Source organism: Canis lupus, chromosome 6 (genome assembly GCF_011100685.1).
Source record: "Canis lupus familiaris isolate Mischka breed German Shepherd chromosome 6, alternate assembly UU_Cfam_GSD_1.0, whole genome shotgun sequence".
Lineage (NCBI taxonomy): Eukaryota > Metazoa > Chordata > Mammalia > Carnivora > Canidae > Canis > Canis lupus.
The window spans coordinates 11,039,153-11,161,226 of NC_049227.1; the positions used below are offsets into that span (position 1 = coordinate 11,039,153).

The window sequence follows — 122,074 nt, forward strand, 5'->3', positions numbered from 1 at the left end:
TTATTTGCCAATTTTGAAAAATGATTCAGAAATGTATTTCTTGGAAAGTGGGTGTAAAATTACGTTCTCTGATTAAAGTAAAATAAAAATGCTTTAAAAAGTGGCTTTAGGAAGCAAACTCACAGACAATTTTCTAGGATTTTCCAGGAGAGTCCCAATTTTTTTTTTTTTTTTTTTTTTTTTTTTTTTTATGATAGTCACAGAGAGAGAAAGAGAGAGAGGCAGAGACCTAGGCAGAGGGAGAAGCAGGCTCCATGCACCGGGAGCCCGATGTGGGATTCGATCCCGGGTCTCCAGGATCGCGCCCTGGGCCAAAGGCAGGCGCCAAACCGCTGCGCCACCCAGGGATCCCGAGAGTCCCAATTTTAATAACATTCCCCGCTCTGGTCTCCATTAATCATATTCTTATTTGGCAGCCTATAGATCTTTCCATTTTATCTCCAAAATATGGTTATCCCCAAAATGAAGACATTTAAATGTATTAAAAGTTTCAAGAAGTACTTTCTCACTTTTTGGATTTTTCATTTGAAGATTCATCATGTTCTGTATATGTTGACATCAACACAACCAAAAATTTTACCCAATTTTAATTACAGCATAGGTCACTTAGGAATGCTTTCAGCTGCAAAGAACAGAAAACTCAGTGCTTGCATGCCATCGAGGTCCCATTCTCTCTCTTTCCACACAACAATCTCAGTTCTTTGACACCAGTCTTGTTGCTGCTTGGAGCTTGCGAGATGGCAGCAATTTCTTGCATGGACATCACCATCTGCTTTCTAGGAAGTTATTAGGGGGTCAAGCAAACAATTACCCAAACCCTATTTTACTTTTTATCTTCTCAGCACACCTTCGTTAAATTACTTTGTCTCTTTTGCCAGAACAGTGTCTATTTTGTCATTCTTAATTGTAAGGGAGACCAGAAATTCAAGTTTCTTGCTCTCCAGACCCTAATACAAAAGGGGCATTGAATATTTGACATCATATGCCCGCTTGTTCCTTTACCAAGGCTATAGCAACTGCAGACTTTAAATATCTCTAAAAACAACAAATAATGCATAGGCAACAATAATGCATGCTTTTAATTGATGAGTGCATCCTTTAAGGGTATAAAAATGGTGAAGCTCTTTCCACCATGAATTTGTGACTGACTTCCGGGCACAGATTACTGCCTGACATCATAGCCAAACGCATGCTTAAAGTTCTATAGCGATCAGATACTAATGGGACATTACAAACTGGCTTAAGTGGCAAAATCTGCCTTTTGGACTCAGCAGAGTTTCCATTGATTCTTAAGCCTTCTTTTGCTTCTTGGTCAATGTCAATGTTAGGGACATTTTTAAAGAAACACGTAAATTACTAGTCAAGGTTTTTGCTTAATTATTTATAATTGTATGCATTTGCCTAATGGAAAATTTCATTTTATGCTGAATTTCAAGATCTTCAGGGCTAATACTTTGCCTTTTAGTGAAGTGGTTGCATTCTCTCTTCATTTATTGCCTTCATAGATCCATGGAAATTCAGAGTCAGAGTGGAGGGACAATGATAGAGAAAAAAGGTTACAGATGGTCTGAGCTGTTCTGGAAACAAATTCACTGGAAATGCCAAGGGCCCAAGGTTGAAGGGGGCCCTTGCAGTGAAGTGGCACCTGGCAGGCACATGGACACAAACATGGATTCATAAAGCAGAAGTGCAGACAAAAAAAGTTCATCAGAGACAGGCCTTTGTTCTCTCCAAAAGAGAATTAACATGGAAAAGAATATTCCATTACATTCCACCCTCTCGGCACCCCCTGCTGTTCACATTGGGGCATTGCTCAGCAATCCAGTTTTCCTTCTGGCTTTGCTGTGGTGACAGCGGCAACAAGGAAGGGCATGAGAATTGTCTATCTGGCTCAATAGATTTCTGTAAAAGCACTTCAGAGTGTCTTTCTCTAAGTCTTTCCTCCCGAAAAAAAAAAAAAAAATTCCAACTCAAGGTAAAATTGTTCCAGAACTTATTGCGCTTTTCTATCAAGATAAAATATTGGGCACACGGTGCAAGAATTTAAGTCTCACAAAGAGGAAATTTGCAGACGTGGTCGATGTTTGGCATTTGCTAAATACAGAAAACAAAGCTGCCCAGGAAGAGAAAGTCTGGAACTTTCTCTGCTGACATTTTTCCCGTGGATAAATAAAAGACAAGGCAAATGAAGACAGGCCAGGCAGATCTACTTCCACAAATGCAGCCATCTTCCCCATGAAGCCAAATCACTAGGGTTTTCAGGACAACAGACAAATGTCTCTCCCTTTCTGCCCCTGGAATAGTAAAGAATGTTCAGGTTATCTTGTTGTCTGGCAAATAGCCTCTCCTCACAGAAGCCAATTCTGAACCTAGAGAATAAGACTTCAGAATAAGTACTGTAGACAGAAGTTTAAAAAAAAAATCAGAGAATTTTAGAACTGAGAGTAACTTGACCAACCACTCTATTTCGGAGGTGAATAAACGGAGACCAAGAAGTGGAAAATGCTTTGCCCGGTCCTACACACTGATAGAGGCAAGCTGGAATGTGATCCTCAGCCTCCTCACCCTGTACTTATCACTCCATAAGCAGTTTCAGATGGAGGCTACAAAAGCCCTTTTTCATGCTTCTGGCACACTGTACAACCCAGAATTCCTCCAATTATAAATACTCAAAATTACATATAAAATGTAACAAAAATATTTTAACACACAGCTGAGTTTGGGGAGAGAAAGAAAAAAAAAAAAAAAAAAAGGAAACACCAGATGCCAAAAACACAAAGGAAAGCAAAACAAGCCCCCAGGACAGATGACATGGCAGCCGTTCGGGGTATGGCTGTGAATGCTGGCACTGGAGGTGGGCCCAAATGGTCAGAGGTTTCAAATGTTTTAAGTTCCACTTGTAGAACGACTTGTGACCTGTACAAGATGGAAAGTAGACACCAAGATCCATTCACACTGGTGGGAGCCTCAGGAGGCTGCATGCCAGTAAGAGGGGCATTGGAAAGTGCTTTTTAGGTAGGGAGAGGACAGAGGAATTTGGCTTCATTGGGATGTGTAGTAAAAAAAAAAAATACTATCTTAAGAGAAATTAGCCCACCAAGCCTGTGTGACATGCTTGGCAGGTGCAGAGCCTGAATTTTATATGTTCCCTTAGTAATTTTTTTTTTTTTTGAAGTGGGCTCCATACTAGGCATGGAACCTGGACTCAGAGCCCTGAGATCAAGACCTGAGCTGAGATCAAGAGTCAGATGCTTAACCAACTGAGCCACCCATGTGCCCCACCTTGGTAATCATCTTGGAGTGCCTGGAAGGAACAAATGCAAAGCTTTTCTGGAGGAACACTTTATAACCCAGTCCACATGAGATTTTTATAGACAAAGTAGATCCCCACTAAAGATGACCTCATAATAATTACCAGACCCACTAAAATGAGCTACATTCACACCAAAACCATGAAGAAGTCAGCCCAGGTCATCATTGAGAAGTACTACACATGCCTGACAGTAACTCCCACACCAACAAGCATGTGTGCGAGGAGATTGCTGTTAACCCCAGCAAGAAGCTCCACAGCAATATAGCAAGCTGTGTCACACAGCGGATTGAGAGAGGCCTGAATGTATCCCCATCAATGTGCAGTAGGAGAAGAGAGAAAGGAGAGAGAACTATGTTGCTGAGGTTTCTGTCCTGGATCAAGAAATCATTGAAGTTGATCCTGACACTAAAGAAATGTTGAAATTCTTGGACTTTGGGAGTTTGTCTAACGTGCAGGTCACTCAGCCTATAGTTGGGATGAATTCCAAAACACTGCATGGAGCCACTTGAATCTTTCTGCTGTGCTATCTTTAATAAACTTTAGATGACAACAACAAATTCCCAAGACAGATAAGAAAATGTTGTGATTTGCCATAACAGAGAATCAGCTAACACAACCATGGCTAAATGAAAGGCTAAGTAGCCAAACCAGACAAAATAAAACCAAACAGAAACTACAGAACGATCTGGGAGAGACTATAAAATAATATTGTAAATGATTACAGTGGTTACATAATAGAAACCATAAGGAAATAACATCCAAAAGAGAAACGTAAAGATCCTATAAAAAGAGATTAGATTAGCAATTTTAAAACTTCCCACAAAACAAAGTTCAGACCTAGTTGGACTCTCAGGCAAATGCTACTAAACATTCAAAGAAAAATAAATACCAATTCTTCATAAACTCTTCCAAAAAAAAATAGAAGATGAAGGAACACTTCCCAATTCCTTCTATAGACTCAGTTATTACCCAATTATCAAAACCATTCAAAGACATCACAAGAAAACAATATAGCAATGTTCCTTATGATATAGATGTGAGAGCCATCAACAAGATACTAGGAAACTGAATCCACCAATAATAAAAAGGGTTATAGACCATGACTAAGTGGAATTTATCCCAGGAATGCAAGGCTAATTCAAAACACAAAAGTTCAATCATTATAATATGCTAAATCAACAGAACAAAGGAGAAAAAAATCCAAGAACATCTCAATAGACATAGAAAAAGCATTGACAAAATCTGACACTTTCATGATAACGACACTTGACAAACCAGGAATAGAAGGGAATTTCCTCAATCTGATAACAAGGTTTGAGATAAATATACAAAAATCAATTATATTTCTGCACACTCTCAATGAACAATTGGAAAATGAAAATAAGAACACAGTTCAATTTACAATAGCATTAAAAAAAACTTAGGAATAAATTTAACAAAAGAAGTGTAGTGGTGCCTGGGTGGCTCAGTTGGTTAAGCATCTGACTCTTGATATTTGGCTCAGGTCATAATTTAGGGTCATGAGATGGAGCCCTGAGTTGGGCTCTGTGCTCACTGTGGAGTCTGCTTGAGAGTCTCTCCCTTGGCCCTCCCCCTACTTGCTTTCTCTCTCTCTCTCTCATAAATAAATAAAAAAATAAACAAATAAATAATTATTTTTTTAAAGGAAGTGTAAAACTTATACTTTGAAAACTACAAAACATTGTTTAAAAAAATGAAAGACCTAGATAAGTGGGAGGACATTCCATGTTCATGGATTAGAAGATTTAACATTGTTAAGATAGTAATACTTCCCAAATTGATCTACAGATTCCATAAAACCCTTACCAAAATACCAGATGCTTTTCCTGCATAAACTAACAAGCAAATCCTAAAATTGGTATGGAAATACAAGGCACCCAGAATAGCCAAAAACAATCTTGAAAAAGTCAAAGGACTTACACATTCAAATTTCAAAACTTACTACAAAACTACAGAAATCAAGGCAGTAAGCAATTCAGTGGTAGGACAGACATACAGATCAATTGAATAGAATTAAAAGTCCAGAGATAAACCCTGACATTTATGGTTAATTGATTTTTGACGAGGGCGCCAAGACCATTCAAATGAGGGAAAGAATCATTTTTTCAGCAAATGGCACTGGGGCAACTGGATATTCACAAGCTGAAGGATGAGGTTGGAACCTTTTCTTACACTATACCCCAAAATTAACTCAAAATTAAATGCATATATATATATGCTAAAACTATAGAACTCTTAGATGAACACATGGTAAATCTTTATGATCTTGGGTTAGGAAATGGTTTCTTAGACATGACATCAAAATCACAAGCAACAACAGAAAAAAATAGGTAAATAAGATGTAAAATTAAATTTTTGTGTGTGTTTTAAAGGACAACGCACAGAATGGAATCATATATGTAATAAGAGATTTACACCCAGAATATATGAAAAACACTGACAACTCAATAATCAGAAGATAACATAACACAATTTTAAAATGGACCAAGGATCTGAATAGACATTCTCCAGAGATGATATGCAATAAGTGCCTGAAAAGTTGCAGAAGTGGCATGTGGGTGACTCGGTTAAGCATCCAACTCTGGTTTCAGCTCAGATTGGTATCTCATAGGTTGTGGGAATGAGTCCCAAGTTGGACTCTGAGCTCAGCAGGTAGTTTACTTGGGGATTCCCTCCCTCTGCCCCTCTCTCCGCTCACATGCACTTTGTATCTTTCTCTTTCTGATAAATAAATCTTTAAAAAAATACAAAAAGAAAAGATGCTCAACATGATTAGCCATTAGAGAATGCAAATCTAAACTGCAAGCTACCAATTCATACCCAGTATGATGGCTATAATAATTAAAAAAAAAAAAACAGACAAAACAAATGTTGCCAAACGTGGGAAAATTTGAACCCTCATACACTGCTGATAGAAATGTAAAATGATGCAGCCACTTTGAAAAAAAGCACTTGGCAGTTCTCAAAAATGTTCAGCATAGAATAACCCAACAAATCTACTCTTAGATATGTACCTAAGAAGCACCAAAACTTATAAATGTTCATAGCTGTATTATTCACAAAAGCCAAAAAGTAGAAACAATCCAAATGTCCATCAATAGCTGAATGGATAAATAAAAGTGGTATACAATGGAATATTATTCAGCAATTAAAAGGAATTAAGGACTGATACATACTACAACATGGATGAGCCTTGAAAACACTATCTAGATGGAAGAAACTAATCACAAAAGACTACATATTATATGATTGCATTTGTATGACATGTCAGAGTAGGCAAATCTACAGAGACCAGAAAGTAGATTTAGTGGTTGCATAGCACTAGGAGAGAGGGTTGAAGGAAAATAGGGAGTAACTGCTAACGGGGACAGGATTTCTGTTAGGGATGATGAAAATGTTCTAAAATTGATTGTACAACTTTATGAATGACCTAAGGACCATTAAATTGTACACTTTAAGTAGAAACATTGTATGGAATGTGAATTGTATCTCAATAAATCTATTTTTTAAACAGTGATAGTTAAAAGAGAACTAAATTATAGAAATAAAAAAATTAAAATTTAAAACTCAGTGAACAGATTAATTACATAGGAATTTGACACAGCCAAGGAAATAATGAATGATTCAGAGGATAATTCTGAAGAAATTATCCAGAACACAGCAAAGAAAGATAAAGATGTGAAAAACATAAAAGAGAAATATGATTTCTATACCCAGATAAACTAGAAGTCAGTAGTGAGAACCCTTTCAAATCTCCAGCTCTGATTTCATTACAAGTTTAAGTGTTCTTTGACAGGAGAGACAACAACTATTAAAGTGATGCAGAATAACATAGAAAATAACAAAATAACATTTCACAGTACATTTCACAGTAACCGAACCACAGAGAAGATAGATGAAGATTTGAGCTTTCTTCAACAAAATTGAGCAAAGTTGAAAAAAATTGAACAAAGTTGAAAAGCAGAAGTGGCTCAAAATACCACTGAAGTGACAAAATTGGTTTTCACGTGTGCCTTCTGGAACCTATTGAATGCTTCATAGTAATAGAGCACTTACAGTATATGAATACATTTTGCATTTAATTCTTATTCACAGGACTTTTACTAGACATTAATATGCCAGTATACAGGCATCATTTGGTGTTTTTATCAATAGATGAGTATTTACACTTTTTTAAGAAAAATATTCTATTTATTTATTCATGAGAGACACAGAGAGAGAGGCAGAGAGATAGAGGGAGAAACAGGCTCTTGTGAGGAGCCCAGTGTGAGACTAGATCCCAGGACCTGGGATCACAATCCCAGCCAAAGGCAGATGCTCAACAATTGAGCCACCCAGGTGGCCCAGTATTTACCCTTTTTTGAGTGCTAACATTCTCAGAGTATTCATACAGCAGTGACAGGGAGTCTACTCTGCAATGCTCTGTCCATTGTAGAAAGTTCAGGACTTTTTCTCAAAATCCATTTATGCCGATGCTTTGCTACCCTTTGATATTTGTTGAATTGATTGTAACATTTGTATATTCTTGTCAAGGACTTCAGAGCCCCCACCCTGTTCTGCAGTCTAGTTTACTGTTCTTTGAAAGCTGGAAAAGCAAACCCCTGATGTAGTTGCTTTTTGTGAAGTGAAGAGCATCTTGGCTGCCTCATAAATGTATCTCCTTAACAGTTCTTGAGCACCTACTACATGCCAGGCACTGAATCAGCTGCAGTGCCCCAGACAGGAGTCACACCTGTCCTGGTGACATTTGCATTCTAATGGGAGAAAGGAGTGGAAAGAGTCTACAGATGGAGAAATGAACAAGGGAAAGATTACCTAGTCTATTCATTTCCCCTTGCTACAGAAACAAAATCCTATGCATTTAGTGGCTTAAGACAACATGTATTTCTTCTTTTACAGTTCTGGGGCAGAAGTCTGAAATGCGTCTTACAGGGCTAAAATCAAAGTGTCCTCAGGTGCAGTTCTTTCTGGAGGCTCTGAGGCGAGGATCTGTGCACTTGCCTTTCCAGCTCCTGGTGGTTTCTTGTATTCCTCGGCTTGTAGCCTCTTCCTCCATTTTCAAAATACATCACTACAGGCTCTGTGTCTGTCATCACACCTTCTCTGACTTCTCCTATGTCCCTTTCATATGCACCTTTGTGATTACATCCAGTCAATCCAAATAATCCAAGATCATCCCCTCCTCCCAAAACCTTTGATCACATTTGCAGAGTCTCTGTGCCATAAGTTAACACTCATAGTTCCAAGGGTTGGACGTCTTTGGGGAACCGTTTACCAACCTACCATAGCAAGCGATAAGCACTACTAGAATGAAAATAGCATGCATGGCAGAGAGGGCCTAAAATAACACCTTCAGGTTGAGTGATGAAGGAAAGGCCTCTTTGAGGCGGTGTCTAGGCTAAAATCCAAGTCACGGGAAAAATGCTGGGGGGCGGGGTGAGCACACTCTAGGCTCAGGGAATAGCCAGAGCACCCGTTAATTCTGAGAGCCCCTCACTGAGCTGCGCAATTGAGTTCAGAAGGTAAAACCCCAAAACGAGAGTCAATTTGGACTGTGGCTTTGAAAGTCTTACTGAGATTACCATCTGCAATTGCTTCTTACAAGTCTTGTTCTCATAAACAGGATTTTTTATTTTTTAAAATATTTTATTTATTTATTTATTAATGAGAGACACAGAGAGGCAGAGACATAGGCAGAGGGAGAAGCAGACTCCCTGTGGGGATCCTGACACAGGACTCGATCCCAGGACTCTGGGATCACAACCCGAGCTAAAGGCAGACACTCAACCACTGAGCCACCCAGGTGCCCAGGATTTTTGATTATTTACATTCAAGCAGGAGTTAAAAGTGGAAGCCTTGGGTGCCTGTGCCTGGATGCAGCACTTTCTTACCTGGGGGAAAACTGCTGAGCAAAGGGGCCGCTCCTCATCTTCTCCTGCTTCTCACCTCATTCCTTTCATAGATTTCACTTTCCTTGCTCTGAGTCTCATGGAGTCAAGTTTAATTTCAAGTTTGCATGAAACCAGCAAATGTGCTTGAAGAGCCTAATGCAAATTGCCTCTTGAGAGGTCTCCCACCTTTTTTCTAAAAAATAAATTTATTGGGGATCCCTGGGTGGCTCAGCGGTTTGGCGCCTGCCATTGGCTCAGAGCGCGATCCTGGAGTCCCGGGATCGAGTCCCGCGTCGGGCTCCCGGCATGGAGCCTGCTTCTGCCTGTGTCTCTGCCTCTCTCTCTCTCTCTGTCTATCATGAACAAATAAATAAATAAATTTTTAAAAAAATAAAATAAAAATAAAAAGTAAATTTATGAAATTTATGTATGTATTTATATAGAGCATGAGCAGAGGGAGGAGCAGAGGGAGAAAGAGAATCCCAAGCAGACTCTGCACTGAGCACAGAGTCCATCACAGGGCTCAATCCCACAATCCTGAGATCATGACCCAAGCCAAAATCAAGAGTAGGATGTTTAGCTGACTGAGACCCCAGGCATCCCTCCCACCTTTTTACATCTACAGCAAGTTTGACTGTCTCAACTACAGCTTCCATTGCGGTCCTCCTTAAATTATACTTCTTACACAGTATTAAAGGCTTGGGTCAAGGCCAATTCACTTTGCACTCCTACACTGTCCCCCCACCCCCCAGCAGAATGTCTGGCACAGAGCAGATAATCAATATTCACTTGTTCTTTTGTGCAACAGACACCTACTAGGCATCTATAGGCCAACTCCTGAGCTGGGAGCTGAACAGCCCTAGTCTTAATATCCATAATATCCATCCAGACTAAGAACTGACCATTCTGAAAGACTTTCTAAAGGACCAGGATGATCCTAACCAGGAAATTATTTCCATAAAGGAAAGTTAAATAAGACTGAGTATCTGTTTGCCAATTTGCATACAGTTATGAACCTGGTCCTTTGGTCAAATTTCAACCTTGGCAATCAAATCAGGCCATCTGAAATACTTGCTACTTTTATGATGGCTTGTAAATCTCTCTTTTCTGACTCTGAACTACACCGCTGAGCTGTGGGGTGTTAAAGGTTAAGCCTCTGCTGTCTTTCTAGCTCCTGGGTTGACTGACTTTTGCAGCAGAGAGTGAAATGACCCCGTTCATCAGAAGGCACAGAGGTTAGTGCTAAGACAAAAGGTGAACTGCAAAGTTAAGACACGGATTTTCAAGCTTAAATGAAAACCAGCAGACATACTTGGAGAGCCTAATACATATTGGTGGTAATTATAAGGTCATGAGTTCATCTCAATATGGCAAATGAAACCTACCTGGCAAATCTTAGGAGTCAAATGCTAGAAATCTGTTAAGGAAAGAGGCAGCTGCTTCCACTGCCTGCAACCTAGGGCTGATGTGTTGTTTCCCCCAATATCCAAGAATATATCATCTTTTAATTCCCAAGCATGATGTTTTATAACTTGCAAAACCTGATAACATTGTCCCAGAGTCCAAGGGGTTATTTCTAAGTCCAGCTGCATCTCTTTCTCCTAGTTCTCATCCCCACCACACACTGCCTCCTTTGTGTACATTTCCAATTGCACTTTATCACAAGAGCGGGTTAGAAGCCTCATATCCTGACAGTTCATAAAATATGCAATTGCACCCAAATGAAAAAATTCAAAAACCAGAAGACCTCCTTGTTGGGAGGATGTCTCAGATATCAAGCCGTGGTTCCTGCTGGGAGAAGCCTGTTCTTCTGGATCCTCGGGGTTTGGGCTGGGGCTGGGGCGCCGACGGATTAGGGAGCCTCAGGACCCACGCACCTGCTCACACTGAGCGCCCCAAGGAAGAGTTACCTCCACAACAGGTCAGCTCATCACGGTTTCTTAAATCTAGTAAGGATCTCGTGAAGAGCACAGCTGTACTGCACTGAGTTAAAGCTCACTCTTAATGCAAAGTTTAAAAACGCCCTGCAGTTTCTGCAACCAGATCTCGGCATTTATTAAGTTTCTAATACATCGGGAGCCTCCAAAACTACAGGTGGCAGCCCTTTCCTCCGTCTCTGAGAGCCCATGCCCTGGTATCTCTCCGATCTTTGGCGTCAGCGAGTGAGGTGCTCAGGACGAGGGTCAAGCAGGGAAATTGATACAACCGGGAGAAGTGGCTCCCTCTTCTCGCAGCCCCCAAAAGACAGCACTGAGGGGCACCCGGGGAAAACATGGGTCTCGGGGCCTCACCGCTCCCCGTGCGGGCTCTGTCCAAGAAGAACAGCATCGCGAGGTACCGACGCCTCGCGGGACCCGAGGCCGAGGCGCTGCGTCACCGGAGCTCTCTGACCGCCGCAAAAGGGCGAGGGGTGGCCGCCCCGCTTCGGGCGCCTCAGGTGGGGACGCCCCGCCCATTCGGCCGCGCTCGCCTCCGCCCCGCCCACCCCGGCTCGCTGCCCCGCCCACCCCGGCTCGGCCCGCCTTCTCCCCGCCCGCCCCGGCTTGTCGGCCGCGCCCACCCCGCGCTCCTCAGGTGGGGCCGCCCCGCCCACCCCGGCCCCGCCCGCCCGGCGCGCCTCAGGTGGGGCCGCTCCGCCCGCCGCGCTCGCCCAGCCGCGTCAGGCCGCTTCTCCTCAGTTCCTCACGGGCGGCGGCGGCGGCGGCGGCGCCGCTACAAGTTTTGACATTTTGGCGGCGGAGGAGCGCGGCGGCACTTCGGCGCCGACGGCTGTGGCAGTAGCCGACCCTCGAGGGCCCTTCAGCCGCGCCCCGGCGCTCCCGCCTCCCAGGCTTCGGGCGGCCACGAGGCCCGGCCGCGTCCTCCCGCGTTGGCTCGCCGGGCGGCTGCAGCCATGTCGCGGGGGCCTGAGGAGGTGAACCGGCTCACGGAGAGCACCTACCGGGTAAGCGAGCTCAGCACGGCCGGGGGTGCGGGGAGGCCGGGGCCCATGGAAGTCGGGGGGCTCGGGGAGGCCCGGGCCGGCTCGCGGTCGTCGCCGGGGGGGAGGCAGGGACGAGGGGGGACTTCCCGCGGGAACACCCTCCCCGCCCCCTTCCCGGCGCTGGAGACGCCCTCCTGCACTCACCGCGCCGCGGGACGGGTAGAGGGGCGGGGGACGGCGGAGGCGGGAGGGGTCTGCCCGGTGCCTGGGGGCCGCGGCCCGCTGCCCCGCTGCCCCGCTTCCCCTCCGGGTGCGAGTCGCGCCGGCGCGGCCGCCGCGGCCCGAGCTGCCCGGGACGCGAGAGCAGCGTCGGGGTCCGGCGGCGGGGTTCTGGCCGCGCCGGGGGCGCCTCTGGGGGGCGCCGCGGGCTCCCGCCGTCCGCTCCCGCCGCGACCTGACGAGATCCACCTAACCTTCAGGAACGCCTTGACGGTCACTCTTCTGAACTTGCGTTCCTCGCGGAAGAGCGTTTTTTCCCCAGAAACAGACACAGATTTAGGATTAGTGGCCAGCGAAGTACTTGTAAATGAATTCCAGTTGAAATAAGATACGTGTTTAATCATCTGCAAAACGACTTTGGTTTTAATTCGGCGTCGGCTCGTCGAACACAACTTCTCCAAATTGCAGCCATTTTTAATGCCCGCAGTGTGGTCACTTTTATAGATTTTATTTTTAAGCCCTCGTGCAAGGTCTGCGTGAATTCCTGAAATCAGAGAGGTTTATTGCCTGTTGTAGGATAAGAATAAGGAAAAGCTTGAAAGTACACGCGTAATCTATCCTTTGAGTTCAAAATATTGATTCCCTTCATCGGAAATCAGGCACAAATAGGCAACGTGAATTATACTTCTTGGATAGATATGGTATCCATAGTTGACACAGCATTTTTGGTCTCTAAGTGACTGTATTGTCTTAATAGAGGGCAATTTTTAGAATTCCCAGAAATTGGAATGTTAGGATTTTACATCTGTATTGAGTTTGTTAATATTTTAAATGATTTCTGAAGATGGTTGGGGTTGACAGTGTGTAAATAAAACATTTTTAGACTTGGGGGAATTGGAGCTACTCTGATAACTGTCAGTTAAGGAAAGTATGCAGTTGAGGAACGCAGATCATTGCAGATTTCAGGCAGTCTAAATATCCAGTGGGGCACAAAACCACGTGAACACCAAAGTTGCCTCCAAGAAGACAGGCGCATCTATCTTTGAATCTAGGATGATAGATCAATTTGAGACAAGCAATCAGATGCTCTGAAGTAACTTTTGCTCCCCCCCCCCTTCCCACTTCTTCCTTTCACTTTTAACAATGACTCAGTGGAGGGGCTGTACCCAAGTGATTTGTAGTGCCACAAGTGCCAACCCCAAAGAACTGGGGCAGGATGCAAAACGTATGGATTTCACAGTTTGAGTTATACATATTTATAGACAACAGGCAGTGTAGGTCATTTTTATGGTTTGAGAAGTTATACACTGAACATTAGAGACCAGTTACTGCTCTCCATTCCCAGGTGTCTTAAAACATATTAAAAGCTCACAAATGTGGGACACCTGGGTGGCTCAGTGGTTGAGCATCTGCCTTTGGCTCAGGGCGTGATCTCGGAACCCGGATGGAGTCCCACGTTGGGCTCCCTGTGGGGAGCCTGCTTCTCCCTCTGCCTACCTCTCTTCCTCCCTCTCTGTGTCTCTCATGAATCAAAATTTTTTTTAAAAAAATCTTTAAAAGCTCACAAATGTTTATTGATAAAGTTTAATCACCATTTTTTCATTCACGTTTTGGGAACATGTTTTTTTATGTTGAGTGACGATAAAAGAATTTACAGCTCCAGACAGCAAGTATATATATATAGTCTACGAAGTGAATACTGCTGGCTCATGTTTTGGCTATGATGGAAATGCATAGTGAAATTTTACATTTGCAGATCTGATTGAAATCCTGAAATCCTTCACCACCACCTCATTGAGTTCTTCCCCACCCCACCCCCCTGACAACCAAAGCTAAAAACAATTTAAGCTTAATGTTGTAAACTCACAGTGTGATGAGTCTAGTTATTTAATTAAATTAATTCATTTTATTTTTAGAGAGGGAGGGAGGAGGATGGAGGGGAAAAGGGAAAGAGAATCTTAAGCAGCTTCCATGTCTAGCACGCAGCCTGGATGCCAGGGCTCAATCTCAGGACCCTGAGTTCATGACCTGAGCAGAAATCAAGAGTTGGATGCTTAACTGACTGAATCTAATTTTTTTTTTTAAGCGATTTCCTTTATGTTACCTAACAGTCTACAGTGTTTTGCTAATAGAAATATAAGCAGGTGTGTTGACAAAAGCACCTGCAAATGAGATTTAATGACTTGCTAGTATGGATTTTAGATTTTTTTTTTTTTAATACTCAAATTTCTCCAACTTTGAAATAAAGGAATAAATTCTTTGGGGAAAAGTAGGGGATTATAAAGTGTAATTCTCTGTATGCAGTATCAAATATCTTTCAGTATTTATTTACACATTTGCTGAGTTTTCTAAAATGTGTACTTAGACAAATGACTACTAGAGACCCATACTGAATCCCAGGAGGATGTGTGTTTTATGGCTTCATAAACAAATGGTATGATAATAAGCCCCAAAATGTCAAGTAATGTTACTGTTGCTAATTAGAGTTCAGCCAAAGATTCCTCCCCATATCCACATAGTATGCCCATAATTTGCCCTCAATGCTTACTTGTGATTTTGCATGGTTTTCTGATGAGTACATGCTTTAGTGGTATGAGGAAGAAGTAAAGTTCAAAAAAACCTTTAATTAAGAGTAACCACAACCTTCCTAGAACTTACAACTGCTAAAGTCTTAGGAAGTTGAGGACAGATGAGTATGAGGTCATCTATACCTATTTTACTTTTGCTAAGCAGCTGCGAAGAGGAAAAATGTCACTTAAAAAGGAGGGAGAAAAGGGCACATAAGTCTTTGTTTATTTTTTTTTATTTTTTATTTTTTTTAAAGATTTTATTTATTTATTCATGATAGTCACAGAGAGAGAGAGGCAGAGACACAGGCAGAGGGAGAAGCAGGCTCCATGCACCGGGAGCCCGATGTGGGATTCGATCCTGGGTCTCCAGGATCGCGCCCTGGGCCAAAGGCAGGCGCCAAACCGCTGCGCCACCCAGGGATCCCAAGTCTTTGTTTAAATGTCATCTTCTCAGAGAGGTCTGCTCAAACAACTCTTCAAAATTGTAGACAACACCATCCATCTCCCAGTCCCACCCAACTTTACCTTTCCTGTGTAGTGCTTAGGACATTTTACATGAACATTCATTTATCTCTCATCCCTCTCCAACTAGAATATTAGCTCCCAAAGGAAAAGAGCTTGGCTTTGTTATATTCTGAACAGTTACTGGGCATGTAGTAGGTGTGCGGGTTTGTTGATTATGTGAACATTTATTTGATTTATTTAGTAAATACCTAGGCTATTACTTGATACTTTACATAGAGCATTTGTTTCATTCTAGTTATACATCAACCCTGGAGGTGGATGTGGATTTTGTTACTTTTGAGAAACTGAGGCCCAAAAGTCTAGGAGGGACCAGTATCCACATGCTTTTTACCCTGCCAGCTTCCATCCCTCTCCTTTTTGAAAAGTAGTTTAGTCTCTAGTGAGCAACAAATTCACAAATCAAATGCCTTTTCATAATTTGGTGATCTAAGATGTCAGGATTTTCTGCCATTTTGTCCACCATCTTTGTTTTGAACAAAAATTTGTTTAATAAAAAAATGAGGTACTTTTGTTCTTTAATCGGGTCAAGCAAGCATCTCAGCATGTATACTGGGTTTTGTTTTTTTAATGGTTCTTTATTTTCTGGACTTGGATTTAATTGGAGATGTGGAAGTGAAAGTCCCTACCTAGTTGTCTTCCAGTGTGGACTGTGGTATACAGGTCCAGCTTGTGAAGGTTTCAGTTGTCTTGTGTGTTTATTGCAATAGCTGTATACACTATTTGATCGCTTCATCTGTTCCCAGAACACTACTTTCTTCAGGTATGCTGAAGATAAAATGGGATTTGCAAAGGCCCAGACATTGCTCTTGGCTCCATGATGACCATAAAAGGGGACAGTAAGAATCAGGTGCCAGTAGCAGCAGCAGAAAGAGTTGCCAGGTATCAAATATTAAACTAAACAGCCCCGTATTGTAGCTTTTTGTCTGGTAAAATGAAAATAGAAAGACAAACAATGGTTGTCTTTTTCTGTCATACATTTTTTCCTGATTGGAAAGAGGTTTTAGAACTATGATAACATTATTACTATGTAGACAGAGCAATGTCCTTTATTATGAAGCTTGGGAGGCTGGGAACACTTGGCCAGGTGATACCATTTATAAGTTTCAGGTTGCTTTTGAGTTTACATTTGTTACATTATTCCAGTAATGAGCATTAATTCTTGCCTGGCACTTCCGTTATAATGAGCCACAGGCAGACCTGCAGGGGAAACCTAATGTGCATGGAATTCCAACAAATTGGATTTTTGTTTTTCATCAGCATTCCACACAGCTATTTATTCTGTAGTTCAAAAGTAAAAATTATTATAAAAGCTACAGAAACATTAACTTATCTGTTGACATTTGCAAGTAAATTTTATTTCTTAAACATTTTATTGAATTATACATTTTGAAAGGTGTGCTTTGGTGTATATAGCTCACAAAATCCTCTCTAACTAAAAAAAACAAAAACAAAAACAACCCAAAAACCCAAAATCATCTCTAACTGAACACATGTGTATAACCAACATCCAGATCAAGATACAAACCATGACCAAGCCCTCCTGAAGTCCCTTTTATGCCCCCTTCCAGTCACTGTGCTTCCTCCAGGATAACTACTCTCTTTAACGTCCAACAGCACTGATTAGTTTGGCCCATGTCATCTGACGTCTTTCACCCAATGTGTTTGTAAGATATACCCCTGTTGGAGTAATTGTAGTTCATTCTTATTACTGTGTAGTGTTGTACTAGGCAAATATATCACCATTTATCTATTCTCGTGAGAGGCTTTCAGATTGTTTTCAGACTACTCCAGGATATTGTGAATAGTGCTGCTATGAACGTTCTAGTACATGCCTGATGGGCATAGGCCCTCATTTTTCATGGGTATATGCATACATGGGAGTGGAATTGTTGGGTTATAAAGTATTTGAGTATTTAGCAGTTTTCCAAAATAGTTGTACCAGAGTTCCAATAGCTCATTCTTGGCAACAGCTGATAATTTCTTTCCTTTTACTTTCAGTGTGAATATTCACAAAAATTTTGGAAATTTTCTAGTATCAGAAAAATACAGTTTGAGTGTATGCAAATAAGATTTTAAAATTCAAAACAAAACTGCCCCAGGTTTGCTGGTTGGATGCCTGCAGTGCAATCTGCTGAAGGCTGACTCCCTAAGGGGTACTTCCGGTCAGAAAGTAGAACCTAGAACCTAGGGAATGTGGGTCTGAGAGAGGCCATTCAGCTGTGGTATTCAGTAAAGTAAAACAAATTTAAGTTTAGTAGGCTCTAAAACTATTGTAGTTGAACACATCAAAAGGTTTTATTGCATAAGGGGTTTTCAAGGCATAGAAGAGCCATGTTTTAACAAATGAATGCTGGGGCAGGGGTGCAGAGTTACAGTTAATTGAATTTTCTTGTTCATTTGAGTATTAAAGCACCTTTCCCTTTCTTTCTGCTTGACTTCTCTTGAAAATGTACTTACTTTACTATTATGGGCTTAATAGACTAGTTTTTTAAAAAGAATTTCAGTGAGTTACAGTTAAGAGGCTTCAAGACTAATAGTACTTTCTGAAGGAAATGACCATTTTAATTTGGGTCTTTTCCCCCACTTACATTGTACATGCTGGAGAACAAATCCCCCAAATCCTGCTTCTCAGCATTTCCCACATTCATATTATATGTTTTTTTTTAATTTTTATTTATTTATGATAGTCACAGAGAGAGAGAGAGAGAGAGAGGCAGAGACACAGGCAGAGGGAGAAGCAGGCTCCATGCACGGGGAGCCCGACATGGGATTCGATCTCGGGTATCTAGGATCGCGCCCTGAGCCAAAGGCAGGCGCCAAACCGCTGCGCCACCCAGGGATCCCCATATTATATGTTTTTTATGTGTGTGTTGGTTTTAATCTCTGAGGCTTTTTAAACTGTATTTTTCTGATACTAGAAAATTATTCACAAAAATTGTGGAATTCACACTGAAAGTAAGTCATCTGGATCTCACAATCCAGAGAGAACAATATTAACTCTTACTGTCACACTTTGTGATAGTTTTTAGTCCATCTGTCTGTGTCAGTCAGTAATCTGTGCCTCATCAGCTTGCTGACTCCACAGTATTCCGTTCTTTATCAACAATTTATTGATCCAGTCCCCTTTTACCGGACATAAGATCGCTGCCAGCACTTTGCTATTAAAGCACTGTACCAAACATCATTGTAAGTAAAGCTTTGCATAAATCCGGGATGTTTTCTTTAAGCTCAATGCCCAGAAGGGAGTTGTGGGTCAAAGGGTAGGTGCAATTTAAAGCATATTTGCTACACATTGCAAAATGCCCTCTGGAAAACATGCCCCAAATTATACTTAATCTGATTCTGTGAGAATGTACCTTTCTTGAACCCCAACCAATTAAGTAGGTCTTTCAAAGCCACTTCCTTTTTTATAACCTATACAGGGTTTTTTGTTCTTGTTTTTTTAGTAAAACATGTATAGCTATAATGTATAATAGCATGTGAACATTGACCAGGATGATACCTGAGATTCCACATCTTCTGCTATTGAGTATAACTTCCCCCATAAACTTTGTACTTAGAGATGTGTACAGAATAATTATAGCTCTGTGGTTCTTGAGGCCTGTGTATTTTCTTATTTTCCTCAGCCTTGATTTTATACTTCAGACCTTGAGTCTGTCTTTCTGGTTTATTATTATTTTAGAGACTGTGTTCTGGTTTTAATAGCTGCCTCACATCCTTATGGATACAGGTGAGATTTATGTAAATGAGATAAAAAGTTGCTGGTTCCTTTCTCATTCAAAAATAAATGAAAAATATTACCAGGAGGTGTTTCCAATCCAAGGAACAAAACAAATGAGCACTTCTCAGAGATCTGATTGCTCCCAGCCTTTTAGAGCTACCTGTGCTTTAAGGAGAGCAGCCTAGGGGTAAAGATGCCCTCAGGTTTATTGCTTAAACTATTTATATGGTGCTTTGGAGGTTTAAAAGTCCCTAAACAAGAGCAATTTCTTCACTAAAAATACCCAAGTATAGCAGAGGTTAAACTATAGGGCAGGGGGAAGGAGACTTACTTGTCACTTTTATTCTGCCTTCTAGAGTGTTTACATTTTCTTTTGTAAGTGGATTACTTTTATAATTTTAAGCTTTTAAAAAAGAAATTGATGTACCATTTTAATGGGTAAGAAGTTTTGAAAACTAAGCTAAAATGTGCCATTTTCTGACCTTTCAAAGATAAACCTAAAGTCTCACTGTTTTTCTCTTAATTACTGCTTATTGGAGTACATCTTTAACATTTACTAACCTGAGACTGAATGCAGCAGAAGAGAATGCAACAAAACCGAGAACCCTGAAATTCCAGTTCTTATAGCTATCTTTTAAGAGTCTTTTTCTGATGTTATAAGCAGCTGATCCTTTTAGATGCAACCGTATACTTGAAAGGTATAAAAGCAGTAATAACAAGGACAAGAAAAGGTACAAAAGTAGTAATAACTTGTCAGAGGTAAGTAAGGATAAAAGTTCAGATGATTAGAACACATAAACATGTCTAGAATAATAAACATGGAAAAGGTTGGAGTTGGGGGTCAGAACAGATCTCAGATGATGTATCTGGCTACCAGCCACTCTAAGTGCTTCTCTTTGGCCTTGAGGCTGGAGCAGCCCCATCCTGAGTTAGGAGAAGGGAAGCCTCTGCCTGTGTGGAGGGAGACTGCAGGAGACAACCCTGGTCATCTTCGTATTCTTATCAGGTACATACAGATGCATGAGACCTAAGCTCACTGACCAATCTGTTACTGGGCACAGAAACTCAAATGGTAAAGGAAAACCGGGAAAATCACAATGATAATTCCTTTTACTTAAGTGCTTTTATATGTATATATGTCATCTATGTATATATAAATATATATAAAAAGATAAATATATATATGTTAAAATTAAGCTCTATGCCTACATGGGGCCTGAACTCATAACTCTGAAATCAAGAGTCACACACTCTACCAACTGAGAGTCAGCTGGTGCCCCTATCTGTGTGGGTTTGTTTGTTTTAATAAAACTTGAATGGTTTTAATTGATCAAATGGTATATTTTGTCATGGGCTTCATCTTAACGCTCAGAGCAGCTTGGTGCAGGACATCAACATTTCTAAATGTATAAACATGTAAACACATTTAAAATATGCAAAACGTTCTTACAGGACACTCAGTCCAATTGTTAAACTCTTTGAGAAGACTGCTTATGCAGCTAACCAGTCCATTCTTTTGTCTTATCCCAGATTTTTGTATGTACTTAAAGTCATATTCCTCCATTTGACCTTGTGCTTCAATTTTCTCATCTGTACTTAAAGATAGTAGTATCTACCTCTGGTTATTGTGAAGATTGAACACTATAATACATGAAAGCTCTTAGTGTGTTAATTGTTAGCAGAAGCATGTGTTTACTGGAGTGTAGCCACCATAAGAGCATTGATTTTCATCTATTTTGCTTACTGCTTATCCCCAGTATCTAGTAGACTGACTGCCATAGAGGCAGCGCTGAGTAAATATTTGATAAAAGAATAGTGTTGATATTATTGGTACACATTTTTCTGTCAATGAGCTATACACTTCTTGAGGGTTTTTTTTTTTTTTTGAATCCCTCAATTCTGTGCACAGAACTCAGAAAAATTTGTTGAATACGGAAGATCTATGTTTATCACACAGTTGTAGCTAAAATCCTCACCTTGGTGGCCAGGGGGACTGAGCTAGCACTGGTAGTAATAGCTATGATGTTCTGAGCACCTGTTACAGATGTGCCAGTTTTCCTATGTACCACATTTGTGCCAAGCACTATGATCACCACTAGGAACCACACTGGAGAAGAAAACAGTCTGTGCTTTTCTAGAGTTTATGTCTTAGGACAAAAATGCCAAAGTTTTCATCTGTCCAGCATTTCCCTTCCACCTTGGCTTGCCCAATATTGTGTTATGTTTCCTTGCTTCTTCCCCACCCTCTCTCCCAGGGATCCAGTCTTTATCAATTTAGTTCTTTGGACTTTATTTTATTGGAAGAAAGGGAGAAAATAAATGCATGTGCAGGTTAAGTTCAAGAGGAGTTTTTAAGGCAGGTTGTAAGAAGTCTTTGGAAAGTTGGGTATAAATAAGAGAATTAGATGAGAAACAAAAAAAAAAGTTTTGATTCCTCTCACTGGTATCTGAGAACTACATGTAATGAACTGAAAGTATTTTTAAATTATGTTTTTGAACAGTATTTTTCAGATTGCAAGGGCTGCAGGCTTAAGATTTATTTTAAGCAAGCACCCCGGTGAGTTGGGGGAGGGGCAGAGGGAAGGAATCCCAAGCGGACTCCTCATTGAGCAGCATTGAGCACAGAGCATCGTGCTGGGTTCAATCCCTCAACTCAGACCATGACCTGAGCTGAAATCAAGAGTCAGATTCTGGACACTTCACTGAGCCACACAGGTGTCCCAGGGCTGCAATTTTAATGCAGAACAGAATAACCCATCTTACAGGGCCTGGGTGAGGGAAGTTCAACTAGAATTATTTGAGATATGATGTAAGAATAGCATTTGGAACTAAAAAGAGAATGTTATTTGCTGTATGAAATCATCAGTACTTTGATCTAGTAAAGTTCCTGTTGCATACTTAAGGGCTTTCTAAACAAATGCAACTCAGCACTTGAGAATGCTTTCCTGTAAATTCGTTGCTTGCTTTTTATTCCATGACACACCTTTTAAAAACAATAAGTAGGCAGGTAAGAACGCTCAACCAAATAGTCTAGTGTGCTCTATAGCCTTCAAAGTATATATCTGTTGACAGCTATTTTAAACCCAGTAACTTGGGCAGCCCGGGTGGCTCAGTGGTTTAGCGCTGCCTTCCGCCCAGGGCCTGATCCTGGAGACCTGGGATCAAGTCCCACGTCGGGCTCCCTGCATGGAGCCTGCTTCTCCCTCTGCCTGTGTCTCTGCCTCTCTTTTTCTCTCTGTGTATCTCATAAATAAATAAATATCTTTAAAAAAATTTTTAAAAGACAGTAACTTAATCATTGCTGTTTCCTTAATAGATACTAATTTGTGATAAAATTATGTATTTCTGATATATAATATTAAAGATATTTGCATTTATTTTTAACATGTCAATCTGAATTGCCTTTTTTTAAAATACCTGTCTCCCTATTTTTTTAAAGATTTTATTTTTTGACAGAGAGGAAAGCACGTGGGTGTGCACACAAGCAGGGGGAGTGGCAGGCAGAGGAAGAGGGAGAAGCAGACTTTCCATGGAGCAGGGGGCCTGATGCAGGATTCTGTCCCAGGACTCTGAGCTATCTTATACCTGAGCTATAAAGGCAGATGCTTAACCAACCGAGCTACCCAGGCGCCCCCTGTTTCCCTGTTAGACTATGCATTTACAAGAGCTAGAATACTTTCCTCATTCATCTTTGTGTTCTGTATGTCCAGCATAGGACAGGGTTCACTTCATTGTAGGTATATAAAAAAGATTGAACACATACATATATAGTAGTTTCAAAGGCCCAAACATGAGAAGACTTTATAGTTAGTGGAATGAAACCTAAATACATGTTGTATAAACTTGCCATACTACCCTTCTTACTCCCCACCCATAGGAGATACTAGAAGAGAGGCCCATTTTCAGATTCTGATTGAGAGTTATGTAATTGTCATCTTGGTACTGTAGCTATGGGGGGAATTATGTTTCCATTCTTAAAAATGGGAACCTGCACCTCTGTGAACCAAGCAGAAAAAAGAAAACTGATGTCTTCATAATTGGAATTTCAAGAAGTGATTTTTTTTCTTCATTCTCCCAGGTATTACTCCCTCTGAAGTGCAAGGTCCAGAAGTTACTTCAATTCTGGGGTAGGGTCCCCAAATACTTTGTCCCATTAAGGCCAGGGTGGGCCAGACATAGTTATAGTGTCTGATAGCTTGCTAATTGCTAAGGTTAGGAACGCCTGTTTTCAGCCCCAAAAGGTAGCTTCACCCTGCCATGAAAATCTATAACTTAGTCGTGTTCTATATAGCACCTGGACATTAGACCCAGTATAAAAGTGTGCATTTAAACTATAAGGGAAAGTGGTTTCAAGTCCAGGATCGAGTCCCACATCGGGCTCCCTGCATGGAGCCTGCTTCTCTCTCTGCCTGTGTCTCTGCCTCTCTCTTTGTGTCTCTTATGAATCAATCAATAAAATCTTAAAATCTACAGACAAATGTAAAACTTTTGTCTAGTATTTAAAGTAGAATGATACTTTGTACTATTGAACAGGATTCAGGCCATGACTTTTTCTTCCAGTTGCTTTATCAAGGATGGTCATGAACTCAGATTGTGACATGTTTCTCCCTCCCCAATCAAAACAAAACAATTGAGTACCTAGATTCTTATACTAATTTACTGAGTGGGATAGCTCTGGGACTGAATTCTCTTGATTGGTTTGATAATTTCATCCAAAAGGCTTGAACAGTTACAAGAACATACTTCTTTTCTCCTGCCAGTATGGGATCTTTTTAAGCATCTTAACTGCTTTTATTTTTTTTTTTAAGATTTTATTTATTTATTCATGAGAATACACACAGCGCAGAGAGTCAGAGACACAGAAGGAGAAGCAGGCTCCATGCAGGGAACCTGATGTGGGACTCCATCCCAGGTCTCCAGGATCATGCCCTGGGCTGAAGGCGGTGCTAAACCACTGAGCCACTGGGGCCACCCTCTTAACTGCTTTTGCGTCTACAATTCTTGCTGCCTAAATGAGGAGAGAATAGAGAAAGTGGAGTTTGTGAAAGAAGTCTTTCTTTGAACAGTGAAATAAAAGGTCATGGAAATGTTATTGCTTCTGGTAATGTATCTTAAGAGGTAGCAATACATAATTTTCTGGATGATTACACTGGGTCTCATCACTCAGTTGGTTCTTAAGGAGCTCATGATCTAATAGGTGCTCTCAGAACCTTTGGAGAACATTCTTCCAAGAGAAGCTAAGCCCAAAGAGATGGCCCTGTGCTTTGCTGATCACTGGCCCAGCAGCTTCTCTTGCTCAGGTCATGTTGCAAGGGATGGAGCCATGTAACCCTGAGGGTGTCGTGGCTTCATTTCTGGCATGCCTTTTGCACTCTGAAGAACCACTTTTGCAGAAATAATTACTTATGGAACACCAGAGGGGCTCAGTCAGTTAAGCATCTGCCTTCGGGTCAGGTCATAATCTCATGGTCTGGGATCCTGGTCATCGGTGAGTCTGCTGTTCCCTCTGCCTACCCCCCTCCACCCACCCCCCCAGCTTGTGTGTGTGTGTGTGTGAGTGTGTGCACGCACACACACAGTCTCTCAAATCTAAAAAACAAACAAAAAAACTTATAAACCAAAGCCTGGATGTGAGGGGGAGAGTGGAAAGGAAGAATGTAGGCAAAACAATGTCTAAGTCATAGAAACTTTTATGGAGAATTTTATCTGTGAGCTAAAGATTTCCAATGAAATTACCCTTACTGAAGGACACAGAAAGGAATTTTTTTTTTTTTTTTTGCCTGGAGAGACATTTGCCAAACTCCTTCCCCAATGATAGCTGGAAAGACAGCTGCTAATCCAGCAGGAGATTTGCCTCAAAATAGCTGGGTTATCTTTTTCTACTAATGGATCTAATTGATTTTCACTCTAGGAGGAGAAGTTCCTGCTAACAGGTACATGGGCATAAATGATTGCAGACCAGTAGGAGTTTTCTGTATGGTCTTGGACCAGCGTTCACAAAGTACAGTGGATGGCCTGCATCTCTGGCTCTTTGTGGGCAGGCTAGTTAGAACGAACCAAGGAATGAACAAAGACACATAGCTTTGTGACATTCCATAGCATTAAGGATTTAAAGCCTGAGCCTTTAGCAGCCTGGAACGTTAAGGAGAGTCAAGGGTTTTTGTTACTGCTATTTTCCTTTAAAAAACAAAAACAAAAACAAAAGGCTTAATTGAAGTGTAATTCATTAAAAATCACTCACTATAAGTGTACAATTCAGTGGGGTGTTGTGGTTTTTTTTTTTTTTTTTTTTAAGTAAAAGGAACAGAATTGTACAACCATCGCCACAATCCAATTTTATAACATTTTCATCATGCTATAAAGGTCCTTTGTGACCATGGCTGTCATTCTTCATTCTCATCCCAAGTCCCAGGCAACCTCTAATGTATTTTTGGTCTCTATAGATTTGTCTTACTAGGTATTTCATATAAATTGAATCATATAATATGTGGTCTTGTGTGACTTACCTTCTTTCAGCATGATGTTCATCCATGTTGTATGTATTGGTACATTATTACTTTTTATGGCTGAATAATCCATTTATGGGTGTACCGTGTTTGTTCATCTGTTCGCCAGTTGGTGAACATTTCCAGAGAGGGAGAAGCAGACTCCACACTGAGTGCCAGGCCTGACATGGGGCCTGATCCCAGGACCCTGAGATCATGACCTGAGCCCAAAGAGCCAGTTGCTTAACTGACTAAGCCACCCAGGTGCCCCTAACAAGATACTTTTTTGAGGGCCACGTTACTGTCTAATACTTAAAAAGTAATTTAAAAGCCAACTTGGAGAAACATAGAGTTGGGAAGGCAAAATTCACAAGGAAAACCCTGGCATTTTCAGATTTTGTAAGCTTGTTAGGACTTAGTAGGTATAGAGCAGAGCCTTACTACTTTTGTGACCCTCAGTTGGAGCTGTTACTTTGAGCTAATGAAGTTACAAGCAGTGTATTACCTCATGCCTGATTTTCATGGCTAATTGGCCCGCTGGGTCATTGTGTCTGTTGCATTATGTTCAGATGAGCTGAGGGCACACCGTGCAGCTTGATTCATCCATGAGCACATACATCTCTTCTGTAACAACAACAATAATCAAAAACTGCTGCTGAGTACATTTTGGGCATTGGTGGTCCAGGCACTGTTCTTGATGCCACAGGTCCTTGGCCTTATTTTATATGCAATTCCTGTTAAGGAAACACTAAACAGATTGGTTGTATCCTGTGGGGTAGTGAACAGCCTTTTGAAGGAAGAGAAGCAAGGAACAGAGTTAGGGGGTGATGGTGGGAGGTTAGAGGTCCTACTAGACATGGTAGGAGCCAAGTGGAGGAAAGTGTCTCAGAGGTTTGGAGCTAAAGACTGGTGGCTGGGTGTCCAGGAGGAGAGCCTTCAGGCGGAAGGAGAGCAAGTACAAAATCCCTGTTGTGGGAATGGGTTTGGTCTGTTCCGAGAACAGCCCAGAGGCCACTGTGCCTGGAGCACGGTGATTTGAGGCAGAGGAGGGAGTGGCCAGAGCCCAAACCTGCTTGATTATGGGAAATACACAGGCTTTGCGTGCCCTACCCTACTGTTAAAAGGATAACACTCTGATAACGTTAATCTGTGAGAGTTGAGGCTAAAACCATGATAATGTATGAGTAAACTACCTTTCCTTGTTTCTTTTCTATCAGATATTTTCAGTCATGTATACTTTTTTGATGCTGACAGGGGAAGCAGTTAAGGTTCTTTATAAAAGGTACTATTTTTCACTCATAGGAAAAAAAGTGTGACAGCTGGTTATGGGAGCACACGTTACTACAGCTTCTTTCTCCAGGGTGTTTGGTGGTATCTAACAAAATTGAAAAATTTGTCACATACCCTATGTCCTAGCAATTATTTTTCTAGGTAATTTCTTTGTACCTGTGTGTACAAGGAGATGTGTATAGTCCCTTGCCACATACTTTATATTAGCCAAAACTTATAAGCCATCTAAATGCCAATCAGGAAGTAAAGAAATTAGCCTAATTGATTGTGAGAGCTAGGAAGTCTGAAATCTGTAGGACAGGCTAGAAGCGTACACTGCAGGGCTTAAGCAGAATGGAGTCTTCCTCAGGGAAACCGTAGTTTTATTTAAAGGCTTTTCCGCTGATTTAAATGAAGTCTACCCAGATTATTGAGGATAATACTTAAACTGATTATAGATGTTAACCACATGTATAGAATTTCTTCAGAGCAACACCCACATTAGTATCTAATTGACTGACTGGGTACCTGGCATGCAGACACCTAAAGCTAGCTACCACAGTGGGAAGTTACAGAAGTAAAATAGGAATAGACCAGTCAATAGATAATGAGGTGGACAGCTCTTGGGAACATAATACTGAATAAAAAAATATAAGAGTGAAATGTATTATGATACCATTTATTAAAATGCACGAAGCAAAAGTATAGGTCATTTATAACTAAATATATGTACGTATAAAAGTAGAAAATGAACAGCATTCTTAATTGATAGTTCTCTGGGGAGACTTGGCCATGGTGGTTAAAGCATCCTGTGGTTTGGTAATATTGTTCTGCAATGTTTTAATTCCTTCACACTGAAGGAAATCAATATGGTAGTGTTAACCATTATACCTGTGAGGACACAGGTAGTTGAGGAATCTTTTTCTTTTCTTTTTAAGGGAAAGAAGAAGGTCACATATTTGTTTGCCTGAGTAGAATTGGTCAATATTTTACTGCTATTAGAAGATGTTCATAAAAAGTCAAGAGTAATATTACAAGAAATCCTCTAAAAAGAAAATAAGCATAGAGCCTGAAAAATAGCACTACATAAACATCAAAGTGTATCCCAAATGGAAAAAAAGGAATAAAATGTTCTCAACTGAATAAAAACACCTTCAATTTCCTTTGTACCCCACACTTTTTTTTAGAGGTTTATATATTCACGGTCTCTCTTGTCCTGATGTGATGCTTCAAGGTAGAATAGCCAGTATCACTTATTTTCATGTTACAGACAGGAAGTGAAGTATCTGGAAACATCTGTGGAAATGGGACTGTTCATCCATTTGAAGAGTTGACTAATATTTTAGAGTTTTTGTCTTGCAAAATTAATTACTACGATTGATTCGGTGTGCACTAAATGTCAAGTGCTTGGAAAAGCACATCAGTCTTCTATAAATAGTACTTATTATCTCACTGAATCTTCATACCCCACATGAGGTCCAAATGATCATTATTTACATTTTATAGAGGAGGAGATTGAGGCTTAGTGAGGTGGTGATTTAATTTGCCCAAGTTGTTTTCAGAGTTTTTTTATCCCGTGTTCCCCAGACCCATTGCTACTGGGATGGCAGGTAACAAATGATAGATAATACAAATTGATATATTCTGCAAGTTGATAGCTAGTAGCGTAGATAGATAATACAAACTGAAGGGAAACCAAAATACTATTTACATTTGGCTGATAAGCATTTTGTGTTTTATAAATTTGAATCTTGTGTATTTTTGCTGTAACTTAATGCTTCAAACAAAACATCTCTGTTGTCTTATTTTCCTTTACTTGGTTTGTGCTTCCCATTCAAGATGGGTATGGAAAACAGGATTCTTCTGACCATCTGTTAGCCTACAAGCAACTGCTCTTTTGCCAAATTTACTCACTAATATTTTCCCTAAAGGCAGAGGACATAATCAAGTACTGATGATGTTAGTACAGGAACAGCAGCTTCCAACAAACAACACAAGGAGGGAAGATGATTTTCAAGTGATGTCTATCAGGACATCTGGGTGGCTCAGCAATTAAGCGCCTGCCTAGGGTTGGGTGTGATCCTGGAGTCTTGGGATCGAGTCCCACATCGAGTCCCACATCGGGCTCCCTGCATGGAGCCTGCTTCTCCCTCTGCCTGTGTCCCTGCCTCTCTCTCTGTGTATCTCTCATGAATAAATAAATAAAATCTTTAAAAAAAAAAAACAAAAAAACAATCAAATGATGTCTATCTAGAAGTATTCCCCCACAGTTTATCCTTATTAACAGATAATCTTGTCACATGAAATTAGAATGTTCCTTGATTAGTTTAAGCATTTGTAACATTGCTGGATTAATTTATGAGATTGTATAGAATAAAATATTGAAAATTTCAAGGACAATTATGTTATCTGAAGTGTGTTATAAAACTCTATTTGAGATTTTTAAATCACTGTTAAGAGTTTATTCTAGTGTAAATATTACCCGCATTTTTCAACTCAGAAAAATAAAACACTGAAATATCAAATAATTTGTCCTTGGTCATGTAGAGAATTGGAAAAAGAAACCAATTCTTAGAATTTTTTAAAAAAAGATCTTATTTATTTATTCACTAGAGACACTGAGAGGTAGAGACACAGGCAGAGGGAGAAGCCAGGCTCCCTGCGGGGAGCCTGATGTGGGACTCAATCCCAGGACCCTGGGATCATGACCTGAGCCAAAGGCAGATGCTCAACCGCTGAGCCACCGAGGCGTCCCCAATTCTTAGAAATTTAAAGTCAGCTCAGTTTAACTATCTGCCTAGTCATAATTGTATTAATTTATGCTTCATAGTCTATAGTTCCATATTGGTAAAGGTAATAATATTTCAAAAATGAAAGAAAAATCTGAATAGTGAGGAAGTTAAAACCATCATGAGATTGTATAATTCATTTTAAAATTATGATGTGTAGGTCTACAGGAAGCAGAGAGAAATGAATGAGATAAACGGGCCAGCTAGAAATCTGGTGGAAAGTGCCTGTAGGTTCTGAGTAGCCTGTTTGTCAACATTTTATTTGGAACAGCTGACAGTTGATTCTCCTATCCCGCTGATTGAGCTTTTGTCTTAGAACCAATTCCTCTTCATATGAGACACAGCACAAGTAGAACAGTGATATCACCAGTTATTATAGCTTAGACTATCCATATTGATCTTTGAATGGAAATGAAAGTCATCGTGTTTGAAATTGGTTTGGGAAATTATCCTCCTTGCCCGCGGTAACAGATAGAATACATACTAAGCTTTTGTTATTGATTGTAACAAAATTGCGTTTCTTGGATCATTAATACCTTTTATACTTTGTATCTTAAACCTTTTATTCTTAGTGCCAAACCTAAATTAAAATAGATTAGTTAATTACTACTGGTGATTTTTCTCTAAATCCTAGGTTATATAAAAAAATTTAGGTCTTAACAAGCCTTAACACAGCATGTGACCTATGAAAGGACAGCTGCCCTCTCAAAAAAAATGTGGGACCCATCCAATTCACAAAGATATCCACTGCTACTTGTGAAATTTTACAGATCATGGAATACAAAGGCAGCACTGCCTTTTTGTTCCTGGGTTTAAAAATACATGTACTTCAGCTAAAATAACTAGATTAATGGCCAACAGCCAGGGTTGAAATGGATTTTCCACTGTTCAAAGGGGGCAAAGTTTCTGGGGGAAAAATTTCTGTACCTAAAGCTAAATAATGAGGAATTGAATGTTGAACTTAGAAGCTTAAAAACTCTTGTATTGTTTTCTCTGAAGCTTAATGTAGTTCCAGGTCTTATTAGTTAACCTGTTTTTCCCCAGTAGCATCATTTGGGTAGTGGTTTATGCTTGGTGTTAATTTTGGAAGTTCTCATTAATTCATTGTTCATATTTTAAGATAAGACCTAACATGTAAACATTTCAAGAATTTTATCAAGAAACCAAATTATATTTTTCCCTCATTTGGGTAAGCTGAATTCAGAATAATCTTAAAGAACATAGATCTGGGCTTCTTTTTATGACTGTTTATATGCTAGTAGACAGGGTTAGTTCTGTATCTTTTTCCTTATATTCTTACCCATTGAGACTTGGCCTCATAAGATTATTATAAGAATTTATTTTTATTTTTTTATTTTTTTTTATTACAAGAATTTAACATGGGGGCACCTGGGTGGCTCAGTGGTTGAGCATCTGCCTTTGGCTCAGGTCGTGATCCTGGTGTCCTGGGATTGAGTCCCACATTGGGCTTCCCATGGGGAGCCTACTTCTCCCTCTGCCTATGTCTCTGCCTCTCTCTCTTTGTCTCTCATGAATAAATAAATAAAATCTTAAAAGAGAATTCTAAATGTTTTTAAAAGTTTTTTCTTTTATATCAGAACTTATGTTCTCAACATCCAGACTTGGTGTCATAAGATTATTATAAGAATTTTTAATGATATTTGAAAAGTAGTATCTTTTTATTAAAAAGTGATTATTTTTTAATGAAGTTCTTAGATTTTTTAAATTATGAAATCTCCTACATTGCTGATGGTAATGTAAAATGGCACAGGCACTCTGGAAAATAGTTTGGCAGTTTCTTACAAAGTTAAACATACACCTATATGACGCAGCAGCTGAACTCTTAGATATTTATCCTGGAGATATGCACACTTATGTTCACACACACACACACACACACACACACGCAAAATATGTGTGATTGTCCATATCAGGTTTATTTGCAATTGCTGGAGACTATAAACATCCCAAATGTTCAGTGGGCAAATGTATGAACTGTGATACATCCATACTAAGGGATACTACTAGTCAAAAAAGGGAAAAAATTATTGATACATTGATACATCCATTGATATGGATGGTTCTTAAGGACATTGTGCTGAGTGAAAAAGTCAGTGTCAAAGGTCACATATTATATGATTCCATTTATATAACATCCTCACAAAAAAAAAAAATATATAACATCCTCACAATGACAAAATTACAGTGATTGAGATCAGTGGTTGCCAGGAATGGTGGTGAGGGTATGGCTATAAAGGGGTAGCACAAGGGAGGGAGATCATTATGTTACGGGAACAATTCTGTATTATCACTGTAATGATGATTATACAAATCTATACATGTGGTAAGATTTCATAGAAACAGTGCACCCCTTTCCCAAATGAGTGATACAAAAATTGGTGAATACAAATAAAGTCTATAGTTTAGCTAAGAAGTGTTGTACCAGTGTCAATTTCCTGGTTTTGATAATATACTATGGTTATATAAGTTAGCATTGGGGGAAGCATACCTGAGAACTCTGTGCAGTTTTTACAACTTCTTGTGAATTTTAAGTGATTTCAAAATAAGCCTAAAAACAAGGGAACTGAGAAAAGATAATAGAAATAGCAGCTGTGGCCACAGATCCCTGTGATCATCAGGTATTGAGGCTTACCGTCTTGCAGAGAGACTAATAGGGGAGTCATCATTGGTTTTGGAGCTTTATGGCTACTGGTTGTGAATGCAGCTCAAACAGATAACTGGCTCTAATAACACAGGATGAATAGACTTCCAGTTAAGCACAACAGATTGACCATGACTTTTCTTTTTCTTCTAAGAATACATTGAAGAGATAGCAAGAGAACTTAAAGGGAAAGAGGGGGGGAACCTCCTAAATCCATATTGTAAAAGGCTGGCCAAAGGCCTAAGAAAATTTGGGGAAAATAGAAAATGGACAGAGGAGTAGTAGCTGCCTTAAGAAAACATAAAGAGTCTGCAATGGGAGTACTGATGAGAGCTGAACCATTCACCCCCAGAGAACTCCAGAGGCTGAGGAGCAGTCCCACAGAAGGTGGGGATGGAGGGCATACCTAGGGGTAGTATAGGAGTTACACAAGTTAAACTGCCCGGTTCCCTTTCCTACCCCAACCACCACTACTACCAGCAGCTCCCCCTGCCTGGCAGACTGGAGATTTAATCTTAGGCTATATTGAATCAGAGGAGTTCTCCATGTGAAAACACCAGCAGGAAGGAATAAACCTTGGAGTAGAGAGCAGGGGAATTCAGTAAAAATCAGCCCAGTAAACTGTGGAATTGCCAACCCAGTCCCCTTCCTGGTGGGGAAAGCTGACGACCTGGTGATTGCCTCTTCCCCTACCCTTGATGGGAAATGAGAAACTTCTCCAGAGAGAGTCAGTGGACTCTGGTTACTGTCACAGGGCCATTTTCTCTATAGCTGACTTGTCAGGTCACTCTGAAAAGTCATTTTGAATGAAGCCTGCTAATCAACAACTACCCTGTATACACACCCACACACACAAGCTTCCAACCAGCATTTTAGGGCTTTACTCTTAAATACAAGCTGACAGGGATCACCAGATGTTTGAGGAAAACCTCCAACACAAAAGACAGATGGATACTAAACAATGAAAAGAAATAATCAGGAGATAATATGGGAAACTGGAAGAAAATAAAAAATATTCAGTTTATTCAGATTAGAGACGATATTACATTTACAAAACAGGATGCTTTTTTGTTTTGTTTTATTTATTGCTTTTATTTTTTAATACTTATATATCTTTAAAGATTTTATTTGAGAGAGTGTGTGCATGTGTGAGCAGAGGGGAGGGATAGAGGGAGAAGCGGACTCCCGGCTGACAGCTGACTTCTCAATAGCATAACTGGTTATTAAAAATAGTGGAGCAATATCTTTAAAATTCTAAGGGAGAATCGCTTTAGCTCTGTAATATTTAGCCCAGCAAAATATCAATCAAATGTCAAGGTAAAGATAATTTCAGACACATGGGGACTCAAATTTCATCTCTTATGCATCATTTCTTAGGTCGTTCTTGGAGAATGATCTACAGCAAATAGGAATAAATGAAGAAAGAGGAAGGTGTGGAGTCCAGTTAATGAGACCTTTAACACGGGATCAGAAAGGGACATGCAAGGGTAACAGCGTGGCAGGGACAGTCAGGCCAGACTGAGCAAGAGGACGAAGAGTCCTTGGAGGAAGTTCTGGAGGAAAATGGAAGATTAGTTGACAACTTTGTGCATTTGAAAAATAATACTGATAGATTTCTGCTAGATGTGATGGAGCATGTGGAAAAATTTAAGGTAGATTCATGGAAAACTAAGCTGGAGGGGAGGGGGATGGGATGATTGTTAATCCCAGGAGAAGAAAAGAGGTACCAAGAAAGGAAACCTAATCCTTATTACATTCCTTGCATTGTAGTGACCGATATTTACAAAGTCATAATAAACCCTGACTATTGACTTACCAGGAAATTGCCATTTAATTATATAGGAAAGATTGAGGTAGGGCAAGTGGGGTGATATGAAGAATTGAGCCCTCTTTTACTGTAGTAGAAAGCCAGTAGTTATCCAAAATTGAGAAATCAAGAATATTATCCAAAACTATGGTAGATAAACACAAGAAGAGCAGCTTAGTTGAAAGTGCTCATGGGAGTAAGTTCAGGTTTGAAGAAAGGTTGAGCCAGGCATTGTTTTTCATGATAAGCCTTTATCACTGTTTGATAGAAGTTATTATGTTCTCTCTGTACTGATTTATAAAGGAGAACCTTTTTATTCTGAAGAGCATGCGTATCAAGTATCTGCCCCTTTGAATGTTGTGTATTTTTCATTCTTTTTATTGCCTGGTCCTCTACAAACAGGGTTCACATTTTGACAGAGGACGTAAGGAGATTTGAGTAGTCTATTTGGAATGATTAATATTGTGAAGCTCATTATTCATAGGTGAAACAAATACATTCAGTCACCATGTGTTCTAAGTCAAGTTACAGCCCCACAGGAATGATGTGTTATCTGTACTTCAGATTTAGGATATTTTAAGTTTAGATCAACATTCTAATCAATTGCCTTAAATTATCATAGCATTTGTCTCTATGTTGATGACTTTCTAGTGCTATAGGAGTAATACTTTTAGAAATGAAAACCATGACATTTGCACAGATATGGCATCATGAAATCCATGAGAGGGAAACCATGCCTTCCCAGCTACTACTGTGTGCATAGAACCTACCACTTGATGTTACTCCACAAATACTTAATGAATAAACTGATCACTAGGGAAAAAAATGCCAGCGACCACCTAGACGGAAGGTTGCAGGCTGGACTGTATCCCAGAACTATCAGCAATACCCACCCTTATACCTTCTCCTGATAACTAAGTGTAGTAAAAACAAGATCTCTTAGAAATTTCTGTTCAGTTGATAATGAAAATATTGCTCATGTAATTAAGTTCCGGTCACGTGCAACTGTTTTTAACACTAGCCTGACAACCATTAACCTACTTAAACCGCAAAGGGAGTATCAGCTTCTGGGCCCCATAGCCCCCATGGGGTATGCTTTGTAGGTGTGCATGTCTGCTACTTGATCCATTTACAGTAGGTTCTAGGCAGCCCTTGGGCAATGGAAGACCTCCAGGATTACATATGCCTTGCTGATGCAAGCACCCTGTTCCATGTACAGCTCTGTGCTGTTTACCATATGTGTTCTTCATTATTTTAAAATAAACATTCATGGCTTTCTGGACTGTACCGTCAAGTATACATAGATATCCCAGGCTATGTAGTGACAAAATCTAAAGATGATCTACTGTTTGCTTATTTTATTAATTTGTTTATTTTGTTTATTTGTCAGAATGTTATGGAACAGTTCAATCCTGGGCTACGAAATTTAATAAACCTAGGAAAAAATTATGAAAAAGCTGTTAATGGTAAGTCTCTTTTCTAAATTTATAAATATGGTGCACCTATAAAAACCATTCATTAAATATTCTACTTAATTATTTTGAAGTGCTTAATAGTGAACTCTTAAAATATCTTTAAGTTGGTAGAAATTATTTACATTTCATTGTAGAAGTTTGCAATGATAGGATATTAATATATTTGAGATGAATAAATGGAATCATAACCAATAATACATTAAATGGTAATTAATTGAATTTTTTTTTTTAATATTTTATTTATTTATTCATGAGAGAGACAGAGACATAGGCAGAGGGAGAAGCTGGCTCCCCATAGGGAGCCTGTTGCTGGACTCAATCCCAGGACCCCGGGATCACACCCTGAGCCAAAGGTAGATGCTCAACCCCTGAGCCACCGAGGCGTCCCAATTAATTGAACTTAAATTTACAAAATTAATGGAGTAATAGACTGTTATACATGATGCATTTTAATGATCAAATCATAGTTTTTTGGCATGACTCAGTGTTTTTTTATGACTCCGTGTTTTATATCTTGCCATAAACATGTTTTCTACTTTGCAAACCAACTTCTTTATGAACTAATAACACATATGAAATGTATACTTAAAATATTTGTTAGTAAAAAAAAAAAAAAAATATTTGTTAGTATCTTGCGGATACAGAGGAATTGTTCTCTTTCTATAGAAGAATTCTTTGCTTTTGGGTGTATAACTTGTGATAGTGATATGAGCAAATAGTTAGCCTGAATGGAAAAACATCTAAATTAAAGGTTGAACTTAGATTCTCATTTCAAAATGAGTGCTTCCGTAAAATGAATTCAAGCATTGGCTTTGTGAACCAGAGTTGTATGCTAGTTTCAGGAGGTTTCATTTGAGGAAGCTGACATGCATTTCCCTAATAAAAGGTGAATGTTATCAATGATTACCTTAAAAACTTGAGATGCTACTAATCATCAGATTCTAACACGGGCAAAACAAGTCTTCCTGTGTAACAAGTATCACCTCCAAAATATTCAGACCCCAGTTCACCCTCTACTCTGGTTCACAAAGACCACCAAGTAATGAGTAGAAAAGACTTCAGATCAAGTTTTGTGTCTTTTATGTATGTATCTTTTGTTTTTCTCTTTCACCATGGCCAGCACCTTTGGCTGCTCCCTCTTGAGATTTTGAAAAGAAAACTGTGACCTCACACACCCTCAGCATAAGCATGCCCCAGGAAAGGAGTGTGGTAGCTAGACTGTATGACAGGTGCCCAGTTGTCACGGTCATGGAAAAGTAAAGTGCTTATTTACTTTCTTGATCTCTGTGCTATTTACCAGAGATTTTCAGCATCGGGAAATCCTCCCTCACCCCCAAGTAGTGTCAGTGACTTCTGCAGGTAAGCCCTCACTCCTTCAAAGAACAGGAAGGAGATTTGTTTTAGAATTCTTGCACAACTGATTCTCCCTTGATGACTGCTTAGTCATAAGGCCACAAAGTCATGGCCTTAGATGCCCCTGTGAAGGAAATCACCATGACCTGCAAGTGGTTTTTTGTTGTTGTTGTTGTTTTTCCTTCTAGCACTTGCTGCCTCTCTGAAACAGAGTTTTATAAGGTGACTCAGGGACCTTCCAGCAGTTTAGTCTCTTGCTAACAAGGCTTCTCCTCAAGGGGACTATTCTGTACTTTGAAAGTATTTCCAGTATTTTTGCAGGCCATCTGTTTTTTACTCAAGCCATTGAGAAATTGAGATGAATTTGTGAAGTCCTTGGTAAGAGTTTGTAGTATAGTTGAGGATGCCAGATGTGCAGTCGACACTCAGGTCATAAATCAGGACAACATGTACAGCTAACAAAGAGCATGGGACGAGCAATGTCACAGGAATTTGAGCAGTCAAGGTTGTTGGGGGACAGGGAAGGGAGGGGGACTTGTAGAAGCTGTGCTAGGTGACAAATGGTAGGTTTCAGGCAGAATAGACCACATCCAAGCCAAGATTTGAGGTCCACATTGGCATGGGTGGGAAGCTGTTGGGAAATAGTAAAATACAAGCTGGAGTAGGGTCAGGTTATTAATGCATTTGCAGCATCAGTTACCTATTGTCACATAATCAGGTGTCCCTAAACTTGGTGGCTTAAGATAACAATAGTTAATTATTTCTTAAGTCCTGTAAAGGCAATGCAGTTCTCTATCCCCCAGGGTCCCAATCCTACAGTTGCAGTCAGTAGGGGCACTGGGCTCTCTCCCTCCCATGGGCATAGTAGGCTGTTCTAAAGTGCAAACCCCTGTGGGAGTTATGCTTGCTGGTACCCCATTGGCCAAAGCAAGTCAGATGACCAAGCCACCCATTGATATATAGGCTACTACAAAGCTTGGGAATTCCGGAAAGTGTGGTTTATTGAAGACCATTGCTGTACAAATCTATCATGAACTCTGGAGTACTGACTTACACTGTGGGCAGTGGAGGCCATTAAAAGTTTTTGAGAAGAACTGTAACCTGATGAAATCATATTTTAAGGGAAAATTATCTGGTAGAAGTATATAGATTAAATTGATGAATTGGTCAGCCACTAAAATAGAACAAATATGCTTTGTCCTTAAAACAATAAGTGATAGAGGGCCACCTGGGTGGCTCAGCGGTTTAGTGCCTCCCTTCAGCTCAGGTCGTGATCCTGGAGTCCCAGGATCGGGTCCCTCATCGGGCTCCCTGCATGGAGCCTGCTTCTCCCTCTGCCTGTGTTTCTGCCTCTCTCTCTGTGTCTCTTATGAATAAATAAATAAAATCTTAAAAAAAAAAGGTTATAGAAAATCTCAATGTATTCACAAAGGGGGGGATAGCAAAATTATGAAAATATTATTTGATTTTTTTTTATAAAGTTCTGGGTAAATTAGTTTTTATTTTTGTTAAAGATGTATTTATTCATGAGAGACACACAGAGAGAGAGGCAGAGACATAGGCAGAGGGTAAAGCAGGCTCCCCATAGGGAGCCCAATGTGAGACTCAATCTCGGATCCTGGGATCACGCCCTGAGCCAAAGGCAGATGCTCAACCCCTGAGCCACCCAGGCATCCCAAATTTTATAGTTTTTAAAGTTAATTCCACTTTATCATAAAAGCAAGGATATTTTACCATTCTGAGGTTAGTTTTATTTTATTTTTTTTTCTGAGGTTAGTTTTAAATATAAGAAATGTTAATGAAAATTTTCTTTCTTGTTAATGAAAAATTTTGATGTAACATGTGAATGTAGACCAAAAATTTTGTTTATATATTGTATAAAACTGTATGCTATTCTCCCATCAATCTGCTTGTCAGCTTTATCAGTATCTTACAATTTAAAATCTTCATATTAAAATATTGCATGTATTAACTTGATAGTTTATTGGCTACCAACCTTGTTTTTAAGTGGAGTCTTCTCTTTTTTTAGTTCTGGCTGAGACCAGAGACTCGAAAAGTACCATAAGTTAGAACTGAGGAAGTGACCTTAGCTGGAGTTGTGTGCACTCCCTCTTATTTGCCACGACCTTGGGCATGTCCCAGCATATCTCTGCTCTGCTCTCCTTCATGAAACAGGGTGATAACACCACTGACCCACGTCTTCATATTTCTAGGTAGATGAACTTAAATAATGGCTTGGAAAGTCCACATAAATGCTAATTGTTACTGTTCTTTTTTACAATTATGCTTCAAGGTTATTCTCAGTCTTATGAAGTAATCCTATAATAGAGCATAATCATTCTTAAACTTGTATGCATATATAGTAAAAGCTGTCAGTTCTGTAATTTTTTAACTCTTCAAGAAATGCTACCATCGATGAATTTGCCATGAAACTACTGCTTTTTTGGCCAGGAATATCTTCATCTGGACTTGTATATAACTTGTTCTGTGACACCCTCCCTCATTTTTTATACTTGAAATGCCTTTTTTAATTCACCATTTTAAAACAATATCCATTATAAAATTGGGGCAGAGCAGTTGGTATGGCCTCTAGTTTTCTTTGCAGTAAAAGGAAAGGAATCTTAGAGATTCCTAAGGGCACTTTTAGCTCCAAAATTCTATAATCTTCAAAGTTGGTCTTCAAGTGAAATACATTTTCTTCAAAATCACCCGAAGTAGGCTAGGTCTTGTTGAAAAGCTTGCTTGTTGTACATTGTCAATCTCCTCAAACTTAGCTTGTTGTAAAGTGAAAGAAGGAATCCATATTAATAGCTTCCATTTATTTGTCTTGTGCTCACAGTATTAGGACATTTTATAGATGACCATCCTTTGCTTCAGAAAGGATAGCTACATTGCCCAAGGAGGTCATGTCATTAAAAGTAAAGGTTCAAACCCGAGTCTGTCCTGCCCCCAATTTCCTTCCCCAAAGAAAAATCAGAAACAGATTTCTGTACCTTATAATTTAGTCTTCAGAATCAATTTGAAAGGAGAAGTAGTATTTTTAGGATGATTAGAATTCAGTTTATATAGCAATAAAAGTTTTCCTTGTCTCTGCCAAAGGGTATAGTAGAGGGAGGATAGAAACTTCAGTTATTTTTCAGTAATTCTGTTGTGTTTTTGTAATGATAATGTATTTCAAATTTCATAGATTTTTTTTTCCCTAACAGCAAGGATATTGTTCTGAGCCACAGGCTCAGAATACCCTTTTTCAATAGAAAAAAATAAAAACTCCATTGAAAGACCAGGTTCCTGGGCCACCCTATACAATTTTTTTTAACTAATAATGTTGTAGACCTGTATAGCTGTAGAATAACCAGCTGAGGAAAGATTTCTTGCTGGAGTGGATGTGTTTCCAGCCCTGATTTGATATTGAAAACATCCACGCTGGAACTGGTATCATGTTGAAGGCAGGGCCTTTTCTAGATTCCAGTACCTGCTGTTGAATGTTCCTAAAGTCTAAGGTAAGGATCCTATATGGTTTTCCACCAGGTGAGGGCCTCTGGAAGAGCAGTGAAGGGACCACTGCCCCTTGGCACAGCAATTAAGCAAAAGCCCTGACTTCTGAGAGCCACCATCGGCACAGCCCAAATCTTCCTGCCCTGGAAGGGACTGAGGGATATTTGGAAGCAAACCTCAATGGCACTTCCTCTTTTCTTTGTCTGAGTGATGACTTGTGTGTGTCACCTTCCTTGTCTAGCTATGATCCTTGCGGGAAAAGCCTACTACGATGGAGTGGCCAAGATTGGTGAGATTGCCACCGGGTCCCCCGTGTCAACAGAACTGGGTGAGCTGACTGTCCTTTATATACAAACGCAAGTTGAGCTGGTTCCAGGGCCTTTCCTCTTGTGAGCCCTTGAAAGAAACATGAAGTGGCTCAAATCCAGAGTAGTAAGAAGAACTAGCCCAGTATTCCAGTGTGTTCACTTCTGGAATGATTGAGTTTGCTGTGGTCTGTTGAAAGTGGAGGCTTAGTTAGAGGGCAGGCCAAGCCCAATGACTGGCCTCCTTGCTCCCTAGGAATTGAGCTTCTGGCTCTAAACTTGGGCCCGAGCTCTTCCCCTTGGATCCCTGGAGCATAAAGCCCCAGGAGCTTTGACCTACATTCTTAACAGAAGGAGATGGGCACGGCAGGCCTCCTGACTCTGGCAGGAGTGTTTCCTGTGACTCACCTAGCAGAAAGTCAGACTCCTTTACGTCCTGCTCTTGGCTCTCACTGCTTCCACAGTTGCTCTCAGTTGTGATTTTTCCGGTTTTGCTGGTATGAATTGATCTCCTGTGCACATGCGGAGGGCAGCCACGCCCTCAGCAGCACTAGTTGCAGAGGGAATCTGGGTTTCTGTTTACAGAGTCCATTCACTGCGCCCTCTCCTATGGGTGGAAAAGTCACTGTTTTTCCTTTTCTAATAACCCCACACATAACCATCATTTTAAAATCTTGAATAAAGAATGAATATGTTTTGTTTTAAATTAAAATGTTTTTCTTTTTACAAAGGGTAAGATTTCTGGCTTTAAAGTATTTGTCATAATTTGAAATGTTCAGCATAGCAGAAGAAAATATTGGTGAAGTGGGTGTATTTAAAGAAAAGTGTGTCTCCAATTAAAAAGCAAAAAGGGAAGCTGAGAAGAGGTGTGTATAAACAAACATTTAGGAATCAAATAATTCACATCATTTCTGTAAAGTGTCTTAAGGGTGTTCAAGATTGCTTGGAGAACTCTTACCTGACCCTTAAAAGTGGAGAAACAAATTCAAGGTGTGGTAACAGTGCTGGGGTTGGGGGCTGGGCTGCAGGATGTGAAGTGGAACTGTGCACTCAGGAATATTTTTTGACGACTTTGGTTCTTGAAGAGTTTGTAAAGAGTCTTGAAACCTAAGCCTGAAGTGATGTGTGATGACTAAGTCTGTACTGCTCTATTTAATAGAATGAGGTACATGCAGAAATTTTTCAAAGCTGTGACTTGTGTTCTGTTGGTGCCATCACTTGTGTATGTTCTGGCAAGGTATGGACTCTAGAAACTCTGTCCTCAGCAGAGTCAGCTTAAAAAAAATACACACTGGATTGTGTACACAGAAAGAGATAGTAAAACTTACTAGGATGATGAAGATGATTAGAGGTTGCCAAAAATAGGATTAAATTAAAAAGAAACATCCTATTTGTGTCAGGCGCCACGGGAAAATATATGACCCTTGCATTAAACCATACAGTGCTCTGATCCACCATTATTCAGTTTGCCTTTTTAATGTTTTATCGTTCTTGCCACTATTTAAATAAGATTTCTGTTCCACACCTTACTTTAAGCAGCTATGAGTTCATAACATTGAATCAGCTATTTCCACAGCAACTGTGTTGTTACAAACATAGGCCAAAAACTTCAGTTTCAATGAGGAAAATATGTTGCAGTGGCAAAATTTCTTTCATGTGGACATGCGTTTTATTTAGAGGGAATGGAAATAACTTCTGTGTTTTGTTTTTGTTTCAAGTTGTCTTTTTGCTTATATTCACCATGTCATATAGTTAGTAATTTTCTGCTCATTTGCAGCAATTTCACAACAAAGTGCCACCCTAGCAAGCGTTGCTTTCAGAGCCTTAATGTTTAAATTGTTTTCATGTGCCTGCTTTTTTTTATTTTGTTTAAAGTATAGGCTAAAATACTCCTGTTTAAATTCCCTGTATGAAAGAGTAATGAATGATTCATAGAAAAAAGAGACCTATGGTAGGTTCTATATTTTTCATTTTTCAAGAAGGTTTTATTGTCTAATTACTGACTTTGGGTGTTGGTATTCATAACTTTGTTATGATAGTATCTAATAAAACTGAAGGGTCCTTTCATATGTAAAGATCTTGAATCATTTCAAAGTTTTCATTCCTTTAGAGTATTATTATCTCTGAAAAACCTTTGTGTCTCCACTACCCCCAACAAATCCTATAGTTCGAAAAGTTTCAATTTAAAAATTTTCCTCAGGAAGGAAGTGAAAGGGATGTTGAAGAATTCTTATGATTTCTAAAACAGATTACAAGAGTAGTTTTCATTTTAATGTTGAACTCCTATTTTTTAATGTTGCTGTAGGAGAACTTTATATATAGTCTTTTTTTACCTGAAATTTTTACCTGGCCAAATGCATTATCAGTGTTAATTAGAGTGGCAAAACTGAACATTTCAGTCTCTCTTCTTACTTTGGAGGTGGGGGAGGGAGAGAAGGAGCTAAAAGCCAGAGGAGAAAATTGATTAGCCTTTTATTTTTTACTTGTCATTTGGATTGGCATCTATTAAGACAGAGCTGTAGCCCTGCCATTTCTGATTCCTGGCTATGGGTGTTTCCATTTATATATTCCTCTTAACATATCAGCTCACCAAATGCTGTATGAATAACTTTAAGATGCTTTTGCCTAAAAGTAACAAATACCCAATTACTAGTGCCTTAACCATTAAAGATGCTCATTATCCCACATAAGAAAGCCTGGAGTAGCAGGCTCCTGGTTGGGTAATCATTAGTAAGAACTCAGGTTCCTTCTCTCTCTCTTCTCATCCTTAAGCCCTACTCCTCATGGTACCAAGACGCCTGCCATTGCTAGTCTTAGGCATCATATCCTTTCTCCTCCCTTTGTATCCAAAAAGCAGGAAGGGGAATTTCTTCTCAGTTGTGCCCTTTACAATGGAGGAAACCTTTCCCCATCCACCCTAGCACATGCATCCTCTTATGTCCCATGACCCTGAAGCCAGAGAGCTTTCCCCAGTATGGTTAGCCAAGGAATCCATCTGAGAGGGAGAGGGCATAGCTGTTAGGACACCTGATGAAGCTACCACATCAGGCAGTTCTGGTACCAGAAGTCTTGTTTCAGCAACTTTCAATGAAATGAAAGGACTTACACAAATGTCCTCACTTTGCTGTGTCTCAGACTGCATAGTGCTTCTGGCATTCTGTGTGTATCTCTGAGTGGGATTATGTTTTTCTCCCACGTTGGGGTGTGTGGTTTCAGTAACATGTATACTTCAGATGTTATGATTATTGCTTCTTCTGGACACTTGCTTTTTCTCCTGAAAACCATACCTATCCTTTGTGGTCTATTCCTATTTGGGAAGGGACTCCAAGCACAGAGGAGGAGTTAGGGATTTGGGGGTAGTTGCTGTTTTATTGCCCTTTTGTTTTCCTTTTCAGCCTTTGAGTGTCTTGTAATCATGAACTCTGAGGTGCATTTTCTCAGTCTCTGCTTCTCTCCTTTCTTTCCTTTTCTCTTCTTCCTCTCTGCCCATGTGTTGGTGTGACCTCATGGCCTCATATTTGAAAACTGGGGGACTAGAGAAAATCCCCTATAATTTTACCACTGTAACACAACCACTGTGTCACCACTGTATTCTTTTCTGGTCTTTTCTTCGCATGAGGATGCTCCTATACAGGATGCCTTACAGCAAACAATGAGTCCTGGCTCTTCCAGGCACAGGGTGAAGCACCTGATGGGTGTTATTTCATCTCATTGACTCAATGGCCCTATGAGTTGGGTGTAGGCACTTTCACTATCTCTGATTTATAGGTAAGACCTGGGAGGGAAGGGTGTGCCCTAAATCACACAGTTGATAATAGGTGGTTCAACCTTAGAATCTGAGTTTTTCATCTCTCCACTATACTTCACTGAGGCAAAGGGAAAAGGAAAGAGCTAGCCAAGAAAGGGCCATTGAAGAGGGAGATGGGAACTCCCTAATGAGGACCTTTCCAAGAGGGAGATGAGCAGGAAGCAGAGTGTCATTGGCCAAAGACTGTGGAGAGGCCGGCAGTTGTGGTGATTAGAGGTCACCGGTCCCCTTGAAAATAGTGGTTTCACCAGAGTGCTGACCATATATGCCAGGTATTATATTGGGGTTAGGAAGGATGGAGATTACAGAGAAGTTAACATATATATATTATATGGATAGTGTATATGGCTCTTACAAGTATTGCTTGACTTTTGCACTTGTACTGCTATGCTTCATACAAAAACTCAAATTTCATTAAGTGCCTCCTCTGTGTCATGTCTCATCCTCAAGATCTTCAGAGATAAATTTTCCCTGCATTATCTGCAGTGTGGGCAGTAACCCACTGTTTCCTTGATGTGGCTAATAGGCTCTGAGGGTAAACTTGGTGGTCACTTCCTGCATGGAGGGAAAAGAGAACCTCCATGAGCAACCACATTGAGTCCTGTGTCCTTGGCTATGTACTCTGCATCCAAGCAAGACAGAACAAGGGTTATAAGAGTTGGTGACCCCTAGAGAGTATGGTAGGTGGTGTTGGGTGCTACGTGGGTCATAGAGCTTCCCCCCAACCCCAACTGAAGGTCAGGTAATATCCTGTGACATAGGACAAGGACACCAGGCTAAATTTTATTTTCCCTTGAGACCCTGTCAGGTAGCATGCTGCCCAACACCTAAGAGATGCTTGTAAAGTTTATGTTGTTATTTTGCTCTTATCAACTTGTGTGACTTTGGGCAACACTTAGTGTCTGTGAGTAGGTTGGCGTGCCTAAAGGGATGTCGGCAATACCTTCTGGGTTGTTTGAAGATGAAATGAGATAATGTGCCTTGTGGATTTTAAAGTTTCAAAGACTAGGGACACCTGGGTGGCTCAGCGGTTGAGCGTCTGCCTTTGGCTCAGGGCATGATCCTGGAGTCCCAGGATTGAGTCCCACATCAGGCTTCCTGCATGGAGCCTGCTTCTCCCTCTGCCAATGTCTCTGCCTCTCTCTCTATGTATGTCTTTCATGAATGAATAAATAAAATCTTTAAGAAAAAAAAAGTTTCAAAGACTAGAAAGATGCCTCTCTGTTGCTACTTCATATGCACAAATATTTGAGAACACAAAAACAGTACAGTTTTTTTTTTTCTTTTTAAAGATTTTTTTTTATTCATTTATTCTTGAGAGACACACAGAGAGAGGCAGAGACACAGGCAGAAGGAGAAGCAGGCTCCATGCAGGGAGTCCAGTGAGGGACTTGATCCCAGGAGCTCAGGATCACTACCTGAGCCGAAGGCAGACTCTCAACCACTGAGCCACCTGGGCGCACCCAGAGTACAGGTTTTTTTTTTTTTTTTTTTTATTGACATTATTCTTTTCTGTAGAGTAGGTGATGTAAGTTTGTAAGGCTATACATTTTACTTGATTATTCCTGATTATTCATGAACCAGTTTTTCAGTTCTTTCCATTGTATTTTGTTTTCTATTTCATGAATCTCTACTCTTACCTCTATTTTCTTCTTTCCATTATCTTTAGAATTACTGTTACTCTTTTTCTAATTTCTGAAATAATACATTTAATTCATTAATTTTACATACAGGCCTGATTTTATTTTATTTTTTTAAAGATTTTATTTATTCATTCATGAGAGACACAGAAAGAGAGGCAGAGGGAGGAGAAACAGGCTGTATGCAAGGAGCCCGATGTGAAACTCCATCCCAGGAATCTGGGATCACACCCTGAGCCAAAGGCAGATGCTCAACCACTGAGCAACCTAGGCATCCCCAGACCTCATTTTAGGTGGCGTTGCAGGACCATAAAAATGACCATGCAAGTTAAAACTATTGAAAGCCATCTTAATAATCAATGGGGAAAATTAGGATTGCCCCATGACCTTTGAAAATGTTTGTCAAAAAACACTAAAAATTCTCTTATTCTCAGTTATAAATGTATAGGGAAATGAAAAAAAATAGTAAAACTATTTAGTACATAGTAACTTAAAGTATTAGAAGCACTGATTTATAAGCATTTTTCTTTATTTGTAAGAAACTTAGTTCAGTGGCATTTGTCTCCTCCTGTAACTCAGAATACAGAATTGGCCTCTTCTGTATGCTTTTGCAGATTGTCATGCTCTTTCCTAAGCTTGCATCAGCTTCTAGCATTTTATCTTTTGTGATTTCAGTGGGACGAGGTATTCCCAATAGTTCTTTTAATGTTAAGTTTTCTTTGATTTGACTTTTTCTAAAATATCTCCATTCTTTTTGTCATAACCATTTTGCTCATTGTGTTGATAAGTTTGGGCTTCACTAAGTTCTTGTGGCTGCACTTCCAGTCTCCTGAACTGGCCACAGTGTCAACATTTTCATAGGCAGCTGCTACTTCAACTCTGTTTACTCTTGTTACTATTCATTTCTTTGCTGCACTTTCTCTTTTAATTATCCATTTTTGTAACATGTCACATGGATTTATCACTGGAAAACAAGGAAGCAACACAACTACTGCACTTTGCTGTCTGTGTGCCACACTGTCTTAATCACTGTGACTTCCTAATGTACCCTGATACCTAGTAGTAGACATCAAGTAGAACAAGTAGACCCTTTTACTCAAGATTGCCTTGGCTATTATAGGACTTTTGTGTTTATATATATTTTAGAATCAGCTTGTCAGTTTCCACTAAAACATCTCCTAGGATTTGTACTACAGATTGACTCTGTAAGTAGATTTAGGAAGAATTGACATCTTAACAATACCGTGTCTTCTAATTCATGAAGATGACACTTTTTTTTTTTAAGATTTTATTTTTCATTCATGAGAGACAGAGACAGAGAGGCAGAGATACAGGCGGAGTCCATCCAGGAAGCTGAATGGGGAACTTGATCCCAGGACTCCGGGATCACGTCGAGTCAAAGGCAGATGCTCAACTGCTGAGCCACCCAGGCACCCTGAAGATGGCACTTTTTAAAAATTTATTTAGGACTACCTTTATTTCTCTCAGCACTATTTTGTGTTTTTAATTGAAGGAATCTTGCACATTTTTATATATGCATTCTTATTTGTGGTGGTTTTTGTCCTCTATTGTAAATGGTATTTTAAAATTTTTATTTTCTAATTGATTCCATTGTTTTCAATTTCAGTGACTATTTTCCATCACTATTAAATTGTATTTAGCTCTTTTGAAATCTGCAGATTGATTTTTGTCATAGCAGCTTTGAGATATAACTACATACAGTACAATTCACACATTTAAGGTATACACAGTTTTTAAGATTTTATTTATTCATGAGAGACACACAGAGAGAGGCAGAGACCTAGGCAGAGGGAGAAGCAGACTCCCTGCAGAGAGCCCGATGTGGGGCCTGATCCTGGAACTCCGGCATCACACCCTGAGCTGAAGGCAGACACCCAAGGTCTGAGCCACCCAGCCATCCCTTGTGACTAGTTTCTTTAACTTAGTATAATGATTTCAGGATTCATTCACGCTGTAGCATGTATGAGTACTTCCTTTCTTTTTATGGATGGATAATATTGTATAGGTGTACCACATTTTATTTATCCATTTATCAGTTGATAGGTACCTGGGTTGTTTCTATCTTTTAACTATTATAAATAATGCTGCTATGAACATTGATGTACAAGTTTTAGGTGTACACTTCGGAGTGCAATGCCTGGCTCTTACAGTAAGTCTACATTTAACCTTTTGAGGAGACACCAATCTGTTTTTCAAAATGAATGCACTGTTTTACATTCCCACAAGCAGTGTGAGGGTCCAGTTTCTCTACATCCTTGTTAACATCTGCTGTCTTTTTGATAATAGCCATCCTAGGGAGTATGGAGTACTATCTCATTTGGGTTTTGATTGACATTTCCCTAGTGAATAAGGATGCTAATCATCTTCTCACATTCTTTGGAGTGTCGTCTTTGGAGAAATGTCTATTCAGATCCTTTGCCCATTTTTAATTGAGTTGTCTTTTTGTTGATTTTGCAAATTAACTTCTAATTTGGGTTTTGTTTTTACATTTTGATTCCTTTTATTATCTATGCAGTAGTTGCATTGAAGTTCTGATGCTATTATTGTGCCTCTTGATTCTCATTCATAGAGGATACTCTGTATAAGAGCTTTATTATCTTATAGTTCCCTCCTTATGTTAGGTAACACCTAAGGGGAGTGTATAAAAGTTTTGTTGCCACTGGAAGTCACCAAGAAGTGAACAGGAGAAATGCCAAGCAATGATGGGACTTCTGTCATTTAAATGTATTTAAATAATACAGTTTACTTCTTAGAAAATAGGAATCGCTGATGTAATATGACTTACCATTTGATAAAATTCTTGTAAAATATTTAGAATTTACAAAGCAGCAGAAATGCCGATTTTCTGTTTTATCTATATGAGCAGAGGTATTTGTGCATGTTTTGCAGGGTGAGATGACTCAGACTTCATGGAAAATATTTTAATGTAAATATCCAAAATTTAAGTTATTCTAACTCTCTGATACTTGACAAATAATACCAGTTTATTTTCTTTTTCCTTTTTTTAAAATTTAAATTCAATTTGCCAACATAGTATATAACACCCAGTCCTCATCCCATCAAGTGCCCTCCATCCCTCCACACTCCTCCCTTCTGCAACCCTTTGTTTCCCAGAGTTAGGAATCTCTCATCATTTGTCTTCAAATTTTGTTTTATACATAGAAGACATGTTTTTTTTAAAGATTTTATTTATTCATGAGACACACAGAGGCAGAGACAGAGGCAGAGCTCCATGCAGGGAGCCCGATGTGGGACTCAATCCTGGGACTATGGGATCACGCCCTTAGCCAAAGGCAGCTGCTCAACTGCTGAGCCACCCAGGCGTCCCTGTCTTCAAATTTTTAATTTTCTGTAAATCTGCCAGATATATATCCTTCCCCCAAAAAAGTCGTATCCTGGTCATTTTCTATGGAGATTGAAAGACTCTGTATTAATAGACTCTGTTCTCCTATTGTAGAGAATACTTAGAAGATGTGTCATTGCTTTTTTTCAACTGTAATTTAAGGTAAAATATTAATTTAAGAGAACTACCAAATTTTAGTCATTTTTATGCTAAATACTCTAAATCATTTGAAGATTATAATAAGAATTAGTATATATTTTGAAGTCTCTTTCAAGTTCATTTTGCTCAAGTATCACCTTTTCTTAGTTGTACCTTAACTGCAGAGGTGAGCAAACTGGAGCCAGAGGGCTGGCCAGCACCTAATCGTAAATATTATTTTACTGGAACCTGGCCACACCTGCTTTCTCACGTATCCTCTGTGGCTGCTTTCAGGCTTCTGTGGCAGAGTTGAGTGGTTACAACAGAGAAGTTTCCCACAAGGGCTTAAACTATTTACAACCTGTCCCTTTACAAGACCTTACCCTGAAGATAGATGGAAGACTTTTAATACCATACAGTTGATTACATGTGAAGACTGAATGATTGTGTGAGGGATTTGATATCTTTTTTCCAAAGAAAAAGTGATTCCTTATCACCTGCTAAATGTGTAGGTTTAACAGACATTAACAACCACAGCAGTACATGTGCTTAGAGCACAAAGAGCACAACCACTTTGCCTTATTGGGAGGAACTAACAAAGCCAGAAACCAGAGCTCTGTAGTCAGGATTGGTAGGTAAAATATTTTAATCTATGTTAATTGTTAAATAATAAGTCCCATAAAGAATTCATTGTCAGAATGTGTGGTTGCAGTGCATGCACAAATCTTTATCATGTGTACACAGTTCACCTCAGGAACAGTACTCGTTTAAGAGAAGAAACTAAAAAAACTAAAAAAAAAACTAAAAAAAAGATAAAAAAATAAAAATAAGAGAAGAAACTGAAATATGTATAAAACTTTCAGTTTTGTCTCTAAATCAAACAATGTTTGTTTTTAAAAACTTAGAAAATATTGAAAAAAGTAGAAAGGGAAAACATGGTCAGAGGAAAAAATTTTGGCAAAATATTTAAAAAAGTATGAAATAGCTTTTTCTTTCTTTTTTTTTTTAAGATTGATTTATTTATCTTATGATAGACATAGAGAGAGAGAGGCAGAGACACAGGAGGAGGGAGAAGCAGGCTCCATGCCGGGAGCCTGACGCGGGACTCGATCCCGGGACTCCAGGATCACGTCCTGGGCCAAAGGCAGGCACCAAACCGCTGAGCCGCCCAGGGATCCCCAGCTTTTTCATTTTTAAAGCATGGAAAAATAAAGCTCATTCTCATTTATTTCTCAAATAACAGGAGACTTACTTTGGGGAGTTTACAGATTTGCTTTGAGGATCTTACAGCTCAACGTTACATAAATTTAGACTTTTGTTCCTGTTTAGTTAGCTATTATTTTTTTTTTAGTTAGCTATTACTTTGAATCATTTATTAATTTGTTTGCCCCAGTTTCTTAAATTGTGCACAAAACAGACGATTTTATCTCCTTATCACCAGAAAACCTACAAAATCATAGATTTTCTTTTGTTACTGATAGAATGTTTATAGGTTATGCAATCTATATTTTTATTTTCTTAGGTTACGCATCTTTAAGAAATACATTTGTTATAGTTTTGTCCTGATACTCAAAATCAGTCTTTGGTCTTAAAAATAAGAGCAGAAAAAAGTATCTGAAATTTCTTCAAAGAAATGTTATGAATATACAAAGAATTGATGAGAGCACTAAGTTGAGCCAAAGCAGTTATTTTTCTTTTAAGATTTTTGGGAAAAAAAAAAAAAAAAGATTTTTGTTTAATTTTTTGAGAGACAATGAGCAGGGGGAGGGGCAGAGGGAGAGGGACAGGGGAAGCAGACTCCCCATTGAGTGGGGGATCCTATGTGGGCCTTGATCCTACAACCATGAGACCATGACCTGAGCGGAAACCAAGGGTCAGATGCTTGACCAACTAAGACACCCAGGCGCCCCCAAAAAGCAGTTGTTAGTGACTAAAATCCCTCATCTTTTAGTTGCAGTTTAGGCTCACTTTAAAGAGATTAAAATCCTTACCACAAAAATAGGAAACAATAGAGAATTTATTTTATTTGCTTAACCTTGTACCTGCTGTATCCCAGGTGCTGTTAAGCACATTACAAATACTTCCGTACTCATGATAGCCCTCTGAAGTATGTATTATTATAATTATTTCCATTTTATAGATGGAGACACTGGGGTTCGAAGAGAATGAGTAACTTGCCAAGGTCACCCAGTTGGCTAATGGGTAGCTAATTTGATCCCCAGCAGTCTGACAGCTATGTGATTTAATTTTCTATATATATCAGAAAGGTGTACTTTTTCTGACTTGCTTTATTTTATGGCAGTGAAGATTATCCTATCCTGCTTGTTATAGTTTTAAAAGATTGTGTTAAATAGTGAACCATCATGTAGTCTGAAACCAATATGTATGAGTCTGCATTTTGTGTTTTCATTGGATATTATCAGGATTTTCTATTTTGTACTTCAGAGCATTTATAACATGACCATTTATTGTTTTTATTGTTTAATTTCAGTTTGGGTTTGGAAAAAAGATTTTTTGTCCTGGAATTGTACACGTGACAGATGCCTTTGGACTTTGCAAGTGACTTTTGTCATTTGGATTTTGAAGTGACAGATACTCAACACGTCTTTGTCCCTTTGGGAACAAGAAAGATCTTAGCTATAGTAATTATAAAGATAGATCATCTTATAATTTATAAGTAATATATAAAATATCTACATACACACCTACTGTTTAAGTCCCCATATCATTAAAATATTGATTTCTGTATAAATTCCTAAAACGTCCAAGAGGAGGTTCTATAAATTGTACTTTAAAGAAATTATTACAAGAAAAGCATTCTTTTTCTTAGCTTTGAAGTAACTATATGTGCAAATGAAGTACTATAATTAGTAAAAACTAGAGGTGTAAAAGCTAAGTTGTCAAAATTAGTTTAACATTTAATGCTTCCTGATTGCATAGTGGGCACATCCTGAATGTAAATCTGAAACATCATTGCCTGTTTTTCATAACTTTATTATGCTTATCTATTCTCTTAATTTTTTGAATTTTGAAGTATGTGAAAATTATTTTGCTTAAACCCAATTTTCACAATTGATTCAAATTGGTCGTCGTCATCTTAAAGGATATCCTGTGTACTATCAATCATGTTGGAGAGAATATAGGAGTCCTTATTCTCATGCTCTCAGCCATAGCCAAAGAACAGCTGGTCAGGGGGCCACAGCATCTGCACAGGTCATAGTAAGGGGCAGTGGCTCAGGAGACCCATGGGGCTCTGCTTCACCACCACCACCATCATCTTTGATGGGAGCTATTCGTATTCTCTTACAAATGCTGGAAGATGTCTTACTTTGTTCATGGCACTGTGCTAGACCTGAAGTTATGTGTCAGAAACAAACTAAGGTCTAATACACAAATAGAGGAAGGGAAGGAAGAAAAAAGTATCTCTGGTCAGATGCATAGGAAATAGCAGAAAGGGTGTGGCCCTTGGAAGAGGTTGAGGAAGGGGGGAGGATAAGTAAATAAAAGGGAGACGGATATGCCAAAGATAGGTGTAGTTAGAATCATGATGTGGGAGGGGCTTGGCTTGATTGTGCTAGACACATATGCCAAAGCAGACTCAGATGCCAGGGTGGCAAGTGACAGCCATGATGTGGGGTTTTGAGTAGGTTCTTTGTTAGTACAAGTGGAGTTCTGACCGTTTTTGATCATCAGCCATTTGGGAATAGATGTACTTCCTTAGGTACTCTTTCCTGTTCCAAACAACTTGACAAAATGATTTAGAGTAAAAATGCCAGGATTCCTGGGTGGCTCAGTGGTTGAGTGCCTGCCTTCAGCCCAGGGCATGATCCTAGAGACCCAGGATCGAATCCCGTGTCGGGCTCACTGCATGGAGCCTGCTTCTCCCTCTGCCTGTGTCTCTGCCTCTCTCTCTCTTTCATGAATAAATAAATAAAATCTTAAAAAAAAAAAAAAAAGTAAAAATGCCATCAAGCACATGAAAAGATATTCAGCATTATTAGCTATTAGGGAAATGCAAGTCATAACCTCAGTGACCTACCACTTCATACCCAATAGACTGGGTATAATTTAAAAGACAATAACAAGTGTTGACAAAGATATAGAGGATTTGGAACCCTTGTACATTGCTGGTGGGAATGTAAAATGAAGAACCTGTGGTGGAAGAGATCCTGTCAGTTCCTCAAAAATTTAACACAGAGTTACTGTGTGAGCCAGTAATTCCATTCCTTAGGTATCTAAAAAAATGAAACATGCCTGCACAGAATCTTAGCAGCACTATTCACAATAGCCCAAAGGTGGAAACAACCCAAATGTTGAACAGCTGATGAATGTATAAACAAAATGTTAGGATATCCTTATAATGGAATATTATCTAGTCATTAAAGAGAATGAAGTGCTGACACATGCTACAATGTGGGTGAACCCTGAAAACATGCTAAGTGAGAAAAGCCAGATAAGGCCATGTATATTACAAGGTTTCATTTATATGAAATTTCCAGGGTCAGCAAATCGATGAGAGACAGACAGTGGATTGGTGGTTGCTGGAGGCTGAGGGAGGGTTGGATGACTGCTATTGGGTACAGCATCTCCTTTTCAGGAATGAAATGCCTTTGAACTGGCTAGTGGTAACAATTGTACAACATTGTGAATGTACTAAATGTTGCCACCGATAAACTATGTTATGTGTGTTCTACCATACATAACAAAAAAGGTGGGGCACCTAAGTGGCTCAGTTGGTTGAGCATCCAACTCTTGATTTTGGCTCAGGGTCCTGAGATTGAGCCCCATGTTGGGCTCTGTGCTCAGCAGGGAGTCTGCTTGAAGCTTTCTCTCTTCTTCTCCTTCTGCCCCTCCCCCCCCACTCAAGTGCACTCATGTGTACTCTCTCTTTCTCTCAAATAATATCTTAAAAACCCCAAAGTAAGTGTGTTCTTTCTGAGAAGTTCCCAGCACAGGATATCCTAATTAATTCATACTATAAACAGTATACTAGACATATTAATTCAAGAGGCCAGTTGTGTATGTTTCCCAGTCCCCTTGAAAATGCAGGTAGCCCAGCAGCAGCATCATGAACATCAAGTTATGTATGACTTTATTCTCCTCAATTTTTCAGCAGAAATCTGCAGACCTGAATTAGGACCCCAGTCAGAAATTTTTGAGACAGTCTGCTCTGTGCTGTACAGCACGTCTCACATGTGTTAGCTCCTAACCTCACCATAACCTATGGAGAGTTTTAGTTGGCCCTGACCCAGTGTGAACAGGACAATAAATGAATTTTGTTGGCAGTAACGGAAGTTCAGAATTCAGCATCTCGTTTAATTCTCACAACAGTCCTCTGAGATGGGGTTATTTCCACTTTATGGACAAGAAAACAGAAGCTTAGCTTAAGTAACTTGTCAGACTTCACTCAACTGGGGTGAAGGTGGGGGGTCTGTTGAGTCCATGGAGAGTGGAGGCCCTTCCCTAGACTGAGGGAGCTCAGTCAGGTACAATACGGCTTTTCAAACCCTGTGCTTAAGTCTGAATTTTTTATTTTGTAGTCCGTAAAGAGGACCCCAAAGAAGTTAGATTTCTATGTAGGGAACAAATTATGAAAGTAGTCTTTGAAATCTGGAAGACTGGGCACATGACAAAAGGATTTCGATCCCTTGTGGGTTATTCATTAAATCCAGTGGAAAGAAGAAACCAGAAGCCAGACTTTGATTCAGTATAGAAAATGGCCTTGGGACAAGTCAGTCCTTCTATAATACTTGCAGAGGAACTCTGACCATCGTGCTTGGAACAGTGTCTCCATAAGGATTCTGAGCCTGGAGGAGGTGTCCTGACCACCATTTAGCAGTGTCTGCTGGGGCAGGGAGGCTGGTGAGTCAAGGGTATAGAAGTGGGTATACTCTAGGATGAGCTTAGAAAGGTTTTTTGATGGACCAAATGAGTGTTCAGATAAGGGTTTTGGGCTTATTCCATTCTAACTCTATAAACCAGTTTTTTCTAGACTCTTTTGAAAGCATGGCTATCATTTACAGCATCCTTAAACTTGGTCCCATATTCAAGTTATCTACAACATAATAAGGACATTATCCAAATATATACATGCATACCTGTAATCCAGGACTGAGTGCAAGGGCAAAAGATACACAAGCTACGGGATTTCACAGGATGAGGTAGAGTGGAGGAGGTGGAGGGAAACCAGGTGTCAGAGATGCTGTAGCATCCTGATGAGTCAGCACTGGAATTAGAAAGGGTGGTGGTTTCTGGAGGAGGGAACAGTTTGGAGCAAGGGAAGTGTATTTTAATTTGCCAAGAGTTTAGGATTAATGGAGAGGATCATGGATATAATGGGTACAAATTAAATGGAGACCTTGTTATTTGGAGGGTAGGCTACAGATTGTGTTTGTTATGTCTCATTTCATATTGAAATAAGAATTAGTAGTATTAAGACTAAAAGATTTTGACTTGTTAAAAGCTGACTAATATTTTAGGAGCGTGGGTTCAAAGATAAAATTACAAGGCGATTACAGAGTAAATTGAATGGCAAGCCCTTCACAAATAAGAACTGGACCTGTAAGAGTCCAGAATAAGTCTATTCCTGTGACTCTTGAGTGCAGTGTCGCTGACACCTATATGAATCAGGCGTTTATGACTCAGCCATGCCGGATGGTCAGCAGCTCCCACTTGTGTAACAGTAGAAATTTGTGACAGTAACTAAGGTCTCTCTCTCTCTCCTGCATCTGTGGACATGTGTGTGATTAAGTATTTTAATCTCTCATTTTTATTTTCTACTCAATCCTGCCCAACTTCCCATTTCATGTTAATATTTTAAATAACTTATGGATCCTCCAAGAAGTTTAGAACTGTACTTTCATTTTACAGTGAGTATTAAAATATACTTCAAGTTTTTAAAAAATTAATATTTTTACTGAAGAATCAACTTAAACGCATTTTCTACCTTTATTATTTTCAAATGTCTGTTTTTAAACATAATTAAACCTGTGACTATATAAACTATTTTGTGCACTGCTCTTTTAAATTTAGCATTCCACTATTTTTTTGAATTAACAACTAATTGGTTTACTCACTGTTTTTGGTGATGACTGCCTACATTTCACTTCTTTACATGACCAAACTGGAGGCCCTGTGCTGGGACTCGGAGGGTGAGCATTGTGGTATCAAGGTTTGTTTCTTCTTTGCTCTTGTGAAAAATGGTCCCTTAACTGGGAAGGGAAAAAAAGGTCACTCCATGGTATTCTGAAAAGCACATAAAATCAAATATTCAGTAATTAAGGGATTATAATAGTTTTTTCCCCATTTAAATCACGATATAATTGAGCATCTACTATCTAGCAGGCATTGTTGTGGACACTAAGAATATGTAGAAGTTCCTGCTGTCTGGAAATTTATATTCTAGTGGGTGGTAAATGAACATGTCTGATATCCCAGATAGTAACAAGGTGACGTGCTGAATGAGGGAGGAAAGGGGTGAGTCTAGGGAGCGTGGTCAGGGGTATACAGTAGGGAGGGAGCTTCACAGGCACATGTCTGGGGAGATCATTCTAGCTTGAGTCCAGCAAGGGCAAAGTTCCTGAGGCCTTGTGAACTTGGGTCACAGTTTGAGAGCCAGTCTGATTGAGATGCAGTTAAGGATAGGAGAGTGGGAAGCGATGAGTCCAGAGGTATAGCAGGTGTGAGGGCAGGGCCAGGTCAAGTAGGGCCTCATGGGTCTTGTAAGAATGTTGCCTTTTAATCTGGGGGGGGGGGGGGGGTGGAGAGCCTCTGAATGTTTTGAACTCAGGTGTGACTTGGTTCAACTTAGATTTTAAAAGCTTCTTACTGGCTTCTGTGCAAAGAATAGTGTAGGAGGGTGGAAACACGGAGACCAGTTGGGAGGCTGTTGTACCAGTCCAGGTGAGAAAGACGGGTAGCTTGGACTGGGATGGAAGGTACAGACAATGGGGTTTGCTGTGCACTGGATGTCAAGTGTGCAGAAGTGGGTGTGGTGAGTTGGGGTGTCCGGGTTTGCTTTTAAATATGTGAGATTTGATGCCTATTAGACCAAATGGAAATGTTGACGCGGCCACTGGAAATGTGAATCTGGAGTTCATTGTGTGAATGTGTAGCTCTATATCCCTGCGAACAAGTTGGGCCCTGTTTTGCTTGCCCAGCAACATTGACACTTAACACTACATGCCCCCTGGCTTCCCTCAGTGGAAACCAACAATTACTGAGGATCACAGCATGTCAGATGCTTCACTTCTTTCATCTTGTTTGAGTCTAACCAGGTTCTCCGAGGGGCTGTTTATTGACATGTCCATCTTACAGATGATAATTGTAATGGATAATCCTTTCTATGCCTCCTAAGTTCCTTTCCTAAATCGTGTTTAGTTTGTTCCAAAGTTCGTTGCATGGAGCAGGTAGCCATTGGGAGTGAGATACTGTGGGGGTGTGTGTGGGGGTGTGTGTGTGTACACCTTGTTTGGTGTTGGGGGCGGGGCTCATTTTCATGGGGTGCATTGAGGAGTCAGTCCCACCACTTTGGTTTTACTTCCTGCATGACCTAAACACTGAGCTGAAATGGCTTCAAGCGAGCAGGCCGCCCTCACCCACTGATACTGCCCAGCCCCCCAGAGGTAGCCTGTTCCATTTTCAGGCAACACTAGTAATTAAAGTGTCCCAGCTAATGCTGAGTAGACATCCCTTTCCCTGTAATTCACATACACTGGGCATCATTCCATCCTTGGGTACCTAGTAAAGAAAATGTAATTCCTCTTCTACATGGTTTCTTGTTGCATATTTGAATGAGGATGCAGAGTAGTTACAAGCACAGACTTGGGATCAGGCATGAGTTCAAATTCCAGCTCTACCACCTTTTAGTTCTTGTGTAAACTTGGGAAAATCATCTAACTTCTTAATGTCTCAGTTTCCTTCTCTATAGTGCAGGTAACAGCAGTACTCCCTTTTGGGGTGTGAGGACTAAATCAGGCCATCTCTTTAGGGCAGTTAGCACAACACTTGGCACAATGAAAGGACTCAATCAGTACCTGCAAGCTACTGCTCCCTTTGGGGATCTTAGAGTTGTGTGCTGGTATTTGTCGTCTTCCCCTCTAAGGTAGAAGGTTAGGACTTCATTTGAACTGCAAAAACACAGAGTTATTCTCTTTTCTGTGTTTCAGTTATCCTTGTGGAATAAGAGATATAATAAAGTAATTCTATGTTTTGTGGAATCTACCTTAGATTCACATCATAATAAAACCACCCAACATCTACATGAGGTGTGTGATATTTGATCCAAGGAATAAATGGCTTCCCATCTGAAAGATGGGAGCAGTAGCCCATTTTATTGTTTTTAAATTTGTTTAATTAGAATTGGTTGCCTAAAACAAAATAACCGAAACCCTTAGTTCTTTTGAAAGAAATTTTTCACTTAATTTTTTTTTAAAGTAGGCCCCAGTGTAAGGCCTGAACTCACGACCCTGAGCTTGAGACCTGAGCTAAAATCAAGAGTCAGACACGTAACTGACTGAGCCACCTAGATGCCCCTTCACTTCGAATTTTTAGGATGATTTTACTCAGTAATTCTGAACCGAAATAGTCTTTGCACCTTCTTATATGTATTGTCCTCTCTTTGTATTTTGGGGACCTGTTTCCACATTTTATTTTCTTAAAGGGGGGCAGAGGGATGGGGAAGAAAGAGAATCTTAAGCAGGGGCTCGATCTCAAAACCCTGAGATCATGACCTGAGCTGAAATCAAGTTGGATGCTTCAGGTGCCCCTGTTTCAATATTTTTAAAGGACTTAAAAATTTTTCAGATGTAGCATTTTTTGGGGGCTTGCATGAAATTTCCTATAATTAGTTAATGATACCATACTGAATAACTAGTTATCAGCTTCATTCATTATTAATAATACACCTGCTTTCATTTTTGCTAGTATCAAAATGGTTGTTTTTTAGTCTTAATCTACTAATCAATAAAAAAAGATGAATAATTAATATTATCCTACCTCAATATAATAGCTTGTAGAAAACTTAATCTTTTGATGCTGTTTTTTTACATTCACATGTAAAGAAAACAATTGCTTGTAATCTGTATATGGATGCAAAATTGATAAATTATTTCTATGTGATATATAATTGATAAGCTTGAATAAATTAATGTCATCCTTTTAGCCAAAATAAGAGTGGTACATTAAAACCCACCTTGGGGGATCCCTGGGTGGCACAGCGGTTTGGCGCCTGCCTTTGGCCCAGGGCGCGATCCTGGAGACCCGGGATCGAATCCCACGTCAGGCTCCCGGTACACGGAGCCTGCTTCTCCCTCTGCCTGTGTCTCTGCCTCTCTCTCTCTGTGTGACTATCATAAATAAATAAAATTAAAAAAAAAAAAAACCCACCTTGGGAAATATTTTTCCTTCATTGCAAATCCTGTGCTTTATCTTGACAGTGCTTGTGTACAGCAGATGAGCTAAATTAGTTTAATTGCTAATCAAAAATGAAGTGGGTAATAAACAGTTAATTTGTTTCCTGAATCAGTTTATCAATACTGATGACAGAATTATCACCTAAGCCCTGAATCTTCCCCTACCTTTACATAATAATACTTGGTCATAATTTTCAGAGAGGACGTGTCTGTTAGGTTTTACCTTGGGGTTGACTAGATTTCTGATGTTAGATGTGAATTTGTTCTCTGCCTCACTGAAAAGACTTGAGTTTAAAATATCTAGAATATTTTCTAATAATTTCCATTGAGATTTTAAGTCCTTGTGCAAGGATAACAGTAATATTTTTATGGCATTTTTATATATAAATTAAGAATTCATATGTCATATGGGGTTTATTGGTTTCCATTTATTCTTCCTTCAAATCTTGTAAGTTATCCCCTTTCTTGAAAAAATTGTTTAATGTGGTTATTTCTAGCTACCTTCATACTTTTCTCTTATGCCAAACTTCTAAAGTAAGTAGTTTATACCAACTTCCTCCTTTTCTATATTATCTTTCCTTTCCTTTCTCACTTTTTGCCAGAAATCAGGATGCTGGAAGGAAGCTAACACTGAGTATTTAGTGTGCGTCTTGCTCTTGGCACCTTTCCTTTATTAGGACACTTAATCCTCACAACCTGGGTTGCCAAGTGTCCATCACTGAACCCACCACTGTAGTCTGGTATTGTAGCTTTTGCAGAATGAAAATTTTGTAAGCAAAAATGTCCCTTATTTTGGGGGCTTTTTGATACGTTGTTTATGGCTCAGGATTCTCTGAGACCAGATGTCGTTGGTGTTACTAAACTTTGGTGATAGGAAACAAAAGCTGCCAGGAATTTGCTCCTGGAGGCTCTGAGGATGGAAATGTGTCTGCGTGGGTGCCAGCCCTGCTTAAGAGAGCTTGTTCTTCCAGGGCTCAGGGCCCTGTGGGTGAATGCCAGCTGCTCAGACTCCAGATGCAACCAGTGTCTGTACTGCCACAACAGAAGCCTCTCCTTCTAAAACTGCTTGTTGAGCTTGGGGGGTCGGAGAGGGCAAATCGGGGATCAGGCATTCAGGTTCAACAGAAATCATTTTTCCTGTAGGAATTTCTGTAATACCCATTTGTATAGCAATAAAATCAAATACTACAGATACCACCTTATGATGGATCAAACTTTTGCCAGAGTTTTCTTTCCCCGACCTCACTGTACTTCTTTATATTTTTTTTTCACTGTGATTACCTTTCATTCATCTGTTCAATAAACTTATTTATTGATCAGACTTTTAAGGACTATTAGGTGCCAGACAGGCACTGGCATCACACAGGTGACTGAGTTCTTGTCCACAAGTAAAAGATTCAGACAGTGCATGTGTTTTCCTCCAAACAGGGCACTAGTTTCTAATTACTGCTAGTTGCAGATGGCTCTCTTGTTGTGTTATTTTGTTTTTAATAAGTTTATCTTTTTTAGAACAGTTTCGATTTAAAGAAAACTTAGCAACTCTTACCCAGAGTTCCCACATACTCCTCTCTCCCCTACTCAGTGATGAACCAGTATCAATACATTGTATTGTAAAGTCCATAGCTTACATTAAGGTTCACTCTTTGTGTTAACATGAGTTTTGACAAATGTTTAATGACATGTGTCTACCATTACAGTATCCACCCCCCACCCTCCTTGGCAACCACCGATCTTTTTATTGTCTGTGTAATTTTGCCTTTTCCAGAATCATTTGGTTGGAATTTTGTAATATGTAGTCTTTTCAGACCGGATTCTTGCACTAAACCATATGCATTTAAGCTTGCTCCATGTCTTTTTGTGGTTTTAATACCTTGTTTCTTTTTTATCCCTGTATAATACTCACTTGTACACATGTACTACGGTTTATCCATTCATCTTGGTTGCTTCCTAGTTTTGGTCCTATGAAAAAGCTATTAACATTCATGTACAGGTTTTTCTGTACACAAAAGATTTCAAGTCATTTGGGTAAATACCTAAGAGCACAATTACTGGATTGAATGGTAAGACTGTTTACCTTTGTAAGAAATTGCCACACTGTCTTGCAAAGTGGCTGTGCCACTCTGCATTCTTACTAGCAATGAATGAGCATTCCTGTTGCTCCACATTCTCAACATTTGGTATTGTCCGTTTTCTGGATTTTAGCCATTCTGATAGGTGTGTGGTGGTGTCTCATTGTTACTTTAATCTACAATTTCCTAATGGCATATGATGTGAAACATCTTTTCATATGGTTATTTACCATCTGTATATCTTCTTTGGTAGGTGTCTTTTTATCTTTTGTTCACATTTTAATTGATTTGTTTTCTTATTTTAATCTTTACATCTATTGATAGGATCATATGATTTTTTTTTTTTTTGCAGCTTGTTGATGTGATGAATTGCCTTAATTGACTTTATTTTTTGTTTAAAGATTTTTATTTGTTTCTTAGCACAACCAGAGGGAAGAGGAAGAAGCAGGCTCCTTGCTGAACAAGGAGCCCAACATGGGGCTTGATCCCAGAACCCTGGGATCACTACCTGAGCTGAAGGCAGACACATTTAACTGACTGAGCCATCTAGGTGCCCCTTTAATTGACTTAAATGTTGAACTAGTCTTAAATACGTAGAATAAATCCCACTGCTCATGGTATATAATTCTTTTCATACGTTGTTGGATTTGATTTGCTAACACCTTGTTGAGGATTTTTGTACCTCTCTTTATGAGAGATACTGGTTCATAGTTTTCCTTTCTTGGTATGTATTTTTTTAAGATTTTATTCATTTGATGGGACACCTGGGTAGCTCAGCAGTTGAGCGTCTGCCTTCGGCTCAGGGCATGATCCCAGTTGGGGGACTGAGTCCCACATTGGGCTTCCTGTGAGGAGCCTGCTTCTCCCTCTGTGTCTCTGCATCTCTCTCTCTTTCATGAATAAATAAAATCTTTTTGAAAAAGAAAGAAAGAAAAAGAAACACTAAAAGGGGATGAATGGTCAGGAACATATTAACTCTGAAATTCCAGGTGTGTTTGATTAGATTCAGGTGATCTAGAATGCTGAGTCATTTTGTGTCCTGTGAGTATCAAATTTGATAGTGTTCATCTGCCTCTCATTTGTGACAATTTTGATTGTCCATTGGGGGTGTTGTCTGATTTTTCCACTGTAAAGTGGAGAAATTTTCTTTCTACTGCTACTAATAAGCTATCTGAAGCGGTAACACTTTCAGACTATGCAAATATCTTATTTATCATCAACATTTGTTCCTTAGGCTTAGTATCTATTAATGAATTTTGCCTGAATCAGTGTTTGCTTGTTGCTGAGTGATGATTTTCTGACTGAACACTCTCTCCATATTTACCAGTTTGGCATTTTACTTTTAGTAGGAGCCCTCCTTGCTCACATCTTTGCCTATTTATTGTTGTGGACTCATGGATTCTAAGATTTTTTCAATGATTTATAATTTATAACTGTCCTTAATTACTTTGGTGCTTAAACTGTCCTGTGTTTGGCCAGTAGGAGCTCCTTCAGGCTGACTCTCATCCATTCATTCACTCAGCCATTCATTCACTTATTTCTGTGTACTTTCTCTCTTTCTTGTGTAACTGTATGTTCCAGGCTCATCTTGTCTTTTCTCAATTGTGGAATCAATGGCCATTTTTTCTGAGGAATGATACTTCCTTTTAGGGGGAATGATATTAGAAGCTAAGATTTGAATATTGGGTGTGCTCGTTGCTACTGAAGTGTCATCTTGGTCCTTTCAGCAAACAGAGCTAGGAAATACATATATACACACACACACATATGTATATGTACAGTGTATGTTGTAAACATACATACACTCAAAAATAGACATATATGTATACACATATATAGAAATAAACAGATGTACTTACATTATGTGTTCTGTGGGTTTTGTGGGTTTTTTTTTTTTTTTAAGATTTTATTTATTCATAAGAGACCCAGAGAGAGGCAGAGACATAGGCAGAGAGAGAAGCAGGTTCCATGCAGGGAGCCTGATGTGGGACTCGATCTTGGGACTCCAGGATTTAGGTCCTGGGCCAAAGGCAGGCATATGACCGCTGAGCCGCCCAGGTGTCCCACATTATGTATTTTGAAAATGTGTGTGTACATTGGCTCCCAATAACCTCAACATGTTTATACATTTTCTCAATCCTGTAATACATCTAAAATAGTTCTGGAGGGATCCCTGGGTGGCCCAGCGGTTTGGCACCTGCCTTTGGCCCAGGGTGCGATCCTGGAGACCTGGGATCGAGTCCCATGTCAGGCTCCCGGCATGGAGCCTGCTTCTCCCTCTGCCTGTGTCTCTGCTTCTCTCTCTCTCTCTCTCTCTCTCTCATGAATAAATAAATAAATAAATCTTAAAAAAAATAAAATAGTTCTGGAATTATTAAAAATGTTTATTAATTTAACACTGTATGTTACACTTGAATTTAAAAAATAGTCTTGAAATATCTGCACATTCATATTTATAGCAGCATTACTCATAATGGCCAGGAGGTAGAAAGAACCCAGGTGTCTATCAACATTTTTTTTGCAAGTTGTGAATGGACAAATAAAATGTAGAATATCCAAACAATGGAATATTATTCAGTCTTAGAAAGGCAATTCTGATGCATCCTGTAAGATGGATGAACTTTGAGGACACGGTACTAAGTAAACCAGTTACTGAAGGAAAAAATGTGTATCAATTTATAATATATTACAAATTTATATTATAACATTAAAGTTATAAGTAAACGTAAGTATTATTAGAATTATAAAATATTTTGGAATACAAAAAAAAAAAAACCTACTAAAAAGAATTCAGAGTTGATAGGTTTGCCATTCACCCTGTCTACTGATTTTTTTCTTCCTGTGCTGAGCACTGTGAGAAAATGTTGTAGAGACTCAATTCTGTTATCTTCCTCTTAAGATTGTGAAATTCTATTCTAATAGGCAGTTAAATTACTAGTAGATAACCCTGATTTGTGGAGGCTTAATTGTAGATTTTTCTGGTGGATCTATTTTGGTTATGCCCTTAGTCATATGACTTAGTCTTTATTCCTAAGGTAAGTCCCTACCAGATGTCTGTGGGAAGCCTGTGGGATTGATTGATTGATTGATTGATTGATTGATTTTATTATTCATGAGAGACACAGATAGGCAGAGACATAGGAAGAAGGAGAAACAGGTTCCCTGGGGGGAGCCTGATGCAGGACTCCATCCCAGGACCCCAGGATCATGACCTGAGCCAAAGGCAGACCCTCAATCATTGAGCCACCCAGGTGTCCCCCTGGTATTTAGTAAGCCTTTCTCACTTAGTGGGACTACAGCTCCCAACTCTGTATCCCCAACACTGTGTGTCTACTGAGAATCTCTGCTGAACTCCATGTTCTTTCAGCTGCTGATTTTCTTTGAGTCTAACCCTGTACATGTGCAATTTAGGTGTTAGCCAAGGATTCGAGAGGAATGAATGAATGAATGAATTTGTTTGTTTAAAAGATTTTATTTATTCATGAGAGAGAGGCAGAGACACAGGCAGAGGGATAAGCAGGCTCCATGCAGGGGGCCTCCATCCTAGGTCTGCAGGATCAGGCCCCGGACTGAAGGCGGCGCTAAACCGCTGAGCCACCCGGGCTGCCCTTGAGAGGAATTTATATACAGATTTTGGGTCTTCCTGTTCCATTGTGTCAGTTTATTCTATAATTTATCCATTCTAGTGTTGATAAGTTGTTTGGGTTGTTTCTGGCTTGGAGATATGAATAAAGCTGCCATGAACTTTCCTGTGCTTGCCTTTTGGTAAACAAATGCACTTATTTCTCTTAGGAATATATCTAGGAGTGAAATTGCTGGGTCACAGAATAGGCAGATTTGTTTATCAGATGCTGTCAGTTTTGCCTTTCCCGGAATGTTTTGTAAATGGAATCCTATAGTATGTAGTATTTTTAGTATGGCTTCTTTCATTTACTATACTATTTCTGAAATTTATCCATGTTGTGATGTCTGTCAGTAGTAATTTCTTTTTATTATTGAATAGTATTCTATTAAATTCTTGAAATGAGTAGAGCATTTATTTTTTTCACTCATTCTTTTCTAATATGCATTTGAAGGCTATAAATTTCCTCTAACCACAGCTTTAGTTGCATCTTACTTTTTTTTTTTTTTTAAGATTTTATTTATTCATGGGAGACACAGAGACAAAGAGAGAGGCAGAGACACAGGCAGAGGGAGAAGGAGGCTCCATGCAGGGAGCCCAACGCAGGACTCGATCCCGGGTCTTGAGGATCAATCACATCCTGGGCTGAAGGCAGTGCTAAACCACTGAGCCACCAGGGCTGCCCCATCTTACATGTTCTTATATGCTATATTTATTTTTTCATTTCAAAATAATTTAAACTTCTATTGTGATTTCTTTTTTGACCTATAGATTATTTAGAAGTCTGTTTTTTCATCCTCAATATATGGACATTTTCTGGCTACCCTTCTGTCAGTGGTTTCTAGTTTAATTTTGGTGTGGTTAAAGAGCATACTCAATATGATTTCAGTCCTTTGAAATACAGTGAGGCTTTCTTTTGATCCTTTTAAAAATATATAGATGGCTTTAAAAATGAAGTTATCAGTTATAATATTCTGTATATGTTCATTAGATCAAGTGTATTTTTCAGGTCATCTATATCTGTAGTGATATTTTTGTCTGTTCTATATGTTTACTAAAAGAAGTATATTGAAGTCTCCTACAATTAATGACTTATCTATTTTTTAAAATTCAATTTTAAATATGTTGAGACTATGTTAATAGATGCATACAAATAAAAAATGTTTCCATCTTCTAGACGAATTGAGTTTTTTCCCATTATGAAGTGATTGTTTTATGTCTAATAATGTTTCTCACCCGCTTTGACTTTGGTTTTAATAGATCTACATCAGCTTTCTTTGGGTTAGTGTTTGCTATGTATCTTATTCCATCCTTTTACTCTCTATTCTTGTATTTAATGCATGTCTCTTGTAAGCAAAATACAATTTTTTAACCCTAAAAATCTTCGTTGTTTAAATGGATTATATAGTCCATTTACACTCCATGTAATTTCTTTTTGCTTCCCTACTGTCTGTGTTCACTTCTTCTCTTTACCTCTTTTTGACTGGTTTTGTTTTTTTTTTTTTTTGACTTTCTATTCTCTTGGTAGTTAGGTGTACTTTATTCTTTTAGTGACTACCCTCGTGGCATTTTTTTCTTACCAAAGTCAGATGTTACTTGGCACTTTACTTTCATCTCAGACTATGAAAGAACTTTGAAAGAGTATATAATTCTAATGTATAACTTCTGTTTGTCCTACTTGTTTTCATAGAATGATACAAATCATATCAGTGGTGGAATAATTAATAATTAATTAATTAATCTCTCTGCAAGACATTAGCTAGAACTGTGGTACTATGGTTGGCTAAGTCAGAAGAAATATTGAATGAAATGCTTATCCTGTCACTTTTTTTTTTCACTTTTTCGGTGTTATTTCTCCATGCACATTGTTTACTGGTAGAGTACTTACACTGACCAGAGGAGAGCACCTCCGACTGCATCCAGGGACTGTGGGGTAGGCAGCTACCAAGGGCTATTCTTAAAGTTTAGCAAAGCCTTTCAAGTTCAGTCACATGTTCACGGTTACTAATCTGCCTCTGTACTAATTCAGTGCTGGTGACTCTAATCTGTAGGATATACACTTGTGTATTTAACATATTCCATCTATGTGTAGTTTGCTTTTATTTCCTTTATATTTTCTCCTGGCCACATTTGATATTTCGAAAATTGTCAGAAAAAGTACATCCTTTTCTAGTAACAGTTTTGGTCAGGTTTACATTAATTCATAGCATGTAACTTTAGGTCCACAGTAGATTGTCTTCCACCCTGTCATTTTATTGTCTGATTCCACTTGAAGTAACATGAAAGAAGTAGTGTGTGGCTCGGTCATTGCTCTGTGCTATTTGGAAATATGGTGTTCTGATTATCCATGATCAAATATAAATGAAAAAATATGTATTCCTACACGTTTGGCACCTGTTCTGTGCTACTCACATCCATTAATAATCCCCATCTGGTTTCTCTAAATTTATACTGTGAATTAATGAAGAATTATCTAGTTGAAAATACATAATAAATAGTCCAATGACTAATCTATATTTCAAATGAAAATTTTGTGTGTTCTTACCAATACTCTTAAATTTTATTTAACTTTTTAAAGTCCATTTTGCTGATTGACTAAATTCATATTTTTACATAGTATTGTCCAAATTTTTGGACATGTTTATTCATAACTCCTAAAATTGGAGTGATATCTCTTGTCAGCTATCTATATGAATTTTAAGGAAAAACTAATGGTATCCTGTCACTTTATCCTGTCTATTGACTTTTAGCTATATGAAGTTCATGATTTTGAAATACGATGTATTTAAATTCCTTTAATATTGCCATTAAGAATATAATTTACTCAGACTGAGTCATATTTCAGTACTTACTACATGTCTCTTCCCAGAATGTTTACTCAGAACCTAAAAGGGAAAAAGGAAATGGTTGATCCAGTTCATACAGTGCTGTGATTTCTGAGACCAGCACGTTGGTTCCTGTTTGGGTGTGTATTTAGTTCTGCTCCATTAGAATCTGGGCTGTGCTCCACCCTCTCCTTGAAAAATTTTTTTCTTCTCAGATGTAATTTATGAAAAATTAGGTTACCAGGCTAGGAGTAAATAAACGTGTGTGATGCCACATTTCAGACATAAAGTAACTTGGTATATTTAAGAATAAACTTCTGTAGATTGAACATAAAGGGGCTGTTTTCATTTTCTGTTTTAATATACACTTTTGGCAACTCCCATAGTCACATTAAAGATGTTTTCTAATCCTTCTTTTGACCAAGGACTGCTGCTGCTAAAAGTCAGCATTTAAATTCCACGAACTGTGAGGGACAGGAATAACAAGGATAAGGTCAGGTGTTCCGTTCCTGCCCACAGAGTGAATGAGCTGTTTCAGTGAGCCTTTCCACCAAGCTGCCTGCAGGGAGAACACCCCAGGCAGAAGGGGCCTCAGGGCCCAAGCACCAGGTTCAGCAGTGCTGGCTTTCTCCATATTGCCACACTAGCACATGCTTTTGTTTTGGCAACATGCTTCTCAGAGATCCACATTGTATAAGGTTGTAGAGATAAAGTTCATGACAGTTTGGAAAAAAAAAAATATATGAGTGCCTTGAATTAGTCTGAATCACTCCTGATTTAAGCACAATTATTTTTAGACTTTAAAAAAAGTAGATCTGACTTGCCAAGAATAGAGTGCTTAATTTTCAAGTAATTGAAGTGGGGTTTTTGTTGTTGTTTTTCATCTCCAGCCAGGAGTCATTTATGGGTTTAAAATGGATATGAAAGTAACTCAAGCTATTTCAGTATCTGATATCACTAAATGATAAAATGACGTATTGTACTTATACTCTTGGTCATGTGAGGGGCTTCCTTTGTGAAGAACTCTGATTTGTTTCCTGTTGAACTTTAGGAGAACTTAATTACGGGAGAAATGAAGTCAGTGTCATTAAGCATGGAGAGTGGAGGCAGCACCTGGGTGGCTCAGTCAGTGAAGTGTCTGCCCTCAGCTCAGGTCATGGTCTCAGGGTCCTGGGATCGAGCCTGTATCAGGTTCTCAGCAGGGTGTCTGCTTTTCCCTCTCATTCTCCCTCTCTGCTTGTTCTCTCTCTCTCAAATAAATAAAATCTTTCCAAAAAAAAAAAAAAAAAAAAGGCTGGAGAGTGGGTATCTTGGTAACTTGGTGTGGTGGGGATGAGTCTGCCCTCCCATGTTTATCCAGCAGGCTATTCTGTTAGAGGTTTCCAGAATCACAAGCTGCTTAGAGACTTACAGGTTATATACCAATAACCTTATAAGGAGAGTCTCTGTCCCCACCACCTGCCATGGTTATTTTAAGCAGCATTATTGACGGTAGGCTTCATGCTGAGGAGTTGGTATACCATGGGGAGGGGCTGGGGAGATGACATGTTACATGTGGTTTTGAGGGATTCCCAGCACATGTGAGGAAGAGGGTCTGGAATAGAACAAGCTAGGAATCAAGAGAAATGATAAGAGCTTGAGGGGCAGGGAGACTCCTAAGAGATCCAACTTGTGGGTTTGAATGTGTTGGTGGGGGCAGACTAGGGAGACTCTTCTCCCACCCCTCATGGGACAGATGATTGGGTGCACGTAGATTTCACAAGTCATCAGCATATACCTCCTCTCCCAGACAGAGAAGGGCTGCTACTTTGTTGATCAAGGAAGCAGGATGAGTAAGGGGCCTGATTTCACTCTAGACTTTGGCCCAAGTGATGACACACATGCACAAGGGAATGAGTCTTTGTTGTTGAATTGTGACTATGGGTGAGGTGTCAACCCCATGTGACTGGCTAGTTGGCATCCAAGAGCTGGGATTGGACAATAGGGGGGGTGAATTCACTTTTAGACATGTTGAATGTGAGGCACCTAATGAGACCTTCAGGTGGATATTTCAAGGAAAAGGCTGAATTTCAGAATCTGACAATGGGGGTGTGGGGAACTACAGAGTGTCACGTGTGTTAACGGTTTCTGGAACAGGACACCATAGTGTCATTTGTGTAAAGGTGATAGCTGAAGTTACAATCTAGTTGGTATTCTTTCTCTTTCCCTGTATCTACCACAGTCTTAATTTTAATTCTCCTTCATCTACAGCCTTTCAGTTCACCCAAGGAATTCCTACCAAAACTGTGGGAGGATCTCTCCAGCACATTGTGTTATGGTTTAGTATGATCTGGTGGTTGTTCCAAATGATTCTGTTTTTTCCAGTTCTTAGGTATCAGACCCATTTGGTTCCTGTAGATAAGGGAGCAGGGAGAGGCTCTTGTTCACCTTTATTAGAGTTTAGTAGCAGAGATGCATCACACTGTCTCAAACTGCAAGAGATGTATTTTGCAAATCAAGTGGTTGTCTTGCTGCTTTTGGAGTAAAGCTCAATTCTGGAACATTCTCCTGTGACTGTAGTTATTTCAGAGAATTGATGTAGTCCCAGGAGATAAGAGGCAGAGCACTGTCCCTGCTGCATTTTCCCATGGCGTTACTATTTTCCAAAATGACACAAGAGCTAATATGAGAAAAAATGACCTTTATCTTTTATGCCTGACAGATAATCAGATTACTCTAGGGATTAGATAAAAATAAGTCATTTGTTCCTATAGTTACTATAAGGGCCATGATAATCTTTTGTAAGAGAATTTAAAAATTAAATCAGATAAATAAGATTCAGCTTAGGGAATGAGAAAATATAGAAAGCATGATGTGAATTTAAAGACAAAGTTGGCATTCTTTGGATGAACAGTGTTGTTAGAGTAAGTTTGCTAGGGCCTGTGTTCCTCTGGAACCCACTGCCATGGGCATGCAGTTAGTGTTTCTGACATGCCACAGGCCCTGATGCTTCCCGGTGCTAAGGGCAGTGAGAGATTGTGCTATATTCCATTATTTTACTTTCTGTAGTATCCTTACAAAATCCACACAGTGACTTTATCCCCAACATCTGGTTTTATTCACAGGCCATGTACTTATAGAGATTTCAAGTACCCACAAGAAACTCAATGAGAGTCTTGATGAAAACGTATGTGAACTATTTTTGTACTTATAAAATATATTTTATTTCCAAACATTATTTTACTTAAAGTCTCAAATCTGGTGTGGATTTTTAATTCCTTTTGTTAACAGTTCAAAAAATTCCATAAAGAGATTATACATGAGCTGGAGAAGAAGACAGAACTTGATGTAAAATACATGAATGTGAGTACCTGGTTTTGCTCTATCTCCATGGCTGGAGGTGAGTGTGGGATATGGGAGCCTGGCAATCCAGGAGGTTGCATTGCCTGATCTCAAAGCCTGAGGAGAACTTTCTCCTACTGTTTATCCAGCCACAGCAAACTTGGACAGAGCTTAGTGCTGAGTACATACATAGATGCGTGAAATTGACAAGGTCCATTGGAGCTGGGTGCCCCCTTTGCATTAACACCTGGGATCTTTATTAAAAATCAGAGAGGAAAATATTGCAAGGAATCCTCCTACCTCTAGAAAGCACTGTTTTCAAAGAACACATGTGGGGAAGACATCTGCATCTATATTAGTGCAACTGTTGCTGTCACAAATCAGCACTTGAGGATGTGAGACATGTGGGAGAATACCATCTGGGGCTCTCTCAGGCGCCTAGGTCTGTTTGTCAAAGACTATTATGTGGTGTCCCTTACCTGTCCCCTGGTATTGATGACTCCAGCAATTTTCTCCTGTCTGACCCTCCAGCCCTGTCACATGGCTCTTTTCATCTCCTTTACCTGCTGTGGAATAGCTGCTTTCTTTGCCACCCAAAGCCCCCTTCTCACCAAGACTTCCACTTGGCAGTAAGTTGTGCAGTTACCCTGAAAACACCCCACTGCCCTTGTGTGCATGTGCTCTGCGCAGTCTGGAGGAAGGCCACAGGACCACCCACAACTGCTGGGGTGGATGTAATGCCAAACATTTTACATACATTATCTGATTTTTACCCCTACAGAAACTCCATGATGTAAACTACTCTTATCCTCACTGTATAGATTAAGGGAAAACATGGATTTTATAGAAATTAAGTAATTGGGCAGCCCGGATGGCTCAGCGGTTTAGCGCCACCTTCAGCCCAGGGTATGACCCTGGAGACCCAGGATCGAGTTCCACATCAGGCTTCCTGCATGGAGCCTGTTTCTCCCTCTGCCTCTCTCTCTCTCTCTCTCTCTCTCTCTCTCTCATATATGAATAAATAAATAAAATCTTAAAAAAAAAAAGAAATTAAGTAATTGCTGAGATTACACACCGCAATTCTAACCCAGGTCTATGAGGCTCCAAAAATCCTTTGCTACAGAGCACCCAGAATAATTGGAAGTGATTACACTCATTCATTCTGGTTTTTTTTTAAGTTTTAAGTTAGAGGTGCATGGGTCCCTCAGTCCATTAAGCTCCTGCCTTCAGCTCAGGTAATGATCCCAGGGTGCTGGGATCAAGCCCCACATCAGGCTCCCTGCTCATTGGGGAGCCTACTTGTTCTTCTATCCTTCCCCCCGCTTGTGATCTCACTCATGCTCTCTCGCTATCAAATAAATAAAATCTTTTAAAAAATAAAAAAATAAAACTGTAAGTCTTGAAACATGTGATTTAATATTGCTTTTTATTCACCAAAGCACTTAACCATTCAGTGTCTAAAAAAATTGAGAAAACAAGAAAGAAAAGACATTCTTGTAAAAGCTGCCCTTGGGGGTCACTGGCCCCTTGTATGAACAGGGGACTTTAGGACAAAGCTCCCTGCTGAAGTTGGAGGGAGAGAGTGGTATGAAGTGAGAGTGTGTGCATTGTAAAAGGATGCAGGACGACTCCCAGTGGGAATATCAGCAAAAGTAACTGCCCAACAGTCTGTGTGGTGCTACATTCAAATAAGCACAACATTTAACTTACAGGCAACTCTCAAAAGATACCAAACAGAACACAGGAATAAATTAGATTCTTTGGAGAAATCTCAAGCTGAATTGAAGAAGATCAGAAGGAAAAGTCAAGGAGGACGAAATGCACTCAAATATGAACACAAAGAAATTGAGGTGAACTTTTCAGCACTGTTTTGTCTTGTGGTTGGTAACTTGTACAATTTACAGGGAGGCTTACCTACCTCTGTCAGTCTATACTTTATTCGCTCACTGCTGTGCTGCTGTTGAGTTAAAAAATGAGCATTTTTAACTAGGTATGAATTGCAGGCTGCAGAGTTTTCCAGAGCTAAGAATCATTAGTAGCCTCCTAAAAGCATTGGCCTTTTCTCCTGGTTCAGGAGAGGGATAGGTAAGGGATGTTCCTTGATTAACATCACTCTCCCCATTTTACAGATGAAGAAAATGGGGCTTGGGCTAAGTCATGTGGTTGATATTTAGAACTGGGGTTTAAATTTGGACTTTCTGGTTTTTAAAGCCTTTGATTTGCCAATAGAACACAATCCTATTCCTGAAGTATGTAAAGTGATACTTTGTGCAGGTTGCCTAGTGAAGAATGTAAGGCCTTTGGCAACGTCCTTCCACACATGAGTCAGGGATCTTAATGAGAATGATGATACCTGCTCAGGTTAGGTTACAACTTTGTTATTTTATCTCATGTTTATCTGCATTTAGTGTTTACTCCATTTCGAAATAAACCAGGTGTAAAGATGGCACAAGATAAATGTCTGGCTATACAGCTATTTGATTCCTCATGTCATACTTGTATAATTATTATTTATTTTCCTAGTATGTAGAAACCGTTACTTCTCGCCAGAGTGAAATCCAGAAATTTATTGCAGATGGTTGCAAAGAAGCTCTACTTGAAGAGAAAAGGCGCTTCTGCTTTCTGGTTGACAAACACTGTAGCTTTGCAAATCACTTACATTATTATCATTTACAGGTGGGTTCATGATGGCAATTGTGTTGCATTATTAATTTAACTTCATATTCAAATGCCCTTGAAATGCTTTACTTCCATATGTGCCTCAGTGTAAAGTGGTGGGCCTATTTTACCAATGAGAAGAGATGCCAAAGAAATAGCTTTTGACCGACTTGAATATATAAACTTTCAGAAATGTAGATGAAATGATTAAATGTTGCTTATAATATGTAATTAATTTAGAAGTATATCCATATTTAAAATCTTTCATAAAAAATGTGTAATCATTAAGAATTAGCACTTTCTTTTCTCACCTACGAGTCCGCTTTTCTCAGACTCTCATGCGTCTTCACCAGAGCCATGGGATGAGTGTCTTCACCAGAGCCATGGGATGAGTCCCAACAGACCTGGGTGGTTTGAGTGTTTGCCTTGGGAGTCCATGTACAGAGGTGTCCCTGGAAGTTCTTTCCCAGCCACAGACCCATTCACAGCATCAGGACACTTGTTGTGTTTCCTTTCTCATTCCTCTCAAGGATGTTTCCTCATGAACTCCTTAACTGAAGAACTGGCTTTCCTGCCCTCCTTCCAACACACATAGTTGTGAGGTTTTTAACCCCAGGAATCATTACAAAATATATATATTACTTTCGTTTTTTTAAAAAAAAAAACTATAAATTTTATTGGGCCTATGTAAGTATCCAAAACTAGCATTAAATTAAGTCAAATATTCAATGTTATTTATAATAATTTAGAGAGCACTCCATGATAAAAGGTTTGTAAGAACTTGAAAATAAGGGATCCCTGGGTGGCGCAGCGGTTTAGTGCCTGCCTTTGGCCCAGGGCGCGATCCTGGAGACCCAGGATCGAATCCCACGTCGGGCTCCCGGTGCATGGAGCCTGCTTCTCCCTCTGCCTGTGTCTCTGCCTCTCTCTCTCTCTGTGACTATCATAAGTAAATAAATAAAAAAAAAAAAAAAAAAAGAACTTGAAAATAAGGCAACTTCCTCTTTTTCAGGGGAAAAACACTTGGCCTGGTATGTATGCATCAGTCGTATGTTAAATATTTTATAAAGTCTTTGCAAATTTAAGGACTGTTCACCTACCAAATAAATCTAAATCCCTAAGATCTGATATTGTTACAGGAAAGGAAAGAATTGCGGTATTAGATGATCACTTTTGTCAATAGTGCATCTGTACTTAGTTCAGCAGTGTCTGTTTCCATGGTAAGGATGTCCTGCTGGGGCAGGGTCATAGGTCAAGAGACCTTGAAGCTCTTTCTGTGGTGAAGCCCTGCCATTAATGGGGTACTCACTGTGTCACAAGGCAATCTGGCCTATTTCCAGGGAGCTCTAGTTGATGGTAGACTCTTATGTTTAACCTTGGATCCCAGTTATGCTTTTTGGCATAAATCAAGTCTACTTCTTTTCTCTCCCGGAAGTCTCTTCACCTCTCTGAAAACTACCCTTTTTTTGGCTACAACATCCCAGTCCTTTCAATGGCTCCTGGATAAAGCAGGCCCAAGCAATTGGTGTGTCAGTGCTATGGTCCAAGGCCATAGGTGGTTTGGGGCGAGGGGGTCTTGCCCTCTCTTAGGAGTAGGGAGGAAGAATGCACTGACTAACATTTCTGGGGCCATTGGGGAAACAGTGGGGCTTAATAAGATTGCTCAACCCTTCCCTTTCTGTGTTTGAGCTTGTTCTGAATCATTTACATTACTTATATTAGTCTTATACTCTGCATTCACACTGAGGGGGAAGGCAAGCTCCTGTAGAACAGGGGCCTACAACTCTTTCAGCAAATAAAGGTGGAAGCTCATAGATACTTAAGCCCTCACTGAATTTAACACAAAGCTCTCACACTTCTGGTGGTAAGCCAGTAAAACATTATTGTTGATAATTGACGTAACTTTGCTCTTTGAACAGTACACATTTGTGCTTAGTTGTGTTTCTTTTGGATTTATAGTCTGCAGAATTACTCAATTCCAAACTGCCCAGGTGGCAAGAAACCTGCGGTGATGCTACCAAAGTGCCCGAGAAGATCATGAATATGATCGAAGAAATAAAGACCCCAAGCTCTACCCCTGTGTCTGGAACACCCCAGCCTTCACCAATGATTGAGAGAAGCAGCATGGTAGGAATTAATTCTCTCTCCAAGATTTCAGTTGTGTATTTACTGATAAGACTTGGGCTAAATCTCCAAAAAGACGAAGGCCTTGGTTGGTGGCAATTACAGGTCCTCCTTTCTTCTGGGGCCTCTTCTTTTCTCACTCTGATGGTCTTACCTTCAGATTTGACATAGTTGTGTGGTGCTCAGCACTGTGTAGTGCTGTGTTCAGTGCTATTATCTTTGTTTTGGGAATGTTATTGTTACTGTTTTGAATTATAACCATTCCAACTTTGTAAATTTATTCCCAGCAAAAGAAACGTAGGTGGCTTAGAGAACAGTTAGCAAAACTCTGGTGCCATTCATCACAACATAAGGCACTTCAGAAAAAAATAGCCACCAAAGACTTCAAGGTAATGAAATCAAGCGTTGTAGTTTGCTACTCTTTGAACCTGGGCTCTATTACTTTTGGCAAACATGTGGAGATTTGGATCCAGTGGTTAGTTTGGACACATAGGTTCACTCTAACCTCTGAAATGAAAACAAAGATGTTAAAGACCAGTGGACAACCTACAGAATAGATCCATAACTGCATGGGGAATAAAAGAAGGTGCTGTCAATGGACCAGAAACACTATAACAGTCTCAAAGAGAAAAAGGCAAGATTGGTATGTGGAGAATCAAGAGAGAAGGAAATCACAGCCCCAAGCACATGAGGGCAAGACTGCAGAAGAGGGCAAAGCAGAGAGCCCAGAGCCAGTAGATGCAAGAGGAGCCGAAAACCTGGCTGTGGTGTTCCTGTGTGTGGTCAGTTGTAGATGATTTGCATCCTCTAAGCTGGTTAGTTTCTTCCCCCTCACACTTGCGGTTAACAGTAGGCAGCAGGGCCTTTTTGTCCACTGGCGGAGACTGTGTTTCCAGAGAAGAGGCAGAGTGTACTTCCCCATCCCTACCTCACTGCAGGCAGTCTGTGATAACAAGAAAAACAGGCAAAATACAGACTATGATAAACATGTGAAAGAATAGGGAATGCCGTGCAATACGGAAATGGACAGATAACCAAGAATCACTGAACAAGGGAGGAAAACCAGTGTCATGAAAAGACATACTGAAAGAAAAAAACTAGAATAACCAATATTGGAGGTAGCAGAGGCAATAGGGCCGAAAAGAAATCTTTAAAAAGAGGGCAGCCCAGGTAGCTCGGGGGTTTAGTGCTGCCTTTGGCCCGGATTGTGATCCTGGAGATCTGGGATCGAGTCCCACGTTGGGCTCCCTGCATGGAGCCTGCTTCTCTCTCTGCCTGTGTCTCTGCCTCTCTCTCTCGCTCTGTGTCTTTCATGAATAAATAAATCTTTTTTAAAAAAGTTCTTTAAAAAGAGATGAAAAGATATTACATCCCCAGGGGAAAATCAGCTAAAGATTTTGGAAATTAAAAAAATCAGCTAAAGATTTTGGAAATTAAAAATTAAAAAAGGATTATTCCTAATTAAAATGTCTGGGATTTGCTACAGCATATCCCAGGTACAGGGGAAGATGGGTGCAGCATATATGAAACAATATTGGCCATAATTGATGAAGCTGGGTGTTGGGTACAGGGAGATTTGTTGTGCTGTTCTCTCTCCTTTGTACATGCTTGAAATTTCTCTAAAATAGGTTTTTCGATTTTTCCCTTCCCTTCCCCCTCCCCACAAAAAAAAAACATAAACAAGAAAACCCCCACACCAATAGACTGGCTCATTAACAGCATGGAATTGCTTAGAAATTAACCCGAAACACAGAACGAGAAGAGAGGGTATAAACATAATTTTAGACAGGTTGGAGATAACCTAATTGCCTTCTCAAAATCACCACCAGATGTCTAATGAGAATTTCACATTCAACTCATCCAAAACCAGGTGACTGATTTTCTCCAAACATGCTTCTCCAGTCTTCCCCATCCAGAAAATAGCAGTTCCATCCTTCCAGTGGCTCCCGCACGAATGTGGACTTGTCCGTCTCCCCCGCCCCCCTTTTTCTCCCCTCCCCTCTTCCCAGACCACAGCCAACCCACTGGCATGCCTGCCTGCTGCTTCCACCTTCAACGCAGATCCAAATCCAGCCACTTCTCACCCCTCCACACCCCTGACTCTGGCTCCTGCAAAGATTACCAGACTCTGCCTGGTCTTTAACACAGCAGCCACAGTGAGCCTGTACAGATGGGAAAAAAACAAAACCTTGACATATTATGATCAAGTTATAGAAGAGGACAAAGAAAATTCTAAAAACTTCCAGAGAGGGGGAAAATAAAATACTTACAAAGAAAAGAGAACTCCACTGGTACTAGATTTTTTTGTTAGCAAAAAATATGAGAAATTTAATGGAGGAATGTACTCAAAATTGCTTGGAAAAATTATTTTAAATGTAGACTCCTGTAGCTAAGTAGCACCTAAAAGGGATCCTAAAATCCATAGAGACAGAAAGTAAATTAGTGGTTGCCAGGGGGTGGTGGGAAATGGAGAGTAACTGCCTTCCAAAAAAAAAAAAAAAAATGAAGACAGGAATGAAAAAAAGAATGTGATATTTTTGAAATAATAATTCAGAATACAGCATTGCCATCCAACCAAAAGAACTTTGGAAAGACAGTGGAATTTAAAGCATGTTAAAACAGCCCTGGCAATCTCTATAGTTCCATTGCTGTGTTACACTAATATTAAACTAATCAGAAATTTTTCACAGGTTGGAAAAGATTATGACACTCTTTCTAAATATTCACCAAAGGTGCCCCCAGCTCCTTCAGCCAGAGCGTATACCAGTCCTTTGATCGATATGTTTAATAACCCAGCAACAGTTGCACAGAATTCGGAAAGGATAAAGAATTCAACAGGTAAGAAATTTATTTTGATCTCTTTTTAAAATACCCTTGCCTGGGTGGCTCCGTCATTTGGACATTCAACTCTTAGTTTCAGGTTATGAGCTTTGGCTTGGGTTATGATCTCAGGGTCATGGGATTGACCCCCGTATCAGGCTCTGCGCTCAGTGGGAAGTCTGCTTGAGATTCTCTCTCCATCTGCCCCTCCCACTGCTCGTGTTTTCTCTCTCTCTCAAAAAAAAATCTCTAAAATGAGCATGATTAAAAAATAAAATACCTTTTTAAATTTTTTTAATAAATATTTTGGATAAATATTACCCTGAAGTAGAGGTAAAGAAACGTGTATGGTAGCACACATTTAACATTGCCTTGTTGAAACTTATACTTCAATAAATAAAGGTCTGGATTTAATATAAAACCATAAGACATTTTGTAAGTGACACATTTCTTTGGCAAATTCTAATTGCATATGCTGATTGATGTTTACATAGAGGAAATGTACTGTTGAAAGATGTTACATTTTAAAATTAGAAATAATGTACAAAGAGCCCCACCATGTGCCATATTTGGCAATTATAATATTTCTTTTTCAATAAAACAAACTATAAAAGTTCACATGACAAAATTATGGCTATTGATCTTACCAATAGGCTTAGTGTGAATTACAATCAGTGCTTTTCATCTCTAACAGAGAACTTCATGCTTTCTGGATGCTGAAGTTTCTTAACTTTGTTGATGCTTTTACAATAAATCAGGACCAGTTACTGTTTACAGAGATTCCAGGCATCTTTGCTTAGGCTCCACTCTGTGTAGACAGAGTCTTTGGGACCCAGAGACCGCCCCCCTCTCTCTGTAGAGTATCTCACAGGCCTCAGCCTCTTGGGTATGAAAGTTGTGGCAATCAAACCATGTGCTAGAGAGAGCCTACAGACTACAGCATTTGCAGCTGCTGAGTGAGATCCAGAGATAAGAGTTTCAGAATGGCAATTTTGTTTCTTTGGATTGGCAAATATCAGCCTGTGCTTCAATTGAGACAAATGCACAGCAAGGTACTTCATATAGTGCGGTAGACTGTGGAGTCAGGCCATCTGTATCCAGGGCTGGCATGCTAGTTGTGATATCCCAGTGAGTCACTGCTTCTTCCCTCAGAAGCTGTGAAGCATTGAGAGTGTGGACTGGCATGTAGGGGAGGGTTTAGTAAACGTACTGGTCCTCTCCACATCCTTACTACTTCCTAGATGCGATGTTGAGCAGTTGCACAGTGACAACATCTGCATTTCCAGTCTCCACTTATTCTTTGTCATGGGCAGTGGGGTGTGAGTTGATGCCCATTTGGGGTCCCTGTTGGGAGAGTAGGGCAAGGAAAGCATCAGACCCTCTGGATGTGTCAGCTTGTCTCTGGTTAAACCAGAGTGCAGTTGAAGCTTAGCACACACAGTGTCCTGTCTGCCTGGAAAAGAGAATTTAGCCACAAGGGTCCTCCTCAGTGGAAGACCTCAGGCGGGATTCTGCTTCTGCCCCTTGCAGTCCCTGCACATCAGGGCAAAGTCTAAGGTGTGGAAATAAAACGCATCGGAGTTGCAGTCGGAGTCCTGGTGGGCCACAGTGGATGGCTTTCTGGAGTTTGCTTGTTTGAACTTGTTACCAGTCCTTGAAAAGTTCTCACTGCTATGTTCATTTTCAACAGATTCTTCAGATGATCCTAGTTTACAGCGATCAGTTTCTGTTGCAACTGGACTCAACATGATGAAGAAGCAGAAAGTAAAAACCATTTTTCCACACACTGCTGGCACGAACCAGACCTTGCTCAGCTTCGCCCAAGGAGACATCCTCACATTGCTCATTTCTGAGGAGAAAGATGGCTGGCTTTATGGAGAGCATGATACCACCAAAGTGTAAGTCTCAGGGCACATGCTGTCCCCACAGCAGTCAAGGCCGCCCAGTACTTCAAAGAGCTACCATATCTCCTTTTAGCCACAAATTGTCTTTGTGGTCATAGTAGCATTTTTACCAAAGGTAAGTTCATAGTTTAATTATGGTTCTAGTTTAGTTAATTGGAGTGACTCTGTCCCAGACTATTTTCTGTATGTCTGTGTGTATATAAATGAATTCAGTATTTAAACAGATGATATGAAGTCACCTCTGAAAGTAGCTTAAATAATTGTGTTCTTTTTTTAATGACTTTGGATTTCTCAAGAATAATCTGCACATCAAATGGATTTTATTAAGATTTAGGTTATAAATAGTTTAAATGCCAGCGTTGTCATTTCAACCAGGAGTATGTGCATAGGCCTTACTGTAAGCTGGTTAAATTAGTTTTCTGTGTAGATTATTCAGCTATTAAATGAATGTGGAAAAAAGCCAAAAAGGGAATCCAAATAAAATGAGTGCTGTATATAAAAGACACATTGTGTGATGTGAAAATCGATTGGTCTGCCGCTGAGCCGCCCCCAAGCCATTCTGTAGTGTGCTTACTGTTCACTTGTCTGCTGCTGACCCCACAACCAGGCCTTTTTTTTCTCACTCCTCACCTGTAGGAGGGGCTGGTTCCCGGCATCCTACACAAAGTTGCTAGAAGAAGATGCAAAGGAAGCCATGAGTGTTCCCACACCGAGGTAGGACCTGACTGTGGCTCTCTTTTCCCAGTGACAGAAAACTCACTTTTGTGGGTTTTTGGGTTGTTGTTTTTTTTTTTTTTTTTTTAAGATTTTATTTATTTATTTCATGAGAGACACAGGGAGAGAGGCAGAGACACAGGTAGAGGGAGGAGAAGCAGGTTCCATGCAAGGAGCCCAACGTGGGACTCGATCCCGGGAATCGGGGATTAACCCTGAGCCAAAGGCACTCAGGCATCCTGGAAAACTCACCTTTGACCTCATGTTTTTGGGCATATCAGAATTCTCTTTAGATGTGTAGTTACCCTCCAGGGAAACCTCCAGTCATATAGTTGTATACTGAAGGGGACTGTTATCCCCTAGTTGTTCCCTTTGTGGTTTCTGCAGTGGAGACACACCCCATACTCTGCCCCTTACCCCCCATCATCCCTCTGGAACCACTCACTCCCCCAACCCATAACTAGTCACTAAATCCAAGGTGACTATCATCACCATCACCACTTGGGGAGTGCCAAGTGCCTTACACTAACTAGCTCATGTAATTCTCATAACAACCTATGAGGTAGGTCCTTACTTTAAAATTGAGGACACTGAGGCATGGAAAGTTGGAGCCAAGGCTGGAGCCTAGGGAGGTCTTTCCAAGACCTAGTTATGAATCTTTATATGTATATCAGGTAGTTGTAGTTGGCTACCCCATGGGTCCTCTGAAGTGACACATCCAGGGGTACCTGGGTGGATCAGAGGGTTAAGGATCCCGCTCCGTTTTAGCTTAGATCACGGTCTCAGAGTCATGAGCTTGAGCCCCACATTTGGCTTCAAACAGGGCATGGAGTCTGCTTAGAATTCTTTCTTTCTCCCTCTGCCCCTTTCACCTCTCTGGAAGGAAGGAAGGAGGGAAGGAAGGAGAGAGAAATGATACATCCAAATCGTACTCCTCATCTTTACCGTAAATTGCTTCATCCTTGGTGTTTTCCATTTCAAAGAAACCCTGTAATCCATCCAGCTGTCCCTGCAGACCTTTAAGCACCACGCTTGATGCTCCCCCTCCCGCACCAAGTCCTGTTCTATGTCATCTGTGTGTCCTCAGCCCTGACAGAACAGCTTAACTGCCACTGGGCCAAGGAGTAAGACTAGATGTCATGTTTATGATGTTAAAATGCTGAGGTGTATTGTTTTGTTTTATTTTCCCCATATCTGAAGTGCCCAATATTTTTGCTAAGGCTTGTGCTATAGTCTTCATTTTCTTATAGATCTTCTTAAGTTAACCAAGAGACAGCCCTTATGTAAGCTAGTTTTTTGTTTTGTTTTGTTTTTTTGGTGAGTGTACATTTATAAACTAGTAAAAACATTACGATGATTTTTACAAAGATATATATATTGTGTGTGTGCATGCACACATTTTGTAATCTCCCCTCTCACATTCTGTTTGCTTGTTAATCTATTACAGTTCTGGCCCTTACGCTATTTAGGATATTTGGGATTCAGAGGGCAAGATCTTATATGTAACTTGTATTCTCTACTTGTTGATTGTTAGCCCGGCACCCGTGAGAAGCATCAGCACAGTGGACTTAACTGAGAAGAGCAGTGTTGTCATCCCCCCACCAGATTACTTGGAATGTTTGTCCCTGGGAGCAGCTGCAGATAAGAGAGCAGATGTTTCCAAAAATACATCTACCTTTAAAGCACCGGTGTCCAAACCAGAAGCCTCATCTCCTGTGAGTGGAGCTGCAGCGTAACATGCTATGTTCCCCCACCCTGAACGACAGCCTAGGGGTGTGGGCTTTTGTCCCATAAGGAATGAAGGTGGTGTCCCCAGGGCTGGATAGGGACTGGCACTTTTCTGCATTCCCTTCTTGTCACATAACCATGCAGCTTCCTTAATTTCAGTCCTTCTGTTTGTATTTTATCTGACAGTGTAGTATGTCAGATATTATCAGGTGTGAATCTCTCCTCACCTTTGGTCCTGGCTGCAGTCCATCAGTCACCTCATCACTTTTTCTGCATTTTCTTCAATTTTCATACTGTTTCCTAAAGGAAGGCTTCAGGTTAAAAGTAGTAACTGTATCTTTGTGTCTTCAGAAAGTGTTTAATTTGCACCAGGGGCTGGGTGAACCCCATGTCATGTACATTCTCTGTAATCCTAACTAACCCTGGAAGAAAGGCCATAGAGGCCATGGGCTCCCAGAATCCCTTCATTCCTGTGGCAACTGTGTCTACTTAGTGCCAGTCTCTGGTGTGGGTGCTCAAGGTACAGAGATGAACAGGACCAGTTCATGGCTCTCTTGGAACTTACATTCTAGTGATGGGAGGCAGACAATGAGAAATAAACAGTAAACACAGTGATGGAAGCTGTGCAGAGAACTAAAACAAGGTGAGGTGAGAAAGGGATAAGGCGACAGCTAGGATGGATGTCACAGGCTTGCGTGCAGATGCTTATGAAGAAGGCATGCCCTGGGTTCCCACCTGTGAAAGTGAGAGGAGGGGAGCAGCACTGGGCAGGGGGAGGAGCTGGACCTTCAGGGGAACCAAGCCTTGATCACTGACATCCAGGGTGAGAGAGCTTTAGCCAGGGCAGTTTCCTGAAGAGCCTGGACAGCCGAGGGCAGGACTTCTTACAGCCTGGAATCAGTCCCTCAGTCCTGAAGGGGATCTGGGCAGCACATGACCATGTCTGCACCCCCAATGAAGAGACACTGAAGCTGAGACCTGAATGGCAAGGAGCCCATCATGTAGGGGTCAAGGGGCAGAGATTCCCAGATAGAAGGAGCAGAGGAGGGCACGTACTTGGCATGCTTAGAGAATGAGGCTGAGATTCCAGGATGATGGAGAATCGAGAACGGGATGCATGTTCTCCTTTTTTTTCTCAGGATAGATTCTACCATAAAGAAGGGGAAGGATGGAGAAGAGGACACGTGGTGTGTGGGCAGGAGCAGGGAAGGTTGTGAGCGGGAAGCCATGGACATGGGCAGAGGTGCAATAGGACACGCAGATTGGGAAGTTCCTGAATGAGGATGTCTACTCTCGGTGGGGAAGTGAGGGCCTCAGCAGAGGGGCTGGGCAGAGCGAGTAAGTGTAAAGAAAGAGAATCTGTGAAATGGGTGTTCTGAAGAGTGAGAAGGTACATGTGCTACAGAATACAAGGGTCATGCCGATGTCTTATGCCTTATGCCTTATGATTTGGGGTCATGATTTAAAACAAAGCCAAGCAGTATGGTTGTTTCTCCAGCAACATGCGGCTGCTCCTGTGTAGACAAGAAGTAATTAACTAGTTGGGGGTTACCAGGTGATGGTGCAGGAGGAGGAGCAGAGAGTTCTGGTGTTTGCGAGGGTGAAGCTGTGGTGTCCCAGATCCTGGAATTCAGCCTAGGCCATGAAAGGATCTGGAGGTGGGGGGCGGTGGGCAGAAAGGAGGTGCAAGGGGTGCCAGAACTTCTGCGAAGCTGCACAGTTGCTAGAGTGCAGTGGAAAAGGAGCCTGGGAGGTGAGGGTCAGAGAGTAGGCTGGACTTCTGGGGGGCTATGCTGCTGAGCTTTGTGCCCAGGGCTGCACAATTGGTTAGGTGGCACTAGAGGCTGCCCAGCCCATGCCCTTGCCAGCTTCCTCCTAGAAACACCCCTGGGCACTGTTCATGGTCCACAGGCAGTTGGAGCAACGATCCCAGGCTACTGTTTTTTATTTTCTGGTAATTGGGTGGTCCTTTCTGTAGTGCATGCAGAAGCATCTCCCTGCTTCTCACGGAACGTGTGGCTCCACAACTCTACTGGTGGCCTTTGTTCAGCTGTGAATGGTACATGGGTGCGGTCCCTGGATTAGGTGGAATGGGAACTCTTAAAAATGTGCCCTGTGTTTCAGCATGAGCCTTCAGGTGTTTTGGAACATGCATACCTCATAAGCTGCAGTGCTGTGTTCTAACCCAGGAAATGCAAAGTTTTGCAATGTCACTCAAAAATATCTTTGGCTTCTCAGATTAACACACTATACAATATATTGTTTGCACCTTTATCACTCCAAATACAGAACTGCAAAAATTATTTTCAAAAGAATGACACACAGCTTTGAAAGTGGAGCTTTTCCATCCTATCATCATGTTAATAGAAATTACTTGGAAGGACAAAGATATCAAATGCTGTTTTATTAAATGCCCTAGTACATTGTAAAGTAATATTCAATTCACACTCTTTGGAAATGATCTTAGGCATTTCAAAAATCCTTAAAATTCCTTTTGCTGGGGATGCAGGGGTACTTAGAACTGCATGTGACAGAACTCAGGATCCGGAAATACAAAGTACACTGTTCATTTTTTATTTTTTTCTGGTTGGCAGCATTGTGGGGTTTTTTAAAATTTTAATTTAAATTCAGTTTGCCAACATATAGTATATATGTTATCACATCACGTGCCCTCCTTAATTCACATCACCCTGTTATCCCATCCCCCACCCACCTCCCCTTCAGCAACCTTTTGTTTCCCAGAGTCGAGTCATGGTTTGTCTTCCTCTCTAATTTTTCCCCACTCAGTTTACCCCCTTCCCTTATGGTCCCTTTCGCTATTTCTTATATTTCAGTCAGCATAATACCCTCCAGTTCCATCCACATCGATGTAAATGGTAGGTATTCATCTTTTCTGATGGAGGAGTAATAATCCATACACACACACACACACACACACACACACACACACACACACACACCACATCTTCTTTATCCATTCATCTGTCAAAGGACATCTCCGTTCCTTCCACAGTTTGGCTATTTGGATATTGCTGCTGTGAACATTGAGGTGCAGGTATCCCGTAGTTTCACTACATCTGTATCTTTGGGGCAAGGTACAGTGTTCTGGTGTGACTTGTTTGTAGGACCTTCTCCTGTTTTTGTTTGATTTCCAACTTTTAGGGAAAAAATCAAACATATATAGAATTGGGAATAATGACCTGGGGATGCCTAGGAGCCTGCTTCTCCATCTGCCATCTCTGCCTTTCTCTGTGTGTCTCTCGTGAATGAATAAATAAAAATCTTTAAAAAAAAATTAATAATGACCTGGTCTCTTCATCTCCAGCTTTGACAATTGTCAATACATTTACCAGTTTTTTTCTTTTTTTAAAGATTTATTTATTTGAGAGAAAGCACAAGTGTGTGAGTGGGGGAGAGGCAGAGGCAGAGAGAGAATCCCAAGCCGACTCCACAATGAGCACAGAGCCCAATGTGGGGCTTTTGATTTCACAACCTATGAGATCATGACCTGAACCAAAACCAAGAGTTGAACGCTTAACTAACTGACTCTGCCAGCCAGGTGCCCCCCAATCTTTTTTCATCTTGCCCCTGGCCACTGCCACATCAACTTGATGCGAATTCCAGACTTCATGTCATTTCATGTATAAATACCTTAAATATATTAACACCTTTTATTTTTATATGACCATAATACCAATCATCATATCTTTAAAAATTGACAGTAATTCCTTAATATTATCAACCAGTCACTTCATATTTTTTATTGTCTTACTAAAAATTGAACAGTATAGTTTGAATCTGGATCCAGGCCAGCTCCATACTTTGTAAATGGTCACTGAGTCTCACGACAAGTGTTTTAGTATCTAAGGTCTACCCATCTCTTTTTCTTTGTAACTTATCTGGAAGAACTAGGTTATTGACCCTGGAGGGTGGCCCCAGGCTGGATTTTGCTGCATCCATATAGCGTCCTTCACCACATTCCCCTTTCTCCTATATACTCAGCCTGGATCAAAGTCAGTATTATTTTGTTTCTTTGCCTGTTTTGTTAGAGCATTTCCTCTGTGGTGATGGCTAGTCCATCCAGAGAGAAACCTGTCTGGCTATCTCTCCTTTTGTGATATTAGCAGTTTTGATAAGGACCACCTTATACTATTACTTTAAGACTGTGTAATATCTTTTTTTTTTTTTTTTAAAGATTTTATCTATTCATGAGAGACACGCAGAGTCAGAGACCTAGGCAGAGGGAGAAGCAGGCTCCCGGCGGGGAGCCCAATTCAGGACTCGATCCCAGGATCACAGCCTGAGCTAAAGGCAGAGGCTCAACTACTAAGCCACCCAGGTGCACCTTGTGTAATATCTTTAAAGATAAAAGAATCTTGCCTCAAAATCAGAGTTAACACAGAAATTATAAGTGAAAATGCTGACATTTTAGCCAACAGTCTTATTTTAAAAAACATTTTAATTTTCAGTGTTTTTCCCATGTCAGTAAAGCTTTATTATGAAAGCACTGATGCAGTTCTTAGTATACTGAATAGGATACATTGAAAAATCCTGTTTTTAAATATCAAGATAGTTAAAAAATGATATTGCTTAGCATTTTGCAATTTAAATGAGATCTAATTTTTTTTAAATATTTTATTTATTTGAGACAGCATGAGAGCGAGAGGGAGAGAGAATCTGAAGCAGACTCCTGAGCATAGAGCCCAACGTGGGGCTTGATCATATACAACTGTGAGATCAGAGATCTAACTTTATTTTTAAACCATTTGGCTGGATCATAATAGACTGGCAGTATAAGGAGCCTGCCCTGAAAAGTGCTGAGACCATCTAGTAAACTGAGGGGTTTGGACAATACCCTAACATCTTACTCATCCACACATAATTAGGCAGCAGCTTTAGGCATACAACTGTCTCCTGAGGGCCAGGATGGGGCTGCTCACATCACGTGTGCACCCGGTCCATCCTGTCCCAGGGCTGCCTCCAGGCAGAGCTCCACACCCCAAGTCCTCTCTCCCTACCATGGGCCATATCCACTGATCAGTAACCTAAAGCCTCCCAACAAAGCCCCAGACCTGATGGCTTCACCGATGATTTCTGCCATACAAAGAAGGGCTAATACCATCCTTCTCAAACTTTTTCCCAAAAATCAAAGAGGAGGGAACACTTCCTAACTCATTCTGAGGCCAGCATCATCCTGATAACTCTGGTCAGTCCCCCTGTTTGTTTTGCAAGCCAGAAAGCTTTTTTTAGCCTTTCAGTTTAGCAGCCTTTCATGTTTGGTTTCATGTAACATTTAAAAGCTCCAGATACCTAATGAAAATGCCTCCCTTGTGGGTTCCAGTGGTGATTTTAGTTGTCATTGATTTTATGAGTGTCAGAATAATAAATGATGTTGACTTTTTTTTTAATTTTTATTTATTTATGATAGTCACACAGAGAGAGAGAGGGGGGCAGAGACATAGGCAGAGGGAGAAGCAGGCTCCATGCACCAAGAGCCCGATGTGGGATTCGATCCTGGGTCTCCAGGATCGCGCCCTGGGCCAAAGGCAGGCGCCAACCCGCTGCGCCACCCAGGGATCCCGACTTTTTTTTTTTTTTTTAATAATTGAGATCTTCCATAAAAAGGAATGTTTAGCACTTCAAACAGGTATAGAGTGTGTACCTGCAGTGAGGTCACATAACTTGGGAACTAGTGTTCCTGTGGCAGCAGACGCTGGGACCAACCATACTTTTTTAAAACACAGCATGTGGCATGTGAAGGTGTGCTGCATAGAAGGGATCTTTGGATCACAAACCTTCACACTGGAATCCATCCATTGAGCATTGACTGACAAGCTACCATGGTCCAGGGAAACAAAGAGGAATAAGACCAGCCTAGGAGTTGAGTCCAATGAACAGTATGCTTTATGTTTTACACATAAAAGATGCATGGGGCAAAGAGGCAACAGAGAGGGGAGGGGAGGCTTGGGCTCCGGCGAGCACCAGAGGAGGCTTCTTGGAGGCAAGCATTTGAGCCAAGTTCTGAAGGAAGAGCTCTGATAGATGTGTGTTTTGGGAACCCTGCTGGCTGGGTGTGGTCCAGGACCACAGCCAGATAAGTGGTGGGATGAATAGGCCCAAGAGAAACACACCCAGCCAGGATGTCTGGGGTGGATGTCATCCTTCCTCCTGGGAGGTATCTGCAGGCAGCCTTGAAGGTGTGCACTGGAGCCTCATGACAGGGCAGGAGACTGTGGGTCATCCAGGGGGAGACAGGGTGGTGGGAATTGTGATTAGTGAAGACAGGAATGTGGTGACAAGAGTTATTCAAGAGGTAAGAACTGACAGAGCTCGTGACCAACTGGTGTAGCCTAGTTGGGAGAAACCATTGTTGTATCTTAACTCTGGAAGCAGTTCTGGTTTGCTCGTATAAATTTGGAGCGCTCTCTCTTTTTTGGGGGGGGGAGGGTGGGTAATTTATGTAATCTTGAGGTCCAGATTTTTGACTTGTGAGCATTTTTCAAAAAGAAAAACATGCTTATCTCCACTTAAGTTACAACCCATAGAAAAAAAATTGGGAGATTCCAAATAAGGTAAAATAATCAGGGTCCTATAAATATGATTGTATTCATTAAAGACCAGATTACTTTATGGTTTTTTTAAAGTACCTAAAACTTGAGATACCTTTCTTCTCACAAAAAGATAAAAGTTTTCTTCCATGGGTGTTTTGATGTCTTTCATGATTTGTTTACTATATTAAACTTAGAAGGAAGTAGCTTTATGGTAAAAATTTGTCTAAAATTCAATACAAATAATCAAATTGATAAATTATCCCATTCTTGAGACAGAAGTAATGATGCTCTCAAATTAACATTTATCTGATGCAACTTAAGTAAACGGGTGAATTTTTTTTTCTTTTTTTTTTTTTTAACTGCAAATGGTAACATTTGCTAAACAGATGCTGAAATGAGGTTTCCTTTATATCCACCTGGCCGTCATAGCTGTAGGTTTAAGTTAAAGAGAAAGTCCAAGTTTGTAAAAATTAAAATAGCCATCACATGTTATTTAAAACAGCTCTTATTATTTTTTTGTAAAGATTTTATTTATTCATGAGAGACAGAGAAAGAGAGGCAGAGACACAGGCAGAGGAAGAAGCAGGTTCCATGCAGGGTGCCTGATGTGGGGCTCGATCCCGGGTCTCCAGGATCATGTGCTGGGCCAAAGGCAGGCACCAAACCAGTGAGCCACCCAGGAATCCCCAAAACAGCTCTTATTAAAGTAATACTTTTTCTGCTTATGAAAATAACCCAGGGAATTTTTGTTTTGCTTGAAAATATTTCTAATTTCACTTCCAGGATAACCACTGTTAGCACTTCATTGTATCTCCTTTGGGAAAACTATAGGTAAATTTATTTTTTAAGAAAAGATTTTATTCATTTATTTGAGAGAGAGAGAGAGCACACAAGCAGGGAGGAGAGGGAGAAGCAGACTCCCCACAAGCAGGGAGAGATAGACGTGGTGCTTGATCCCAGGACACCAGGATCATGGACCTGAGCCAAAGGCAGACGCTCAACCAACTGAGCCACCCAGGTGCCCTGGTAAATTTATTTAAATACATATTTTACCCTCCATGCCCAGCACCCACACACAGGAGGATCAGAGCATTTGCTCATATCAAGTTAAAAGCATTTATGAGTGCCAGATGAGCCCCAGCACTGCTGCCCAGGCTGGCATGCAATGGGAACAGTGCCGATCCAGCCTTCTAACCTCCTGGACTGTGAAGCCTTGGGAGGAGGAAGAGAGGGGAAAGCACAGAAAGCAGCAGGACCTGGAGTTTCTTCAGATTGAGAAACAGTTCGAAAGCCTCAACTCTCCTCTTATCAGTGCTCCACCCATCTGAACTCTTGATAAGACAAATACCACTGTCCTCTGTGTGCTATTCACAAGGTTCCGATAGGTTGCTTTTTTGTCTTTGTGACCTGGAGAATAATGGAAAATAGTTGTTAAAGGTCACAAGAAAATATCAATTGGCTTTTAAAAATCAGCAAAGGCCATAAGGTTTGAAGGCCTCCCTGAAAAGGCACTGCCAGCCGTGACTTCAAGGACTCCTTCCCCCGTCACCCTCTTCAGGACATTCCTTAACCTTAAGACCATAAAGAACATCTACTTTTGGAATGAAGAGGGTAATAACCCAAAAATAAGTACACGGTGCTTCACAGATGCATGGTGAAATTAAATGACTGATTTATCTTCCATTTCTGTCACTAACATGTTTTGAAGTCCTATTTCAAGATCCTATGCAAACTGCAGAAGAAACCCCACAAGTCCCAGTGGACACCCTTGTGTGCCGCCTCTGCTGACACCATTCTATCAAGTCAGGTCAGGAGCTCCAAGAACATAACTGAAACAAGGAGGCCCGCTGCAGGGAAGGACAGAAGAACTGGTTCTGCTCCAAAGAAATTACCTCAGGAGCAGTGGAAGCTCCTATCATCATAACAAGCCACATAGTAGCCTCTTGGGCACAAAGGCACTTGAGTGCTGGAAAAAGTGGATATGCACTAAAGGAATTGAATTTGTATTTTAATGCGAATAGCATATAGGTAGTGGCTACCATATTGGACAGTCAGATATAGAGCATGCAAGATAGAACAATGTTCCATTTAAAAACTGGATCTAGGGCAGCCTGGGTGGCTCAGTGGTTTAGCGCTGCCTTCAGTCCAGGACATGATCCTGGAGACCCGGGATCAAGTCCCACATCAGGCTCCCTGCATGGGGCCTGCTTCTCCCTCTGCCTGTGTCTCTGCCTCTCTGTCTCTCTCGGTGTCTCTCATGAATAAATAAATAAAATCTTTAAAAAAATAAAATAAAAACTGGATCTAGGGTGCCTGGGTAGCTCAGTTGGTTGGGCATCTGCCTTCGGCTCAGGTCATAATTCCAGGGTCCTGAGGTCAAGTCCTGTATCATGCTCCCTGCTCAGTGGGGAGTCTGCTTTTCCCTCTCCCTCTGCCCCTCCCCCTGCTCGTTCTCTCTCTCTCTCTCTCTCTCTCTCTCTCTAATCTTTAAAAAAAAAAAAAAATAGATCTAGAAATGTAAGTGGAGAAGCATGGAGCATGACAGACCTGCCTGGTAGCCCCTGAGGGCTGAGGACATGGTCCTGGAATTTCACATCTTAAAAGTTCTTATGCCCAACAGGCTGATAAACTTATCTTTCCTGAACTAAAATGTTTAAACCAGCTGATGATGGTGGGGAAAGGTATGTTCTATCTCAGCCAAATGCTGGGATCCATGGCAGCTGGCAAAGCATCTTAATACTTTTATACATACTTTTTATGTACAACCATTCATTAATGCCAGTTACATGTAGTTTTGTTTAAACACCAGGATTCTTAGGCTTAAGTACACTGAACATCCAGACCTGGGAGCTGCCTACTATGGAGTAGAATGTTCCTGAACCCACCTCCCTACAGTTCTGTGGCTGCCCTTTGATGTTCTTAGATACTGACTTCTCCCGGCGGGGGGGACTACTTAGGCCTTTAGATTTTCTGGAGGAAAGAATTACAAGATGTGCCCCCACTCTGCCTTCTCTTACTCAGCCATGATCTGCTGGCTGTGGGCTATGTTGCTGACCAAGCCCAAGCCCTTTATTGCCTTCCTGTCTCGTGGGTGACCTGTTCCACGCCCCTAATGACATGCCTAGGCCCTGGTGGTGCCTGCTTTCATCACTTGATAACCTTCTGTCCTGCTGAGTGCACTCCAGACCAGCACCATGCTGGCTGCCAGGAGGGGACACAGAACATGCACCTGGCTGTGCCTATGAGCCATAAGTGCTGGTCTTTGGGAAGTCTGAGGAAAAGTATAAGATATATAGTGATATAAAGTATAAGATATATATAGCAAGGTCCACCATGCGTCACAGTCCACTAAAAGTAAAGTGGCATGAAGTAACAACTCCTGCTGTGAGGGAAGACAGCCTGAAGCCATTCGGTGCCAGGGCAAACTTGGGTCCCGCCAATTGCCTATGGGGACCTCGGGGAGAGCCCAGCTCTGCAGACACGCTCTAGCACAAGCTGTGTCCCCTTCCGAGCCCCATCAGCCTGTGCAGAGACCATGGGCCAGCAGGAGCCCTAGCGAGTCAGGTCTGGTGCTGGGACACAGGACCAAGAAAGGTCTCCAGGGATTTGGCTGTTCCTACAGGACAAAGGAAGAGGGAAAGATGGGATTGGGGAGTGCAGAGACAAGGGACCCCAATCCTCACCACACAGCCCAAGAGAGGCAGGGGAAGGACAGGCTTAAGTGGAGCTTTTGGAGGCAGCAGGCAGGACAGGAGAGCTTGTGGTATCGACCAGCATGAGAAATGGGGCTCTGCAGTCAGGTTTGAGGTGGGAAGATTCTGAAAACGCTTCTGAGCAGGATGTGCACATCCCTCATGATGGGACCCAGGGCGGTGCCCTGTGTGGCCTAGAGGCGCACTCCCCTGACAGGGAGCAGGGGCAGGTCTGGGGAGGTGGTCAATTGTGGCCACAGCAGTGGGCTCCATGGAGGTCTGTTAAAGGAGAATCCTTTCTGAAAACATCCTTTTTTAAAGTAAATATTGAAGAATACCATGTGCGGGAAAATGCATGACTTTTTACAAAGCAACTGCATATAACTAGCACCAGATCAAGAACTAGAACGTTACCCACCACCCACCCCCTCACTGTCCCTGCTCACAGTCCAGACTGGCCCGATTTTGGAAACCAGGATGGCCCATTCGGTGTGACCTTGTGCAGCATGCCCTCCTGTGACACACTGTTGCTGTGTGGCATTCACTGGATGGAAGGCTGTCGTCCCTTCTCCTGGTGACAGATGTTTAGGCTGTTCTGACGGGACTCTGAGTGACCTGGTAGGGGTTTCAGTACCCATGGGCGCTGCTGGGACCCATGGTGTAGAGTTCATGGCAGGACCAAGGTTTGCCTTGGCACTGAATGGCTTCAGGCTGTCCTCCCTCACAGCAGGAGTTGTTACTTCATGCCACTTTACTTTTAGTGGACTGTGACGCATCTCTGCCGCCATGTTTGTTTCTCAAATGTCTGGGCCAAGTACTTGGATGGCACAGCTCATGAAAATGTGCCCAAACTCTGTTTTAAAGTCAAATTGTGTCAGTCAGGGCCCAGGAGGGTCTGAGTGACCTGGTAGGGGTTTCAGTGGGTCTCCTGGGAACAAGCCCCAAGACCCTCCCCTCAAGGACAGCCTGCAGGTACCCCAGGAGGGTGGTGTGTCTGGTTTCCAGTTCAGGGTGCACAGAGCTCTCCTCAAACTTGCGGATGCACCTGGCAGGGATACAGTGTTCCACGCCCGAGGACAGGCAGCAAGAAGGTGGTTTCCAGTGAGAAGATCAAGGAGCCAGGAGGGCTGTGTGCCTCTGGGGCCAAGCATGGGCCCTATGTGGGGAGTCTGGCTTGGCAGGAAGTGTGCTCTCCAGGCCGGGAGGATGCCAGAAGCCTCTTCCCAGTGTAATGTGATGTGCCTCCCCGGCACAGGGCTTTCTGCTCTAGGCCGGGCACCACTGCCAGCGGTCTGAGCACGTGAGGCATTGCAGGGCAGGTCTCCTGGAGCTTTTTAAATAAATCATAAACTAGCCTGTAACTATCATAGAATATGAGCGCTACGCTCAGAAATTACTTACTTGGAGGCCTGCTGGGGAAGCTCAGCCTGCCTAGTAGGAAGAAACCACTTGCAGCCATTTCAAGCCCAATTAGGATGTGCTGAGCAGGGCAGCTGCTTTGTGCATCAGTGAAGAAAAGTAGACATGCTGAATTGGGGCACAGGACTAACTGGAGTTGTCTCCTGGTGCTGGGGTTCCCCATCGGGATGACCCCGCTGGCCCCATAGTCTCCCTTTGAGGTCCTAAGAGACGGCAGGCATAGTTCTGAAGTAGCCCAGGGGCCTGCGACCCTTTTTGAGAGTCTGTGTGTCTAACACCCAGGAGTCCTGCAGAAAGAGCCCTGGTGGGCTTCTGCCCCAAGTATGGCCTTCAACCCCCCAGGCTGGCAACAGGAAGTGAGAGTGGGAATCCTGGGAGTTTGAGGACCGGCTGCTCTGGTGGCCTGTTGCTCAGATGGCGTTACACTGCCCTCTCCTGGGCGGCCGTCTGGAGAACTAGCCTCACAAATTTGGGCTTAGTGATTTCTTGGAACAGCCAGAGCAGATTTAAAGCAAATTTTTAAAGCCTGCAGGCTTCTAGAATGAAGGACAGGACACACCCCCGTGGTCCGTGGCCACAGTGGGAGACCCCCAAGTCCCCAGGCTCTGGTGGTTGTGAAGGCAAAGACCGCTGGCATTGTTCCATCCCCTCCTCACCTTCTGAAGTGTCCTGCCGGATCTCCGGCTAGCTGTGGGCACCAAAATCCAGCAAGGTTTTGTTTTTACTTACTGGTTTTTCATGGCATCATTCAGGATTGGGCTCCCAAAAAACCACCTGCAGGCACTGTAGCTCCACAGCCGAAGGGCCACAGGTGCACACATCCTGGCCTCTAAAGTCCGAGGCATTTGGGTGCTCGTGGGGTCCCTCCCTGTCTATGGTTTTCTGTTCTCACCCTGATTTTTTAAGTGACTTTAGGAAGACATTGAAACGGTCTCAAATGGCTAGAGACTGCAGGGCACTTTTAAACACGCATTAGCCACAAATAGTCCCTTCTGCCTTAGATGGCTTTACATTCCGCTCTTATTAAGTGTCCCAATTTCATGAGCCGTCCGTAAACTTCCTCTTTATCTTCTTCACAGAACGACACAAATGGGACAGCAAAGCCTCCTTTCCTCAGGTACGTTGAATTTTGGGGGTTCCTTCATTGGTGCACAGCCCAGGAAGGGTGTGAGGAGGATGCGGCCACTGTGTTCTCGTCGCGGTGGCGGGGGGGGGGGGGGGGGGGGGGGTGCTGGAGGCTCTGCCCACCTCTGCCCAGGTCCTGAAGGGAAGCCGCCTGGTTACTGTTGTGTCAGGCAACTTAATCCAGACCGTGTCCTCGGTGGCTCCCGCCCCCGTAGCCCTTCTGCACAGGGGCCACAGCGAGGTGGGCTCTCCTGTTACGGTGTCTGCAACTCTAGAGAGTTCTGTGGCAGGTGGGTGGCACGGAGAGATCTGCCACAACGTTCATGTTCAGAAAACGTCCAGAATTTTATATAGAAGCCACAGAATTGCACAGAGCGAGAACAGTAGTTCATAGCTCTTTTAAAATCAAATTTCCATCACCTAGTATTTCTGCAGCTGTTTTTCCTCCCCACACAGTGGAGAAAACCCCTTTGCTACTGTGAAACTCCGGCCGACGGTGACAAACGATCGCTCAGCGCCCGTCATCCGATGAAGAGAGGGCCCGGGGACTCCTGTTCCTCCAACATTAAGTTCTCACTTGCAAAATGATACACGCGGTTTGATGTGCGCTGTAACTGATGTAAAGCTTCGCCAAAGGGTGCCTGATTTTACCTGTATTCTACTTGAGCAAATCAATGCATTCTCTCAATTGAACATAGTTGGGTTGATACATTTCTGTCTTTAAAGAAGATAAAGAGTAGTTTAGTGACCAACTCAGTTATTTAAAATATCCCTTTTCTGTTCATCAGAAGACAGTAAATTTGGTCCCAATCCTTACTGTATCTTTTAAAATATTCTATGATTTTTAATAGCCAGAGTAAGGGATGTCTACACTTTCATGACTGGCTTTCTGCACCTGAATGCAAATGGGACCACAGTTTTATAAAGCACGTGCTCTTACCTAGCATCAAGACATTCATCTAAAGGAAATGATGTGTAAATTTGCCTCTTGGCATGCAAATCACAGTTGTAAGCAATATAAATTATGAGACTATTATATAAAATTTTTTAACTTAAAAAATTAATTTTTGATCAAATGTAGAGCAATCTAAGCTGGAAGAATCCCATTTCCCTCAATTTAGACGTAGCTCTAGAGTACGGAGACATTTTGCCTATCCCTGTCACGGCCCTGAGGTTTAGTACTTGAATAATCCCAAGAGCTACTGAGCTTGGTGGCTTGGAGTTACCACCTGGACTGACCAATGAAGACCCAGTCGCTCAGAGCGTCACATATCCATGTGAGCAAAGCCAGGGTGTTCTCATTACGCTAGCTGACCAAAGCTGCCTCTATCCACTAGTGTACTCTGAAACATCTTGGGGTCCAAGTTTTCTTCATTTATGAGTCGGGTACTGACACCCCCCCCCCCCTCCCGAGAAGGCATAGAAAGCAGGAGCCTGAGTCTTGGCGACTGGGACGGGAAGGTCTGCATTTCATCCAAGACCTGCCATCACACCCTCTGAGCCAGGGGCCCAGTTTACTTCCAGGTGCCAGAGATTGGACCCTGTTTTGGAGGAGTGCAGAATCATGACTCCCACCCACGCCATTCACTGTGCGTGGGCACAGCGGTCCTTGTTTATCATGGCTCCTTGGGTCTCGCCACAAATATCAACATTTTTCTATAAGCTTGAAAATGGTCACCGTCAAATGCAGGTAAACCAGTGTGTGACAATATGTGTTCTTGGTCCTGTCCCAGTTGGTCAAGTCAACCAGGCAACCCCACCAAAGGCTGATGCGTCAGACCTCTGTGAGGGCTCTTCCAGGGCCAACCAAGTCAGGCTGAGTGCAGCTGGCAAGCAGCATATCTGTCTTGAGAGAAGATGCGCCAGCCAAAAAACCACCAAATTTATTTGTTAAGTGCTCCACTGCTTCTCTCACCATCTGGGTAAGAAGGTTCACGGAAGCTCAGTATTTCCAAAGGTGGGGAGTCAGGTGTAACACAAGCGTGTTAATGGGGTGGGGGACCCCGGCCTTCAGCGCTCTGCTCTTCAGGATCCCCTGGCTTTGTTACGGAGATGATCACCGTGGGCTCGCTGGGCTCACCCGACCTGTCCTACATCTTCACAGAGTGGGTTGCGGTGGGCACTCACCTGCCTCACAGAGGATGGGAGGGCTTGCCTTAGGTCCTGGGCACGGAGGTGCATGCTCTGTACATGTCAAGGTATTACGTTTCGTTATAGTAATAAAAATTTGGAAAGCACATTCTCTTGAGCTGTGTATGCCTACGGAGAAATAGATCGAGATCTGCCATGAGCCGGACCATGCCAAAGCCAGGCGTCAGGTATATTATTCTAGTCTGTTTGGTTACAGAAAATTTCAAACATATATGCGAGTCTGTTTATACAAGTAGCAGTGTGCACACAATAAGCAGAACCAGGTAAACAATGGTATGAATCTCATTTATTTAAAACAGTATTTCTCACCTTTCTCAAATTGAAGACTGCAAAAAAATAAAAGCAGTGCTTTATTGAGCTGTCATTCACCCGGAGCAGTGCTGCCGCGTCCCCACGCTGTGACCCCTGCGCCCATGAAACCATGAAACCGCAGCTCACGCCGTCTATCCCACCTCGCTTTACAAAACAGTCCTGAAAGCTTAATCAAATAAAGCTACTGTACACAACATTTACATTAGAAAAAGACAGCTGGATGTAGGAAAGCCAGGTGTGTTGTTCCCTTTAAGTGAAGTTGGCTCCACAGTTGGGGCATCTTCGCTTCCTCAAGGCAAAACAGCAGATGAACCCAAACGGGAACAAGACGATGGCCAAGAAGATGCCCAGGAAGGTGAAGGAGTCCTCCAGAACCCCGACTCTGTGGAGAGAAGAGGCGAGCACTGGCGTCAGGGCCCTTGGTAGAGCCGTGCCTGGAGAGGCCCTTCTGGCCCCGGCCTCCCGGTGACCGTGTCCACGGAAGCAGTCTTCGCCCTGCCAGCCACCAACCTGCCCCCCCGGGGGAAGGCGGGCTACTGCTCTCTGCCACCACAGGAACACGTGAAAGTCACCTGAAGGAATCCTCACTTATGACGACGAGAACATTCACTGCCCAGGCTACCTGCCACATTTTCTCCTCCATTACAAAAAGAGGAATGAGAAGCAAATGCTAGTTTCTATACGAATGCTTGTATCTCTGAAGACCAGACCAAGAAAACAATCATTTTAGAGTATTTTTCCCCACTGTTGGAAAGTTTTATTCTCCCATCCCTTAGACGGAAATTCTAAAAACTGATGTCAGAATTCTGATTTGGGAAAGGTTACGATAGATTTTAGTGAAAGATTAAAATCAGCCATATTCACAACATAAGACAACTACTTTCTCTTGAGAAACTTAATCTCCATTTCTTCTTCACAAAGTCAAGTTTACCTTCAATGTGCACCACACACAAGATGCCTAGGGGCTGTCCCCACAATCAGGTGCCGTGAGTACAGGTTCAGTGACCTAAAGTCCCCACTCATTCTAGGGTCATTTTCAACGGCCCCAAAGGTGGGAAGCAAGAGCCAGGCACTCAGTTCCACCACTGCTCCTTAGGTTACTTCTAGAAAGTTCTGGACACAGCTGAAATCCAAATGAGAATAGCCAACTCAGCCCTAATGAGAAATGGTTCACACTCCCAAGAGCCAGGGAAAGTCAGTGGTAACCAGCTCCTCCTCAGGCAGCCAAGGACACCTCCAGCCTCGTCTACCACACTGTGAGCTGAGGGCCTCTGGTGAACAAGGCACTTCAACAGAATTCACCAGAACAAGTGCCATACCAGCCAGGGCTGCGTACTGAGAAAGAAGAAAGGAGGAACTTCAGGGAGGGTCTCCAGGGGTGGCAGGAGCCCAGCCAGAAACGGCAAGGTCTCAGCAGGAGATGGGCCAGTAAGCAGAAAGGCCTGATGCACCCACGCCCCGCTGCGCTCCCAAAGCCTGCCTGCCTTCAGCAGTGGACCCCACTCCCAATCCCCACCCACCCCCCTTCACCCCAGCTGCCCCCGTCTTCCCGTAGCCACTTCCTCCTCTACCCACACCTCAGCCCCTGGTCTTCAAATGCTGCTAAGGATCTCTTGTGCCCACAATGTTCTGCAAGCCGTTGCTTCTTGTTTTGCCACCCTGTGTGGAGGAGGATGGTTCAGCTTAATGGAAGGTCAAGTCTCAAGGTGAAGCACCCAACTGAAGGCTTCCTCCGGTCAAAATGCCACCAAACCTGCTACTGCCCACAGCTGTGGCCGCCCCACCGGGCCAGGGCTCCAGCTCCAGGCACCAGGCTGAGAATCATGATAAATAAACTAGACTATGAGGAAGCCTGGTTTTCAAACTGCTTAAATAAAAGTCAAACTCGATGCCCACTTCCCTTCTAACCCGCTCAAGAGGGAGTTACCTAAAATGTCTACAATAGACATGACACTCTAGAAGCACTTCCCAAAGTGCTGGTCCTAAAACAGCAGTTCTCCTGATAAGCTCTGCAGAAAAGAAAAAGGGAGTTTTTTTGCTTAATCTGAGGAAACCCTCTCCCCGTCCTGGAATCACAGTGCACAGCAGTTCAGGAAAGGCTCTGAGAAGTCCCGCAGTAAAGACCCCTGTTAAACTTTCAGCTGGTGTTTCCCAGACTGACGTGTGCGCTGACCGGTCTGGCTAGACACAGGCAAGGCTCGATCTGAGGGAAAGCTAATCAACAGGCCTGAATTTCCATCATTAGAGTTACCTTTTCTTGTCTAGATGGTTACAAAGTTTTGTAACCGGAGTCCCCTTTCTACGGACTACAAGGGCCATCAGGTCCCTACACTGTTCTCTGCCCTCCCGTGGCTGACCCTGCCCTGAGAGTCCAGACACAACCATGCAGAGCCCACCTACACCTGCCCCAATTGAAAAAGCACCTGAGTGCATGTTGCCAAAGTCAGGGATGAGGCTTCAGGGAGGCCCTGGGCCACCACCTGTGTCCCCACACACGGGGACAGGAACACCTGCTCTGTCCACAGTCCTCACCAACAGCCCCCGTGACTATGGACGCTAGTGAAGCCACTTCCATAGCAGCTGGATGCGGCCAGGTGGCCTTGGACCGCTAAGAGCTATGGAACCACCCAGGTGTCACTGTCCTTCCTCCTGGCATCTACAAAAAGTTCCACCCCAGCTGAAATCCCAAGAATTGCACCGGTTCACAAAGTCGCTTAGAATGCCCAAGAAAAAAAAGCAAAGGGCCAAAGTGAACCAGGCCTCCTAGCTGGGTCACAAGCACCAGCTGAGAACCTTCCAGAACAGCTTCCCTCTGAAGAAGTTAGGAGGGAGCTTTGCCCAGCATCCCCTCCAGGGGAGCGTGCGGCCCAAGGACAGGGACTACCTGGCTGAGCACCCACTCAGGCTGGACAGCCCACATCATCACTCAAGGACTAAAGCAGTTACAGCAGCACAGCCTAGAAGCCCGCGTGTCTGCTCAAGGGCTCAGGGCATCCAGGAGGAGGCTCCTGCGGTCCTCAGGAAACCCATGGCGGGGGGGAGGGGGCGGGGGGGGGCACTGTTCACTCACTCCCAGGCCCTCCCTGCCCGAGACGCCAAGAGGCTGGCCCTCCCCGAGATCAAAGCTTCCCAGTGGCCACCACACCGTCCCAGCCCCACGCTCCCGTCGCTCAGCCTCAGAGGCGCTCTGGGAACTTAAAACGCAAAGCAAGGGTAACACACAGCCAGGCGCACCTCAGCTCCCAGGCACGAGGGACACAAGCCCTGGCTGCTCAACCCTGTGGTGCTTTCAGTCCACACCTGTCAGTCACTCTGGCCGGAGCACAGCTGGCAGCCTGGGCCACCCCACTCCTCCGTCCTCAGTGAGGAGCACTGTGTGCCGAGTCCTTGACCCTGTGCGCCGAGTCCTTGACCCTGTGCCTCACCCCAGGCCTACCCATCAGGGCCAGAGCCCCAGCTCGCCCCATTTGCCTTCTCCCCACTCTAAAGATGGCCTGGCCACATGTCTCTGGGAAGAGCAAGAGCCTTCCTTTCACGAAGCCTCCCTGCCAGCAAGCTGGTGACCAGATCATCTTCCACGGGGCAACGACCCAAACCCACCATGGCCTTCAAGCCTGAGGAACAAGGGACAGCCAGCGGGGAACCTATGAGCAGATCAGCCCTCAGGCACCACACTTGCCACCACACTTGGAGCCCAGGGAGTCCACACACCTCTTCCAAACGACTCTGAAAGCAGACTTTTTTACAGGTTTATACCAAACTTGCCTAGCAACCACCTGTGGCCTAAACTGACGTGTGGCCATTTATGGTCATAATTCATCTACTTCACATGAATAGTCATGTCTTGCTGCAAAAATATTAACGTTCTGACCATGGGTACGGCACCAGACCTCAAAACCAATGCTGGCATAATTCACAGTTTTTAAAAATCCAGAATCTTCTGAATTGAGAAACACAATCTGATCTCTGGGCCACTCTTGATGGAGCAAGACTCCAGGATGCAGAGCAAACCTGTCCCTGTGAGGCACCAAGAAGGGAGGGGACACCTTGGAACAACCCAGACCCAGGCTGCCTCCTGGAGGGGACGCCAGCCTCTCCCAAATGGCCTACAGGTTCTTCCTCCAAATTCCCACCCCCCATCCCCATGGTCCCAGTCAGTTTAGGACGAGCTTCAACTCTCAACTGGCTCCAAATCCCAAATCCAAACTGAGCAAAGCTGCGCTCCGCTCTGGAGAAAGGCCCCACCCCATTCTTGAGCAAGGGGGGCGGGGGGAGCGGTTAGGGAAGGATGTGGGAGCTGGAGAAATCAGGAACTGACAAATTCTGAAAACGCTTATTTAATTCCCAACTCTGACGCTATGGAGAAAGTGGCCACCGGACATCTGTCCGGAGCGGGCCTGGCCCCTGCCTGCCCGGGGCCCCCGCCTCCTGAGGGAGGGCAGAGTGGCCAGGGCACTGCCTCAGCAACGGGCCACCACGAACAGCAGCCCCACACGTCCCGGGATGGTCCCAGATGTCAGCATGCCCTGTATCGCTCTCAGCAGCCCTGCCCAGGGCTTCCCCACCCAGGAGCCCCAGGCACTCAGTGCCACCAGCTCCAGGGGCCCTTGGTTTGTCCCCCCTTACTCAGGGCAGGATCCAGCCCCAGGAGCAATCCCCAGGCCATGCCCAAAGCACCTAGCCAATCGTGTCACGCCTCACGTGCTCGGAGGCGCATCTGTCAGGCCTTCTGCTGCCCGGGGCCTCCGTGGGAGGAGGGGCGGTTCCACACGAGCCTGAGGGCCCGGAGCCTCCTGCCTGCCTGAGCAGCACGACCTGCCCGACCTGCCCTCCGGCGGGCCGTGCACCACCAAGGCTCAGGCTGGACCGGCGGACTGGAGGCCCCAGCACTCCCTGGAGCACTCCCACGAGCTGCGTGCCCTGCCCAGCACAGCCCAGGGCACGAGTCCCAGCTCATCCGGGTGCTGCCGCCTCCTGAGGCGGGCAGAGCCCACGGGACCATGGACAGGACAGGGCCCATCCTGGTGGCCTGCTGTCCAGCCAGCCCAGGCCAGCCAGGTCTTCCGGGCGCGGCTGGAAGGCTGGCTTTGCAGTTGCAGGCGCCGGATGAGCTGGGGCCCCAGTCACAGGCAGCGGCTCCTCCGCCACCTGCCCACGGCCACTATCCACACACCCTGGGCTCTGTCCCAGGGCCCTTCCTCTTAGGACCCTCCCACATACCCCCCCTCATCCCCCTGTGCCCTGTGTCATACCTCACCCTGCCTCTGTCCCCAGAGGCTCTACCAGGGCCACCAGCACCCTCCACGCTGACCACCCAGTGCCACGTGGGCCCAAGAGCACCTACCTGAGAGCTGTTCCTCCAGCCTCTCCCAGCTTCCAAGGCCCCACTTGTTTCTAGATCACCTCCTACCTCTCTGGTTACCCCCAAAACTAAATACTCAGTGACACCCAGCTGGCATCAGTGGGGAGCCCAGGGAAGGCCAGGCCCTGTGCCTGCTACGTTATGTACTCTTTGGCCTTTGACCCCTGCTGCCCAGAGAGCCTTCCCAATAGGCTGCCCCACCACCGCCCGGGGTGAACCTAGCCAGGCTTGGGCTCCCAGACTCTGGGGGCTGCCACCGCCCCTCATCCTGCATTGAGGGTGGCCCCCCCCCACCCCCCCCCCCGAGGAGGACCAGCTTCAAAGGCCAGGGGCTGGCCAAAGCCCTGGCTGGGCAAGATGGCACATAGTCCAGGTAGGAAGGGGTGAAACCAGGACCATGCTCATCTGCTGAGCTCCAAAGAAAAGCTTTCGTGTAGCCCACTAAAAAGGGAAGATGGGGTCAGGCTGCTAGGATGACGGCCAAGTGACACAGGCCTCTTATGCCAAGCCTCACTCAGAAGGAATCACAGACGTGTGACTTGGGCAAATCCCTGCCAAGGTACCAGGGAGGAAAGGGGACAGAGCCTGGCGGGCTGGATGGAAAGGGAGACAGTGTAGTCACATGACAAGCCTGTCTCCCAATTCTAGATGCCAGACAGTGGCCTCGCTGGACTATGCTCAGGGGACACCTCTCCATTCTCCCCAGAGAAGAGCCTCCCCAGGGCCACACACCCACTCCCCAAATCACAGCAGTGCTTCCTTGCAAAGCGTCCAGCCTCTCCCCACTTCCCCCTGCCCCTACCCCCATCCCTCCCACCCTCACTGGCTGCCTATGAAGGTGGGTCCCACACCCAGGGCTGTGAAGTCAGAGAAAGGCCTCACAGGGCCAAGGGGAGGGCCCCTGCTGCCCGCATCCATCCAATCCATCTGCAATCTGCAGACAAGAGGGATCACAGGGGGACGTGCCAAGAGGGAATCAAGTGTTTGGTCCCAAATCAGTCCCCAAACTTGCTCTCAGAGGACCCCCTCCTCACTGCGACCACCCAGGAACAGGGAGAATGGTGATCCCAACATAAAAAGGAGGAAGCCTGTCCCAGGTGCGGGGTCCCACACCTCAGCCTCAGGCAGCCTGACCTTGATCCAGATTCTGCGGGACCCCAGCTCTGGGACCCCAAGCAGAGGAAGCCACAGGCCTTGGGGAGAAGAGCACTCCCACCCTGGGGTAAAGGAAGTAGCAGGGCAAGCGCTCCCTCACCCCACAGAGCCTCGAGGGCCTTGCTGTGGTCTCTCGGCACAAGCGCTTGGGCCAGAAAGGGTTCCACAGAGCGCCCCAAGATACCCCCATTTCCCCAAGTTGGCAAATGTGGCCAGGATCTGAACCTAGCGCCCACAGCAGGCTAGGCACTGGCCGGGACACAACAATCAGCCACAGCGCGGACACACTGAAATCCCAGCCAGGCTGCTCTGCCCGACACCTTTAGACACTTGCCTGGTTCTCCCCGAGTCTGTCAGCCTGATACTCTTCCCTAAATTTGAGACATCACTCAAAAGACTCTCCCGCCCAAAAATAGGTCCTTGGAATCCTCCAGCTGACCTGAGTGGGGACAGAAGGACTGTGCACACAGCCAGAGCTCTGAGCACCCAGCACCAGCCTCAAAGCCAAATACAGCGGGTTTCCGTCACCCACCTCTACACACAACCCCCCAAGACTCCCTGTGGCTCTCTTCACAGGGGACCAAGCCCCGACCCCAGCCCAGGAGCCCAGCCCAGTAGCACCCGGCCGGCTCCCAGGCCCTGTCCCCTCACGTCTCTAAACCCCAACAGCTGCGATGCCGTGAGAATAGTGTCCAGGATGGTGCAACCCCCTTCCTGTTCCCCAGAGATGAGATCAGAAGATGTACCTGAGTTTACAATCGAGGCACACTGTTGGCTCTGGGAGTCCAGCTTCCTACCCCCATCTCTGAGAGGCTCTCTCCCTCCCACATGGTCACTCCCTGTGACTCTGAAATCTTTAACTTCTCCTGGACTCCACTCTGAGCTCTCTAGATACACCTTTGACATTAAACCCAAGCGTAAACCAGCATTTCTCAATTCCATCTAACACTTCATCTTCCTTCTCCCAGACACACTGAAGACCCCTAACTCTTGCATCAACCAAAGGTAAGAACCAAGTCTTATCTGAACGTGCACCCTCATGACCCACACAGAGCAAGCGCAACCCAGCTGCATCTCAGACCCTATAAAAGCCGCTGCGAGCCCCTGGAGCCTTTGGTTTGAGAGTATGAAAAATTGCTCCCGCCCCAGAGAACCACCATCCTCCTCCAGCTAACAGCCCACAGTTGCTCCCCGGCCTCCTGGACCTCCGGATCCTTGGACACACTGGCCATCTGCGTCAGAGCGCCCCTGCACTTCAGGCCACCCTTCCCAACAGAGGAAACCTTCCACCACTTTTGGAGCAAACCTGCAGGTCCCAGAACCAGGGACACGACATGTTAACATTTCTGCGTCCCACTCATCTGGGACTCAGTGGCCCAAAAACCACTAACTCCGCAGGAAAGGGAGCCCCTCCCCTGTGACCTGTGAAACAGCACTCGGACGGGAGGACAAACCGACCCGCTCTCTCGCTCACCGCAGGGCAGCGCTGGTCCCGAGACCCGCCACCTCGGGGCGGCCACCTCCGGGCCAGTGGGCCTCGCTGAGGCCCTGGGTGTATGATCTCAGAGGCGTCTGGGCCGGCCCCTGCCTGTGACATACCTGCAGACTGGGCAGCCTCCCACGACAACGATGGAATTGGCAGGGTACCTGGTGACATTTCGACTGTGGATGCTGTAGACCCTGGGGTGGTGGGTGGGTATCCCTGTGGACAGGAAGGCACGTCAGAAGGGGGCCGGGAGGAAAACTGGGAAGTTTGAGGGTTACTTCTCCTGCTGTCCCCCCGCCCCGACACCCCCGCCCCCCAAAACTTATCGTTTCCAAAATGCAGACGACGGCCGCCTCCATTAAGTGCCCACTACGGGCTCTCCTGGGTGCCGATCTGCCGGGCGCTCCCCGGGGTGGACGGGCCCGGGGCTCGCGACCCCCCAGGTCCGCCAAGGGCCCGACCCCGGGCTCCCGGGGCGGGACACTCGGGGGACACTCGGCGGCCACTCGGTCCACCGGGCTCGGCGTCCACGGACCCCGGGGAGGCCTCCCCCACACCGACCCCCGAGCCCGGCCAGGCCGCGCCCCCCGCCGCAGCAGCGTCCCGAGAAAAGTTGGTTTCGGGGTTAAAGGTCGCCACGGGGCCGGTCCCAAAGTTTGCTCCGGGGGCCGCGGGCCCGGCCCCCCACCCCGGCCCGCCGCCCCCGGCTGCACCTGTGACGAGGTAGGGGTAGGGCGGCGGCGGGGGCGCGGCGGGGATGGCGCCGTAGCCGTGCGGGCCGCACGCGAAGTCGCCCTGGCCGGCCTCCAGGTTGTAGGCGGGCGGCCGCTCCTGCAGCAGGGGCTTGTGGTCCATGGCGGGCGGCGCCCACCGCGCCCGGCCCGGCTCCCGCCCGGACTCCCGCAAGGACTCCGGCTCCCGCTCCGGCTTGCACTCGCGCGGACGCCCCGACCCAGCGGCAGGCCCCGCTCCTCGCTGGCTGCGGCGGCGGCGGCGGCGGCGGCGGCGGCAGCGGCTGCGGCGGCGGCGGGGCTGGGCCCCTCTCGGAGGCGGGCGCCGCGGGCTTCCCCTCCGCGCCTCCCCCCCGGCCAGTCACAAGACCCGGGTCACGTGGCGCGGCTCCCGGCGGGGGTGCGGCGCGGGGCGGGGCCAGCGCGGCGTCTTAAAGGGACCGCGCCCGCCCCCGGCAGCCGGGTTGGCGGCTCGTCGGCCTCGACCCCGCGCTCTGCCGCGCCGCGCCCGCGGCCCCCAGACCGCCGCCGCGAGGAGACACCGCGCCGCACGCGCCGCTGCCGGGAGACGCCCCTCCCATCTCCCGGCGGAGACCTGCTGGGCCGGCGCGAGGTCCGGAGGCCGGAGCCACTCACCGCGGCGGGGAGGAAGGGCAGGGGCCCGCGGCGGCCCGGAGGGCAGTCCCGGAGGGGCGTGCCCCGGCCGCCCCTGGCTGTCCCCGCTCCGCGGCGGAGGGCCTGGGGGCTCCGCGTTCCGAGCCACCCGGGATCCCGCAGGGCCGCTTCGGGTCGTGCAAGCTTTGCCCCCTGCAGGGAAGAGCGGGGCGCGCGGCTCCGCCTGGCCTGCTAGCGCTCAGCGGATGTTCGGTCCCTCGGTTTTCTTCTTGACAAATTAAATTAGGTAATTTCTAGGAGGTGTAGCCGCTGATGACAAATAATCCCCCGCTTGGAGACAAAACCCTGCATATTGAGCCCCCAGTAGGTGACACGCACCGCCCCTCCGCTGCTCGTCGGCCCCGCCAAGCGTCGCAGCAGCCCGGGAGGTACTTACCATTAGCCCTCGTTACGGCCGGGACCGAGGCTCGGGCAAGGGGAGTGGCCTGAGCTTGACGCAAAGACCGGCCACTCGGTCGGGTTCCCTCCCCGATGTACTTTCATTGCCACCAGCTAATGCTTAATGGGTTTGGAATAATACTTGGAAAAGAAGGATCTGCAGGCTTAGGGCTCCTGACACAGCTCCTCTAGGCCTTTCCAGGGTCTTCTGTAGCACTTGGTGTACCCCAGCTCCTTTCAAGTGACTTGGAGATTGATCTAGCGCAGCACTCACCTTATTTTTTTTTTAAGATTTTAATTATTCATGATAGACATAGAAAGAGAGAGGCAGAGACACAGGCAGAGGGAGAAAGAAGCAGGCTCCATGCAGGGAGCCGGATGTGGGACTCGATCCAGGGACCCCAGCACCATGCCCTGGGCCACAGGCAGGCACCAAACCACTGAGCCACCCAGGGATCCCTCGCTCACCTTATTTTTAACTCTACTTCAGGGACCATCCTATCTGTCAGTCCCAAGATTAGCTCCTCAGGGCCTGTCTCCTGCACTGGTCATCATCATCCCAGCATCCTGGTGGGGAAGAAGGGAGGCCGAGCCTGGGTAGCATTAGGGGAGAGCCAGGTCAAGAGTGGAGACTGGACTAGAGTCGCCAAGGACTTTGGGGCCAACAGGAGTCCCGGCCTGAGAGAGGGATGGCCCCAGTGTACCATCCCACCAAGGAAGAACAGGGGTGCACCCCCAACCTCATCAACCAGTGAAAAGTGGGCTTGGGTCGATTGTGCTGGGTGACCAGCGGACACTCCTACAGCCCCCATCCTTCCCACCTGCAACTGCTAATGAGGTAGCTGGGTGAGATCCTTTCCAATGGGACTCAAGCTAATTTGGCTGATGTCCCTTCAATTTCCTGGTTAATTTCCCCTTCTTCATGTGCCTTTGCTAATCAAGCTCCACAAAGTCCTCGCCTCTGGCTCACTCTTCCTCCAGTTATTGGTTTGCCACCCTGTGAGCAGTGTCCCCTTGGAAATCCATAGTCCTGAAGGAGAGGGTGGGGCTTGGGATTTCCCAATGTCACTTTGGTGGGACATTGCTCAGACACCACCAAATGGGTCCTGCCCCTTCATTCAGGAGCAAGCGGAGTGTGACCTGTTATCCTAAGTTCTGCCTTTAAAAGGCCTGGGATGGGGGGTGGGGGCGGGTGGAAGAACAAAGATGACAGGCCGGGGACACATACAAGAAGCAGTCTGGTAGGAAGTCAGACTCACAATGGCAGTTCCATAAGGTTTGTGCAGTGGGGGGGTTGGAGGTGCCCATGAACTCTGGGTGCCCTAAGAGTAGCAGGGCAGAAGTTCCATCTAGAATGCCAGTGGTGGGCAGCCCAGGTGGCTCAGCGGTTTAGGTTTGGCGCCGCCTTTAGCCCAGGGCCTGATCCTGGAGGCCCCTGGTAAGAGTCCTACATGTCAGGCTTCCAGCATGGAGCCTGCTTCTCCCTCTGCCTGTCTCTCTACCTCTCTCTCTTTCTCTCTCTCTCTCTCTGTGTGTGTCTCATGAATAAATAAACAAAATCTTAAAAAAAAAAAAAAAAAGAATGCCAGTGGTGACTTGGCCCAAGGGGCCAGGGGACCAGCGTTCCAGGCAGCATGAACTCCCGTCCCAAAGAGCAGCCCCCTATCTGGTGAGGCTGAGTCACATGGTGTGATCCAAACCCTGGGAGAGTCTCCAGCAAGCAAGAGTGGGGCTGCCCAGAGGAGGGTGGGCCTACATGTGGGAGGCAGGATAGCATCCTATAAGACTTTATGGCAGAACTGCCAGAGCTTAAACGGGAGGAGTAAAAAAAAAAAAAAAAAAAAAAACGGGAGGAGTAGCATCAGATTTGCACATTAGAAAAATGGCTTTGGCAGCACTGTAGAGGGTAGTTCAGAGGCAGGGAATCAAGGAGAGAGGGACAGCCGTGGATAGAGATGGAGAGGAGAGGAACGGGGTAAGAGAGCCCACGGAGACTTGATCACCTCCTGACGGATGTGGAATAGTCATGATGCTCAGGTTTCTGAGCAGTGTTGCCAGAACACAGGTGTGAACCAGAAGCAGTGGTCTGGAGGGGACACGTGGGAGCTCGCACTGGCTGACTCCATGCACACAGATCCCGAAGAAACACCCAACCCCAAGGGAAGGCTGTGCAGGAAGGAAACTATGAAGCATTAGTCTTATGGTAAAGATCTGAAACGATCTTAGCGGCTGACAGCCGATCACCCACTCAAGTATCTATGGAGCCCAGGATGCAGCAGAACTAGCACCATCCTGCCTCCTGGAGCTACACTCTAATGGGCTGGAGGCAGCTTTAGGAAGTGGCGAGTCCTACAGCTGGGAAATGAGCAGGGTCCTGGCCCCAGGGCTGAGGTGGCCGAGGTGCTTGGAGTGGGTGTGTCCAGAAGGTGAGCAGAGCCTGGAGGCAGATTGGAGCTGGCTGGGACGCGGCCAGAAGGATCAGCTTCTGTTTGTTTGCTTGCGTTCTGAGGGGAAGGAAACAGCGTGTGTATAAACTAGTGGGAATGATGTAGGAAGAGGGAGGATGTGGGAAAAAGGGAGAAGCAGCCCAGCGGCCCAGCCCCTGCTGGGACAGCGGGGTCATCCACAGAGAAGGTGGAGTATGTGGGGGCCCTGCAGGTGGACAGGGCAGGTGCGGTGTTCTGTTTGTTTTCCAGATGACACAGGAAGCAAAGTCTGCAGTGAGATGGAGGGGAGGGAAAAGGAGGGGTAAGGGGGTTCAAGGAGAAAAGAGGAAGTAGGGGAGTCACTGGGGAGAATGGGCATTTGGCCAGGCTAGAGTCAGGATCTGACCGCACCAGTGTTAAGAGCTGACCTGGGGCGCCGCTGCTTCCTTTACCTGGGGACCAAGAGTAGCCGGACTTGTGTTAGAAAAATGACACGAGCCCCGGATGGAGTGCCTGGTGCTGTCTCCTGTCAGCAAACCAGGACTCAACACCCAGCCAAACTGCAGCTTCAACCCTTCCCAGGAGCGGTTTCAAACCAATCTGGAATGTCCTGGCCAGCAGTAGTGAGGTGATCCACTGGACAGGACCCTCAGAACCCCCGGAGGGGAGGTGGCCCGCTTGCTCCTTGCCCCGTCCCCGTCTGCCTACAGAAGTCTCCCATGTTGTGCAGCACTTGGAGCGCCTGTCTGCTGAATGGGATGCTGCCCAACTCACGAGTCACTGAATAAAGTTAATTTGATCTTCAAATTTACTCAGTCGAGCTTTTAAACACCTCAGTCCATCCTCAGGGCCAACCCATGAAGTAAGACTTGGACAGCCCCCAACTGCTTGACACAGAGAGGTCCTGTAACTTTTCCAAGGTGTCTCAGCCAAGAAAGGTGGATCTTCAGTTCCCACATCGGCACTCATGCCACTAGCGATCCCTGTATGCTGCTGCCTCCGTGCAAAGTGCACAAGAAAAGCCAGCCACGACGCTTTTAACAAATACGTTCTGATTAAAGAAGATTTGGAACAATCTTCCCTTGTGCACATTTCTCAGCTGCAATTCTGCACATTCATATCATGTGTACATTAAAAAAAATTGTAAGTATTGCCAGTTCCATAAAAGTAAGTAAATATGATTTTAACTGCTATGTGTACATGGCTTCACTGGGAGCACCCTGTAGGGGACCTGGTGGGTCGGCGGACGTGCTGGCCCCCACCTGGGAGGCACCACTGTCCTCCAGACCTTGACTGTCACCAAGAGCTCCCTCAGATGTAGCTAGAGGAAACCAAAACAAGGATCATGGCCTTTTTTTTTTTTTTAAGAATTGGATTTTTAATTTATTAGACATAGAGAGAGAGAGAGAGAGAGGCAGAGACACAGGCAGAGGGAGAAGCAGGCTCCATGCTGGGAGCCCGACGCGGGACTCGATCCCAGGACTCCAGGATCGCGCCCTGGGCCAAGGGCAGGCACCAAACCGCCGAGCCACCCAGGGATCCCTCGTGGCCTTTTTTGCAGATTGCTGATTACCCATCATGTGAGTGTCTTGCACATTCAGGAAACTAGCATCTCACATGGTTGGGATTGTGGGGGGCGGGGAAAAAAGCAGCAGCAGCAAATATTTCAAAATCCAAGGCTGTAAAACCACAAGTGCCTGGCTCAGAGAAGGCGCTCACCAAATATTTGCTTCATGTTTATCTTAGATAAACATTTGGTAAACCTTACAATCCTACTAGGTGCATATTTCTGAATATTTTTATAAATTAAGCACCTATGTTTCTATGCAACACAGATGACAGTTTCATGCTGGGTCACCATGTAAATCTCAGCACACATAATACATATTACTATCTTTAAATGCATCCTATGCCCTTTGTTCTCTAAGAGGTGGTCCTTGCTCCATAGGTCTACTCAGTAGAACACATACAGTAAAACACAGATAACGTCTAAGTCAACATTTTCCAGCAATTCTCACAAGAACAAACCGCAAATCCTGGATGGCAAGTTTCTAGCCAAGTCTATTTCCAAGTAGCTGTACTCGGCAGCCCTGGAAAGCAGCTCTGTATAAGTGGATGTAACGGACGGATCTGGATTAATAGGCAAAACCACAAAGTCAAACGCCAGTGTGGCAACCACGTGCAAAATTGATTTAACGCCTTTTAGCTCTGCCATATTCGGCGTAACAGAGCCAGGTGCTTTTCCCAGACTGCTTGATCGGGGGCTGGGGGAGTCCAAGAAAACTGCAGCCAAATTTGGATGCTGAGGGCGGCACACAGAGGAAGTGGCTGAAGTTGGGATAACAGCGGGTTGCCAGCCGGATTTCTACAAAGTGAGAATAGCTCCCATCTGAGCTTTGTAAGCCCGGCTTTCTTACACTAAGGCTTCCAGCATCCTTTCACAACTCTTAACAGTGTCCCCACTGTGGGGCATTTCTACCCTGTCACTTCCCACAATGACAGAATCACCATTTCTAAACAGAACTTACGGGGAGAAACCCAGCCATGGTCACACACGTGTTGGGTACCGTGTGGGGTTCCCTATCAGGGCCATGACAGTCAGATTTTACATATAAGGAAAGTGCCTTCTCTCCACTAAGTCAGGCCCGCTGAACCCCTTTGGGCCAGGATAGTGTCTCATCCACCCACCCCACCCCACCCCACTACCGCACCCCCCTGCCTGGGATAGTAGGTGCTCAACAAGTGCTGACCTTAAGGTCACTTGCCCACGATCATATGGCTGGTAAGGATGCCAAACCAGAGCCTCCTGCCGCCAGGACTGAGCTCTGGCCCATACACCATGACGTGCATCTCTCTTCAGGCTAGAAATAGGTATGGATCATCCCAGAAAGCCATTCCTGGTTTTAAAAAGCCAAGAGTGCCCAGAGTGTAAGGAAGATGTCCATGAAGATGATTAATGCCCTTTGGGATCTCACGCAGTGGTTTTTGTGATTACAGAGTATCATTCAGGGAAAAAGATGCACCTCCAAAACTTCTGTACCCTCTCCGAGGTCAGTGAAAGTTACTCAGATTTACAGAAGGTATTTCCCTTTGAAATCTGTCACCATTGTTTAATTTGTGACAGTAAAGAGAAACCAAGGTGAGCTTGTTACCATTTACCAGAGCACTGAATTCAGTGACACCTGGGCCTCTTTTCGTTGGGAGAAAGCAGATGACCATTCCCAAGCTGATGTGACAGGTCACCTGCTTAGGTCAGCAAGGGACCCCTGTGAGCTGCCCCAGCTGGGGATTTCTATAGCCCCTTGCAGGGCCTCCAAGGGTTCTGGCCTTCCTTCTCAGCCCTTATTCTGTTTGGCTAGCAACTCCCAGAACTCAGTTCTGCAAGCTGCGGAGTGAAGCAAAAGAGAAGGAGGCTTTGACATGGTTTCATTAAGGAGCTTTGTGGGGCAGCCTGGGTGGCTCAGAGGTTTAGTGCCACCCGCCTTCAGCCTAGGGCATGATCCTGGAGACCTGGGATCAAGTCCCACGTCAGGCTCCCTGCATGGAGCCTGCTTTTCCCTCTGCCTGTGTCTCTGCCTCTCTCTCTCTATGAATAAAAAATAAACAAAATAAAAAGGAGCTTTGTGAAACTGACTGGCTTGGAGGGGTGAGCGGACGGGGGTCCCCAAAAGAGGCCACCTCTGCTGAAAGGCCCCAACCCCCTCTCCTCTGGCCAGCCTGCCCACCCTATCCAGTGGCCCCTACCTGCTGCTTGCACTGTTGTCATGGCTAACTTCAGTGAGCTGCCCCTGGGCCTGGGGAGGGAGCCTGAGGACCGAGCTGGGAATGGTCCCCTTATGCTCCAGCAGAAGACAGGCAGTGGCTGACATGAAGGCGAAGTGGAGAAGGCCCCAGGGGAGGAGCCATTGCGGGGCAGGGAGGCCCAGGAGGAACTAGGCAGGGGATAGAACACAGCCTCACAATCCTCCCCTGTTCCAAGATTCTCAAGTTCTGAGCATGGAGTCCAGCCACCAGGAAGAGGCTGGAGGCACCACCCATGAGACTCAGTCTCTGGCAGTTAAGACAAAGCCCTTTTAATAACACCGCTAACGCCATCCCTGGTCAAATCCATGACTTATGAGAGGTAGGAAAAGTAGGGTGAGCCAGGTAAGGACAAAATGTGACCGGCACCAAAGACAAAAGCCCGGTGCCAGGTTTCATCCTGTGTCCCAGGAAACTGTCAGTAGGGACAGGTGGAGCAAGGATTGTAGCCTTATCCATGAGGTGATGGCCCCCTCATCAGAGCAAGCACCCTTCACAACCATCATTCATTCATTTCTATGGGTTGTTGCCCTGACTTTTCTCGGTCAAGTTCCTTCCGGAGTTCCAACATAGACCTAAGAAGGGAAATGTACATTACACCTCTGCCAGGAGAGAGGGGGTGCCAGGAGCTGAGCATAAGACTGGTGGCAGGATCCAGAAAAGCAAGAGCTGTTGGGAGAAGCCCAGCAGGGCCCACTCTGTCCATGGTGGGTCCTGTTCATCTACCTGACTGCTGCAGGCCAAAAGTTGTCATGGGTGTGAAATGCAGACTGGCTCCTCACTGCATCCCACATACCGCATCGCTGAGGAATCCGCTTTCCAATCTGAGCTCCTATCTGAAGTTCACATCGTTACAGTGAGAAAAACTGGATACTGCAGAACAACATGTGGTCTGTGGTGCTACCCATATGCAACCCTTAGTCTTCTAGTTTCAGAGAAGCCTCCTGCAGTGAAAATACATCCCCCTCCCATATGCCTGCACACAGGAGCCAGGACGCACAGGAGCCAGGACGTGTAGTCTCTCCTTTAAAAAAAAAAAAAAAAAAACACAACACAACACAACACAACACAACAAAACCCAAACCTTATTTAGATGTAATTGTGAGGTCTTTCTTTTAGAGATGACACAACCTTCTTGTCCCTCTGTCACCGCCAAGCCTCCTGAGCATATCCAGGCTTTCTGGGCTCCTCCCATACCAAGCTGGGAAGAATCACCCTTCGGAGCTGCTGTGCTCTGCTCTCATTGCTCAAACGAGTCAGCGGTCCTCCACTGCCTGCAGCACAAAATCCAAGCTCTTCAGTGTAGCATCCGAGAGCTACTGACCATGAGAAGCAGCCCCTACGCAGGTCAGCCCTTCCTCCTCCTCCCACATCACTCACTTGGCACGTTTTCCCAGGGAACCTGAGTTGACTGGTTTTGTTATTGTTTCTGACAGATCCTCCTTCCCAGACAGAGTCAACAGGCTCCAGGATGTCAGGCTGTCCAAATTCCAGACCTCCATTCCCTGGACCCACTAACCTGGAGCCCACCTAGGGCTGTTTCCTCACCTGTCAAATGGGGTCATAACTGTAGCAACCTCATCAGATTTTTGTGAGAGGTGATTGTGTGTGTGTGTGTGTGTGTGTGTGGCACGGAGTGGGCATCCAGCATGGCACGTGGCCACTGTCTCCAAGCACTGGGTACTGCCCGGAACCTTGTACAGGAATCTGCATTGACATCAAGTAAGAAAGGACAGTCCTTCTGTCCCCATACGTAACACAGGAAAGGGTTTCTAGCGGATCTGGTGATCCTTTCCTAGGAATTAGATGCACATGTGATTTACTAGGTTTGACTTTTCCCCCTCGTGGACAATTTGCTTTTTTTTTACTTGGAGATCTCTGCATCTCCATGGAGATGCCCAGGCCCTCTGTTCTCTTACTATAATAGAAGAGATGTCTCTGTTTGATGGAAGGCCAGGCCCCATCTCAGATTTTGGAACCCAGATCTTTCCCTGGTTGACTATGTAGGTTCCTAACTATCCCAGAGCATCAGGCATGAAGAGGACATCCACATTCCCTATACTTTTTTAATACTCAGTTTAAGCTCTTATGAATCAAATTTCACAAATCTTTCTTTTCACATCTAAAACACAGCTACAAATAATGTAATTCTCTTCAACAACTTAACCTGTTATAAATAGGGCATGGTTAGTTATTGCAAACACCTCAGCACAGAAAGCATGTACTAATTTCTCACCAAATATCATCATCATTGGGTCGACTGGGGGGCTCAATCAGCTTTTGGCTCAGGTCCGCACATCGGGCTTCCTGCTCAGCAGGGCGTCTGCTTCTCCCTCTGCCTCTTCTTCTCCCCCTGCCTGTGCTCTCCCCCAAATAAAAAAATAATATATTTTTTTTAATATTTTATTTATTTATCCATGAGAGACAGAGAGAGGAAGAGAGAGAGGCAGAGACACAGGCAGAGGGAGAAGGAGGCTCCATGCAGGGAGCCTGATATGGGACTCGATCCTGGGTCTCCAGGATCACGCCCTGGGATGAAGGCAGCGCTAAACCACTGAGCCACCCAGGCTGCCCAAATAAATAAAATCTTAAAAAAAGATAACTATCAACATCATCTTCATGATTCCCTTTACTTTTTGAAAAAAGAGAGGTTTTTTCCTTTTTTTTTTTTTTTTAAGATTTTGTTTATTTATTCATGAGAGACACAGAGAGAGAGAGGCAGGGACATAGGCAGAGGGAGAAGCAGGCTCCATGCAGGGAGCCCGATATGGGACTTGATCCCAGGATTCCAGGATCATGCCCTAAGCTGAAGGTAGACACTTAACCGCTGAGCCATCCAGGTATCCCAATTTCCTTTACTTAAAAAAAAACAACAAAAAAACAAAAAACCTTGCTAGAGTTACGGCTATATTTATTTTGGTATTTTTCCAAGGTTAAAGGCCCCAAACAAAAAAGGGTACCATCTATAACTAGCCAAGTTAGGACATTTTGGTTACAGATGGATTCTTGGTGAGGGCTGGAGCTAGGCCATCAGACTAAATTTGCTTTTTAGAAATGTCATTTCCTGCATCAGTCAGATTTGTAAAACCCACACCCTTCACATAGATTTAAGTTCTTTGCAACTTTATGTCTCCCCTAAAATGATGCATCTTTTTTTTTCTTTTTTTTTTAAGATTTTCCTGATTTATTCAAGAGAGACACAGAGAGGCAGAGACATAGGCACTGGGAGAAGCAGGCTCTCTGTGGAGAGCTTGATGCAGGACTCGATCCCAGGAACCCTAGGATCACAACCACAACCAAAGGCAGATACTCAACCTCTGAGCCACCCAGGTGCCCAACAATACATCTTTTAAAAAATATTTTATTTTTAAGTAATCTCTACATGCAACATGGGGCTCAGACTTACAACCCTGAGATCAAGAGTCACATGCTCAGGGCACCTAGGGGGTGCAGCTGGTTAAGCATCTGACTCTTGGTTTCAGCTCAGGTCACGGTCTCAGGGTTGTGGGATCAAGCCCCGCATTAGGCTCTATGCTCAGTGGGGAGTCTGCTTAGGATTCTCTCCCTCTCCTCACCCACTTCCCTACCCTCCCCCATCCCCTACCCTGTGCACATGCACTTCCTCTCTCCCTAAAAAAGTCGCATGCTCTACTGGCTAAGCCAGCCAGGTGCCCCTATAACAATGCATTTTTAAAGTCTTGCTGAGGGGTATTCCAAAACCCATCTTTGGGTATTTTTTATAATTGATTAACCTAGTCCTGTCATTACAAAATTGTGACTTCATCTGTTAGTATTATTAAAAATTTATGTTTGCCTTATTAGCGTTGCATTAAGATTAGCAAGATCTCTAGAAATTTTATTACCCAGAAATGAAGGACTGAATCTTCATGGTGATGTCTTCTCTTCAGGACACTTGGGTGATACTTGGGTGATGTATTACCGACCTGGGAATATGTAGTGAAGCCTGTTCCTTTTTTTTTTTTTTTTTAAGATTTTATTTATTTATTCAAGAGACACACAAAGAGAGGGGCAGAGACATAGGCAGAGAGAGAGGCAGGCTCCTCAGGAGCCCGATGTGGCACTCAATTCCGGGATCTCGGGATCACGCCTGAGCTGAAGTCAGATGCTCGGCCGATGAGTCACCCAGGCGTCCTGAAGCCCGCTCCTTACCTGGCTTTTGTGTGTGAGCACTGCAACAGGCACCTGCCTGTTTTTGTGAATAATCACCAGTCCAGGGGCACCTGGGTGGCTCAAATGGTTAAGTATCAGGAACCCCCGGTGGCTCAGCGGTTTATTGCTGACTTTGGCCCAGGGCGTGATCCTGGAGACCCGGGATCGAGTCCCACCTTGGGCTTGCTGCATGGAGCCTGCTTGTGTCTCTGCCTCTCTCTGTCTCTTATGAATAAATAAATAAAATCTTTTAAAAAATGGTTAAGCGTCTACCTTTGGCTCAGGTCATGATCCCAGAGTCCTGGGATCAAGCCCCATGTCAGGCTCTCTGCTCAATGGGGAGCCTGCTTCTCCCACTCCCTCTGCCTGCCGGTCCCCATTTGTGCTGGGAAAATCAACACGTACACGTATGTTAGAAATCTCCTACTGTATTCATTTTCTAGGCTACACGACACAGTACCACAGATTGAGCAACTTAAAACAATTCATGAGCCCGTAGCCAACATGTGGTCAGGCTGTGTACCCACCTGGAAGCCCGAGTGGGGAAAGATTCACTGCTGGGCCGTTGGGCTGTTGGATGGACTCACTTCCCTAGCTTCTCACTGGCTGTTTCAGCCACCCTCAGATCCTAAAGGCTGCCAGAGGTCCCCTGCCCCAGGGCCGTCCCCAGAGGCCATTGATAACATGGCTGTTTGCCTCTGCAAGGATGGCAGGAGTGAGTTTCTAGCCTCAGAAGAGACCAAGTCCCCCTTGAAAGGGCTGTTATCTAACCCAAGCTCACCCAGGATCATCTCCCTTCCAATTAACTCAAAATCTACGGATTTCGAACCTTAATTACATCTTGTACACTCCCCACGTCTCTGCAGTATTCTACTAGCTAGAGGGGAGCCACGGGCCAGCCCACATCACAGGAGGGGACTACAGAGTGGGCAGAGATCACGGGGCCACTCGGGGTCTGTCTCCACAGCCACTTACTGAAAGCAGTGGGCATTATGCAGATGTCTGACCCTCTGCACCTGCAGCCACGCTTGTGCAGCTTCATAGTAACGTGTGCCCTGGGGCTCCATGGGCCTGGCCCTGCAGGCTGTCTGAGCTCACTGTTACTTGCCTCACGTCTCCCCGGCCCCAGCCACGCCACCTCCCTGCAGGTCCTGGGCTGTTGCATCTGACATTCCCGGCTTGTGCTTCACTCACATCCTCGCCCCTTTATTCGCCGCCCCCCCTCACGGAGCCCCATCAGGGAAACCCTAAAACTACGCAGAGAGGCAGTCAGTAGGGATGAGGCTCTGGGGTCAATGCCTGAAGGCTGAATCCCAGCTGCCTCTAGGCAATGTGACCTCCCCAAGCCCCAGGGTCAGCCTTTGTCAAGTAAGGCCAACAGTCTGAGCCCTTGCGGCAGCGGCCTGGCTAATGCACCTGAGTGTCCAACCTCTCCTTTCCATCTGGGCTGGGAGTGGACCCTGGTGCGGTTTCAGGGTCAGCTTGCCTGCATTCCTGCCCATCCAGAGGCCCTGGTCAGGGATCCCACCCTGCTCTGGTCCCTTCCCTGGTCCTTTTTGGTTTCTGGAGAAATTTCCTTTATATATTTTTTTCCTCAATTTCATGTCCTTTGGATCAGGAGGCATATTGGCTACCTATAGAGGCCTCTCCATACCTCAATCAAGTTCATTCTGTCTCCCATTTCTCCAAATCACTTCCACTACCTGCCCCACGTCCAACCACTCTCCAGCATTTACTGAGTACTCACAATGCCTAAAGCACTATACCAGGCAGCAAATCAGCCTGTCAAACAACCCCGAAGTTCAATTTCCTTAAGCTTCCTTTAATTGGTGATCTTCACCATTTAGGGATAATGAGTGACAACAGCTGCAAAATATAAATTGGGAAAAGATCATAGAACACTTCATCCTTAAAACATGTACTTGGAAATACAGTAGGAGACCAGAAAGAGGAATTCGGGAATTCTATAATAAGACCTTACGTTAAAGGCAGCAGTAACATACAGCTGATGTTTGTTTTTTTAATTTAATTTGAGAGGGAGGGAGAGTATGCACAGCGTAGAGGGTGGGGGAGGAGCAGAGGGAGATGGACAAGCAGACTCTGCACTGAGCTGGGAGTCCAACCCGGAGCTTGATCCCACGACTCCGAAGTCAGGACCTGAGTGGAAACCAAGAGGCAGATACTCAACTAGCCAAGCCGTGCAGGTGCCCCAAGCCGATGTTTTAAGAGATTAGACCACAGGCTCTTTAGAGCAGGAAACTGGGCTCTTTCTGTACCTGCACCCACACTGTCCTTGGCCTGCTGTTCAGTGGTTTGAAAGTAACTTAGGAATTGCTGTTGGGACAGGTTCTTGTGTGGGAGACCTCGGCAGGTTCCTGCCTACAGCCCCCAGGCCAACACAGCTGGGTGAGCTTTTTTTTTTTTTTTTTTTTAGGGTGAGCTTTCTGTTCACTTGGGGATCTGACACCTGTGACTATACGAGAGGGTGAGGACACCACCACTGGTGACTGGTATTTGCCTCCCATCTCACCATCAGGTCCAAAGCAACAGAGGGGACTGGAAATTCATGTCGTCCTGGGCACCGGTCCCAGCCTTGCCACTGCCTGCCTCTAAAGAGAAAATCACAATGACAATTTCTGACTGTTCTGTGTGAGAACTACCTCTGTTGCC

The 122,074-nt window shown here is 43.4% G+C and overlaps 2 protein-coding genes, 2 long non-coding RNA genes and 1 pseudogene across 9 annotated transcripts; 3 read left to right on the forward strand and 2 right to left on the reverse strand.

Moving 5' to 3' along the window:
• The first annotated feature begins 3,428 nt into the window (after nt 1–3,428).
• Nucleotides 3,429–3,822, forward strand: LOC119872126 (annotated as a pseudogene).
• Nucleotides 3,823–11,886: 8,064 nt separating this feature from the next.
• On the forward strand, nt 11,887–98,996 carry BAIAP2L1 (BAR/IMD domain containing adaptor protein 2 like 1). Of its 3 annotated transcripts, none has more exons than XM_038539454.1 (14): nt 11,887–12,169; nt 35,586–35,661; nt 40,760–40,846; nt 71,806–71,867; nt 71,972–72,043; nt 73,735–73,872; nt 74,546–74,698; nt 76,640–76,807; nt 79,495–79,642; nt 81,315–81,522; nt 82,165–82,242; nt 83,777–83,957; nt 96,712–96,749; nt 97,214–98,996. In XM_038539454.1, exons 1-14 carry the CDS (start codon nt 12,119–12,121, stop codon nt 97,287–97,289), a joined length of 1,536 nt encoding a protein of 511 aa, XP_038395382.1. In that variant the 5' UTR covers nt 11,887–12,118; the 3' UTR covers nt 97,290–98,996. The 3 variants fall into 3 exon arrangements, with proteins under 3 accessions (XP_038395382.1, XP_038395383.1, XP_038395384.1); XM_038539455.1 differs by having other exon boundaries at nt 11,890–12,169; nt 79,537–79,642; XM_038539456.1 differs by lacking the exon at nt 11,887–12,169 and adding an exon at nt 24,650–24,671.
• LOC119876352 lies at nt 90,835–96,844 on the reverse strand. Its single transcript, XR_005360608.1, has 2 exons — nt 94,660–96,844; nt 90,835–91,928 (listed from the first exon to the last, which is right to left on the reverse strand). It is a non-coding gene; the product is annotated as an uncharacterized LOC119876352 (long non-coding RNA).
• Nucleotides 98,997–99,174: 178 nt separating the features above from the next.
• Nucleotides 99,175–109,102, reverse strand: BRI3 (brain protein I3). 2 transcript variants are annotated; one of them, XR_005360604.1, is made up of 3 exons: nt 109,006–109,102; nt 107,337–107,439; nt 99,175–99,602 (listed from the first exon to the last, which is right to left on the reverse strand). XR_005360604.1 is itself a non-coding variant. In XM_038539457.1 (3 exons), exons 1-3 carry the CDS (start codon nt 108,076–108,078, stop codon nt 99,470–99,472), a joined length of 378 nt encoding a protein of 125 aa, XP_038395385.1. In that variant the 5' UTR covers nt 108,079–108,093; the 3' UTR covers nt 99,175–99,469. The 2 variants fall into 2 exon arrangements, 1 of the variants encoding a protein (XP_038395385.1); XM_038539457.1 differs by lacking the exon at nt 109,006–109,102 and adding an exon at nt 107,937–108,093.
• A 6,314-nt stretch (nt 109,103–115,416) lies between these two features.
• On the forward strand, nt 115,417–118,462 carry LOC111096218. 3 transcript variants are annotated; one of them, XR_005360606.1, is made up of 3 exons: nt 115,417–116,581; nt 116,671–116,832; nt 118,408–118,462. It is a non-coding gene; the product is annotated as an uncharacterized LOC111096218 (long non-coding RNA). The 3 variants fall into 3 exon arrangements; XR_005360607.1 differs by lacking the exon at nt 118,408–118,462 and having other exon boundaries at nt 115,417–115,941; nt 116,354–116,581; nt 116,671–117,633; XR_005360605.1 differs by lacking the exon at nt 118,408–118,462 and having other exon boundaries at nt 116,671–117,633.
• Nucleotides 118,463–122,074: the final 3,612 nt, after the last annotated feature.

What these genes read in the sequence shown, in the direction of transcription:
- BAIAP2L1 (XM_038539454.1), top strand. Translation starts at nt 12,119, where the DNA reads ATGTCGCGGGGGCCTGAGGAGGTGAACCGGCTCACGGAGAGCACCTAC. An exon ending in TTATGAAAAAGCTGTTAATG is followed by an intron (nt 35,662 to 40,759) that starts GTAAGTCTCTTT and finishes TTCCTTGTCTAG; the next exon opens with CTATGATCCTTGCGGGAAAA. An exon ending in TTGATGTAAAATACATGAAT is followed by an intron (nt 72,044 to 73,734) that starts GTGAGTACCTGG and finishes TTTAACTTACAG; the next exon opens with GCAACTCTCAAAAGATACCA.
- BRI3 (XM_038539457.1), bottom strand. Translation starts at nt 108,078, where the DNA reads ATGGACCACAAGCCCCTGCTGCAGGAGCGGCCGCCCGCCTACAACCTG. An exon ending in CTACCCCTACCTCGTCACAG is followed by an intron (nt 107,440 to 107,936) that starts GTGCAGCCGGGG and finishes TCCTGTCCACAG; the next exon opens with GGATACCCACCCACCACCCC. An exon ending in GGAGGCTGCCCAGTCTGCAG is followed by an intron (nt 99,603 to 107,336) that starts GTATGTCACAGG and finishes TTCTCTCCACAG; the next exon opens with AGTCGGGGTTCTGGAGGACT.